Consider the following 143,706-nt stretch of genomic DNA (forward strand, 5'->3'; position numbering starts at 1 on the left):
CTGGGTCAAAAGCGTGTAGGGTACAGGTGTGTTCGGCAGTGGTGAATTAAATAGTCAGTTCTTTGAAGCCAGACAAAGTCCCAAATTGACATTTGCTACAGAGAGAGAGATGGTGTCACTCCTCTTCCTGCCAGCAGCCTCAAAAACCACAAGTCAAGATGACCTCAGCCCAAATGAGCAATCTGGGGAGGCTCACAGAAAAACCCCATCTCCATCCAGATCAGCCCCAGATCAGAACACAAGGCACTGAGTACCATAAGACCCATCATAGGTACAGTTCCCGTCCCCCTCCCACCCTGGCACAGAGCTGGAATCCGCTTCCATGGGGCTGGACGCTGGTCTTGGCTGTGAGGCTCCAGCCAAGTCCTGCTGCTTGTCGGCAACAGCAGCTTGAGAAGTGGGGCCAGCAGTGTGCTGACTTGCCCCACTCTCCTCCTTGCCCTCTGGACCCGTTGTGGGCCCCTCCATTGCAGGGGCCGTCTCATCCGCTGCTGGATTTGGAGGTGCCAGAATGGCAGTGTCTATTGTGTCCATTTCACCCTGAGTGCTTGGCCTCTCCTTCTCAATTCTGGCGGAGAGCCTGAGAGGCGACCTTGCAGCTTGAGCAGAGGCTGCACGTGTTTCTTCAACCGGTGCTTCCGAAGAATGAGCCTCAGGAGCTGCAAAACGCAGACTGTCTTGGGCTCCTTCAAGAGCGGTGGATGGAGGACTGCTTGAGCTTTCCTTCAGATTAGCCAAAGGAGCGGGGGATGCCACTGGTGCTGGTTCTCGGAGAGAGTTGCTGTGGGGATCCCCATAAAGGGGTACGGCACTTGGCTGCTTCCTTCCCGCAGGTCCTTCCTCCTCGGTGCTGCTGCTCCCCCTTTGCTCCTCCTGACTCTCCAGCAGCTGCAGAGTTGTTGTCTGGAACAAGTAGAGGGGAGGGGGGATTATTTGCCACAAAAACGACTGCAGCCCCTGATGAAAGTACTGTGTAATGGTTGGTCTCTAACCAGGACTCAGGAGACCAGGGTTTGAATCCCTACTCAGCCACACAGGCACAGCTAAGTAACTTTCACTTTGTAGTACCTTAGATACAACCTGTTATTTCTAGAGAGCTGGGCTTCATTTTTTTAAAAAAAATATGATATTTATTGAAAAAATTTTTAGAATTACAAAAGAAAACAAAGCAGAAAAAGAAAAAACAAGAAAAAACAAACCACATCAAACAATACAAGTTCAAAAAACAAAAATACCCCACAGACACTCAAAAACAAATCCATCATTCTCAAATCCTCAACTGTCATTACCTTCTTTCTTTGACCTCCTCCTCCTCCTCCCTTTTTTGTATCCTGGTTATTAATTGTCGCAGCAAATCCTTTCCATATTTCATAATATTCTGTCATTACATTACCTTAATCTATTTTAATCTTACCTTACTATAAAAAACCTTAAAGCTTAAAACTTAAGTCTTATTTTTACCAACTTCTCATAACCATGATATTCTTACATAATTCTTTAAACATTTTTGCTAAAGCCAAGTAATTTTGTTCCAACATTTTTCTAACATTCATCAATTTTATAAGACACTCCTAGTAATAAAAAGAAAATAAAGACAATCCAATCTTCATCCAACGTCCCTTCCTCCTGGTCCCGGGTTTTGTCAGTCCTTTTTATCCCATAAATCTAGCGCATTAACCTGGCAATCTTATATCCGAGGCCCTTAAGTCTCTTCCATGTCCCTTCCGCGGCTCTTCTTCATATTTATAGCTGTATTTTCCTTTGTCCCTTCTCGACAAATCAGCCCCTTTTCCATAGTCCACACTAAACTCCATATGGTATTTAAGAACATGTTTCAAAGTCCCTCCAAAATTAAGAACCCCCACAACCCCAAACATCTCACGGCCCATTGCCAGACTCGAAAAGTCCAAACATCCCTGCATAGGGGTCTATCCAACCCCCCATTTCCAAACCAAACCAAACTTTATCTTTCCAAATCTGGCTTTTTCCAAGTTCATTTGTCAAATCCAAAAGCTCATGATCCTTCTGGGCCACAACTCCCTCCATCTCTGGCGCCCCAGATTCAGCAACATCCTCTTCCCTCATCTGTTCTGTCAGGGCATACTCCTGATTTAATTCCTGGGTGGGCTCCATATAATTTCCCACTGCCTGTTCTAAATTTCTGATCGCATCAGTCATCAAGTCTGTCTTCTCATGTAGCTGTTCCAGTAGGGCATTTGTTTTACAGAGAGCACACAACAGAGCTTCTGAATACATTGTCCTGCAAGGTCAGAGTCTATTCCCACGATTGTAACCAGTAACAGCTGCAAGCTGGTTACAGTTTCACAGTCTCCTTCTAGGGCAGGGGTCTGCAACCCGCAGCTCCGGAGCCGCATGTGGCTCTTTTACACCTTTGCCGCGGCTCCGGGGCGGATACTAGCGAGGGGAGGAGGCACATTGTGCGCCTCAACACTCCCCACTTTGGCGGGCGCTGTACTGGCTGTGACGTCGCATGGGGGCGGTGCGTGCGTTAGTCATGCACCGTCCTGACATCACCTTCCCGGTTTTGCGGCTCCCAGTTTTTTTCCCTTCGGAAACGGGTCCAAGTGGCTCTTTTTGTCTTAAAGGTTGCAGACCCCTGCTCTAGGGGGAAAACTTCTATTTGTTCTTTCTTTTAAAGACAAGTCTGACAACAAAGTTTCCTTTTTCAGATATTTTGTAAATATTTGTTCCTTTAAAATGCAAAAGGGAACAATGGAATCACTATGTTTCTCTTCTTTTAGCTATCTGTCAGGGACGTTTGTCTCTGGTCAATGAGCTTCAAAAAACGTCAGTCCTGACACCCCGCTCCAGGATCAAGACAGTGGAAAGTTACTTTATTTTGCACTCACTTCTGCAGGTTTAAACAGTCCGGAAAAAAAACCCCTTCTTCTCCTGCTTCCAAAGGGGGTTCAACAATTTTAAATGATGAAAGTTAACCTTTTACAAGCAATTTTCTGAGCTCTAGTTTGCCATGTCTTTGCTTTAATCTATCTATAAAGAAACGGAAGGCTGACTTCCTGTTTAGACCTTCCCGTTTCAGTGCCAAATTGAAGTAAACTTTTAAGTCCAATTTTCCTTTCTGCTCGCAAGTCCTTATTTAAAGTCCAATTGTCCGAGATTTAAGTACTCACGGGTGATTATTTTAGAAGCTGAATTGTCCCAGGAAAAAGGCAGCGCTCTGCGGCAACGGCTGTGCGGCTTCACTCCATGGAAGAAGCAGTTGACTCTCAGCACCGCGCCACTTCCCCCTCTTCGCTCCAGAGCCCGTTAGTGGGTTCCTTTGCTGGTTGGGGGGCGCTAAAGGTGCCCGCCGAGTCCCATGGTCACAGGCTTCATCTGCCTGTGATTTTTTAAAGGGTCCCCGCTTCGCCGTAGCGGAAAAGACCTGTTTCACGTGGAGCTAGTCCCTCCAGATCAGAGGGAGTCCGCTATTGTCGATGGCGCCACCCCGGAAGTGAGAGCTGGGCTTCACCCTCTTTGCTGCTCCCATGATTAGTAATATGGGGCTAAATGCCACCGCAATCTCTGACTGGTGCAAGATTGCAGGGGTCTAGGCACTTAGTCTGTGTTTCTTTGGAAATGAGGCACAGTGTAGACTGTGGTGTCATAATGACATATAGTTTATTTACACCTGAGCCTGTAATGGAGGGGCCCCCCAGCATACACTCCAAGATAGTCCCTTTTTTCCCATTGCTGCAACCTCTAATTCAAACTGTCAGTCTGCATTGTGCTCTGATCCTGCCTCTCCAGCTTGCTGCATTTAACAGACTGAAAGCCTTTTTTCTTTTGATCACACCATAGCCAACTGAAATCCTAAAACTTCCTCCTAACCAAAACATTGGCGAGTGTCTGTCTTGCTGATGGCCCATCTTTCTGTCTGCAGCACATACTGTATACTAAAATTGGATTGATAAAGAGGTTAGCATGGCCTCTGCAAATTGGTAAAGTGTTCCATTTTTTAAAGATGTTTAATGTTTGGCTATGTTTTATATATGTGTTGGAAGCCACCCAGAGTGGCTGGGTATAAACAAAATAAATCATCATCATCATCATCATCATCATCATCTTCATTATTAGTTCTCTAATGGCCCACCTCTCAAGCGATCTCCTCAACACAGGAAGCTGAGTCCAGCTGTTAAGCGTCTGACTTTCAGTTTCACTCTCCAAGCAGTGATTAAATTCTAACACTTACTAAACCCAGTAGTTATGGGCACCTTGCACCCAAAACTCTGGCACCCAAACTCATGACATTTGGAACCATACAAAAAGGAAGAGAAATGATAGACCAGTTCACTCAATCTGCATCTTATTCATGTGTCAGGATCCATCTGCCCTGGGCTGTACCTTGATGGTGTTCAGGACGATACCCAGGACCTCCTGGCCAGTATAGGACTCCTCTAAGTTGAACTGGCCCCGCAGGGACTGGAAGACCTCGTTCATGATCTTCTTCACCTGGGGCAGGATGATGTCAAAGAGTCAGAAGGCAGGGAAGCAACACCAGCAAGGACAGTGGGCTTTCAAGAGCTTCTGGACAGCCAAATGTGGTGATGATTTCATTTATTCATTTATTTTACAACCAACATACATTATCTGGATAGCATCCACGTGCTAAGCGATGGATGACATTGAATTGTGCTGTTCAGACTAACAGGTAACAACTCCTGATTGAAGTTACAGAAGTGTGAATTGCCATTGCTTTTGCTGAATGTGATTAAGATTTCTCTCTACTGCTTGTCCCCACCACCACTTTCCTTAACACTGCTTATTTCAAGAGCACTTCACGGTTTGTTACAGAGAGAGGAACACATCTGTGTTTTTTTTTAAGGAGATACCTTATTTGTGTGACTGTAAACTGTTTTAAACTGTTGTTAACTGTTGTTGCCTCTGCCAACCTGGTGCCCTTCCAAAAGTTTGGGACCAATTAGGCAAGCCACATTTCACACTGTACTGTGGACAGGGAGTCCAGTGTCTCTCTCTACAGATTGTATACAAGGTAAACTCCTACCCAGCTGCCTGCATCGAATTTTTCAGGGTCCTCCAGCCTTTGACAACATGTAATTTATGAGTTGCTTTTTCAGCTAACGCTAAGCTCTATATACAGTAATGCAGTTCAGTCTCTGCATTACTACACAGCATCACGCTGGTTCACAGCACAGATGTGTAACAAGCTTGTGGGACACATTAGAACCGCAGACCCTCCATCAAGACGTTTTAAGAGAGCCCCACTGACCTTGCCTTTCACAGGCTCTGGCTGTTCCTGCTGTGGTGACAGCTTCTTGTTCTCTGAGCTTCTTGTGGTTTTAAGCAGGGAAAGCTAGCAGGAAACCAGCATTAACTAAGTGGTGGTCTGCAGACCACAGTTCAGGAGCCCTTGTAATAAACAGTAAGCAGAGAGACCTACGGCAGACATGAGAACCCAGCAGAGGCGGCGCCATCGGCAATGGCGGAATCCCTCTGAATCGGAGGGAGAAGCTCCGCAGAAATCGGGTCTACCTGCTGCAGCGAAGCGGGGGACCCTATCGAAAACCACAGGCGAGTGAAGCCTGCGACCGTGGGACTCGGCGGGCACCCTTTGCGCCCCCCGTTTTGTAAAGGAACTCGGCAAAGAGTTCCGGAGTGAGACGGGGTGTGCGGCGCGGTGCTTAGAGTTGATCGCTACTTCTGCAGAGTGAAGCTGCACAGCTGATGCCGGAGACCGCCGACCTTTTTCCTTTGAAATTTCGGCTTCTAAACTACAACCCGTGAGTAAGATCCTGTAAAATTTGGGAGATCAAAGGATTCGTTTCTTTTGATCGACGCAATGAACTTGAATTTGGCACTGAAGCGGGAAGGCGCAAAAAGGAAGTCCGTCTTCCGGTTTTGTAAATAGGACTAAACCAAAGACTTTTGAAGCTAAGAACTGGAAAAGCTGAATTAAGAGGAGCTAAATTTTAACGCCAGATACAAGAACTCCCTCTCAGAGCGGGGGGGGGGGAGAAGAAACTTTCGGATTTGAGGAAAAAGGGTGGAAAAAAAGACCACCGCTTAATCCCTGATATTGGTCTGCCAGAGACAGTAAGAAAGTGTTGCACCGTTTATAGACATTTGTAACCATATGTGACTACTCTGCAATTGAACTGAAAATATTGAAAGACCCTCTCTGTAATTGTTGCTTTTTATTGGAAAATTGGAAGTTAAAAAGGATACGACTGCCTTTAGAAATAAGTTGCTTTGAAAGGAACATTGTTGCCAAGGTGCTCCCCTAGAGGAGGCTTGGGACATAGCTGGGGATTTTCCATTACAGTTGGCTAGGAAATTTTCCCACCACAAAAGAAATCCGAACTGTGTGAGTGACCTTGAATTTTAAAGATAAAGTAGTGGATCAGGAAAAACCCCAGCCTTCAAGGATAAAAACCAGGCAGCAGCAATTAAGACAATCAGTAGTAGCACCTCCTGTTCTAGAAAAAGAAGATACTGGGCAGTCTGGAGCAAAAGATGTGGGCTCTGAAGAGACATTAAATGCATCACTAGATAAAATATTTGGAGGTTTGGAAAAATTGTCAACCAAAATTGATTTAAACACTACAACTATCAGCTCTAATACATGGGCCATTGATCGGTTGCTGCAGGAATCTAAATTGACAAGAAAAATTGCCGAGGAAGCAAAAGAAAAGGTGTTGGTGGTAAAAGGAAAAATACAGCCAATTAATAAACAACTAGAGGACCATAAGGTACAATTGTCCTTAATTGAACTTAAAGACAAACAGACCAATTTAAGGATCAGAGCGGTACTGGAATTGGAAGAAGGTAATTTGAGTGATTTCCTTACACAGGAATTTGAAGAATTCTGGGGGCTTGATCTAGAAAAAGACTTTAAGATAGTGACTGCCTTCAGACTTGGTAAAGGGACCAAAGGGGGAAGAAAGAACAGGGTAAGAGACTGTTTGATTACATTCAGATCCAAAGAAGAGGGGGATAAAATACTGAGCCTGCATTACCAGAAATCATTGGAAATAGAGGATTCAAGGATAGAAATTTTTAAAGATATCCCAAAATATTTACTGGACCTTAGAGCTAATTACGGAGATCTAGTGAACCTGTTAAGAAGAAACAGTATTATCTTCAGGTGGGAGTTTCCCCAGGGCTTGTCTTTTACTTACAAAGGGAAAAAGGTGAAGATAAGATCAGAGGAGGACAAAGTGAGATTCCTGAAGGACCACGAGGAAGATTTACAAAAAGAGGCAGAGGGAAAAGAACCAAAGATACCAAAACCAGGAGTTTAGGACCCAGCAAAGCTACCATTGGAATTGGATAAACCAGAGAAAGTGATACCACCCACAGATCAAGAACAACTATTAGGAGCAGTTGGAGGGGAAACAGAATAACTATATAATGTCTCTGCAGGTATTAAGTTGGAACATTCGAGGTCTGAACTCCCCTGACAAAAGAATCTTTCATTTATTGAAAAAGGAAAAATTGGACTTGATATGTTTGCAAGAAACCCATGTGACTAGAATACATAGGAAAGTATTAACTAATAAAAGACTAGGTCAAGAATTTATTTCATCAGATAAAGTTAAAAAGAGAGGAGTGGTGATTTACGCAAAAGAAAGTTTATCACCAAAATTCATTTTTAAAGATGATCAAGGAAGATTTGTGGCAATTGAAATACAATTTCAAGGAGAGAGACTCTTGATAGTAGGGGTATATGCACCAAATGAGGGGAAATCAGATTTTTTTAAGAAACTGCATAAGACGTTGTTGGACTTTATGGACTATAATATTATTATGCTTGGAGACATGAATGGAGTGGTATCGACAAATATGGATAAGTCAGAAAGACAAGTGGTGACAAAAGATGGAAGACTACCGAAAACTTTTTTTGAAATGACAGACAATATGGACTTAATCGATACTTGGAGAACTAAGAACCCCCTAGGTAGAGAGGGGACTTTCTTTTCTGAAGCCCAAAAGACCTGGACAAGAATTGACCAAATCTGGATAACCAGAGGAATGGCTCCCAAGATTCGAAAAGTGGAAATTTGCCCAAAAACTTGCTCTGACCATAACCCTGTGAAAATGGAAATGAAACTAACACCGACTGGTTCCTTCAGATGGAGGATGAATGACACCTTGTTTAGAGATTCAGAAATTACCAAGAAGGCCAAAAAAATTATGAAAGACTACTTTGAGATAAATTTGAAGACCACTGTGGAAAAAAGAGTAATCTGGGACGCAAGTAAAGCTGTAATGAGAGGGTTCTTGATACAGCAGCGATTAATGGCGGATTTCCCTCCGAGCTCCGGAGGGAGTCTGCTCCGCAAGTTCGGGTCTGACTGCTACGGCGAAGTGGGGACCCTTAAAAGTCACAGGCGCGGAAGCCTGTGAACAAGGAGACTCGGCGGGCACCTTTGCTCCCCCCCGAAATCGCGAAGGAGCCTTTTTAAAGGCTCTGAAACGGCAGCGGGTGTGAGGAGCGGTGCTGAGAGTCGTTACTCAAGCCCGTGGAGCGAAGCCGCGTCACCATTGTCGGAGAGCGCGGATTCCTTCCTGTAATTCGGACTGAAAACAACTACCCATGAGTAGGATACAAATAACTATCTGGAATTGGAACAAATTATTGAACAATTCGGCCGGAAACGGGAAAGGCAAAAAATAAGGAAGTCTGCCTTTCCGGACTGCAGAAAGATCAAAGCAAAGAGAGCGCAAAGCGTAACTTGAGAGGACTATTTTGAAAATCAGTAAACTAGACATTGAATTTGAAATCCCCCTCATGCATGCAGGAGCAGAGAGGGAGGAAGACTTATTTGATATGCCTGCATGAAAAAGGAACTTTTTGGAATTACATCTGCTGTCTTAAAACCCTGGGAACGGACTGTCTTGACAGGGAAGCCAAATAGAGGACTGTCACTTTGTTAAAGGAAATTCTTCTAAATTGATACTTAATTTAACTTAACTCTGTGAAAGATACAGAATTACTGGATTATAAGACTTTGGGGGAATTGTTACAACAGGAAACTTGGACTCTTTTAAAAGAGACATTTTGTTGCAAGAACGTTGGAGATTTCCCCCTCTAGAGGATTTGGTTAAAATAGCTGTAAATGGGACTGTAGAAGTTAAGCCACTGGAAACTTCCACTTGAAAACAACCTACAAGCGTGGGAACAACCTTGGCTGATGTGAGAGTGTTATGGCATATGGAACTAGATCGGGTAAACAACACAGGACTGACGCCTCACACCAGAGAAGGGCCTCAGTTTCTGGTACAGTAACAGCTGCAGCTGACCAGACAAAACCAAAAGCTATGTCTACCGATGCTGTAACGCAAGCTCTTTGTAAGATAAATGAATCTTTGGAACATTTGACAAAACAAGGTGAGGAATCCAGCAAACAATTGGCGGAATCTAGGAAACAACTGGCTGAGGTTGCAGCAAAGCTTGATTTGCACACGAAAAGTATTAATGACCTGGGTGAGAAGGTGAATTCTAACACGCAGTCTATCGGGAAACTTTTAGAAGAATCAGCTACAACTCGAAAGATTGCAGAAGAAGCTAAAGAGATTGCTGTCACCACCCAGGAAAAGATACCACCAGTTCAGAAAAAATTGGAAGAACATGAGCTAGCTTTGTCTATGCTTGAAATGCAAAGAAAAGAGAGAAATTTGAGAATAAGAGCAGTGCCTGAAAGTGAGAAAGATAGTTTGGCGGACTTTCTCATAAAAGAACTTTTGAACTTTTGGCAACAGGAGCTGCGGAAAGAAGAATTTAAAATAGAGGCTGCTTTCAGATTGGGCAGAAGACAAAACAGAAAGAAACCAAGGGACTGTCTGATAACTTTGAGATCAAAAGAAGAAAGAGATAAAATATTGAATCTACATTACCAAAGGACTTTGGAAATTGAAAATTCCTTTGTGGAAATCTTCAAGGACATACCCAAGCACATTTTAGACGCCAGAGCTCATTATAAAGATTTGGTTGATTTACTGAAAAAGAACAGAATACTCTTCAGGTGGGAATTTCCTCAAGGCCTATCTTTTAAGTACAAGGAAAGGAAAATAAAAATTAAATCTGTGAGTGACAAGGAGATATTTTTAAGAGACAACGAAGAAGACCTTCTGAAAGAAGTGGTTGGAGTGGAACCTAGATCATCAGCAGAAGTAATACCTGACATTGCCAATCTATCATTTGGACTGAAATTACCGATTACTGACGAACAACTACTCGGAGCGGCAGGAGGGGCAAGTAAATAACTGTAAGATGGCTCTGCAACTTCTAAGCTGGAACTGCAATGGTTTGAACCTTCCTCGAAAGAGGAGAAATGTGTTTTATATATTGAAAAAAGAACAATTGGACTTGATTTGTTACAAGAAACACATGTGACGAGGCTGCATAGAAAATTACTTATCAACAAAAGATTGGGACAAGAATTTATTTCCTCTGACAAAGTTAAGAAAAGAGGAGTTGTGATTTATGCAAAGGAAAAACTGTTACCGAAATTGATGTTTAAAGATGAACAAGGAAGATTTTTGGCAATTGAAATTCAAGTTCAAGGAGAAAAATTTCTGATCGTGGGAATTTATGCACCAAACAAGGGGAAATCTGAATTTTTTAAGAAGTTGCATGAGACTCTACTGGATTACTTGGATTATAATTTAATTTTGACGGGGGACATGAACGGAGTAGTATCTACAAATATGGACAAAGCACAAAGACAGGTAATCTCCAAAGATGGGAGCCTACCAAAGACTTTCTTTGAAATGACTGAAAACATGGACTTGATTGACATCTGGAGAACAAAGAACCCTCTCGAGAGAGAGGGAACTTTCTTTTCTGAAGCTATGATGACATGGACTAGAATTGACCAAATATGGGTTACTAGTGGGATGGCTCCAAAGATAAAGAAAGTGGAAATCTGCCCAAAAACCTGCTCCGACCACAATGCTGTAAAGATGGAGATGAAGTTAACAACAGCTGGCTCCTTCAGATGAAGGATGAATGACACCTTATTTAGAGATGAAGAGATCTACAAAAAGGCCCAAAAAACTTTGAGAGACTATGTCGAAATAAATTTAAAAACAGATGTTGAAAAAAGAGTAATTTGGGACGCAAGGAAAGCTGTTATGCGAGGATTTTTAATACAACAAAATACAATAAAGAAGAGAAGCCAAAATGAGAAAAAGGACAAGATTTTGGAAAAGATAAAAGAAGGGGAAAAGAAATTGAGATCTAAACCAAAGTCCCAAGAGATTTTGAGAGAAATTAAGCTATATCAGACGCAATATATGGAATTGACAAATCAAGAAATAGAATGGAAGATTAAACAAATGAGACAAAGGACATATGAATCTGCAGATAAATGTGGCAAACTTCTGGCATGGCAATTGAAGAAAAGACAAAAATTAAATACGGTTACAAGCTTAGAGGTTGAAGGAAAGAATATCTATAAGCCAAATGAGATTAGAAACTGTTTCCAAAGTTACTTTAAAAAACTTTATTCGCAAGGGCCGCAGAAAGAAGGGGATATAGATGAGTTTCTAAAGAAATATGGATTACAAAAAATCTCTCATCAAAATAAGATAGATCAGAAAATAACCAAACAAGAGATAGAAGGTGCCATTCAAAACATGCAATTGGGCAAATCTCCAGGACCGGATGGGTTGACTTCCAGATATTACAAAGCCTTGAAGGAGTGGTTACTACAACCTTTGAAGGAAGTCTGTAATGAAATTTTGGAGGGGAAAAGGGCACCAGAATCGTGGAAAGAAGCTTATATCACACTCATACCGAAAACAGAGACTGAAAAGACTCAGCTTAAGAACTACCGCCCCATTTCATTACTTAATGTGGATTACAAAATTTTTGCAGACATTTTGGCAAAAAGACTGAAAAAGGTGCTGATGGAAGAGATTTATAAGGATCAAGCAGGCTTTCTCCCAGGAAGGCATTTGTCAGACAATGTGAGGAATATAATAGACATTTTGGAACTATTAGAAGCGAACATAAACACTAAAGCAGTACTGATATTTGTGGACGCGGAGAAAGCCTTTGACAATATCTCTTGGAGTTTTATGAAGAAGAATCTACATGGGATGGCGGTAGGACAAGGATTTGAGAATGGTATGGGTGCAATATATTCAGAACAAAAGGCCAAATTAATTGTAAATAATGTGATAACGGAAGAATTTAAAATAGAAAAAGGGACACGACAGGGGTGCCCAATCTCCCCATTACTCTTCATATCGGTTCTGGAGGTTTTGCTAAATATGATTAGAAGGGACCAGCTGGTTAAAGGGGTACAGGTCGGAGCTAAACAGTACAAATTGAGGGCTTTTGCAGATGATTTGGTACTTACTTTACAAGAGCCAGACACTAGTACGAAAAGGGTGTTAGAATTGATTCAAGAATTTGGTCAAGTTGCAGGATTTAAGCTGAACAAACAAAAAACTAAGGTATTGGAGAAAAATTTAACAGTTATTGAAAGAGAGAGGTTCCAGAATGAAGCAGGATTAACTGTGGTTAAGAAGGTGAAATACTTGGGGATCAATATGACATCTAAGAATGTGAATCTATTTAAAGATAACTATGAGAAATGTTGGACAGAAGTAAAAAAAGATCTAGAAACATGGTCAAATTTGAAGCTTTCCTTGTTAGGCCGAATTGCTGTTATTAAGATGAATGTATTGCCTAGAATGTTATTTTTATTTCAAACATTGCAAATTGTGGGCAAGATGGATTGTTTCAAGAGGTGGCAAAGAGATATATCTAGATTTGTCTGGCAGGGCAAAAAACCCAGAATAAAATTTAAGATTTTAACTGATGCAAAGGAAAGAGGGGGATTTGCTCTGCCAGACCTTAAACTTTATTATGAAACAGCAGCCTTTTGCTGGTTAAAAGAATGGCTACTTCTTGAGAATACAGACATTTTGGATTTGGAAGGTTTTAACAATGTATTTGGATGGCATGCATATATATGGTATGACAAGGTTAAAGCTCATAAAGCTTTTAAAAACCATATTGTCAGGAAAGCTCTATACAATGTTTGGATAAGATATAAAGATTTGTTGGAAAATAAAACCCCAAGGTGGTTGTCGCCGATGGAGGCGAAAGCCGTGAAAAAGCTTAATAGGGAGGCCAAATGGCCAAAATATTGGGAAATTTTGGAACAAGAGGGTGATAAATTGAAATTACAGAGTTACGAGAAATTGAAGTTTAAAGTACGAGACTGGCTCCATTATTACCAAATAATGGAGGTTTACGAACAGGACAGGAAAATTGGCTTCCAGGTGGAGAAATCAAAATTAGAAACAGAACTGTTAGAACCCAATACTAAGAATTTGTCAAGAATGTACAATTTGTTGCTGAAATGGAATACACAAGATGAAACGGTTAAATCGGCCATAATTAAGTGGGCACAAGACATTGGTCATAACATTATGTTTGCTGACTGGGAACAGTTGTGGACCACCGGTTTAAAATTTACGGCATGTAATGCCTTAAGAGAGAATATCATGAAAATGATTTACAGGTGGTACATGACCCCAGTCAAGCTTGCAAAGATCTATCATCTGCCCGATAATAAATGTTGGAAATGTAGAGAAACTGAAGGTACTTTCTTTCACCTTTGGTGGACGTGCCCGAAGATTAAGGCCTTCTGGGAAATGATATATAATGAAATGAAAAAGGTACTTAAATGTACCTTCCCTAAGAAACCAGAGGCCTTTCTCTTGGGCATTGTCGGCCAATTGGTGTCAAAGAGGGACAGAACATTCTTTATGTATACTACAACAGCAGCAAGAATACTTATAGCAAAGTATTGGAAGACACAAGATCTACCCACCTTGGAAGAGTGGCAGATGAAGGTGATTGACTATATGGGACTGGCTGAAATGACTGACAGAATCCGAAACCAGGGGAAAGAGACGGCGGAAGAAGACTGGAAGAAATTTAAAATTTATCTTAAAAAATATTGCAAAATTAATGAATGTTAAAATGTTGTGGTTATATAAAGTAAGGAATTACAGCTGTTAAAGATTAAGTAAAAGAAAAGAAAAGGAAAAAATCGGATAAATTAAGGGGAAGGATTTGCTGAAATAATTTTGGGAACTGGAATGCAGAAAGGGGAGGTATGGGGAAGTCGATGAAGTAAGTTTAAGGAAATAAAGAAGTTGAAATTATACGTGTTTGTTTGTTATTGTATGTATATCTTTGTATTGTGTGTATTGTATGTGTTTTTAAAATTTGTGAAAACTTAATAAATATTTATTTAAAAAAACCAGAATGCAATAAAAAGGAGTATTCAAAATGAGAAAAAAGAAAAGATTTTGGAGAAAATAAGAGAAGGAGAGAAGAAACTTAGAGCTAAACCAAAGTCACAAGAGATCTTGAGAGAAATTAAGTTATATCAAGTACAATATATGAAAATGATAAATCAGGACATTGAATGGAAAATTAAACAGATGAGACAAAAGACCTTCGAATCAGCTAATAAATGTGGGAAGCTGTTAGCGTGGCAGTTGAAGAGGAGACAAAAGTTTAACACGGTTACCAACCTTGAAGTGGATGGAAAGAACATACAGAACCCACAGGAGATTAGAAATTGCTTCCAGAGATATTTTAAACAACTTTATACACAAGGGCCGCAGATTGAGACAAAAATTGACCAATTTTTGAAGACTAACGGATTACAATAAATTTCCCAAGAAAATAAATTATTATTGAACTACAAAATAACTGAACAAGAGGTGGAAGGTGCGATTCAGAATATGCAATTGGGCAAATCTCCAGGGCCTGATGGGTTAACCTCCAAATATTATAGAACTTTGAAAGACTACTTAATTCAACCACTAAAGGAGGTTTGCAATGAAATTATGGAGGGGGGGGGAGCGCCTGAGTCATGGAAAGAAGCTTATATCACACTTATACCGAAAACTGAGTCTGAAAAGACACAACTTAAGAACTATCGCCCCATATCCCTGCTTAATGTGGATTATAAAATTTTTGCAGACATTCTGGCTAGAAGACTGAAAAAAGTATTGGCAGAGGGGATACATAAAGACCAAGCTGGCTTTCTCCCTGGAAGACATCTATCGGATAATATGAGGAATATAATTAACATCTCAGAAAAGCTGCAGGTGAACATCAACACAAAAGCAGTTTTGATATTTGTAGATGCAGAGAAAGCCTAGATAACATTTCCTGGAGTTTCATGAAGAAAAATCTTCAGGGGATGGGGGTTGGACAAAACTTTGAAAACGGCACAGGTGCGATTTATTCCGAACAAAAGGCCAAATTGACAGTCAATAATGTGGTGACAGAAGAATTTAAAATAGAGAAAGGGACACGACAAGGCTGCCCAATTTCCCCATTGCTTTTTATTTCGGTTCTGGAGATTTTGCTAAATATGATTAGAAGGGACCATTTGATTCAAGGTATTCAGGTCGGAGTTAAACAATACAAACTTAAAGCTTTTGCAGATGACCTTGTTCTGACATTACAGGAGCCAAAATCTAGCACTAAGAGGGCTTTAGAATTAATCCAGGATTTTGGGCAGGAGGCAGGTTTTAAATTGAATAAGTTAAAAACCAAGGTTTTGGAGAAAAATTTGACGCCAATAGAGAGAGAGAGGTTTCAGAAAGAGACAGACTTAACATTAGTAAAGAAGGTAAAATACCTGGGGGTGAATATGACTTCTAAGAATGTGAATTTATTTAAAGATAACTATGAGAAATGTTGGTCAGAAGTGAAAAAAGATTTAGAAATTTGGTTGAATTTGAAGCTTTCCTTGCTGGGTCGAATTGCTGTTATCAAGATGAATGTATTGCCGAGAATGTTATTTCTATTTCAATCACTGCAAATTATTGATAAGATGGATTGTTTCAAGAAGTGGCAAAGAGATATATCTAGATTTGTCTGGCAGGGCAAAAAGCCCAGAATAAAATTTAAGATACTTACTGATGGTAAAGACAGAGGGGGGTTTGCCCTGCCAGACCTTAAACTTTATTATGAGTCAGCAGCTTTTTGCTGGCTGAAGGAATGGCTGCTTCTTGAAAATACAGATGATTTGGATCTTGAAGGTTATGACAACATATTTGGGTGGCATGCATATTTGTGGTATGGCAGGGTAAAAGCACATAAGGCATTTAAAATCCATATTGTCAGGAAAGCATTGTTTAATGTCTGGATAAGATATAAAGACTTTCTGGAGAGTAAAACCCCAAGGTGGCTATCACCTATGGAAGCGAAAGCTTTGAAAAAACTTAACATGGAGGCCAAATGGCCAAAATACTGGGAAATTTTAGAACAGGAGAAAGCATGCACGGCAAAGGTGCATAAAATGGAGAGCAGAAAAGGTTTCCCCAGAAAATTCGGGACAGACAAAATAAAGGACATCTTCACACAGCAGAGCTCTCTCCCACAAGATAAAATGAAGGCCAAACAGTTAGATGGCTTTAGCAGCGGATTAGACAAAACAATGGGGCAGGAAAAGCTATATACAGCCAACAGCCACAAGGTCTCCCCTCCACTGTTGTAGGCAGCATGTTGTTCCAGGGAATTGCAAGTGGGGTGAGCACAGATCCTGCTTGTAGAATTCCCTTTTGGGACATCTGGTTGTGAGAATAAGACGGGCTTTGGGCCTGATCCAGGCAGGCAAAAGCACTCAAGGAGGGTGCAATGTAGGACTGGTGAGGGTGCATTGCTTGGAAGGAGTTTTGAGGGCCAGACACATAGGCCTGGAAAGTGGCCTTTGGTCCAGGGGCCTGGAGTCCCCCCACCCCTGATTTAGAAAAACCCATTGTCACTGAAGCCGGTATGCCAAGGCACAGAGAGGCTTCGCAACGAGAGACACCTGCAGAAGGCGTGGGGTTTTCCCCTGCTAAAAGTATGAAATGGTTGACCTGGAAAGTATGAAAGGAATAAGGAAGTGCTCAGGTGATCAGGACACCCAAGGACAATGCCTCACCTGGTCCCACCCCTGATCCAGTGGCGGCATGTGCTAGAGAGAAAAGCAGCGACAAGGAGAGGAGAGTTAACACCACCAGAAGCAAGAACAGCAAGAGGGGAGAAAGTTTTATCAAAAGAGGCAATGGCATTCTGGGTTAAGAGCACTCTGCTTATTCTGTGGTCCAAGCGCTGATTATATCTCTCAAAATCCAAAGAGACTCAGGTTAAGATGCATGGAAGATCCCTTAATGGCAGGGTTTGCACGCTGATGCCCAAGCAAGAACAGGCCACAGCAAACCTGGACTTGCATGCTCTCCCCTTACATCTCCTCCTCTCATGCGGCCAGGAACCCTGACACTTGTGCCCAGCCATGGTTTGCTGTGTTGCCTGGGACAACGAGCTGCAGCTAACATCAACAATGGGTAATATCAAACACACCAACTTCAAATGTTTGTTTCAATAAGCTAACTTCAGAAACTAATTCTGCTTAACATTAATGGCTGTTCTCAGTCCAGACAACAGTGGAAGCAGCAGTTACCTAGAAGTGGAAACTCTCACGCCCTTCTTCTTGGCAGCATAGGAGGAGGTGAGGGGGACGCTCACTGTGCTTGCTCACCTCATCCCAATCCACAGTTCAGCATGGCATGTGAATGCAGCCAATGAGATCTTACTGTAGACCAATGTATTGCATTTTTTTTCCTTACCCACTCTGTTAGATTTTAAAGGGACATTCTGTTGTTCTCTCATATTCAACCTGAGGTGCTTTGCAAAGGATTACCTGAAGCTTATGAATCTTTTACCTATATGTGCATGTATACCTAGCCAGTCGTTTGTTCTATTTTGTTGTTGCTGCTGCTCAGAAATGTAACTTCTTTCTGGCCTGCAGGCAAAGGGGAATTGTGACCTGCACTAGCGATTGTGAACTCCTGGGATAGCACTTGCCCTCCCCACAGCCTCAGTCACTTGGCCTTCCTGTTGTGGCTGCCACACTGCCAGGGCTTACCTTCTCCTGTTCAGCATGTAGGACCCTTGCCTGGGTGTGCTCCATGGTCCTCTGCAGTGAGCTGTTGCTCTGCTCAAATATCAGGTTGCCCTGCTCCACATAGCTGGGGGAAGAATTGTTTTTTACACATGTGAATGTTTGCATGATTTGATACTTTCCATCCTCTCATGTGAAAAATAATAATAAATCAAGGCAGTATCATATGTAGATCTCACTTTTGAAAAGCCACCCTAGCAGAGCTTCTATCCTTTATATCAGAATCAGAATAGTTCTTATTTCATGTTCCATCTTTCCTCCAAGGAGCTCAAATACTGGTATATAGTTTTCCTCCCTTTTTTATCTTCACAAGCCTGTGAGGTAGCTTAGGCTGAGAGAGTGTGACTGGCCCAAGGTCACCTTCAAGGCAGAGTGGGGATTGGAACCCTGGTCTCCCAGATCTTACTCTGACAGATCTTCTTAACTGCTACCCCACACTGGCTATATTCCTGTATTCCTCTATTTGTCCATCCAACCCAGTACTGTCCACTTTGACTGGCAGCAGCCTTGGGGTGCCTGGATTGAGCCAGGCCACCTGAGCTTTAGGCTCCCTGTAGTATGGAAGGAAGGGAGTTAACAAACCTGAGCACAGTAGGAAGAGTCAGTTAAGGGGTAGGATACTCAAGTGGCCTTTGGGACTCTGCCTCGGCCAAGCCCCTCACCTACCCCACCTCATTACCTCCCCAAGGGAGCTTGAGCCTGGCTGGAATGTGTCCTTGAACTGTGACAGTGCACCTTGCTTCCCTGGACAGGGAGAGGTGTGTGCAGAAAGAAGCCCCACATGGTGTATTTTCTGGCTGCACAGAAGGCAGGAGCAGCATCTGTTGCTCTGTCCACTGGAGCCCCAGCCCAGCCCTGGAATGTGGCCCCTGCCAGGTTGTCTATGAGACAAGGAGGCCCTCAGGATTCTTTGGAGGAAGCCACAGCTGTTGAAAATGGCATGGCGCTATTTGGAACGTATGATTTACTATGATTTATTGAATTTGTATACTGGACTTCATCCGTAGATCCCAAGGTGGTACAGTGCAGATGGGGCCTGAGTTATGCAGCTGAGGTGAAGGCCGAAAGCCTCAAACACAGAGGTGGCAACCTGTTTACTGCAGAGTTAGGATGTGACAACTGGGAGAATGGAAGGCTTCAAAGCTAAGGGCACCCTCAATTTATTTCTCACCCTGGCTTTGGAGCGGGAGTAGGAGGAGTCAGCCAGGCTGGGTCTGTAGCGGGGCTTTCTGATTGTGGTGCTGGTGAAGGTGTGAGGGAGTCCCTGGGGCCCAGGCTTTGTCCGGCGGAGTCAGCACCCTTTGCAAACCACACCTAAGGGAGCAAAAAAGAGGCATCATGGAGTCTGGTCAAGGCAACCACTGCCTCCATTTGTAGAACTTCATCCAGGCAGTAGACCGACCACCCAACAACCTTCTGAGGTTCTCTTGGTTGCTAACACGTTGGGAGGAAGACACACTCACCCGTTTGACTTCCAACTCAAAGGCCAGGGTCGAGTCCGGAGGAATGCATTCAGATTCTGCCAAAGACCTGTAAGCCAATGCTGGCGGGATGAGGAGGAACCGCCTACCTCCTCTCTTCATGCCAATCATCCCATCTTCACAGCTCTTCAAGTTGCAGAAATGGAGAACCAAGCAGAAAACAAATTTGGGTGACCGCCTTCGCTAAGGGCCAACTGCATCTGTGTGTATGTTTGTCAGGTTGGTAAAGGCTGGTTGAGAGCAGGGCACAGGAATACTGACAGTTCTCTTGCACTCTTGAGGACAGTACTGTAGTTTAAAGCAGGGATGAAAACCATTCCCTCTGGGGAAACCTTCTTGGTGGGGAGGCGCATGCCAGGAGTGGGCGGGGCTAGAGGGGAAAGCGGGAGGGGCAACGAATGTAATTTTTCCCTTTGTACAATAGGCTACCTTAGACACCCACTCACACTCCCCCCTCTGTCTCTCATCCAGGACAGCAAGAGGCAGCACTGGAGGTCCAGGACTGTTTTGGTCCAGGCCACAGAGCAGGCTTGGCGAGGGGCATGGCCTGGGGTGAATCCTGAGGGCCAGTTTCAGTCCCTGCTGGGCCTGAGGTTCCCCACCCCTCCTGTAAAGAAAGGCCAAGCCTGACTGACCAGTAGGGCAGGATGAGGAATTTTGCATGGATCGAGGTACTCTGTTTGGGTCTCCCACTCCAGCAGATCCTGGCAAGCGTAGACAAGCTGGGACAGTTACCTGCCTGCCGTTCTTGAGGAAGCCATTTGATCTGGGTCTGAGCTCAAAAAACATCACTGCTATTCAGCCTTCCACACAGCCCGGGCTGCTGAACTCTGCTTAGATGTGGAAGTGGAGGCAAGAATCCCTAACTGGAACCTTGCACTGCAGTGGGAAGATAGCGCCATCTTACCTTGATGATTTTACCAGAGCCTAGCTTCACACGCAGCAACTTTGCGTATATATTTGAGTCGAAAACCTGTTCCAAAAGTGGAAGGTCAATGGGATGAAATTACTTTTAATACAGAAGATAATAGGTTCATGTTTTGCTACTCCCACTGCTGAGCCAACAGCAATGAGTACCGAAGGACGGGGCACAGCTCAGGGACACAGACCTGTTTTGCAGGCAGAAGGTTCCAGGTTCAATCCTGGCATCTCCAAGGAAGGTCAGGGAAAGGCTTTTGCTTGGAAGCCTGGAGAGCTACTGCCAGTCAATGTGGGCGATGCCAACCTAGACCAGTGGCCTGATGCAGTGCAAGGCAGCTTTCTATGTTGAATCCCCTACCTAGCGGTGCCTCCCATGTTGCAGATTGGGTAGAATTATGGTTGAGAAATGGGATCTACACCTTGAAGACAGGTGTAGCTTAGGACCTAACAGCATGTGTTTCCCAGGAAGAAGGTCCTGGGTTCCCTCCCTGGCATCTCCAGTTGAGAAAGGGCGGCAAGGCTGGGAAAGGTCCTACCTTTGGAGAGCAACCAATGCAACCCCCATGGAAAAGCAGTGGCTAGAGCCCATTGGGGTTGGGGTCAAATGCACATTGAGCTGTGAAGCAAGCTGGGTGAGCCTCACCAAGTCCCTCTCTAGTTTCATTTCCTTGCAATGTTATTGAAAGGCAAAAGGATGGGGTTGTGGGAGAAAAGGGCTGTATGCAAACTATAAACCAGGAGTGGGAAAGCTGTGACCATGCAGTGCTGCTAGAGACCTCAACCCCCATCATCCCCAGCCACCCCCTCTGCCAGGTCTCACCTGCCCAAGACTACCGTTCTGGAACAGCCAGCTTGTAAAAGTGATCTCCAGGACATCTCCGGTCGCCACACCTTGGCCGTTTCCGAGAACAAGATCCTGGCACAGCACAGAGTCAGGAAAAGGGCTGCTGTTATATTTGGCAATGCACAGCTGCAAGGAGGAAGAACCAAGCCCCTTTGTGTCATTAGCCTGCATTGTCATCCGCACCTATGCAATCTGGCCCAGTGCAGGACTGGCTGAAGACCCCAGGGGCCTGAAAAGGCCCCAACTGGCTACACCACCATTCCTTGCTCTCCCTGGATACTTCTTAGTAGCTGGCAGAGAAAGCATCTGGTGACTGATGCAAGAGAGCTGACCTCCCACGAACACTAGTTCGTGTCTGCAGGTCAGCAACCCCCCCACCCCAAAATGCAATGCACGCCTCTGGCACCTGTTTGCTGAAGCCCACAGCCGCCATTTCTGATTCAAACATGATGGACCAATTCTGCCTCTGATCATCATAAAATGTGCAGTAGTTGTTGGGCTTCACCTGCGGAAAGAGAAAGGAGAAAGTGGAATTCTGAGCAGCAGACAGCCTCTGCTCAAAACAACTTTCTTCCTGATGGGTATTGCTAAAGACTTTGGGTTGTGTCCCAATGTTAGCCCTACTCAGAGCAGACCCATGAAAATTGATGGACATGATGAACTTTGGTGCATTAATTTCAGTGAATCTACTCTAAGTACACACACACACATCAACATATGTAGTGTGTCATGTTTAGAAATGGAAAAATGCTATAGGATTTCGGGGTGGAGGGCTACCCCAAGGGATGTTAGCTACAGTAGGTAGAATGTCATTTCCTTTACTTTGTTGCCTCCATGTAAGCATTTTATCCATAGAGGGGCCCCCTGGTTCTAACACCATTCAAATCTAATGGGTTGCAACAAGCATTGTTGTTGTTGTTTAGTCGTTTAGTCGTGTCCGACTCTTTGTGACCCCATGGACCAGAGCACGCCAGGCACTCCTGCAAGAAGCATTAGCCCTACTCAAAGCAGACCCACTGAAATTAATTGACCACAGCTGAGACCTCATATGCAATGTGCATTTCCAACCACCAAAGAATTCTGCTTAGCTTCAGCCCATGCCCTGGTCCTTGAAGGTCTTAATGTCAAAGCTTACCGTGAATACAAAACAGGCATGGATGCTGGCAGTCGCAATCTGCTGCAGCTGGCTGATATAGAGAAGCACTCTGTACTGGATTCCACAAGAGACGGAAGGACAGAAGAAAACAGGAGCAAAAGTGAGGAATCAAAAACTACGGGGCTGGCTCTTTTCAAAAGCACCTGGAGCTCTTCTTATACCAGGTAGCGTTTCCACAGCACCCCAACAGCCAAATGACATATTAACATATAAATACATCAGAGGTGTTCATCGTAGGAATTGCTTTGGTTGCAGGTGCCTGGCTTAGTTACATGTGGAGTGACTTCGTTACAATGGAGCAGGCGTGGGGAGCCTTTGGTGCTGAGCTACAACACCCATTGGCTCTTGCCAGCATGGCCAGAGGAGAGGGGTGATGGGAGCTGTCGTTCAGCGACATCTGGAGGACCAAAGGCTCCCTACACCTGGAGAAACCAAGGGGTGAGATCTGTCCTTTTCCGCCCAATCAGCTAAACGGGAATGACAGCCCAGTGTTTTATCCTGTCCCCACCACCCTCACCTGCAACAGGGGAGTGGGACAAGGCAATCATACCAGAGTCTTCCTGGAATAAATGCATATGTTTCCTGACATATTTTATCTGTTGCTTGTAAAACACCTGTGAATCCTTTCATAGCAAAGTGGGGCAGAACAAACCACTGAAGAGCTACTGAAAAGGACAGAGGCTGGAAAAACTGAATCCCTTTTCCAACATAAGCTGCTGAAACCCCCTTCCTTTTTTGAGTGTGGTGGGAACGTTTATTGATTTTTCAAGCCACGACAAAGTTACCGTCTCACCTCCCTCTATCCACTCCGCACACAATACCCCCTAGGCCCTTCTTTTGTCAAGATGCTAGTCCACATGGTTCTAGTTACATAAGAGCACAGGGAGCTGCCTTGGCCTGAATCAAACCACTGGTCTCTCTAGCTCAGGACTGCCTACTCTGACCGGCAGCAGTGTCCCCAGCCCTACCCAGAGGAGCTAGCAATTGGATTTGGGAGCTTCTGTCTGCAAAGTGGATGCTGTGTTACTGAGCGACAGCCCCTTCCCTGCTGAGAATACTTTTTGTAGAGAAGTGAGGTCAGAATAAGAAAAATGGGAGCTATAACCCTTGTGAGCTGATGAGGCAGAAAGAGACAGGAGCCAAAACAGCACCTTTGCTTTTTCCAGAGTAAGACACCATCAGGAAACCAGGATTCAGACAAAGGGAAGCATTTCCTTAGCCCAACCTACATCAACCCTGTATCCTCCAGATGTTTAGGACCAACAGCAGCTGTAGTCCCAAAAATCAGGAGGACAGCAGGTTGTCAGAAAGCCAGGCTACTTCAAGACACCACACCTCCTCCTCTTACCTCCTTGGTTGCATTGCTGCCCACTACAGCTGCTCCATACTTGCCATGTTTCACATATTTCCCATTGGTACTGGAATAAGAAGAGAACACCTCTTAGCTTCCCACAATTGTTGCCACCATGCCAACCCCATGGGTTATATTAAGCAGCTCTTTACAGAGACTTCCCAGGGGTTGTTTAACTCCCATCAGCCCAGGCCATCTGGCCAACAGTGAGGGGTGATGTGGGGGGGGATAGCAGCCCAGCAACATTTTATCAGCCCACAAGCTCCCCATCCCAGGAGGTCTCTATCCTCATTTCAGTTCAGTGTTGGCTAGTGCCTCAATGGGGTGAATGCAGGGAGCCCAACTCTAGGTGGCACCAGAGCCAACGACAAGAAGGGCCAGCTAAGTCTAGGGCTGTCCCCATCCTCCTCCCTGCTGTGTTCTACCATGGCAGCATGGAGACTGAGGGGGAAGAGGAAGCTGACAGGAAGTCCTGCCCTCTGGATCGGTTGGACGTAAGAAGGCAGGCAGGTGGGAGCCAGCTGGGGGCAGAATGAGGGGGTACCTTCCTACTGGAGCTGCTTTCACTGGTGTGGCATAAGGCAAGGAAATCAACAGCACATAGAGCCAGAGTCAATGATATCCACAGCCTGATTGGCTGGAAGTAAAAAAACAACAACGGGCAGGTGGGGGCAGGCTGAGGTTGAGTTGGCAGTGCCCCATTCACCCTAATCGACCACCCCCAACTGTTGTTCAGTTCCCCCTCTTTCCAAAGAAGCCAGGCAAGATGGAGAGATGATTGCAAAAGATGTGAGCACAGGACTTGGGTAGCAAGAACACACTGCAGCTCATCCCCTCTGCTGTAGTACTCACAACAAATATGCATGAACAACTGTAGCGAAGAAAACTGACTGCACTGCTGCAGTTGGCACAGGAGAAGCAGCGGGTGCAGCAGCAGCAGCTGCAGGAGGATGCTTCTGGGTAGACAGACCTGCAGCTGGAGCAGCACATGAGAAGGGTAAGTGCTCTGTTACAGAACATTGCTTGCAAACATCAGGCCAAGTTAGCTCCCTTGTCTTGGGACCAAGCCAGTTGCTCAGATTAATGAAAAACAGGAAGTTGCCTTGTATGGCGTCAAACCACCGGGTCCATCTACCCCAGTGTGGTGAATACAGACCACCAGCACCTTTCTGGGGCCCCAGGTCAGGGGTCTCTCCCCAGCACTACTCGTGAGTTGTCACAGACCAACCCAGTTGATTATGTGGGGCTTCAGAACCAAAGGTTGGACTAGATGGGCCACTGGCCTGGTCCACAAGGGCTCATCTTATGTTCCTGGGCATTGTGAACAGTTTACTTACCGGTAGCTGGATGACTAATTTTGGCCCGCTTGGATGGCCTGTATTGGAAGAGCACATTTCCAGATTCTGTAGTTGTCTGATCCTGTTCAAAGAGAGAGGCCAGCCTGGTCCTGGGCAGAAAAAAATAGTAACCATTCACTTCATTCACAGATGCTCATGTTTCACTGCAGGTTGGCGATTTTGTTGCAGCCTTCCCCAAAGACCAGAGGGTAATGGATTCAAAAACTAGAATCCTGTCAGTGATTAGTTTATATTTATTTGATCTGATGAATTTGTGATATTGCTGTACTGATGCTTGGCTGTAACTAATTAGATAATTGTTCATATTCAATTTAAAATATATTTAGTGAAACTGGGAATATAAAAATTAGTGGATACATAGGCCGGAGATTACTATCAGATTGGTAAAATTGTCATGATTGTATTAAGAAAGATTGAACTTAATTGACATTCATTAATTATCACATTGGAATATTGACATGATTGTATTAAGAAAGATTGAACTTAATTGATATCCAATCTGTAAGACAGAAGGAAAGAGAACAAATTACCTAGTGAGCTAACTGAATTTCTTAGTGATGTATGGTAAAAAAAACAACTGTGACAGGTTCTGCGGCAGTTTCAGCCTCACAAAACAGGAGAACTTCTGTAACTGACATGCATCAATCACTAGATATGAGAGAATTAATTTTAAGTTTGAAGAAATATATCCAAGATTTAAAAAATAATGTAAATGAAAAGGCAAAAGCAACAGAAGAAAAACTTAATTCAATGGGAGTCAAAATAGATGAAAATGTGAAAATAACAGCTGAGTTATCAACTCAGGTCAATAATTTAGTACAAAAAAATTCAGAACTGACGAAAATAGTGCTAGACCTTAAAGGTAAAACACAGAATCTAGAGGAAGCTCAGAAAAAATTACAAAATGAAAATAGAGAGTTGAAAAGGGAATGCGATAAGATAAGGAAAGAAACAGCAGATCTGAAAGCACAGCAGGATTCAACTTTGGACTCTATTGCGATGTTGCAAATGCAGAGAAGGGAGAATACCCTAAGATTCAGAGGACTAACAGAGGACGCAGAGGAAATAATTGAGGAAAAAATCTCAAAAGAGCTAGCAGCTTGGTTAGACCTAGAAGAAGCAGAAGTAGCACAAAAAATAGAAAAATCTAATGTAGCAAAAGCAAACAACTGGCCGGCTGATTATTTAGTCTCTTTTAACTCTATGGATTTCAGAAATAGAATTTTACAAGCTAGTAACAAGAAGAAATTTCAATCGGAAGGAAATGATATTATCGTCCACAAGATTATTCCAAATCGGTTGATAAAAAAGAGAGAAGCTTATAGACCTCTGGCCGAGGCACTAAAGGCAAAGGCAGTGGACTATAGGTGGGAGTACCCGGAAGGCATCTCTTTTTTCTTTAAAGGGAAACGTAGAAAGTGCTTGTCGGCATTAGATGCGGACAAGTTCTGGAGAAAGTACCGGAAAGACCTCGGAGGAAAAAGGCAATTGTTGGGAGAATCAGAGGAAATTGAACAAACAGTTGAGAGTTAGGAGACAGATCTAAGAAGGGAATTTATTAAATGTATACTGAGACCTTGAATGTGTAATTTTTTTATTTTTTTATCCCGTTGACGTATCATAAGAAATAAAGTATGGATTATAAATTTATTACTTGGAACGTAAATGGTTTAAATGAAAAATCAAAAAGGAACAAGGTGGAATATATTCTCGTTAAGCAAAAATATGATCTAATCTGTCTGCAAGAAACTCATGTAGCGGAAAAACATAAAAGAGTATTAAAAATAAGAGATTGGGGCTTGAGTTTATTGCATCAAGTAAAGAAAAAAAGAGAGGGGTGGTAATCTATGTAAAACCTCAGCTAGAGCCAAAACTGCTTTACAATGATGAAAAAGGTCGAACAGTGATTATAGAGGTTAAGATCAATAATGAAAAAGTGATAGTTATTGGAATTTATGCACCAAATGAAAGAAAATCCTAATTCTATCAATTCCTGGAAGAAAAAGTCATAGAATATTTAGGGGGGGGGGGAATTATATTATTAGGAGATTTTAATGGAGTAGTCAATCCAAACATGGACAGAACAATAAAGAAAGAAAAGAGGCAGAACAAACTCCCAACTACATTTTTCCAATTAATAGAACTCCTGAATTTGTTTGACGCTTGGAGGTTTAAGAATCCAACAGAGAAAGAATTTACACATTACTCAGAGCCACATAAATTGGCGGGATGAATCGACGCGATCTGGACAACAAAGGATTTATTAAATAATATTACAAAAGCCGAAATCCATCCAAGGACAATTTCTGATCACAGCGCGGTCTGGGTTAACTTTAAAGGAAAAGAAGAAAAGGTTAAAAGGTGGCGACTTAATGAGAGTATGCTAAACGATGAAAAAATTGTAGAGAAGGCCAAGCAAATCTTAGAAGAATATTTTAAGTTTAATTTAAATCAAGGAGTAGATCTAGAGACGGTTTGGGACGCGGGTAAAGCCATCATAAGAGGCTTCTTTATACAACAAAACACATTCCAAAGGAAAATAAAAGAGAAGAAGAAAATGGAGATCTGGGAGGAAATTAGAAAAAAGGAAAGGATCCTTTTCCAAAAACCAGATGATGAACTAATTAAGCAAAGTATAAAAATTTTACAGACGCAATTCTCCATGATAATAAATGAAGAGATAGAATGGAAGATAAAATGGTTGAGACATAGAAATTTTGAGTTTGCAAATAAACCTGGCAAACTTCTGGCCTGGCAATTAAAGAAGAAAAAGGAAGATAGAATTATCAATAAAATTTAAATTGAAGACAAATGGATTCAAGAACCGAAGGAAATTAGTAAAAACTTTGCTAGTTTTTTCGGAAAACTATATAAAGAAGATCCAGAGACTCTAGAAAAAATAATTGATTATTTGGGCAAAAATAAACTACCAATAATACCTAAGGAAAAAACTGAAAGCCTGAACTCACCAATAACAGCTATGGAGATGCAACAAGCTATACAGAGATCAAAATTAGGAAAGACACCGGGCCCAGATGGTCTTCCAGCTAATTACTATAAAAAGTTAGAACAAGCATTATTTCTTCCCATGAAAGACCTAATGAATAATATTCTGGCAAATGGAATGCTTCCTAAAACCTGGAAGGACAGCTTTATTACTCTTATCCATAAACAGGGAACAGATGCCTCGAACATGGCCAATTACAGACCCATTGCACTGCTAAATAACGATTACAAGATATTCGCAGACATTCTTGCAAATAGATAAAAAATGGTGCTGAAAGATATAATTCATAAAGATCAAACAGGATTTCTTCCCGGACGATTTATGCAATCCAAATTAGATGTGTGATTAATGTATTAGAATATTTGGATATTAAAATTGATAAACAAGCAGCTATTATGTTGGTAGACGCTGAAAAAGCTTTTGATAATGTATCCTGGAAGTTTATGAAAAAATTAATGGAAGAAATCAGACTGGGAGAAAATATTTCTAAAAGAATAAATGCCATCTATTCGGAACAATATGCAAAATTGATAATCAACGGAAGAATTACTGAGGAGTGCAAAATAAACAAGGGAACAAGACAGGGCTGCCCACTGTCACCACTGATATTTATCTTGGTGATGGAAGTCTTGAACAATCAGATAAGAAAGGATGAGCTTGTTAAAGGCATCACTCTGGGAAACAAAACATATAAAATCAAAGCCTTTGCGGACGATTTACTTGTTATGACTGAAAACCCTAAAGAAAGTCTGAAAAGAGTGCTGGAATTGATTAAAGAATTTGGAGATGTGGCAGGCTTTAAACTGAATATAACAAAAACAAAAATGCTTGTTAAAAATGTAACCACAGAAGAAAAGGACGACTTAGAAAAAGTACTGGGCCTGAAAATCTCTTCAAAAGCGAAATACTTGGGTATTTGGATCACCCCCAAGAACATAAACTTATTTCAGGATAATTACACCAAAACTTGGTTAGAGATTAGAAAAAAATTGGTAATCTGGAGTAAACTAAAATTAACATTTCTGGGTAGGATTTCCATTATAAAGATGAATGTGCTTCCAAAATTAATCTTCTTATTTCAAATGATTCCGATACTGGGTGAAGCAGGTTGTCTCAAGATATGGCAAAGAGAAATTTCCAAATTCTTGTGGGAAGGGAAGAAACCTAGGATTAAACACCTGATCTTAATAGACATAAAAGAGAGAGGAGGCTTTTCCCTACCCGATCTAAAACTTTACTACGAGGCTGCCTGTTTCACTTGGCTAAAAGATTGGTGCACGTTGCAGGATCCGGACCTCCTGGATCTGGAAGGTTTTGACAACCGTTGGGGATGGCACGCCTACCTAATATATGGAAAAGCAAAAATTCATAAAAATTTTACCAACCATATAATAAGAAAGTCACTCTTTGCTGTATGGGAAAAATATAAAGACCTGATGGAGCCTAAAGTCCCGTGGTGGACTTCTCCAGTAGAAGCCATAGCAGTAAAACGGAAAAATACTCGGGAAAGCTGGCCAACATATTAAATACTTCTAAAAAATGAGGATAACCAAATAAAATTAAAAAACTTTGAGGAGATAAGAGAACACATTTCAGACTGGTTCCAAAACCATCAGTTATTTGAAAAATTTAAATCTGACAAACAAAAGGGGTTCTCAGCAGAAATTTCCCGATTCGAATCTGATCTTGTAAACTCTAAAAGAAAAACTCTTTCCAAAACTTACCGACTCCTCCTTGACTGGACAGTCAAGGAGGAGGAGGTAACAGTGGCAATGGTGAGGTGGTCCCAGGATTTTGGCCATCCAATAACCATGGCCCAATGGGAAAATTTATGGAAGATCAATTGGAAATTCACAAACTGTTACACAATTAGAGAGAACTTTCAAAAAATGCAACATCGATGGTATCTAACACCACAGAAACTTTCAAAAATGTATAAAAATGTGTCAAGTAATTGTTGGAGATGCGGAGACTCAGGAACATTCTATCATATGTGGTGGATATGTAGGAAAATCCAGGTATTCTGGGAGAGTATACATGCAGAACTGCAAAAAATGCTAAAGATCTCTTTCAATAAAAAACCAGAGGCCTACCTCCTGGGAATAACAGATTTGGATATTCCACAAAAGAGTAAGGGTATCTTTTTATATGCGATGGCAGCAGCAAGAGTTTTGATCGCAGCAAAATGGAAGAGTAATGAAATCCCCTCTATACAAGATTGGATCCAAAAGCTGACAGAATATGCCGAATTAGATGGTTTATCAGAAAAAATAAAGAATAAATAAAAACAAGAATTTGTTTCTAAATGGGAGGTTTTCAAAGAATATCTGAAAAATAAATATAGTAGTTTAAATTCTGTTGCAGCATTCGAGGAACTTCAGTGATAGTGCTAGGTAGATAGAAGAAATTAGATTTATTGAGAATAAGTTTAATTATGAAAAAAAATGTGTATTGGCAATACGTAATATGAATTTGAAATATGGAATAGACGGGAAGTTGGGTCTTTAGTGTTAAGACCAATAGATGTTTTATTGTTTGCCAAGAAAATTATGTGTCTATGGTTATTTTTGTAATTTGTGTGTAATTTGGTATTTGTGTTTTTCTCTGTGTGTGTTTTTCTTGTTGTATGTATAAATAAATAAAATTATCTTAAAAAAAGAAGACGAAGCGAGCGGAACAGAGATTGTGAGCTTGGCTTCCCCTTCTGGGGAGAGTGACATTCTGGGAAGACATAGGTCAGGGGTCAGCAAACTTTTTCAGCAGGGGGCCAGTCCACTGTCCCTCAGACCTTGTGGGGGGCCGGACTATATTTTGAATATTTGGGGGGGGGGCATCTGCAGTTCTCCATAAATTTCTGAACTACAACTCCCACTGGCTATATGTCACTCTGACCTTTGCTCACTGCCAGTGTTGCCAAAAGCAACAGTGCAGTGCCCTTATTTTGAACACCTAAAATGTCACAGTGTAAGGGCACTAGAAATCTTTCTTAGGGTTCCTTTTGTAGAAGGAATCTAAGACCACAAAACACCTCCATTCAGTCCTGTTACTGGCACCCACTTTAGGGCAGGAGTTAGAATGCCAAATTGTGACCTGGGAGATCAGGGTGCAGACCCCCACTTGGAGATGAAGCTCACTTTGTGACTCTCTCTCAGTGTAACATCAGCACATAAGAAGTGGAAACAGAAAGCTAGAATTAGGAAAAGGGAAAATATTTCACCACAGCACAGGCAACAGGCATTTGTATGCAAATCAACCCTATGTACATTCATGGGGAAGTTCAGTTGAATTCAATGGAGTCTACTCCCCAATAAGTCTTGCTTTTTAAGAAAAATGCTCCTTTCCCCATTAACCCTTGGGGTGAACTTCCTACTCCCAAACCACTACTAAAATATAATGTATTCCCTCACTCTACAAAAGGTGTGGGGTTCCTTTGGCCCTCTGGATTGTAGAGCAAGTGCACTCCCATCACCAGTGGTGTAGGGGTCTGGGGTTGCGGAGGTTACTATTTCTGCAGCAGGGTCCCTGCCTCCCACACCCAATCATCATGAGAGGCGAACTTTTTAGCTCCAAAGCTAAGCATGTAAGAAACAGTGAAAACACAAGGCACTTCGGTTTCAGCTCAATGCTGGCTCTGCTCAGAGTTGGTCCACTGAAATGGGCGGGCATAACCAACGCATAGCTTAGTCGGATGCAACCCAGCGCCTCCCAATTCATCCTTAGCTGGCCGAAACCCCGCCCATTTCATCCTCACCAGCAACGCTGTGAGGCAGAGAGACAGAAAGAAGGAAAAAGAGAGAAAAAGAGAGAAGGAACCTTGCTGGCTCAAAGACGCCTAGCTCAGCTGAACTTCGCCTCTCTCTCAGGGCCTAACAGCAGGTATTTGCAGACAAAGCCCTCTGCATGTGCTCGGAATCACCCTTCGCAAGCCTGCACCCACCCACCCCAGCCCCACATGCTGCCCCAGCCCCACATACAGCTCTAGTCCCACATGCTGCCCCAGCCCCACATGCAGCCCCAGCCCCAGCCCCACATACAGCTCTAGTCCCACATGCAGCCCCAGCCCCACATACAGCTCTAGTCCCACATGCTGCCCAGCCCCACATACAGCTCTAGTCCCACATGCTGCCCCAGCCCCACATGCAGCCCCAGCCCCACATACAGCTATGGTCCCCTCACACAGCCCCGCCCCCTCACGCGGACCCAAAGACACCCGCACACCCCGCATCTCCCCCCACGCAGAGAGGCGCCACATTCTCACCCTCCCGTCGGAAGCTGGAAGGCCTCGTCTTCTTCATCCATGTCCCCCAACATCCTGACGGCCCCTCGCTCCCCGCCCATTTCATCCTCACCAGCAACGCTGTGAGTCAGAGAGACATAAAGAAGGAAAAAGAGAGAAAAAGAGAGAAGGAACCTTGCTGGCTCAAAGACGCCTAGCTCAGCTGAACTTCGCCTCTCTCTCAGCGCCTAACAGCACGTATTTGCAGACAAACCCCTCTGCATGTGCTCGGAATCACCCTTCGCAAGCCTGCACCCACCCACCCCAGCCCCACATGCTGCCCCAGCCCCACATGCAGCCCCAGCCCCAGCCCCACATACAGCTCTAGTCCCACATGCAGCCCCAGCCCCACATACAGCTCTAGTCCCACATGCAGCCCCAGCCCCACATACAGCTCTAGTCCCACATGCTGCCCCAGCCCCACATACAGCTCTAGTCCCACATGCTGCCCCAGCCCCACATACAGCTCTAGTCCCACATGCTGCCCCAGCCCCACATACAGCTCTAGTCCCACATGCAGCCCCACCCCACATACAGCTATGGTCCCCTCACACAGCCCCGCCCCCTCACGCGGACCCAAAGACACCCGCACACCCCGCATCTCCCCCCACGCAGAGAGGCGCCACATTCTCACCCTCCCGTCGGAAGCTGGAAGGCCTCGTCTTCTTCATCCATGTCCCCCAACATCCTGACGGCCCCTCGCTCCCCGCCCATTTCATCCTCACCAGCAACGCTGTGAGTCAGAGAGACATAAAGAAGGAAAAAGAGAGAAAAAGAGAGAAGGAACCTTGCTGGCTCAAAGACGCCTAGCTCAGCTGAACTTCGCCTCTCTCTCAGCGCCTAACACCACGTATTTGCAGACAAACCCCTCTGCATGTGCTCGGAATCACCCTTCGCAAGCCTGCACCCACCCACCCCAGCCCCACATGCTGCCCCAGCCCCACATACAGCTCTAGTCCCACATGCTGCCCCAGCCCCACATGCAGCCCCAGCCCCAGCCCCACATACAGCTCTAGTCCCACATGCTGCCCCAGGCCCACATACAGCTCTAGTCCCACATGCTGCCCCAGCCCCACATACAGCTCTAGTCCCACATGCTGCCCCAACCCCACATGCTGCCCCAGCCCCACATGCAGCCCCACCCCACCTACAGCTATGGTCCCCTCACACAGCCCCGCCCCCTCACGCGGACCCAAAGACACCCGCACACCCCGCATCTCCCCCCACGCAGAGAGGCGCCGCATTCTCACCCTCCCGTCGGAAGCTGGAAGGCCTCGTCTTCTTCATCCATGTCCCCCAACATCCTGACGGCCCCTCGCTCCCCGCCCATTTCATCCTCACAAGCAACGCTGTGAGTCAGAGAGACATAAAGAAGGAAAAAGAGAGAAAAAGAGAGAAGGAACCTTGCTGGCTCAAAGACGCCTAGCTCAGCTGAACTTCGCCTCTCTCTCAGCGCCTAACACCACGTATTTGCAGACAAACCCCTCTGCATGTGCTCGGAATCACCCTTCGCAAGCCTGCACCCACCCACCCCAGCCCCACATGCTGCCCCAGCCCCACATGCAGCTCTAGTCCCACATGCTGCCCCAGCCCCACATACAGCCCCAGCCCCACATGCAGCTCTAGTCCCACATGCTGCCCCAGCCCCACATACAGCTCTAGTCCCACATGCTGCCCCAACCCCACATACAGCTCTAGTCCCACATGCTGCCCCAGCCCCACATACAGCTCTAGTCCCACATGCTGCCCCAGGCCCACATACAGCTCTAGTCCCACATGCTGCCCCAGGCCCACATACAGCTCTAGTCCCACATGCTGCCCCAGCCCCACATACAGCTCTAGTCCCACATGCTGCCCCAGCCCCACATGCAGCCCCAGCCCCACATGCAGCCCTAGCCCCACACACAGCTCTAGTCCCACATGCTGCCCCAGCCTCACATGCAGCCCCAGCCCCACATGCAGCCCTAGCCCCACACACAGCTCTAGTCCCACATGCTGCCCCAGCCTCACATACAGCTCTATCCCACATGCTGCCCCAACCCCACATGCTGCCCCAACCCCACATGCTGCTGCCCCAAACCCACATACTGCCCCAGGCCCACATACAGCTGTAGTCCCACATGCTGCCCCAGCCCCACATACAGCTCTAGTCCCACATGCTGCCCCAGCCCCACATACAGCTCTAGTCCCACATGCTGCCCCAGCCCCACATGCAGCCCCAGCCCCCCACACAGCTATGGTCCCCTCACACAGCCCCGCCCCCTCACGCGGACCCAAAGACACCCGCACACCCCGCATCTCCCCCCACGCAGAGAGGCGCCGCATTCTCACCCTCCCGTCGGAAGCTGGAAGGCCTCGTCTTCTTCATCCATGTCCCCCAACATCCTGACGGCCCCTCGCTCCCCGCGCCCCTCGACTAAGCCCAAGCCGGGAGGCGAGAGCCGCAAAGTGCGCGGCTGCAACTTCTCGGCCATGGCTCAAGTGCTGGGCTGCAGAAGCGAAACCAGCAAGCCAAAGCGGCCGGCGGCATTCGCGGTCCCCAAACGGGCCAAACTTCCACGCGGAGGGAAGAAACGCGTGCACGGGGACGCCAGCGATCAGCTGTTGCTGCCGCTGCCGCGAATTTGGCGGCGGGACTCTTAAGTTTGACGGAAAGGGAGGGGGACACGGCTGGACCAATGGGAAGCTGGTTTCTGGGAGAGGGAGGCGGGAGGGCGGGTGACGCTCGCTCGATGCTGGCCAATGAGGTGGCGCCTCCGCTCGCCGGGCGAAGAAGGGACGCGTCTGAGGAGATCGAGGGAAGGAAGAGAAGGCGAGGAAGGCGCAGGTAGCTACCTTCCGAATCTTCTCATTGTGCTATTTACACTTGGTCTGGCAAAACACATTTCTTTCTTCTTATTTAGCGTTCTCGTTTAATACCCATAAACTTTTACTATGTACATTCTCCATATTCCAAGATTCATTCTAGGTCTGTCAGGAGATTAACGTTGCCACTCATTTTTAAGATCTTCCTTAAATGTTATCCGATCTTGATTAACTTTTGGTATTGAATTTCCTCTTATTCTCCCTGTTGTTCTGGCAAGTTGTAGATCTTCTATCATTTTTGCTTGCCAGTCCGTTTTTGTGGGGATGATATCACTGTTACCAGAAACAGCAGGTTCAAATTCTTTGTACTCATTCAAATCCTAACAGATGTTGGTTAGATCGGACAAATAGCTGAAGAGGAAACTGAGCTGGTGTAGCCAATAATGTGGGATTTAAGAGGTTTTTGTGGTAAGGGGGAATTGTGTGCTTTGACAATGTAGTGTGTTCACACCCTCAGTTGCTTTACTGTGTAAGTCGCTTTGAGGTACCTGAATGCAAAAATAATGTCGGATTTAAGAGGTTTGGTATGCATCTTACTCTAAACACCCATGACATGTCATAGAAAATAATCCAACTCTGGGATCATCTCTTGAGGTTAATTCTTGCACTGAACAAGTGTTGTGCGTTTCATTCCCACACACTGCTCCAGTAATGTTTGCAGCTGAAGCCTACATTTCAAGAAAGTTCCAGGAATCAGTGAACAGAAGCATTGCTGATTTTTCTACAATGTCTTATGACGAGCTTGTAAAGCTAGTGTAACCTGGGTAGCCAATTCAAAATTTGTGCTCACCAGAACATGCCCTTGCTGCAAAGAGCATGCTGCACCACTGAAAGATGGAGTAAGATGAAGGACAAAGATGCAAGGGTGTGATATCTTTCCCTGTTTCTGCACCTGCATCATCTTCCTCCAGCTCAAAGCCAGAAAGGTAAGACAGAGGTTTGTTTTGGCTCTCTGTTCACACCCAGCAAGTGTTTAGCAGAACTAAAGCAAGCTGTAGGCTTCTAACCATGTTTGGGACTGCGGAGAGCGTAATTATTTTTATCCCTCAGCAGCTCTAATGTCAGAAGAAGGCCTCAGATTTGACCCACTCGCAAGAGCACGTCTAACTCCTTGCTCTGATGAAGGGAGCAAGCAGGCCTTGTTTCTTCTAATAAAGAGTTAACTTCACTTACTACGTGTTATGTAGTGTAGTTTCACCCTGGGCCAACAGGGGGATACTGTATATAGTTTTCACTCAGGTCTGTAGATAGTTTTCACTCAGGTCCGCGGCAGTTATTTTAGGCGGGAACTCTGGGCTGTTGTGGTTACAATGTTGACAGCCGGCTGCCTATAAATACAGGCCGGCTGAGCTGTTCGCTGTCAGTTCTATTCCAGCTTACCTTAATAAAGAGCTACTTGAAGAAATCGCTGTGCCGGCTGCTATGTCAACCCACTACTTAACACTGGCGACGAGGATGGGATAGATGGACATCAGAGCACAGCCAGATGCGGCCAGCCTCTGAACTGAGCTGAATCACAGAGCGAAATCACTGAGCGAAATCACTGAGCGAAATCACTGGGCAGAACCAATTCAGAGCTGACTGTTCTGGCTAGAGCACTGTGTTCCATCCATCGCCCTTCACGCCGGCATCGGAATCATGGCTTCACTTGTGCCTCTACCGCCGTTTGCGCCAGCCTCTGAGTCATGGGACTCCTACCTCGCTCGGTTCGACTGCTACCTCCAAGCCAACGAGCTGACAGCAGTATCCATGGATCGGAAGCGGGGCCTATTCCTCAGCCTCTGTGGGCCTGAGGTGTTTGAGACGGCCCGAGCATTGGTTGCGCCTGAAGCAGTCCAGGCAACACCATGGGACACGATCCAAGAGAAGCTTCGCAACCACTACGCACCAAAGCCGTCCAAGATTGCTGCCCGCCATGCGTTCTACCACCGGAACCAGGCAGAGGGGGAGTCAATCAACAACTACGCCACCGCCCTGCGACAGGCTGCAATGCACTGTGAGTTCCGAGACTTAGACGATGCCCTGATGGATCGAATCGTCTGCGGGGTCCGGGACATCCATCTGCAACGGCGTCTCCTAGCCAAGCCAGACCTCACGCTACAGAAAGCCATTGAGGAGGCTGTGGCCTCAGAAGCTGCTGAACGCTCCGCCCAGGAGATCCGCAAGTCCAGCAGCCCGCGTCTTGCTAGGGAGCCAGTTCCGGTGCATCATGAAGAGGCCAGCAGTGATGAGGCATCCTCCAGTGAAGACGATGACGTGCACCAGACAAAGCGGGAGCGCAGGAAGTCCCAACAGAAGTCCAAGGGACAACCGGAATGTGCTGGCTGCGGAGGCAACCATTCCCGTGCCAAGTGTCGATTCAGAGACGCCATCTGTAGGAGGTGTTCCAGAAGGGGCCACATCGCTAAGGTCTGCCGATCGGCTCCGTCTGACACCCCCCCTTCATCGACTCGCAAGTTCAAGTCTTCACTCCAGTCTGCCAAGGAAAGTTGTTTCGCTCTCACCAACTGCCGCTGCCCGTCTGGAACCACGATTGGCCAAACCGACTCGCCTACGCGACGCAAGCTGAACGTCACGGTGCTCATTGAAGGAGCTCCATGTGACATGGAGATCGACACCGGGTCTGCCCTGTCCGTCGTGTCATGGAGCACCATCAAAAGACTGGTACCCAGAGTGTCCAAAAGGCTACTCGACTCTCACCGCGTACACCTGAGAGACTACCAGGGAAACGACATTCCCGTGGTAGGCGTTGGCCGGTTCCGGATCGCCTTCAAGGATTTTTCGGGCCTGCTCCGGTTGGTGGTGGTCGAAGGTCAGCGGCCAAGCCTCCTAGGGCTAGACTGGTTTGATGCCCTCGGCCTGGAAGTCACCGGCATCAACTGCATCTCTAACGCAGAGACTGAGGGTCTGGTCAAAGACTTTGCCGAGGTTTTTGACGGCACCTTGGGACAATATACTGGTACGCCCATCTCCTTTAGCCTTGATCCACAAGTCGCCCCCATCAAGCTAAAGCCACGCCGGGTTCCCTTTGCTCTCAAGGCTAAGGTGGACGAACAACTGGACAAACTGATCGCCCAAGGAGTTTTGGAGCCCGTTGACCACGCAAAGTGGGAAACCCCCATCGTCACGCCTGTCAAGCCAGATGGGTCGGTGAGAATCTGCGCTGACTACAAGTGCACGATCAACAAGGCACTTCAGCAGCACGCTTATCTGGTTCCTGTTGTCCAACACCTGCTGCATTCCCTGGGTGAGGGTAAGGTCTTCGCTAAGCTGGACCTTGTCCAAGCCTATCAACAACTGCCAGTCGATGATGCCACTGCTGAAGCCCAGACGATCGTCACCCACCGGGGGGCATTCCGTTGCCGCCGGTTGCAGTTCGGGGTGAGTGTGGCTCCTGGCATCTTCCAAAGCCTTATGGAGCGTCTCCTGCAAGGGCTTCCGGGCGTGGTACCATATTTTGATGACGTCTTGGTGTCTGCAGACTCACACCAGCAGCTGTTCGAGCGCCTCCATGCCGTGCTGACCAGGTTCCAGGAGGCCGGGCTCAAGGTAAAAAGGGAGAAGTGCCTGATTGCCGTTCCACAGGTAGAGTTCCTGGGCTATCTTATCGATGCCTCCGGCCTTCATCCAACCACATCCAAGATCCGCGCTATCCAGCAGGCCCCCACCCCAAAGAACAAAACGGAGTTGCAGGCATTCCTGGGGCTGCTGAACTTTTATAACATGTTCCTGCCCCACAAAGCCACAGTGGCTGAGCCTCTTCACCGACTCCTTAGCACTAAGACGCCTTGGGCCTGGGGTCATCGAGAGACGGCGGCCTTCAACGCGGTCAAGGCTCTCCTTTCTTCAGACAGTGTGCTGGTACAGTACAGTGAATCCAGGCCGCTGGTCCTTGCCTGCGACGCCTCACCTTTTGGCATCGGTGCTGTCCTTAGTCACCGTTTTCCAGATGGAAGAGAAGCACCGCTCGCCTACTTTTCCAGGACACTATCTCCGACGGAACGGAATTACAGCCAGCTCGACAAGGAGGCATTGGCACTTGTGGCTGGAGTGAAGAGGTTCCATGAATACCTCTATGGCAGGACTTTTGACCTCATCACTGACCACAAGCCACTCCTGGGCCTCCTCGCCGGTGATCGTCCAACTCCACCGGTCCTCTCACCACGCATGCTGCGATGGACTGTTTTCCTGGCTGCCTACCACTACCGGCTCGTCCATCGCCCGGGGAAATCGATGGGCCATGCCGACGCCCTCAGCCGTTGCCCTCTTCCAGCATTTGTGGAAGACCCGGCTCCAGCTTCATCGCTCCTTCTGATTGAGGATCTTCCGGCAGTGCCTGTATTGGCTGCCACTGTGGCCTCCGCGTCTGCCCAGGATCGCACCATCAGCCGGGTGCTCAACTGGGTGTGGAGGGGGTGGCCACAAGGGCCTTTTGCATCGGAGTTCCAGCCCTTCGCAACCAGACAACATGAACTCTCAGCTCATTGCGGCTGTCTGCTGTGGGGAGACCGCGTCGTGATTCCCCAGGGACTCCGTCAGCGCGTCCTGGAGGCTCTGCACATTGGCCACCCAGGAATTGTCAAAATGAAGGCGTTGGCTTGGTGTTACGTCTGGTGGCCTAATATGGACGATGCCATCACTGCCTGGGTGTCCGCCTGTCAAGCGTGCCAAGAGTCGAGGCCTGCACCACTGGCAGCTAAGGGACACACCTGGGAGACGCCAAAGACACCCTGGTCGAGGGTGCACATCGATCTGGCTGGCCCCTTTCACGGCCGGACCTTTATGGTAGTGGTGGACGCCTATTCCAAATGGCTGGAGGTCGCCCTGATGCCCTCCACCACTACCGAAGCTGTCATCCGGGTGCTGCGAGGCCTGTTTGCAACGCATGGGTGTCCTGATGTCCTTGTCTCTGACAACGGACCGCAGTTCACGTCAGGCACGTTTGAGCGGTATCTTTTGGGACTGGGCATCCGCCATGCCCTAACGGCACCTTTTCATCCATCCAGCAACGGGCAAGCGGAAAGAATGGTGCGCTCGACAAAAGAGGCACTGGCGCGCCTGGACCGGGGAGACTGGCATGAGCGGGTCGCCGAATACTTGTTCGTGCAACACATCACCCCTCATGCGGCCACAGGGAGGAGTCCTGCTGAACTGCTTATGGGCCGCCGCCTCAGGTCACCGCTCGACCGGCTACACCCAGACTTTGCCGTGGCTGAACCCCCAGGCTGTGCCAACGCACCACGGTCATTTGTCCCAGGAAACCAGGTCTTTGCCCGGAACTATGTGGGGGACATCCCTTGGGTGCCAGCCACAGTAGTGGGAGTCACTGGACCTCGCTCGTACCAGGTGGCACTCGAAGACGGACGTTTGTGGCGACGGCACATAGACCAGCTTAGGCGCAGGGTTGGCGACTTGGACACTACCGAGGTGCCCCCAACTGCGCTTGCGGCTCCAGAAGAGACACGTACAGATGGCGAGGCCCCACCTACACCTCCCTCGCAAACTGCCAGCGGGGAGCTGAACCAAGCCGTTTCAGAACAGACTCAGACCACTCCACTTGCGGAGGCTCCACCCACAGCAGCGGATCCAGGGGAGTTGGTTCCAACGCCACCTAGGGTCGCACCACAGCCGCAGCGAGAACTGTGTGGCCCTCCGGACTTGGCTACCAGTCCCCAGCGGTCTGGCAGAGTTTCCAAGCGCCCAACTTATTTAAAGGACTATGTTGTTGGACAGGTATCACTGTTGGTCTAAGTATGGGAAATGTAACCGATATGCTTTTGTGCCTAATTGAACCATTACGCGTAGTGCTGTATATAAGGAAACCATTACGATTGTAACTAACGCCTTATCTCGGTGGGGAGGGGTGTTATGTAGTGTAGTTTCACCCTGGGCCAACAGGGGGATACTGTATATAGTTTTCACTCAGGTCTGTAGATAGTTTTCACTCAGGTCCGCGGCAGTTATTTTAGGCGGGAACTCTGGGCTGTTGTGGTTACAATGTTGACAGCCGGCTGCCTATAAATACAGGCCGGCTGAGCTGTTCGCTGTCAGTTCTATTCCAGCTTACCTTAATAAAGAGCTACTTGAAGAAATCGCTGTGCCGGCTGCTATGTCAACCCACTACTTAACACTACGTATGATTTCTTGCTGGCTGGCTCGCTGAGAACAAACTACCACCGAAGGAGCATGGTGTGTCCTCCACCAAAGGTACTACCTCTCCTCTAACACCCCCCACACTAATAACACACACACAGGTACTGTCCAGGATTCACAATGGCACCCAAAATCCAAACATCAATGAAGACCCCCCCACACACACACCTTGAGCACTCCTGAGCTGAATCTCGCGATCATATCTCTACTTGTGGTTTACCATGTGCCACAAAACGGGCAAAGTCTTGCCAAACTGAAATTTCAGTCTGCCATCTTGATTCAAAATGGCACCCAACATACAAACAGCAATAAGGTCTGCTGCCCCACCCTGGGAACCCTCATGCCAAGTTTAGTATTATAAATGGAGAGTTCTCCAATTGTATAGAGGGTAAATGGGCAAACCATTTCCCAAAATATCAGTCAGGTCAACATATTCCTCCAGCATGACATAGAAAAAGTGTTGGGGGTAGGGTGGGAGGGAGAGTTGGACTCCCCAGAGTTGGAATTAATAGATGGCAAAAAAGCCAGTGTCTTGTCAATATATAATTCCAATTAAAAGCTGTAAAATCATGAGTCCCAGCTCTTGAGAGCAGGAAAGAAGGGGTTGGGAGCGATTCACTGATAAATGTATTTATGCACTGGCTCAATGGGAAAACTTTAGAAATTCATCGGAAATCACTCATTGTATCAATCATCTCCGTTCCAATGGCATTTAGGACCCAGGGAAGTGAGGTATAAGGGGAGGGGTGAGTGAGCCCACCATAATCCCCGAGATGTACAGACACATCTGCAGGGCCTTCCCAAGGAGTCATGGCCAGTGATATCCAACCACCTCAGTCACAATGCCTATCCATCCTATAGTGGGATGAAGCCAGACAAGACAGAGGGGTGTATTTGATTTGACTCAGGGACCAAGGAGCTGTAAATACTTTCCTTTGTACTGAGATGGGAGTAAGTGTGAAAGACTATATTTACGTGACAGGGGTATGCCTGGATCTCAGGTTCTCAGGCATTACCTCAATAGAATTAGAACAGAGAGAGGGGAAAAATCAAAAGAAGGGAGATTACCATATTCATTTTTTCAAATGGCAGAAAATTTAAATTTAAAAAACGCATGGAGACATAGATACCCAAATGAAAAAATAATACACTAATTATTCTGAGGCCAAGCAATAGGCAGGAAGAATAGCTGGAATTTGGATATCAAACAATTTAATTTGGAAAATCAAAAAGGTAGAAATACAACCTAAATCAATAACAGACCATAATTCAATTATGATGGAGTTAAGAAACAACAGAAAAATACAGTTGACCCTTAGGTTATGTTACCTTTGGGTAATGTAATACTTGGGTTGCAAACCTGGAAGTGTATACTTCCGGGTTTCACTGCGTGGTCATGCACAGAAGTGCTCAATCGAGCTGTGCGCATGCACAGAAGGGCATCTCCAGTTTCAAAGGTTTTTGGGATGTGGCCAGGCTCCAGCACAGATCCAATTCGTAACCGAAGATGGAGAATGAATGAAAAAATCTTAAACAATGAAAAGATAATGAACAAAGCACAAGAACTTCTGAAGGAATTTTTTCAAATAAACATGGCACAAGAAACATACATCAGAGTGATATGGGATGCAAGCAAACCTTTCATAAGAGGCTTTTATATACAACATGATGCGATACAAAAAAGAATTAGAGAGGAAAAATTCGATCAAATTAGAAAGGAAATAGAAGCAAATGAGAAAACATTAGCCAAAGACCCAAAGAATGAAAATGCAAGTAAAAAAAAAAAAAAGAAATTATTTCAAAATTATTTCTATTGTGTCCATTTCACCCTGAGTGCTTGGCCTCTCCTTCTCAATTCTGGCGGAGAGCCTGAGAGGCGGCCTTGCAGTTTAAGCAGAGGCTGCACGTGTTTCTTCAACCGGTGCTTCCGAAGAATGAGCCTCAGGAGCTGCAAAAAGCAGACTGTCTTGGGCTCCTTCGAGAGCGGTGGATGGAGGACTGCTTGAGCTTTCCTTCAGATTAGCCAAAGGAGCGGGGGATGCCACTGGTGCTGGTTCTAGGAGAGAGTTGCTGTGGGGATCCCCATAAAGGGGTACGGCACTTGGCTGCTTCCTTCCCGCAGGTCCTTCCTCCTCGGTGCTGCTGCTCCCCCTTTGCTCCTCCTGACTCTCCAGCAGCTGCAGAATTCTTGTCTGGAACAAGTAGAGGGGAGGGGGGATTATTTGCCACAAAAACGACTGCAGCCCCTGATGAAAGTACTGTGTAATGGTTGGTCTCTAACCAGGACTCAGGAGACCAGGGTTTGAATCCCTACTCAGCCACACAGGCACAGCTAAGTGACTTTCACTTTGTAGTACCTTAGATACAACCTGTTATTTCTAGAGAGCTGGGCTTCACCCTCTTTGCTGCTCCCATGATTAGTAATATGGGGCTAAATGCCACCCCAATCTCCAGGGGTCTAGGCACTTAGTCTGTGTTTCTTTGGAAATGAGGCACAGTGTAGACTGTGGTGTCATAATGATATCTATCTATCTATCATCTATCTATCTATCTATCTATCTATCTATCTATCTATCTATCATCTATCTATCTATCTATCATCTATCTATCTATCTCTATCTATCATCTATCTATCTATCCTTTATTGTGGTCCAAAGATCCACAAAACAATTTCTAAACTAGATACAGTTAAAACAACCAGACAGACAGATGGAAGAAACCAAGGCAGTCATTTGTTTTATCTAGGGCATAATGATCTTTGTTTCTTACAACCTCCGAAAGAAACTTTGCCACGGCCAGTGTAATATCATTTGACCTGTCATCCAAAAGGTATTTAATATGGGAGGATTCAGATTTTCCTGGAAAATTTGCCAGTAGGGGATTCATCAGTTGGTCCCTTGCGTGTTCATGCAACCGATGTCTGCAGAACATAAACAAAACCTATTCTGATAGAGGATGCCTCTCAGCCTGTCATTTAGAACTTCCAAGGGAAATATATTTAGTCTGGCTTTGGTAAATAAATGCCGATAGGTAGGTACAGACAAATTCCTAAGGTATGACGATATTTGATAGTCATACCCGCATTGGATTCCAGCTGCGACCAGGCTACAAATTACATAAGATCGGGATCGCAGGTCCCTATGTGAGATGTCCCAAAGCCTTTGCCTCAAGGATTCAAGGGCAGTGTCATAACCCAGATGATATAAGAGGGATGATGGTAGTGGAGCAACATACGTTAATTTCCCCACTTGTCCCTTTCAATCCTCCCTTTAAGAATGAAAGAAGACGCATGATCAGGGTTCAAGGGCATCTTCCAGGGAGGCAAAAAACAGTCAAGGGTGCAAAGCTGGGGGGAGGGGTGGCACTGGGAGAATCCTAAGGGTCAGAAAGAGTTTTCCAGGGAGCCACTTCTGGCCTCGGGTGATGACTTTTGCCACCCCTGGGCACTACCTTCTCCAGATTCTCCTTCTTAACGCGGAGATCAGCCAGCTCCTCTTCCAGGGCTGCCACCTTCTCATCCAACTTCTTCCCACTCAGCTTCTCCTCCTGGTATCTGCTTTTCATGTCGTCAGACGATTTCTGAAGTTCTGTGGAGGTGGGCCACAGAGCCAGTTACAATGCATGTCCTTGTTTCCATCCACTGCTGTAGCTAAGCCTAAGTACAGCGCCATCTGCACTACATGCTTTAAACACTCACAGCTTCCCACAAAACATTCTATGAACTGAGAACATTCTGTTAAGGGAGCTGAGAGGTGGTGGGAAACCCCAGTCTGCCATCACCCCCAACTACAATTCCCAGACTGTTAAACTATGCTGGAAATGGCTGCTTAAGCAGGGCTCTCCACTTCTATACAACTACAGTGGTACCTCAGGTTAAGTACTTACTTCGTTCTGGAGGTCCGTTCTTAACCTGAAACTGTTCTTAATCTAAGGTACCACTTTACCTAATGGGTCCTCCCGCTGTTGCTGCTGCTGCCACGCCACCGGAGCACAATTTCTGTCTCATCCTGAAACAAAATTCTTAACCCGAGGTACTATTTCTGGGTTAGTGGAGTCCGTAATCTGAAGCATGTGTAACCTGAAGCGTCTGTAACTCGAGGTACCACTGTATTGGCAGCTGGGGAAAAAATCACACTTCCCAGGATTCCTTGGGAGAAAGCCATGCCTGACTGCAGTGGCATGATAATGCTGTATAGTGTGGATGGGGCCTCCGTGTAACTTTAAAGACATATCACATGTTTCTTCTCACTCTTACACTGTTCTGCTCTTGCATGCAGGGCAAGGAAGGTGCAGAATCTGCACAAACCCATTTTCTATTATGTTACATTATGTTATTGTTTGTAAGCTGGAGATTCATTTCAACAAAAAGCAGCATAGAAATATAATCAATCAAGTTTGTAGAGATCAGAAGCTTGCCTTTTTTAAACAGATGGAATTAAAGTCAAGAGTCTTTTTGGAGATTGTGTGTCTGAGTTTTTAACAGCTACACTGCAGGAGGCCCTAAGGAGCAGGACCTCCAGAGATTGCTGGACTCCAACCCCATCATCCCTGGCTACGCTTGCTGGGGCTCATGAGAGGTGAAGGCCAGTAATACTTGGAGGGCCACAGGCTCCCTACCCGCAAGCTAAAAATTTCCTAGGATGATAAAACTACTCTGCATGTGCTTGGATAGTGCTCTTCTGCCTTTTCAGCACCTCCTCTCAGCTTCCATTACCTGCCAGCTGTGCACAGAGTCGGCTGACCTGGGCTTTCTGCCTCTCCAACTCTGTCAGGGCTTCATTCAGTTGGGAGTGGAGATCTATCTCCTGCTTCTGATGACGGGTCAACTCCAGCTGGAGCTGGGTGATCTGCGCCATGGCTTCCGCTAGCTTCTTGCTGATCCTGACCTGCAATGCAAAGGAGCAGAAGAGACAGGAGAACATATGGGGAAGGAGTGCCCACGGTTGGACTTCCGGGGTGGCGCCATCGGTAATGGCGGACTCTCACTGATCCGGAGGGACTGGCTCTACGCGAATCGGGTCTGTTCCGCTACGGCGAAGCGGGGACCCTTGAAAAAATCGCAGGCGGGTGAAGCCTGTGACCGTGGGACTCGGCAGGCACCTTTTGCGCCCCCCCAATCTGCAAAGGAGTCCAATTACGGGCTCTGGAGTGAAGCGGGGAAGTGGCGTGGCGCTGAGAGTCAACTGCTTCTTCCGTGGAGCAAAGCCGCACAGCCGTTACCGGAGAGCACTACCTTTTTCCTGTGACAATCTGGCTACAAAAACAACTACTCGTGAGTAGGTTAATTTGGGAAATAAAGGAGAACAAATAAAGGAAACAAATTTTGGAAATAAAGGAGAACAAAGACGTAATTTGATACCGAAGCAGGGAGGCATAAACAGGAAGTCTGCCTTCCGTTCTTTGTAAATAGAGCAAAGCAATGAACTTGTAAGCTAAAACCTTGAAAGACACTTGAAAAGAACTATAATTCTAACATCAAAACAAGCGATCTCCCCCCTTGGCTGCAGGAGAGGAGGGGGAAAGGTGTGAACTGTATTTCCCTGCAGAAAGAGAGAAAAGGAAGCTAAAATCCACCGCGGGCTGCCATTGGACAACAAGAATGCCGTACTGTGAAATGCACTGTTAGTGAATAGAGTACTTTTTGACAGCTAACTCTGTAAGTGAGATACAATGTTTCTGGCTGGCTTCTCCTGGTTCTAAAGTAACTGGAAAATAACTGAAATTGAAACTTGTCTATTTTGTGAATTGGGGGATTAAAAAAAAGTTTATTTATTTTAAGGCAACAACTTTTGACTGCTACTGTGTCCCCCTAGAGGAAGTTTGAAATTGTTACAATAACAACTGGGCCAGGGGAATTTTCCACTTCAAAACAAATTCTGGCTGTGGGACAGACCTTGGGCTTTAGCTAGAGTGTTATGGCAGATGGAAAAGAAAAGACAGATTTGCCTCAGGAAAAAACAACGAGGTCTGGTAGATCTTTTCGCCCAGACGCTGGGCTTCAGCGAAGAGCTTCAACATCTGGCCCCTCTGTATCATCAGGGGCTGCATTTGTACAACCTAAACCTAAAGAAATGACTCCCAAAGATGTTTTAGCTCAAACATTAGGCAAAATTAATGAATCTCTGGAAAAGCTAAGTAAACAAGTAGCTGAAGCATCAATCAAAATTGACCAAAATACTACAAGTATCAACAATTTGGGACAGAAGGTAAATACTAATACAGAAACTATTGAGAAACTGCTACAGGAATCTACTTTGACCTGAAAGACAGCTGAAGAAGCAAAGGAAATAGCAGTTTCAGGACTTCCGGGTTGACACCATCGTTTAATGGCGGATTCCCTCCGAGCTCCGGAGGGAATCGGCTCTGCAGAGCTGGGTCTTGCCGCGGCGGCGACGCAGGGACCCTTAAAATCACAGGCCCAGAAGCCTGTGAGCGTAGTGACTCAGCGGGCACCATTTACGCCCCCCAATCCATGAAGGAGCCCTTCTAAGGGCTTCGGAACGGGGACGGGGTGTGGCGCGGTGCTGAGAGTACTCCCTCATCTGCAGAGTGAAGCCGCAAGCCATTATCGGAGAGCGCCAACTTTTTCCTTGGGACATTCGGACTTTAAAACATCAACCCGTGAGTAATACGGAAATTGGAACTTTAAAGAAAAAATTATTGGAATCAGGAACGAGCGGGGAAGGGTTAAAAAGGAAGTCTGCCCCCCCTCTTTGTAAACAATATAAAGCAAAGGACCTGCTAGCTAAGGTCGAGAGAATTTCTTCTTTCTTTTTCGCAAAAGATTTTAATTTCACGATTTGATATTACAAGTTTTTACTGGAGGATTAAGAACTGTTTTAGAGAGCTGAAGTTCCACCCCCCCGGGCCCGGGATCGCCCCGTGAGAGAGCCTGTTGATGAAGTATTGAAGAGCTTGACAGCTGTCAAGTCAGCTGTCAAGACGGAAAAAGAGAACCCTGTATTTGTTGCTTCTGCCGGTTACACTGGTTACAATTTGTTGACAATGAGGAAGGGCTGTTACAAAATAACTGGATTTCTGGACTCATGCTGAAAAGAATATTAAGGAACTAAAATCCCCCTAGAGGGACTTAGTGACATTACAGAAATGGCTGGAGGAGAGAAAATCCAGGCTGAATTAGACAGAGCATTTGTTCTCTTGGGAAAGTTACAAGGCCAATTTGATGTTATGGCTACAAATGTTTCAACTCTGGACTTAACAGTAAATAACATTCTTGGATTGGATAAGGATTGGAAACAAGGAGCTTATTTAACTGGACGAATAGAGAAATCCGAGAATCTTGATAATATGGAGAAGGAGACATATGTTGCCCTTGAAGAAAAGGAAGGAGGAGCTGGCGTGCAGATGTTAAAAGAGAGTTCTACTTTGAGGCCAAGCATGATGGCAATAAAGGAAAATAAAAATCTGATGTGGAAAGCCCGGCCTGAATTGCGAGATCGAGAAATGGAGAGATCTTCTTATGTGGAGATCAGAAGACCTAAGGATTACAAATGTGATTAAGGTGGAGGTTAGAGCTTTGGGGATTTTTGAACTGGAAAGGAGCAAGAAACAAGAAATGGAACACCCCATAGGCTCTACTTTTAAGTATGGAGGCCTAGCTGGAAAAAATATGGACACTGTTGGGCTGGAGTTTCTCCAAGATTTGGTGTTTAATATCAAGGTCCATCAAAAAGACCGACAGAGAGGAACTGAGAGACTATCAAGAGCCTCGGACGTGAGATCTCCAGGCTGATAGTAGATTAAGACTGATGGACATTGTTGGGGGCTGAAACCAGGAAAGGGGGGGTGGAGTTTGGGAATCCAAAGGGTTCATAACTATAATGTATTTCATTTTTCTTTTTATTTTTTTGTTTGTTATTGTTATGTAAATTGGGAAATTCGTGGAAGGGAATTTTGGTCGACCTTAGAAAAAATGTTTTAAGAATAAGAACTGATGTATAAGTTTGATGCTTAAGTTTGGACAAGGTAAAATTGGATCTTCTTCTTTTTCTTCCTATTTTCTTAAATGAACCAAACTAAATGAAAATAAGGTTATCAAAAACAAATTGAAGGAAGGGCTGAGAAACACTGTAAAATTAATGAATGTTAGAATGATGATGGTTTAGAAGCTAAGTGGTTTACAACAGTAATGTTTAAGTTAAAAGAAAAGAAAGGTTAAAAAACTAAATGAAATTAAGGGAGAGGACTTGCTGAATAAAAAATTTGAAATTGGAATACAGAAAGGGGAGGTAGGAGGAGGTCAGCGAAGTTAGGTATAAGAAAATAAGGGATCGAAATTATACTTGTTTTTTTGTCTGTGTTTTTTTTGTTTTCTTTATATAATTTCTAAAACCTCAATAAATATCTATTTAAAAAAAAGGAAATAGCAGTTTCTGCAGAAAAGAAGATACCACCGATACATAAGCAACTTGAAGGCCACAGGTCGATATTGTCTATGGCTGAATTGAAGGAGAAACAAACAAATTTGAGGATCAGGGCCGTACCTGAACTTGAGAAAGACTGACTTTCTTATGCAGGAATTTGCAGACTTTTGGAACCCAGATTTGGAGAAGGAAGATTTCAAGATAGTGAGTGCTTTCAGGCTGGGAAGAGGAGGGAAGAAGAACAGGGTGAGAGACTGTTTGATCACCCTCCGAACAAAAGAGGAGAGAGACAAAATCTTGAGTCTGCACTTCCAGAAGACTTTGGAAATACACCAGTCAAAAGTGGAGATATTTAAAGACATTCTGAAATATCTTTTGGACCTTAGGTCCAATTATGGAGATTTGGTTGCCCTGTTGAGAAGCAACAGAATCATCTTTAGGTGGGAATTTCCCCAAGGCCTATTTTTTAGCTTCAAAGGAAGAAAGGTAAATATAAGATCAGTGGACGACAAAGAAAGATTTTTGAAAGACCACGGAGAAGACCTGCAGAAAGAATCTGGAGAAGAGTTAAGAGCACTAGAAAGAGGAATATTAGACATAGCAAAATTACCTTTTGGATTAAAAGACTGCCAGAGAAGGTGATACCACCGATAGAGCAGGAACAGGCACTTGGTGCAGTTGGAGGAAAAGTAAAGTAACTACATCATGGCTATGCAACTATTAAGCTGGAATTGTAATGGTCTCAACTCCCCCCAGAAAAGGAAAAGTGTGTTTCATTTATTAAAAAAGGAACAATTGGACTTGATTTTTCTACAGGAAACACATGTGATAAGGCTACATAGAAAAGTATTGATTAATAAAAGACTGGGCCAGGAATTTATCTCATTGGATAAAGTTAAAAAAAGAGGAGTAGTGATTTATGCAAAGGAGAGACTATCACCGAAATTTATCTTTAAGGATGACCAAGGAAGATTTGTGGCAATTGAAATTCAAATACAAGGAGAGAAATTCTTAATAGTAGGAGTTTACGCACCAAATGAGGGGAAATCTGAATTCTTTAAAAAGTTGCATGAGACCTTGATGGACTATTTGGATTATAATGTGATTTTGATGGGAGATATGAATGGAGTAGTATCTACACATATGGACAAGGCACAAAGACAGGTAGTCACTAAGGATGGCAGACTACCAAAAACCTTTTTTGAGATGACAGACAACTTGGACTTAGCTGATATCTGGAGAACAAAGAATCCCTTGGCTAGAGAGGGAACCTTCTTCTCTGAAGCCAAAATGACAGGGACAAGAATTGACCAAATATGGGTCACTAGAGGAATGGCACCAAAGACAAGAAAAGTGGAAATTTGCCCAAAAACCTGCTCCGACCATAATGCTGTGAAGATGGAGATGAAACTAACACCAACTGGCTCCTTCAGATGGAGGATGAATGACACCTTATTTAGAGATGAAGAAGTGACTAAGAAGGCCCAAAAAACCTTGAGAGACTATTTCGAGACAAATATGAACACTAATGTTGAAAAAAGAGTAATCTGGGATGCAAGCAAAGCTGTTATGAGAGGGTTCTTGATACAACAGAATGCAATAAAGAAGAGAATTCAAAATGAGAAGAAGGATAAAATATTGGAGAAAATAAAGGAAAGTGAAAAGAAATTGAGAGCAAAACCAAAGTCGCAAGAGATCTTGAGAGAAATAAAGTTATATCAAGTACAATACATGAAAATGATGAATCAGGAGATAGAATGGAAAATTAAACAAATGAGACAAAAGACCTTTGAGTCGGCTAATAAATGTGGGAAATTGTTGGCTTGGCAAATAAAAAAGACAAAAACTAAATGCTATTATAAATTTAGAAGTGGAAGGAAAGAACATACAGAACCCAGTTGAGATTAGAAGCTGTTTGCAGAGGTATTTTAAACAACTATATACACAAAGGCCACAGAAAGAAATTGATGTAGACCGATTTTTGAAAATAAATGGATTACAAAAAATCTCTCAAGAAAATAAATTAATGCTGAACTATAAAATAACTGAACAGGAGGTAGAAGGTGCCATTCAGAATATGCAATTAGGTAAATCTCCAGGACCGGATGGACTGACTTCTAGATACTACAGATCTTTAAGAGAATGGTTAGTACAACCTTTAAAGGAAGTCTGTAATGAAATAATGGATGGGAAAAGGGCACCAGAGTCGTGGAAAGAAGCATATATTACACTTATACCAAAAACAGAGACTGAAAAGACGCAGCTTAAGAACTACCGCCCCATATCACTGCTTAATGTGGATTATAAAATCTTTGCAGACATTCTGGCTAAAAGACTAAAAAAAGTGTTAATGGAAGAGATTCATAAAGATCAAGCAGGCTTTCTCCCGGGTAGACACTTGTCTGATAATATGAGAAACATAATCAATATTTTAGAAAAATTACAAGTGAATATTAATACCAAGGCAGTTTTGATATTTGTGGACACGGAGAAAGCTTTTGACAACATTTCTTGGAGTTTTATGAAGAAGAATCTACAGGGGATGGGGGTAGGTCAAGGCTTTGGAAATGGTATAAGTGCAATTTATTCAGAACAAAAGGCTAAATTAATTGTGAATAACGTGGTGACAGAGGAATTTAAGATAGAAAAAGGGACATGACAAGGTTGCCCAATCTCCCCACTGCTTTTTATATCAGTCCTGGAGGTCCTGTTGAATATGATTAGAAGGGACCAATTGGTTAAAGGTATACAAGTCGGAGCCAAACAGTACAAATTGAGAGCATTTGCAGATGACTTAGTATTGACGTTATAGGAGCCAGAATCTAGTACTAAAAGAGTTTTGGAACTGATTCAAGAATTTGGTCAGGTTGCAGGATTTAAACTAAATAAGTTAAAAACAAAGGTCTTAGAGAAAAATTTAACAGAGATTGAGAGAGAGAGGTTTCAGAATGAGACAGGTTTAACAGTGGTTAAGAAAGTGAAATACCTGGGGATTATCATGACAGCTAAAAATGGGAATTTATTTAAAGACAATTATGAAAAATGCTGGACTGAAGTGAAAAAAGATCTAGAAATCTGGTCAAATTTGAAGCTTTCACTGCTAGGCCGTATTGCTGCGATAAAAATGAATGTATGGCCTAGAATGTTATTTCTGTTTCAAACATTGCAAATTTTGGATAAAATGGATTGCTTCAAGAAGTGGCAGAGAGATATTTCTAGATTTGTCTGGCAGGGCAAGAAGCCTAGAATAAAATTTAAAATACTAACGGATGCAAATGAAAGAGGTGGATTTGCCCTGCCAGACCTTAAACTTTATTATGAATCAGCAGCTTTTTGCTGGCTGAAAGAATGGCTGCTTCTTGAAAACACAGACATTTTGTATTTAGAAGGCTTTAATAATGTATTTGGATGGCATGCATATTTATGGTATGATAAGGTCAAAGCACATAAAGCATTTAAAAATCATATTGTCAGGAAAGCATTGTTTAATGTCTGGATAAGATACAAGGACCTACTTGAAAATAAAACCCCAAGGTGGTTGTCACCGATGGAAGCGAAGGCGCAGAAAAAGCTCAATATGGAGGCCAAATGGCCAAAATATTGGGAAATTTGGGAACAAGAGGGAGACAGATTGAAATTGCAGAGTTTTGAAAAACTAAAAAATAAAGTGCGAGATTGGCTTCATTATTATCAGATAATGGAGGCATACAATTTGGACAAGAAAATTGGCTTCCAGGTGGAAAAATCAAAATTGGAAACAGAACTGTTAGAACCCAAAACCAAGATTTTGTCAAAGATGTGTAACTTGCTGTTGAAATGGAATACTCAGGATGAAACGGTGAAATCTGCTATGATTAAATGGGCACAAGATGTTGGACATAACATAATGATGGCTGACTGGGAACAGTTATGGACCACAGGTATGAAGTTTACGGCATGTAATGCCTTAAGAGAGAATATTATGAAAATGATATACAGGTGGTACATGACACGAGTCAAGCTTGCAAAAATCTATCATTTGCCCAATAATAAATTTTGGAAATGTAAAGAAATTGAAGGTACATTCTTTCACCTTTGGTGGACATGCCCAAGGATTAAGGCTTTCTGGGAGATGATCTATAATGAAATGAAAAAGGTATTTAAATATACCTTTCTGAAGAAACCAGAGGCCTTTCTCCTGGGCATGGTTTGCCAATTGGTGCCAAAGAAGGATAGAACTTTCTTTATGTATGCTACAACAGCAGCAAGAATACTTATTGCAAAGCACTGGAAGACACAAGATCTACCCACCAGGGAAGAATGGCAGATGAAGCCATAGGCGCCGACTCCATGGGGCTTGAGGGGGCCCGAGCCCCCTCAATAATTCGTTTGGGGGGGCTCAGCCCCCCAATAATCTCGAGCGCCCCTCCAGCAGAGCGCCGCCGCCGCGCTGGCTCTGCCTGTCGACGCTTGGCGCGTCCGCGGCTTTTATAGGGCACTGGCGCGGCGGGGGGCGCCGGGCCGGGGGAGGGGGGTGGCCGGCCTGTCTCCTTGGCAACCCCATTGAGCAGTGCCAGCTCCCCCGGGAGGGCCATCTCCCCGCGCCGCCGATCGCCAACACCGCCAACGCTGTGGCTGCCCGAGCCCGAGCCGAAGCCCAAGCCCAAGCCAGCCAGCCAGTCAGGAAGGAAGGAAGGAAGGAGAAATGGGGAGGGAGACGAGGGAGGAAAATTGCGCGCAGGGTGAAGAAAGGGGAAGGGCGAACGAGACGAGCTTCCAACCCAAAAAAGGGCTGGAAGACTGGGAGGATGAAGGATCGGGAAAGAAAGCGACGCCTTCCCCGCCCGCGACGTCGCCGCTTGTCATTGGCAGCGCAGCGGGCACCCAGAGGGGCTGGGCACCGGCGCAGGGCCGCTCCGCAGCCACGGAGGACAGCTGCGCGGCTAGCAAGGTACGCCGCGTAGAGCGCGGCCCTTGTGTGGCCCGGTGGCCAGGCAAGCTCGGGCGGGGACCCCCATGCGAATCTAAGACGGGAGAAGAGGGCAGAGCAAAGGGGGTCCCTTCCCCAACCTCCAGCTCTGAGACTTCCCTGCGCCCCAGAAAAGCGAAAGGATTTTCTCTCTCTTTTTTTTATAAATATTTTATTAAGTTTTCAAATACAAAGTTAGAAACATACACTGAAGAAAAAAGTAAAAGAACAAGAAAAAGAAAAGAAGAAAAAGAAGAAAAGAAAACCAACCATTCAACACATTTTTTATATAACTAACTGGACTTCCTCGCATCTCCCTTACCCTGCATTCTTTATAATAAAGATATCAGCAAATTATTACCTTGTTTCGTACCTTATTTTGTACTTTTCAAATACTATACCTCTAAATTTAACATACTTTTCATCAGTTACTTATATCTTAAATTAAACATAGTATTACCTTAGATTTTTACCTTTTCTTACTTAAAATATAATTTCCTGTTTCCCAAATCTAATTGCTGAAGCTATAGTTTCCGAATCGTGTAAATTTTTAACATTCATACAACTTATATTGTTTTTGTAAATAGTCCTTAAATTTTTTCCAGTCCTCTTCCGTTGTTTCTTCTCCCAAATCTCGGATTCTGCCAGTCATTTCAGCCAGTTCCATGTAGTCCATCATTTGCGTCTGCCACTCTTCCAGTGTGGGCAAATCTTGTGTCTTCCAATATTTTGCGATAAGTATTCTTGCTGCTGTAGTTGCATACATAAAGAAAGTTCTATCCTTCTTTAACACTTTCTGGCCAACAATGCCCAAGAGGAAGGCCTCTGGTTTCTTGGGAAAGGTATACTTAAATACCTTTTTTAACTCATTATAGATCATTTCCCAGAAGGCCTTCACTTTTGGACAAGTCCACCAGAGGTGAAAGAATGTCCCTTCAGCCTCCTTACATTTCCAACATTTATTATCAGACAGGTGATATATTTTTGCAAGCTTGACTGGGGTCATGTACCACCTATAAATCATTTTCATAATATTTTCCTTCAAGGCATTACATGCCGTGAATTTCATTCCGGTGGTCCATAACCTTTCCCAGTCCTCAAACATGATGTTATACCCAATATCCTGAGCCCATTTTATCATGGCTGATTTGACTGTCTCATCTTGAGTGATTTTCTCTTCAACCTGCCCTCCATCCTCTTGCGGAAAACTCTTTTCCTGCCCAGCCCGTATCTCGTTTTTGCTTTTTAATTCCACACACGCACCCTTCGGACTTCGTGGCAATCGGGCGCGCGGGTGCGTTTCCTAAGAGAGTGAGGACCCCCGCCTCCTCCCCACCTGCTCCCTCACCAGCCAGCCAGCCAGCCAGCCAGCCGCGCACCCTAGCCGGAGAGCCCCAGCCGTCCCCGTCGCGCAATCGGCTGGATCTCCCTTCAGCAGGCGTGCTCACAACTCGGCCCAGGGACCCCCAGCAGCGGATCTCCGGCCCGGCTGAAGAATCCGGCAACAAGCCCCCTCCTCCCCAATCGCTCCGCCGAAATACGCTCCAAAACCCGCCAGATAGGCCGCCGGCCGCCAAGTCTCGTGGCGCCCTGAGCGAGGGTCTCTCCCCAACACCGCCACCTCGAACTGCGTTCTCCCGGCTACCCGAGCGAACCAGCGGCAGGACCCCGGTATGGGCCCCCCCCCCAATATTTTTTATAAGTCAGCGCCCCTGGATGAAGCTACATGGAACTGGCGGAAATGGCTGGCAGAATCCGAGACCAGGGAGAAGAGTCGGTGGAAGAAGATTGGAAGAAATTTAAAGACTATTTACAGAAATACTGCAAAATTAATGAATGATAGAATTATGTCAGAATGAAGTTAAGTGGTTTTAGCAGCAATGTTACAAAGGAGTATGTAAAAATGGTTTGTTAACAGGTGAGAACCCAAAGTTACAATATATTAAGTTAAAGGGTTAGGATAAAAACAAAGAGGGAAAGGATTTGCTGAACTAACTAACTAACTAACTAACTGAACTGGAATACAAAAAAGGGAGGTGTGAGGAGGTCAGGGAAACAAGTAAATGAAAGACAAGATATGGAAAGATTGGTCTGTTTTTAAGTGTTTTTATTTTTCTGTATTCTGTATTTTTTCTTTTCTTTTTTTCCCACTTTTTCTTATTTTTGTAACCTTTTTTGAAACTTTAATAAATATCATAAAAAAGGAGTGCCCACAAGACCTTTCCTGGGAGGATGCAAGAGTTGTGCTTTTGGAGGCTCCCAAATGCTAAGAATGAGTCTCCCAGGAAACACCCAGAAGAACTGGCAAGGCTATGAGGAGCAGGGGGAGGCAGAAGCCTTGGGCTTTTTAGTTAGTTCAGCAAAAAGCATGCACGACAAAGGTGCATAAAATGGAGAGCAGAAAAGGTTTCCCCAGAAAATTCAGGACAGACAAAATAAAGGATATCTTCACACAGCAGAGCTCTCTCCCACAAGATAAAATGAAGGCCAAACAGTTAGATGGCTTTAGCAGCGGATTAGACAAAACAATGGGGCAGGAAAAGCTATACACAGCCAACAGCCACAAGGGCTAGGGTCTCCCTCCACTGTTGTAGACAGCATGCTGTTCCTGGGAATTGCAAGTGATCCAGTGGCGGCCTGTGCTAGAGGGAAAAGCGGCGACAAGGATAGGAGAGTTAACACCACCAGAAGCAAGAACAGCAAGAGGGGAGAAAGTTTTATCAAAAGAGGCAATGGCATTCTGGGTTAAGAGCACTCTGCTTATTCTGTGGTCCAAGCGCTGATTATATCACTGAAAATCCCAGCGGCCTCAGGGTAAGATGCATGGAAGATCCCTTAATGGCAGGGTTTGCACGCTGATGCCCAAGCAAGAACAGGCCACAGCAAACCTGGACTTGCATGCTCTCCCCTTACATCTCCTCCTCTCATGCAGCCAGGAACCCTGACACTTATGCCCAGCCATGGTTTGCTGTGTTGCCTGGGACAACGAGCTGCAGCTAACATCAACAATGGGTAATATCAAACACACCAACTTCAAATGTTTGTTTCAATAAGCTAACTTCAGAAACTAATTCACTTTTCACTCTGGTGATGCGCAGCAGTATAGAGAAGCTAGAGCCAAATTGAAAAAGGGCATTAGGAACGCCAAAGCTATGTACTGCCGGAGGATCGAAAAACATTTTGAGAGCTCCGACCCTCGTCGAGTATGGCAAGGCTTGAGACAAATTACAGGGCAAAATACTAAAAACGAATTGGCTAGCAGCAGTGCGCACCTGGCTGATCAACTGAATCAATTTTTTAGCCGCTTTGAGGAGGGAACTGGAACTACCGTCACTACAGCATTGACCACCAGCACATTATCAGAAACTACTACTGATAGACAACCACTTTTATTACAGACCTGTGACGTACAACGTGCCTTTCGGAGCATTAACATCAGGAAGGCAGCTGGACCGGATGGAATCATGGGACGGGCTATTAGGGACTGTGCTGCAGAATTAGCCGGCGTATTTACGGACATTTTCAACCTATCCCTGTTGCAGGGTTATGTCCCTACCTGCCTGAAGACATTGATTATAGTGCCAGTCCCCAAGCAGCCAGTGGTGGTATCTCTCAATGATTATAGACCAATAGCCTTAACATCTGTTGTTATGAAATGTTTTGAGAGATTGGTGCTAGATTATATTAAGGCTAGTCTTCCATCCACTTTAGACCCGTTCCAGTTTGCATACAGAAGAAACAGATCTACTGATGATGCTATTTCCATCGCCGTCCATACTGTATTGAGTCATCTAGAACGACAGGGAACCTACGCAAGGCTGTTGTTTGTGGACTACAGTTCTGCCTTCAATACAATTCTGCCAGACAGGTTATTTCTTAAAATGACCAACTTGGGTATACATCAGAAGATCTGTCTGTGGGTAAGGAATTTCCTGACTGATAGGCCGCAGACAGTGAGAATGGGACCTTACTATTCTTCTACTCTAGTATTAAGCACAGGAGCCCCTCAGGGATGCGTGCTAAGTCCCTTTCTCTATTCTCTGTACACATTTGATTGCACCCCACTGTATAAGTCCAACACAATCATCAAATTTGCGGATGATACAACAGTGGTGGGGCTCATCAGTGAGAACAATGAGACTGCTTATAGGAAAGAAGTACAGGGGTTAATTCAATGGTGTAAAGAAAATAATCTTATGCTTAACACCAAAAAAACCAAAGAACTCATAATTGACTTTAGGAGAAAGAAAAGTGTATTGTTACCATTGCACATAAATGGCGAGGAAGTGGAGAGGGTTGGTAGTTTTAAATACCTGGGCATTTATATCTCGGAGGACCTCTCATGGACTGCAAATGTTAATATGGTTGTGAGGAAGGTGCAGGGGAGGTTGTATTTCCTGAGAATGCTCAGGGGACTGAATCTATCCCAGCACCTACTCCTGTCCTATTATCATAGTACCATCGAGAGTGTCCTAACCTATAGTATATTATCGTGGTATGGGAGCAGCTCTGAAACGGATAAAAAAGCTTTACAGCGAACAATTAAAATTGCCCAGAACGTTATTGGGCTCCGACTACCAACCCTGGATGAGATCTTCACGTCTCGCATCTTGAAGAAGTCACATAATATTCTGAGAGATCCCACCCACCCTGCTCACAACTTCTTTGAACTATTGCCTTCGGGCAGAAGATATAGGACAATGAAAACACGAACCACACGCCTTCTGAATAGTTTCTATCCAAGAGCTCTGATTGCACTAAATAATGATCTCAGGGCCAGTTGCAAGGTTTAGTAAGTAGGGAGTGGAAGGAATGAGATAGGTTTTAGGTTATGTTATGTTTTTAATAGGTCATGCTATATTCTGGATTATGTTATGTTTTATAGATTACGTCTAAATAGGATGAGAGTTCGGAGATACGTGCAAATGTATATGTGAACCCGGTCTTTGGGTGGGTGTTTGATTTTCGTTGTTGTGTATACTGTGTATATACGGACAATGACAATAAATTTATCTAAATCTAAATCTAAATCTAAATAATTCTACTTAACATTAATGGCTGTTCTCAGTCCAGACAACAGAGGAAGCAGCAGTTACCTAGAAGTGGAAACTCTCACGCCCTTCTTCTTGGCTGCATAGGAGGAAGTGAGGGGGATATTCACTGTCCTTGCTCACATCATGCCAACCTGAGGTGCTTATCAAAGGATTACCTGAAGCTTATGAATCTTTTACCTGTATGTGCATGTATACCTAGCTAATCGTTTGTTCTATTTTGTTGCTGCTGCTGCTCAGAAACGTAACTTCTTTCTGGCCTGCAGGCAAAGGGGAATAGCGACCTGCACTAGCGATTGTGAACTCAAGGACGGGATCTTGGAGCAGATCATTAAGCAAACAGTCTGTGAGCACCTAGAAAGGAATGCTGTGATGCCAATAGTCAGCATGGATTTCTGAAAAATAAGTCATGTCAGACTAACCTGATCTCGTTTTTTGACAGAATTACAAGCCTGGTAGATGAAGGGAACGCAGTGGATGTAGCCTACCTTGATTTCAGCAAGGCATTTGACAAGGTGCCCCATGATATTCTTGTAAAGAAGCTGGTAAAATGTGGTCTTGACTATGCTACCACTCAGTGGATTTGTAACTGGCTGACTGACCGAACCCAAAGGGTGCTCATCAATAGTTCCTCTTCATCCTGGAGAAGAGTGACTAGTGGGGTGCCACAGGGTTCTGTCTTGGGCCCGGTCTTATTCAACATCTTTATCAACGACTTGGATGATGGACTCAAGGGCATCCTGATCAAATTTGCAGATGACACCAAATTGGGAGGGGTGGCTAACACTCCAGAGGACAGGATCACACTTCAAAACGACCTTGACAGATTAGAGAACTGGGCCAAAACAAACAAGATGAATTTTAACAGGGAGAAATGTAAAGTATTGCACTTGGGCAAAAAAAATGAGAGGCACAAATACAAGATGGGTGACACTTGGCTTGAGAGCAGTACATGTGAAAAGGATCTAGGAGTCTTGGTTGACCACAAACTTGACATGAGCCAACAGTGTGACGCGGCAGCTAAAAAAGCCAATGCAATTCTGGGCTGCATCAATAGGAGTATAGCATCTAGATCAAGGGAAGTAATAGTGCCACTGTATTCTGCTCTGGTCAGACCTCACCTGGAGTACTGTGTCCAGTTCTGGGCACCACAGTTCATGAAGGACACTGACAAACTGGAGCGTGTCCAGAGGAGGGCAACCAAAATGGTCAAAGGCCTGGAAACGATGCCTTATGAGGAATGGCTAAGGGAGCTGGGCATGTTTAGCCTGGAGAAGAGGAGGTTAAGGGGTGATATGATAGCCATGTTCAAATATATAAAAGGATGTCACATAGAGGAGGGAGAAAGGTTGTTTTCTGCTGCTCCAGAGAAGCGGACACGGAGCAATGGATCCAAACTACAAGAAAGAAGATTCCACCTAAACATTAGGAAGAACTTCCTGACAGTAAGAGCTGTTCGACAGTGGAATTTGCTGCCAAGGAGTGTGGTGGAGTCTCCTACTTTGGAGGCCTTTAAGCAGAGGCTTGACAACCATATGTCAGGAGTGCTCTGATGGTGTTTCCTGCTTGGTAGGGGGTTGGACTCGATGGCCCATGTGGTCTCTTCCAACTCTACGATTCTATGATTCTATGATCCTGGGATGGCACTTGCCCTCCCCACAGCCTCAGTCACTTGGCCTTCCTGTTGTGGCTGCCACACTGCCAGGGCTTACCTTCTCCTGTTCAGCATGTAGGACCCTTGCCTGGGTGTGCTTCATGGTCCTCTGCAGTGAGATGTTGCTCTGCTCAAATATCAGGTTGCCCTGCTCCACATAGCTGGGGGAAGAATTGTTTTTTACACATGTGAATGTTTGCATGATTTGATACTTTCCATCCTCTCATGTGAAAAATAATAATAAATCAAGGCTGTATCATATGTAGATCTCACTTTTGAAAAGCCACCCTAGGAGAGCTTCTATCCTTTATATCAGAATCATAATAGGTCTTATTTTATGTTCCATCTTTCCTCCAAGGAGCTCAAATACTGGTATATAGTTTTCCTCCCTTTTTTATCTTCACAAGCCTGTGAGGTAGCTTAGGCTGAGAGAGTGTGACTGGCCCAAGGTCACCTTCAAGGCAGAGTGGGGATTGGAACCCTGGTCTCCCAGATCTTACTCTGACAGACCCTCTTAACTTCTACCCCACACTGGCTATATTCCTGTATTCCTCTATTTGTCCATCCAGCCCAGTACTGTCCACTCTGACTGGCAAAAGTCTTGGGGTGCCTGGGGATTGAGCCAGGCCACCTGAGCTTTAGGCTTCAGCCACAAATACCAGCTGTTTCTCACAGAGCATTAAAAGTGAGCAAGAGTCTCCCTCACCGTTGGTTGCGGTCAATCAGTTCACCAATCTTCTTGTTCTGCTCCTCAATGCGGCTGCTCTTCTCAACGATCTCCTGCTTCAACCTCTCATTTTCCTGTGGCACAAAGAGCAAAACGGAATGTGTCAGAGGCAGTCCTGGCCTCTACAACTCTCACAATCTCCAGCCACAATGTCTTCCCCAACCTCTCTCGGGGACCCAGATTTGAGGAGAGAAATCATTGTGGTCTTCCGCCATGGTCATGGACAGAACATGGGCAGTTTGGAGCTGCTCCCCTTTAGCAAGCCTCTTAGGTAAACTTTATTTAGTAAGCAAATTGTGAGACAGCTGTACTGCATGAAGCCATGGAAGCAAGATACATGGTAAAAGCAAAATACAACACAGAAATCCAAGCTCTGAGAATGAATAAAATCAGTTTCACAAACTCTGATACAATAAGCCCATCTATTCTACTCAACTTTAAAAAACAACACCATTTCAGCAGGTATAAAACTTGATCTGCATAACTGACATCTCAGGATGGAAAGCCCTCCAAAGCAAGCATGCTTTCAAGAGGCATCTGAACAGCGTCACACTAGGCCCTGGTCTGATTTGGGCTGGAAACTGTCTGGAGCTGCAATACTAAAAGCCCAATTGCTAGTGGAGCCTTAGAGGAACTGGAACAGAGGAAGCTCCCTTAGCTCAAGCCAGATAGTTGTGTGTATCCAGCTCAGTGCAGCCTACAACAGGGGCAAAGAACCTCTGCCAGTCCAAAGGCTGCCTTGCCTCTGGATCAGCTGTCCAGGTGTGGGCGGGGCTAGGGACAAAAGTGGGTGGAGCAACAGATGTGGCTATAATACAGGAGACTAGAAGTCTCTACACTGATTGCTCCACATCCAGGCTAGCAATAAAGACACTTCCAGCTGGCCAAAAGAACTCAAGGAAGGTGCAGAGCAGGAACAGGGAAGGACAGGGCAGCATCTGTGCCCAAGGCTCCCCACTGACTGGCAGCGTCTCCTCCAGGGTTTCAGGCACAGGGTCTCTCTCAGCCCTGCCAGGAGACACCACTGGGGCTGTACCCAGGACCTTTTGCCTGCGAATCACATGCTCTGCCGCTTAGCTGTGACCCTTCACCTGAAGGTAAAAGCAAGGTTCTAGCCTTCATGCTCTCAAGTAGACAGGCTCTTTACCTGCAGGATACGCTGGATGTTACTCATGATCATAGAGGTTTCCATGGTAACAGAAGAGACGCCTGGCAGCAAACCGGGGCCAGAGTTTTGCTTCCGTAGTTCCTCCAGCTGCAAGGGATGTGGGGAGAGAAAGGAGATGCAGCTTGAAGCATCAGCACACGGGAGAGAAGAAGCCAGATCAGGCCTGGGCCCTTTGAGCTGCTCACTTGTTTGCCAAGGAGAGAAACTGCCGGGAGCACAGGAACCTGGCTCAGTATCAGACCACTGGGTCCATCTAGCTCAGTGCTGTCAACACTGGCGGGCAGCATCTCCCTGGGTTTTCAGACTGGGGAGTCACCCAGTCCTTTCTGGAGACGTCAGGGAGCTAACATGGAACCTTCTGCATGCAAAAAGGTGCTCCACCACCTAGCTGAAGCAACTTCCCTCGTCCCAAACCTCCCCCCCCCATCAGAGATTAAAAAGACAATTCACAAGCCTACTATAAAAACAGCTAGATACAGTTCTCCAAACAGTATGAAACGGAAGCAAAACCTGAAGGTAGACTGATTTATTATTTCAGAAAATGTATATACTGCCTGATATATGTATTTTTTAATGAACATAAAACGCCAAAGTTGTTTAAAAGCCTTAAAACAGTTGAACAACAACAATCATATCAGGCAGGCACCTTCACTGTACAGGCAACTCCCCATCTGTGGGCGCACCAGTTTTGGCCCTGCAGGGGTGTGGGGCAAGCTGACATGCACAGTGCCTCAGAACGCAAACCCCGTGTAAATGGGGAACCGCCTGTACCCTTTTCGGCACATGCTTCTTTAGATTTCTAGAATGCTGATAGGTTTCTAGTTTATGGCTGGTTTTACTTTTTTGAATATTTAAATTGTTTTTACTAATAATTCTAAAGTGGTGCCTCGCAAGATGAAATTAATTCGTTCCGCGAGTTTTTTTGTCTTGCGATTTTTTTCGTCTTGCGAAGCACGGTGTTGGGAAAGTTTTGGAAAAGCTTCAAAAATCACCAAAGTCTTCAAAAACCTCAAAAAAGGGGGTGCTTGGGAGGGAGGGAGAGGCGGGCGCGGGGCGGAGGTTGCTGCCTGAGCCCCTGGGATCGGTTCGGCTCACCTTGCTCCGACCCTTTGCACTACAGTCAGCGCCGTCTTGCTGCTGCTGTCGCCACAGTAGTCAAAACTCCTACCGGCCTAAAAGTTGTCTGGTGGAAAATCCCTTCTGCAGCAGCAGCCCAAAAGAAAGCGAGAGCGCCAGCCAGCCAGCTGCCCGCTGCGGGCAGGAGGGAGGGAGGGAGCGTCGGCGACGGTGGATGCCTATTGCCCCTGTTGCTGCTGCAGCCGGCCAGCCAGCCAGAAGCGCACGAGCGGAGAGGGGTGCATCCAGCCCGTTGGAGAGGAGCGCGGGGGCGCGTCCCTGGTGGCTCCCGAGCTGACCTTGCCTGGCCCGGCGCCTTCCGCGCTGCCAAAGGGTGACTCACCTGCTGCCTGCGCTGCGCCGGGACTAACTCGAGCGGGGCAAGGAGAACACACACTCGCGCGCGCACACACCGAGAGGCAAACTTGCCACAGCCGCAGAAGTCGCGGGGTTAGAAAGCGCAGAGATGCAGGTAGGGGGCGCCCCTCGCAGGGCGAGTGCTGGAGGGCCCGGGCAGGCGCTCTTGTCACCGCCGGGGCGCTGGGGGTTGGGGAGAAGGAAGGAGCCCCGTCCGAAGAGCCCCGCCTCCCTAACTGAGAGTTATGAGAAGGGAAGTGTGCTCGCCTTGCTATTTTTCGCCGAAACAAAGCTCCCTCTCCCTCAGAACCCGCCTTCATGCGTTCTTGCCCCTACGGAGACGCACACCGCGTGCTATGAGTTGCTCCTTGAAGTCAAGTCGCAACTGTATTAACAGTTTTAAGAAAAAGGAAACAAACTTGCAAGACGTTTCCATCTTGCGAAGCAAGCCCATAAGGAAAATCGTCTAGCGAAGCAACTCAAAAATGGAAAACCCTTTCATCTTGCGAGTTTTCCGTCTTGCAAGGCATTCGTCTTGCGAGGTACCACTGTATTGTTTTATTCTTTTTGTAAAGTGCTTTGAGTTTTTTTATGAAATAAAATAATCAACAATACAAAACCAACACCTCAGGGGAGGGAGCTTTTCAGCCCACTGGAAAAGCCTGTTGCGAGAAAAACACCTTCCTATTGTTTCTGGAAAGTGCTAGCAAGGCAGTTCTTAAGCAGCTTCCTATCCTGAAAGTTCTGTATTACCTTGACTGACAGCTGGTCCATCTTGTCAGCCACCTTCCCAACGGCCAGGCGGATCTCTGTGTTCTGCTGCCGGGTCTCTGTCAGCAGGAATGAACCAAGGTCTCCAGCTGCTGTGACAGGAAAGAAGACTTTGCAAGGTTGTGTTTGTTATTGTTGTTTCAAAATGAGACTGCCAGCAGAAGCAAATACAGTGGTACCTTGGGTTCAGGTTACAGATTCCGCTAACCCAGAAATAGTACCTCGGGTTAAGAACTTTGCTTCAGGATGAGAACTGAAACCGCGCAGCAGCAGCGGGAGGCCCCATTAGGTAAAGTGGTGCTTCAGGTTAAGAACAGTTTCAGGTTAAGAACGGACCTCCCGAACGAATTAAGTACTTAACCCGAGGTACCACTGTAGAAGTGGACAGGGCGGGACAAGAGGGGTCACACCAATAAGAAAGGGCAGGGAGAAAAGAACACAGTTGTCCTTGAGCATCTTAACAAGCAGCCGTGAATCTTCTAGGGTGGGGGACTATAAGGCAACTTAGCTGCCTCTTCCCAGCTTTTAAACGGCTGGAATAAGGCAAAAGGAAATGCTTCTTCACACAGTGCAGACTTAAACCGAGCAACTCTCTTCTGCTGGAGGCAGTGATGGCCACCAACTTGGATGGCTTTAAAAGAGGATTGGACAAATTCACGGAGGAGGAGAAGGCTATTGATGGCAACTAGCCATGAGTCCATGTTCCGACTTCACAATTGGGGGCAATAAATGCTTCTGAATACCAGCTGCTGAAAAGCACAGGAAGGGAAAGGTGCTCAGATCCTGCTTGTGGGTTTCCCACAGGCATAATGATTGGCCACTGTAAGAAGAAAATGCTGGACTACATGGGTCACTGGCCTGATCCAGTAGGCTGTGATGCTCTGAACAGGGGGATTTCTAACTTGAGTTAATGCTCAACAGGTAGGATTTCATTTCCTGAGCTACAGAGGTAGATGCTCAACATTCCCTATCTGTACCAGTTTGGGAAATATGGGTGTCTTAATTAATACTGGTGAGTCACCATTTCTTTCTCTTATTATTTATTGTTTGCTTTCTTCATATATGGCAAGCCTGCTACCAGACCTTTGGGTTGTCAACAATGTTAATAAAGGGGTTTGCTTTTTTAAAAAAGTTAATGTTTGGAAGCAGCTCCCAAAGCTACATAGTGCACAGTTTGAACATACCTTGGAAAGGAGCTGGGCACAACCCAACAGGCTGGAGCTGGGAAACTGCGGCACTCACTTGGGGGTAAGCATATGGCATCCCTGCATAAGGCTGAGAACACAGGTGGGGGAGGGAAAGGAGAGTCAGGTGACTTGTCACACTGACCAAACAGACGGCAACAAGGTCCCCCATTAAAACAGCAGGATTGCTTAAGCCTGCTCTCAAGGGCTAGAAGACCCAAAGGCCAAGGACTGCAAGGGATCCTCTCCTGCAAAAGGCAATGATGGACAACCATTTGGATAGCTTTAAAAGAGGATTGGGCAAATCCATGGGTAGGCGCCTATTGATGGCTACTGGCCTCGACAGCTAATGGCTGGAAGAAGGAATGCTTCTGAATGCCGTTGCTGGAAACTGGAGGAGGGGAAAGAGCTACTGGGGCATCCAGGTAGCCACTGAGAACAGGTGCCCCCATGTGAACAGGATGCTGGGCAAGATAGGCCATTGGCCTGATCCAGCAGAGGTTCTTCTTACATTCTTCTAAAGATAATCCAACATATAGAAGATCCCCGCTGGATTTGGTGGAAACTACCTCAGCACTGCCGAGGTAACAAACTGCTTCCCTCCAACCCAAGGCAATGGATGCTGCCAGCTCTTAATCTAGCGCTTTTGGGATTTGCACCGAAGGGCTATTACCTTCATGGTTATGCTGCACCCTCCCTATTTTGCAAATGAAGACCTGACACTGACAGAAAAGGATGAGGAAACTTAGTCAAGCCTGCTAGTCACATGCCCCTGTCTTGAGCAAACCAGGGAACAGAGCATGATGTTGTGGCTCACCTGGCAGCCTATGAAAGAACCTTTCCCTGCCTACAAAAGACTCCTTACCTGACAGTTTTGAGGGGTTCTTGAAAGAGGTGGGTGTGGCTGGGGGGCAGCAGGCACCTGGAGCCCCAACACAGCTGGATGAGGAGCTAGGAAGAAAGCAGAGGCATCAGCGTTGCCCATCTCAATACAAGCAGTCCATCATCATCATCATCATCATCATCAACATCAAAATGTTTGTCTCTATTTCCACCCAAAGGAGCCCAGAAGAGTCAGCACACAAACAGATCAATTCAAGCATCTAAACACAATGCCAGTGACCGATGCAGACTCTGCTCAAGCTGATCTACAGCAAATGAAGGACACTGCTCCCCCCATCCCCACACATCCAGATTTCCTCCGCTTTCCATGCACAATCATCATGCTGGCTTCTGGGTTGTGTCCAACTAAATTCTACTGAGTAGAGCCACTGCACTCAAGAAGAACCCTGCCAGATCAGGCCAGTGGCCCATCTAGTCCGGCACCCTCTTCTCACAGTGGCCAACCAGGTGCCCCCATGTTGTTGTTGTTTAGTCGTTTAGTCATGTCCGACTCTTCGTGACCCCCTGGACCAGAGCACGCCAGGCACTCCTGTCTTCCACTGCCTCCCGCAGTTTGGTCAGGCTCATGTTTGCAGCTTCGAGAACACTGTCCAACCATCTCGTCCTCTATCATCCCCTTCTCCTTGTGCCCTCCATCTTTCCCAACATCAGGGTCTTTTCCGGGGAGTCTTCTCTTCTCATGAGGTGGCCAAAGTACTGGAGCCTCAACTTCACGATCTGTCCTTCCAGTGAGCACTCGGGGCTGGTTTCCTTAAGAATGGATACGTTTGATCTTCTTGCAGTCCATGGGAATCTCAAGAGTCTCCTCCAGCACCATAATTCAAAAGCATCAATTCTTCAGCCATCAGCCTTCTTGATGGTTCCGCTATCACTTCCATACATCACTACTGGGAAAACTATGGCTTTAACTATACTGACCTTTGTTGGTAAGGTGATGTCTCTGCTTTTTAAGATGCTGGTGCCCCCATGGGAAGCCTGCAAACAGCACCTGAGCGCAAGAGCCCTCTCCCCTCCTGCGGTTTCCAGCCACTGACAGCCCTCTCCTCCATGAACTTGCCTAACCCTCTTTTGAAGCCACCCAAGTTGGTGACCATCACCAAGGCACAACAAGGGAACACACTTTTTACCTTGCATTGCCCACTGAGGAGGGGCCATTGGACGGTAGTCGTTCAGACAGAAGGTTGAAAATTCTTGAATGACATGCGGCTCCTGAAGAAGACAATGCACAATTAACCCTCCTGGGAAGTGGAAAGGGACCCTGGAGGCTTCAAATCCCACATTAACGAGAGAGAGGCATGCCAGAACATTTGTAGCTATGGGTTTTTTTTAATACGTTGTAAGATGCTTTGAGCATTGTTTTAACTTGGGAAAGGCGACATACAAACAAAATGATTGATGATCCTTACAAGGCTTTCCCTCAAATTAAGATTCAGACCCAACACCAGTTTGGGGTGACTACTAGATCTAGGGAGGGCAAGACCCTCAGTTTCATGCAAAGGGCCCCAGGTTTGATACCCGGTAGGCAGGGAATGCCCCCTGTCTGAAACCCTGGAGAACCAGGTAGGTTTGTAATTAAGTTAAAAAAAAGAAGGGCCTCCCTTCCTTCAGGGAAAATAAAAGTGGTTTACAAGCTCATACAACAGCTTAAATTTCATTTAGATTTCCAATCTTCCTGCATTAGATATCTTCATGGTTTCCTAAAAAAAGAGAGAGATTCCTCTTCCCATATCATGGGATGCATCCAGTAAAACAACCTCTCATACCCTTTCAAAGCCTAACAGTGGGATTTCAAAATGGTGGTGAGGGCTGTCACATCCCCTGGGCAGGATTAAGCCAAGGGGACCAGAGCCCAACCAAGATCCCCTAAGAGAAAGCAGCTGGTTTGTCCTTCTCTTACCCCCCACCTCGCCCTGTGGCTTCCTTTGTGTGCCTGACAATGCATGTCAGATGCTCAGTACTTAGGCCTTAGTTAAGGGCATATCAACCAGCTGAAAATGACGGCAGAACTGAGATAAATTCAACAGAGTAAATAATTTTTGATGGGTGTAAAAGTGGAAAACTGGTTTGAATGGTATACTAAAATATGCAGGAATGTATAATATATAAAAAGAACCATGGAAGGAGAAGGGAAGTGACTGGATATTTTACAGTTTGTAAAATGTTTATTTTGAAATGCAAAATAGAAAACTTAATAAAATTATAGAAAAGGGCACAGCAACCTTCACCAACCTGGGGCCCTATAGGTGTAACGGACTACAACTCCCATCAACCCCCAGCCAGCATGCCCTCTGATAGGAAACGGGAATGAAATATACAGATAATCAACTAAGATGCTGTAAACATGCACACCCATACGGGGGGGCCTTACATTTATAGAACCTTCCAATGTGTGGGTGGGTGGGGGGGGGTTCCTCATGAACACACCATTTCCTTGCTACATTTTCACTCTAAAACTATTAATGAAAGAACTTTAAAACTGCATTATTATTTTTTAAAAACCACTTAGAAACCCATCTCAGAAGTCTATGCAAGCACAATATCAAATGTTAATTACTCGTGGTTACTGATGATATGCATTTCCTGTGACACACCGTATTTTTCCGTGTATAAGACTAGGCCTTTTCTCTTAAAAATAATGTCAAAAATTAGGGGGGATCTTATACACGGATACATTTCCCCCCATTTTCTTAAATCTAAGTCCCAAATCTAAGTATTCTCTTATAGACCGAAAAATACAGTACCTTTTTTATGTGAGAGCTTTTGAGTTTCTCAAAAAATGCCCACCAATAAGGATCCCACTCTCTATGAGAGGACCAAGCTACTTCTCATTGCTTTGGTCACATTCAACAGGAAATATACAATCAATAGGCAGATTTGGCTCCAATGGGGACTTACCGCTAGTTGTTCGCTAATAGAGCTTGATTTGGCACGCACAGCTGGCTCCCTGCAGTAGGGAAGGGAGGGAGTTAACAAACCTGAGCACAGTATGAAGAGTCTGTTAAGGGGTAGGATACTCAAGTGGCCTTTGGGACTCTGCCTCGGCCAAGCCCCTCACCTACCTCACCTCATTACCTCCCCAAGGGAGCTTGAGCCTGGCTGGAATGTGTCCTTGAACTGTGACAGTGCACCTTGCTTCCCTGGACAGGGAGAGGTGTGTGCAGAAAGAAGCCCCACATGATGTATTTTCTGGCTGCACAGAAGGCAGGAGCAGCATCTGTTGCTCTGTCCACTGGAGCCCCAGCCCAGCCCTGGAATGTGGCCCCTGCCAGGTTGTCTATGAGACAAGGTGGCCCTCAGGATTCTTTGCAGGAAGCCACAGCTGTTGAAAATGGCATGGCGCTATTTGGAACGTATGATTTATTGTGATTTATTGAATTTGTATACCAGACTTCATCCGTAGATCCCAAGGTGGTACAGTGCAGATAGGGTCTGAGTTATGCAGCTGAGGTTATACAGAGTTAGGATGGGACAACTGGGAGAATGGAAGGCTTCAAAGCTAAGAGCACCCTCAATTTATTTCTCACCCTGGCTTTGGAGCGGGAGTAGGAGTCAGCCATGCTGAGTATGTAGTGGGGTTTTCTGATTGTGGTGCTGATGAAGGTGTGAGGGAGTCCCTTGGGCCAAGGCTTTGTCCAGCGGAGTCAGCACCCTTTGCAAACCTCACCTAAGGGAGCAAAAAAGAGGCATCATGGAGTCTGGTCAAGGCAACCACTGCCTCCATTTGTAGAACTTCATCCAGGCAGTAGACCGACCACCCAACAACCTTCTGAGGTTCTCTTGGTTGCTAACACGTTAGGAGGAAGACACACTCACCCGTTTGACTTGCACCTCAAAGGCCAGAGTTGAGTCCGGAGGAATGCGTTCAGCTTCTGCCAAAGGCCCGTAAGCCAATGCTGGCGGGACAAGGAGGAACCGCCTGCCTCCTCTCTTCATGCCAATCATCCCATCTTCCCAGGCCTTCAAGTTGCAGAAATGGAGAACCAACAGAAAACAAGTTTGGGTGACCGCCTTCGTTAAGTGCCAGAACCACACAGCCTTCGCCAACCTGACGTCGTCCAGATACCTTGGACTCCAACTCCAATCAGCAGGGAGTTGGAGTCCACAGGATCTGTGTGTGTGTTTGTCAGGTTGGTAAAGGCTGGTCGAGAGCAGGGCACAGGAATACTGACAGTTCTCTTGCACTCTTGAGGACAGTACTGTAGTTTAAAGCAGGGATGAAAACCATTCCCTCTGGGGAAACCTTCTTGGTGGGGAGGCGCATGCCAGGAGTGGGCGGGGCTAGAGGGGAAAGCGGGAGGGGCAACGAATGTAATTTTTCCCTTTGTACAATAGGCTACCTTAGACACCCACTCACACTCCCCCCTCTGTCTCTCATCCAGGACAGCAAGAGGCTTTAATTGGAGGTCCAGGACTGTTTTGGTCCAGGCCACAGAGCAGGCTTGGCGAGGGGCATGGCCTGGGGTGAATCCTGAGGGCCAGTTTCAGTCCCTGCTGGGCCTGAGGTTCCCCACCCCTCCTGTAAAGAAAGGCCAAGCCTGACTGACCAGTAGGGCAGGATGAGGAATTTTGCATGGATCGAGGTACTCTGTTTGGGCCTCCCACTCCAGCAGATCATGGCAGGCGTAGACAAGCTGGGACAGCTACCTGCCTGCTGTTCTTGAGGAAGCCATTTGATCAGGGTTTGAGCTCAAAAAATATCACTGCTATTCAGCCTTCCACACAGCCCGGGCTGAACTCTGCTTAGATGTGGAAGTGGAAGAAAGAATCCTTGCACTGCGGGGGGAAGATAGTGCCATCTTACCTTGATGACTTTGCCAGAGCCTAGCTTCAGACGGAGTAACTTCTCTTTATTTACATTTGAGTCGAAAACCTGTTCCAAAAGTGGAAGGTCAATGGGGTGAAATTACTTTTAACGCGGAAGGTATTAGGTTCACGTTTTGCTACTCCCACTGTTGAGCCAACAGCAATGAGTACCGAAGGACGGGGCACAGCTCAGGGACACAGACCTGTTTTGCAGGCAGAAGGTTCCAGGTTCAATCCTGGCATTTCCAAGGAAGGTCAGGGAAAGGCTTTTGCTTGGAAGCCTGGAGAGCTACTGCCAGTCAATGTGGGCGATGCCAACCTAGACCAGTGGCCTGATGCAGTGCAAGGCAGCTTTCCATGTTGAATCCCCTACCTAGCGGTGCCTCCCATGTTGTAGATTGGGTAGAATTATGGTTGAGAAATAGGATCTACACCTTGAAGACAGGTGTAGCTTAGGACCTAACAGAATGTGCTTCCCAGGAAGAAGGTCAGCATCCCCAACTGAGAAAGGGCGGCAAGGCTGGGCAAGGCCTCCCCTCTGGAGAGCAACCAATGCAAACACCATGAAAAAGCCTTTTTTCTATAGAAACAATCTGGCTAGGGCTCATTAAAGCCTCAGTGAGCAAAGGTCAGGTTGAAATGCACATTGAGCTGTGAAGCAAGCTGGGTGAGCCTCAGCAAGTCCCTCTCCTGTTTCATGGGGAATTTCCTTGCAATGTTATGGCAAGGCAAAAGGATGGTTTTGTGGGACAAAAAGGGCTGTATGCAATCTATAATCCAGGAGTGGGAAAGCTGTGACCATGCAGTGCTGCTAGAGACTTCAACCCCCATCATCCCCACCCACCCCCTCTGCCAGCCTTACCTGCCCAAGACCACCGTTCTGGAACAGCCAGCCTGTAAAAGTGATCTCCAGGACATCTCCAGTCGCCACACCTTGGCCGTCTCCGAGAACAAGATCCTGGCACAGCACGGAGTCAGGAGAACGGCTGCTGTTATACTTGGCAATGCACAGCTGTGAAGAAGAAGAACCAAGGCCCTTTGTGTCATTAGCCTGCATTGTCATCCGCACCTATGCAATCTGGCCCAACACAGCACTGGCTGAAGACCCCAGGGGCCTGAAAAGGCCCTAACTGGCTACACCACCATTCCTTGCTCTCCCTGGATACTTCTTAGTACAGTGGTGCCTTGCAAGACGAAAATAATCCGTTCCGCGAGTCTCTTCGTTTAGCGGTTTTTTTGTCTTGCGAAGCAACCCTATTAGCGGATTAGCGCTATTAGCGGTTTAGTGGCTAAAAGGCTATTAGCGGCTTAGAAAAAGGGGGGAGCGAATAAAATCGCAAGACTCGCAAGACGTTTTTGTCTTGCAAAGCAAGCCCATGGGGAAATTCGTCTTGCGAAGCGCATCGAAAAACGGAAAACCCTATCCTCTAGCGGGTTTTTCGTCTTGCGAGGCATTCGTCTTGCGGGGCACCACTGTAGTTGGCAGAGAAAGCTTCTGGTGACTGATGCAACAGAGCTGAGCTCTCGCAAACACTGGTTCAGTGTCTGCAGGACAGTCACCCCCCACCCCACAATGCAATGCACGCCTCTGGCACCTGCTTGCTGAAGTCCACAGCCGCCATTTCTGATTCAAACATGATGGACCAATTCTGCCTCTGATCATCATAAAATGTGCAGTAGTTGTTGGGCTGCACCTGCGGAAAGAGAAAGGAGAAAGTGGAATTCTGAGCAGCAGACAGCCTCTGCTCAAAAAACCTTTCTTCCTGATGGATATTGCTAAAGACTTTGGGTTGTGTCCCAATGTTAGCCCTACTCAGAGCAGACCCATGAAAATTGATAGACATGATGAACTTTGGTGCATTAATTTCAGTGAGTCTACTCTAAGTACACACACACACACACACACACACACACACACATCAACGTCTGTAGTGTGTCATGTTTAGAAATGGAAAAATGCTATAGGACTTCGGGGTGGAGGGCTACCCCAAGGGATGTAAGCTACAGTAGGTAGAATGTCATCTACTTTACTTTGTTACCTCTAGGTAAGCGTTTTAACCATAGAGGGGCCCCTTGGATCTAACACTACTCAAATCTAATGGGTTGCAACAAGCATTAGCCCTACTCAAAGCAGACCCACTGAAATTAATTGACCACAGCTGAGACCTCATATGCAATGTGCGTTTCCAACCACCAAAGAATTCTGCTTAGCTTCAGCCCATGCCATGGTCCTTGAAGGTCTTAATGTCAAAGCTTACCGTGAATACAAAACAGGCATGGATGCTGGCAGTCGCAATCTGCTGCAGCTGGCTGATATATAGAAGCACTTTGTACTGGATTCCACAAGAGACGGAAGGACAGAAGAAAACAAGAGAAAAAGTGAGGAATCAAAAACTACGGGGCTGGCTCTTTTCAAAAGCACCTGGAGCTGCTCTTATACCAACAGCCAAATGACACATTAACATACAAATACATCAGAGGTGTTCATCGTAGGAATTGCTTTGGTTGCAGGTGCCTGGCTTAGTTACATGTGGAGTGACTTCGTTACAATGGAGCAGGCGTGGGGAGCCTTTGGTGCTGAGCTACAACACCCATTGGCTCTTGTCAGCATGGCCAGTGGAGAGGGGTGATGGGAGCTGTCGTTCAGCGACATCTGGAGGACCAAAGGCTCCCTACACCTGGAGAAACCAAGGGGTGAGATCTGTCCTTTTCCGCCCAATCAGCTAAACGGGAATGACAGCCCAGTGTTTTATCCTGTCCCCACCACCCTCACCTGCAACAGGGGAGTGGGACAAGGCAATCATACCAGAGTCTTCCTGGAATAAATGCATATGTTTCCTGACATATTTTATCTGTTGCTTGTAAAACACCTGTGAATCCTTTCATAGCAAAGTGGGGCAGAACAAACCACTGAAGAGCTACTGAAAAGGACAGAGGCTGGAAAAACTGAATCCCTTTTCCAACATAAGCTGCTGAAACCCCCTTCCTTTTTTGAGTGTGGTGGGAACGTTTATTGATTTTTCAAGCCACGACAAAGTTACTGTCTCACACTCCTCTATCCACTCTGCACACAATACCCCCTAGGCCCTTCTTTTGTCAAGATTCTAGTCCACATGGTTCTAGTTACATAAGAACACAGGGCCTTGGACTGAATCAAACCACTGGTCTTTCTAGCTCAGGACTGCCTACTCTGACCGGCAGCAGTGTCCCCAGCCCTACCCAGAGGAGCTAGCAATTGGATTTGGGAGCTTCTGTCTGCAAAGTGGATGCTGTGTTACTGAGCGACAGCCCCTTCCCTGCTAAGAATACTTTTTGTAGAGAAGTGAGGTCAGAATAAGAAAAATGGGAGCTATAACCCTTGTGAGCTGATGAGGCAGAAAGAGACAGGAGCCAAAACAGCACCTTTGCTTTTTTCAGAGTAAGACACCATCAGGAAACCAGGATTCAGACAAAGGGAAGCATTTCCTTAGCCCAGGGGTCTGCAACCTAAAAAGAGCCACTTGGACCCGTTTCCGAAGGAAAAAAACCTGGGAGCCGCAAAACTGGGAAGGTGACGTCAGGACGGTGCATGACTAACGCACTCACCGCCCCCATGCGATGTCACAGCCAGTACAGCGCCCGCCACAGTGGGGAGTGTCGAGGCGCACAATGTGCCTCCTCCCCTCGCTAGTATCCGCCCCGGAGCCGCGGCAAAGGTGTAAAAGAGCCACATGCGGCTCCGGAGCCGCGGGTTGCAGACCCCTGCCTTAGCCCAACCTACATCAACCCTGTATCCTCCAGATGTTTAGGACCAACAGCAGCTGTAGTCCGAAATATCAGGAGGACAGCAGGTTGGCAGAAAGCCAGGCTACTTCAAGACACCACACCTCCTCCTCTTACCTCCTTGGTTGCATTGCTGCCCACTACAGCTGCTCCATACTTGCCATGTTTCACATATTTCCCATTGGTACTGGAATGAGAAGAGAACACCTCTTAGCTTCCCACAATTGTGGCCACCATGCCAACCCCATGGGTTATATTAAGCAGCTTTTTACAAAGACTTCCCAGGGGTTGTGTGACTCCCATCAGCCCAGGCCATCTGGCCAACGGTGAGGGGCAATGTTGGGGGGTGGGCGGTAGCAGCCCAGCAACATTTTATCAGCCCACAAGTTCCCCATCCCAGGAGGTCTCTATCCTCATTTCAGTTCAGTGTTGGCTGGTGCCTCAATGGAGTGAATGCAGGGAGCCCAACTCTAGGTGGCACCAGAGCCAACGACAAGAAGGGCCAGCTAAGTCTAGGGCTGTCCCCATCCTCCTCCTGCTGTGTTCTACCATGGCAGCATGGAGACTGAGGGGGAAGAGGAAGCTGACAGGAAGTCCTGCCCTCTGGATCAGTTGGACATAAAAAGGCAGGTAGGTGGGAGCCAGCTGAGGGCAGAATTAGGGGGTACCTTCCTACTGGACCTGCTTTCACTGGTGTGGCATAAGGGAAGGAAATCAACAGCACATTGAGCCAGAGTCAATGATATCCACAGCCTGATTGGCTGGAAGTAAAAAAACAACAACAGGCAGGTGGGGGCAGGCTGAGGTTGGGGAGGGATGCCCCATTCAGCCCAATTGAAAACCCCCCACTGTTGCTCTACCTCCATTGTCCAGCCCAGACACTGAGGTCCAGCCCCGAGGCCCTTCTGGTGGTTCCCTCGCTGTGAGAAGTGAGGTTACTGGCAACCAGGCAGAGGGCCTTCTTGGTAGTGCCACCTGCCCTGTGGAACGCCCTCCCAGCAGATGTCAAGGCAATAAGGCAATGAGCAACTATTTTACTTTTAAAAGACAACTGAAGGTGGTCCTGTTTAGGGAAATTTTTAATGTCTGATGCTGTACTGTTTTTAATATTTGGTTGGAAGCTGCCCAGAGTGGCTGGGGTATAAAAAATAAATTATTATTATTACTATTCAGCTGCACCTCTTTCCAAACAAGCCAGGCAAGATCGAGAGATGATTGCAAAAGATGTGAACACAGGACTTAGGTAGCAAGAACACCCTGCAGCTCATCCCCTCTGCTGTAGTACTCACAACAAATATGCATGAACAACTGTAGTGAAGAAGACTGACTGAACTGCTGCAGTGGGCGCAGGAGCAGCAGCGGCCGCAGGAGCAGCTGCAGGAGGATGCTTCTGGGTAGACAGACCTGCAGCTGGAGCAGCACATGAGAAGGGTAAGTGCTCTGTTGCAAACAGAACATTGCTTGCAAACATCAGGCCAAGTTAGCTCCCTTGTCTGAGCCAGTTGCTCAGATTAATGGAAAACAGGAAGTTGACTTTTTTTCTTTTAATACTTTTATTTTGCTTTAAACAAATACAGATAAATATAAACAACCAAAATTACAAAAGAAAGATTATTAATAACAATAATGGAAAAAGCTAAACAACTACAAAAAATATCAAAGTAGATGGCATAGAACATAAGCCATTATGGGGAAGAAGAAAAAAGAGGAAAGGAGGAGGAGGAGGGAAAAGAAAAAAGTGGGGGGGGAAGAGGGGGGAAATGAGCCAAAACACAAGAAGGCTCGTCCATTGTACGCTTCCGTTAAGATCACAACAGATCATTATTCTTATCAGTTCTCTCTATCTGCATTCCATAGAATCCCTCATCTTGGTATCAGGGAACATTTCCCTATGTGGTATCATTCTAAACATAACCAGGTCTTTATTGATGTACCCTTATCCCCTAGATAATTATTTAAACATTCCCATTCTTCTTTCACCATCTTCCATGTTGGAAGATCTAAATTCCTGGATAGACAAGGCCTACAGATTTGGACCTAAAAAAGACACTAAGATCACACATGACTGTATGGTGATTTTTAAAACTAAAGAGCAGAGAGACATTATTTTAGGCCACCATTATAAATAAAGTCTAAAGATAGATGAGAAGGGAATAATTTTGTTTAAAGATATTCCGACATATTTTTTGGCCCTGAGAAATAATTATACGGATTTGGCCAGTGCCCTAAGAAGAAAGAACATTTTCTTCAGGTGGGAGTTCCCGGAAGGACTATCTTTTAAATTTCAAGGAAGGAAACAAAGAATAACAACTGTCGGAGAGAAAGAAAGATTCTTGGCGAAAAACGCAAAAGAGCTTGGACTGGAAAGTTCTCCTTCATCAGGGGCAGGGGCAGTGGGCCCCTAATAAATCAGGATGTCTTTGAAAATCTACTCCTGGAATGTGAATGGTCTAAATTCATGTTTTAAGAGGAACCAAGTTTATCACGTACTGGCAAGACAGAATTTGGATTTAATTTGTTTACAAGAAACACATGTTATAAGACTTCATAAGAAAATTCTCCAAAATAAGAAACTTGGGCAGGAATTTATTTCTTCCGACAAAGTGAAAAAAGGTGTGGTTTTTTATGTTAAAGAAAAATGGAATCCCAAATTGTTGTTTAAAGATGAGGAAGGGAGGTACATTGCAGTTGAAATTACTGCACAAGGCGATAAATTTCTTTTGCTGGGAATTTATGCACCAAATGATGGTAAAGTGGAATTCTTTAAGAATCTGGACTTAAAACATGGATTGTATGGATTACAAATTGATTTTAATGGGAGATCTGAATGGAGTAGCATCAACATGAATGGATAAAACACAGGGACAGAAAAATCCAAGTTCCGGCAGATTACCAAAGATTTTCTTTGATATGACTGATAAATACGATTTGTCGGACATACAGAGGCTACGAAATCCAATGGAGAGAGATTTCACTTTTTTCTTAAATTCAAATCAATCTTTCTTGCGAATCGACTATATATGGGTATCCAGAGATTTGGTTCCTAAGGTTCCTAAAACAGAAATTTGCCCTAAGACTTGCTCAGATCATAATGCAGTGGTTTTGGAGATGAAATTATACCTGCAGGGTTCCTTTAGATGGAGGATGAATGATGAGTTGTTGAGGAATGAACAGATAATTAGTAAGACCCAAAAGACTCTAAAAGACTATTTTGAACTAAATATGAACACAGAGGTTGAAACAAGAGTCATTTGGGATGCAAGTAAGGCAGTAATGAGAGGTTTCCTCATACAACAGAACTCGATAAGGAAAAAGATACAGAATGAGAAAAAAGAGAAAATTCTGTCTCAAATAAAAGACAAAGAGAAAAGTTTAAGATTAATGCCAAAGAGTCAACAGATTCCAAAAGAAATTAAAGCATTGCAGATTCAATTTTCTCAAATTATTAACCAGGAAATAGAATGGAAAATTAAAATGATGAAACAGAGAAATTTTGAATCTGCAAATAAATGTGGGAAATTGTTGGCTTGGCAATTAAAAAAGAGACAGAAGCAAAGTACTATTACAAACATTGTATCTGAAGGAAAATCTATGGAAAACCCTGGAGATATAAGAAAATGTTTTCAGAAATACTTTAAACAGCTGTATAAAAAAGGTAAAGAAGATAAGGATAAAATTGAGCAATTTCTTGTGGCAAATGAAATGCAGAAAATTCCCGAGGATAAAAGGTTCCTACTAAATGGCATGATTACAAGACAGGAGGTTGAGATGGCAATAAATAAGATGCAGTCAGGCAAAGCCCCGGGACCGGATGGTCTTTCTGCAAAATATTATAAAATATTGAAAGATTGGCTAATTCAACCATTGGCAGATGTGTGTACTAAGATTTTAAGAGGGGACAAAGCTCCCGAAACCTGGAAAGATGCATTTATTACTCTGATTCCAAAAACAGATCAAGATAGATCTCATGTGAAAAAATTATAGACCAATCTCATTACTTAATGTGGATAAAATCTTTGCAAACATTTTGGCCAATAGATTAAAAAAAGGTTCTATCAAATTATATACATAAGGACCAGACAGGATTTCTGCCTGGGAGACATAGGAAAGATAACATTAGAAATATAATTGATATAATAGAAAGGTTGGAAGCGAAAAGAAATTGTAAAGCAATGTTAATGTTTATTGATGCTGAAAAGGCCTTTGATAATGTTTCTTGGTTATTTATGATGAAAAATCTAGAAAGAATTGAGGTTGGCCAGGAATTTTTTAATGGTATTAATGCGATCTATTTTGAACAAAAAGCAAAAATCATAGTTAATAATGTCTCAGAGGAAATCAGAATTGAGAAAGGAACCAGGCAAGGATGCCCGCTTTTCCCTCTGCTATTTATTTCTGTTCTGGAGGTTTTGTTAAACATGTTGAAGAAAGAGGAGGTGGTTAAAGGCATTGTAGTAGGATTCAAGCAATATAAATTAAAAGCCTTTGCTGATGATTTGGTTTTAACATTACAAGATTCAGAAACCAGTGTAGTGAAAGCACTGGAGCTGATTCAAGAGATTGGGCAGGTAGCAGGATTTAAATTAAACAAGAGCAAAACCAAAGTTTTAGAAAAAAACTTAGATAATGAGGAAAGAAAAAACGTTTTTGAAAGGACAGGCCTTGTTTTGGTGAAAAAAGTTAAATATTTGAGTGTGAATTTATCAGTAAAGAATTTGAATCTTTACAAAGATAACTATGAAAAATTATGGAATTAAAGAGAGATCTTGAGGTATGATCAAATTTAAAACTCTCATTGATGGGCCGAATATCGGTGGTTAAGATGAATGTATTGCCGAAGATGTTCTTATTTCAAGTTTTACCAATCATTGATAATGTCAAATGTTTTAAAGAATGGCAGAACGTATTGTCTAAATTTATCTGGCAGGGGGAAAAACCTAGAATTAAATATAAATTACTTACAGATATAAAAGAAAGAGGGGGCTTTTCCCTGCCAGATTTGAAGATATATTTTGAAGCTGCTGCATTCTGCTGGATCAAGGATTGGATTCAATTAGAGAATGATGATGTGTTAGACTTGGAGGGACTGGATAATCGATTTGGATGGCATGCATATCTATGGTATGACAAGGTAAAGGCCCACAGGGGTTTTAAGAATCATGTAATTAGAAAGGCATTATACAATGTATGGACTAGATACAAAGATCTCTTAGTAAGAAAAACACCAAAATGGATTTCACCAATGGAAGCACAGGCCCAAAAAAAGTTAAATATGGAAAACAAATGGTTGAGGTATTCAGATTTGTTGTTAGAAAATCAGGAAAGTTTTAAATTAAAACCATTTGAACAAATTAAAGATAAAGTGAATTGGTTGCAATATTATCAAATTAACAAATTATATAAGATGGATAAGAGAAATGGTTTTGCAACAGAAAAAACCAAATTGGAAATGAAGTTGTTAGACACTAATGATAAGAATATGTCTAAAATGTACAGTTTGTTGTTGGGGTGGCATACAAAGGATGAACAAGTTAAATCGGTCATGATTGATTGGGCAAGGGATGTGGGACATAATATAATGACGGAGGACTGGGAGAGGCTATGGAGGAAAGGGGTTAGGTTCACTGCATGTATGATGTTAAAGGAAAACATTATGAAGATGATGTATAGATGGTACTTGACCACTGTAAAATTAGCAAAGATTTATCACAAAAGTGATAATCTTTGTTGGAAATGTAAAGAAAAAGAAGGTACTTTTTTCCATATGTGGTGGACTTGTCCCAAGGTGAAAGACTTCTGGGAGAAGATTTATAATGAACTGGAAAAAATGTTGAAATATACATTTATTAAGAAACCAGAGGCCTTTCTCCTTGGAATAACAGGTTTAGAATTGCCCAAGAAAAATGTTAAATTATTTTTGTATGCCACAACGGCCGCTCGAATATGACTTGCTAAAAATTGGAAAATACAAGAACTACCAACAGTGGAAGATTGGCAGATGAAGATGATGGACTTTTCGGAGCTAGCTGAAGAATCCGCGACCAGAAAGAAGAGGAGTTTCAAGAGGACTGGAGGAAATTCAAGGACTATTTGAACAAATATTGTAATATAAAAAATTAGAAATTACCTGAAAGAAACAAATAGGCCTAGGACAAATTAAGTTATAATTAAATAAATGGGATTCAGAATGTCAAGAAAAGTGAATAAGATGACTATAATTGGAAATTGTTTTAGTTTAATAATGATATTGGAAAGCTCTTACTTTTAAATTACAAGGAAACTCAGAAGGGAGGGATTTGAGGAAGTCAATCAAGATGTTTAAAAAGTTGGATTTGTGAAGAATTAAGTTTGTTATTATTGTTTATTTGTTTATTGTTCCCTCCCTTTCCCCCCTCCCTTTCCCCCCTTTTTTCTCTTCTTCTGTTTTTCCTTTTCTATTTTTGTGTATTATTCTGCTTTGTGGCTTGTGTTATTATGGTGGAAAAATTTAATAAAAATTTATTTTAAAAAAAGAAAAAGATAATTATTTAAACATTTCCATTCTTCTTTCACCATCTTTTTAGGTTTATCTCTTATTGCATCTGTCAGCTTCATGAGCTCCAAGTACTCGCACAATTTAACTACCCATTCCTCTTTAGTGGGTGTATTTTTATCTTTCCGGTGTTTTGCCACAATAACTCTTGCTGCTGACATTGCATACATAAATAACCTGGTTTTGGTTTTGGGAATATTATCTGAGACCATTCCTAATAAAAATTCTTCCGGATTCTTGCTAAATGTAGTTTTTATCAATCTCTTTATCTCTTCATAAATCATATTCCAAAACCTTTATATCTCTATACAGGACCACCACATATGGTAGTATATTCCTAACTGTTCTTTACATCTTCTGCACTTGTTATTATATGATTTATTTACTTTTGTTAGTTTTGCAGGGGTCAAGTACCATCTATAGTACATTTTCATAAGATTTTCCCTTATAAGGAAGCAAGCCATGATTTTTTAGTCCATTATTCATTCCAAATACTGGGTTTGATCATATGTCCCAGGTCCCTCTCCCATTTTACTGTAATTTCTTTGATATCCTCCTTTCCAAAAATAGTTTGGCGGCTTTTAGTTGATAATATTCCAGCCAGGTTATTCCCTTCTGTTTCAGTTCTCTTAGGTCCTTTATTTTCGGGTTGCTACTTATTTCCTCTACTAAATCCTTGTATGTTAACCAATCACTGTTCATATTTTTCCTATGAACTGTCATAGATTCCATCGGTGACAGCCACCATGGTGTTTTGGTCACTACTGATATTTTACTTCTCCCCCATACTTCATATAGTGCCCTTCTCACAAAATGATATAAGAACAGGAAGTTGCCTTGTATGGCGTCAAACCACTGGGTCCATCTACCCCAGTGTGGTGAATACACACCACCAGCACCTTTCTGGGGGCCCAGGTCAGGGGTCTCTCCCCAGCGCTACTCGGGAGTTGACCAACCCAGTTGATTCTGTGGGGCTTCAGAACCAAAGGTTGGACTAGATGGTCCACAAGGGCTCGTCTTATGTTCCTAGGCATTGTGAACAGTTTACTTACCAGTAGCTGGTTGACCTTTTTTAGGCTGCTTGGGTGGCATGTATTGGAAGAGCACATTTCCAGATTCTGTAGTTGTCTGATCCTGTCCAAAGAGAGAGGCCAGCCTGGTCCTGGGCAGAGAGAAAAGTAACCATTCACTTCATTCACAGAGAGAGGCAAGCGGGTGGGAACAGAACAAGACATGTATCTGCAAGCCAACTGCAGGTTGGCGATTTTGTTGCAGCCTTCCCCAAAGACCAGAGGGTAATGGATTCAAAACTAGAATCCTGTTAGGGATTAGGATGTTGGCCACCCCACTTAGGGGTGCTTGCCGAGGGGAGCTTTGCCTAGTCTCTCTTGGGGGTAACCAGCCTGGCAGAGCTGTCGTAAGAAATTAATGCACTCAACTAAAGGAGTAGACGCATTGTGGGTCTTCTCTAAGTAGAACTTAGTTGGAGACAATCCCTTCCTTTTCCTATTAGTTTCTATAACCTCTCTTCAGAACAAAAGAAAAGCCTGCAGGATCTGGCCAAAGGCCCAGCGAGTCCAGCATTCTGTTCTTACAGTAGCCAACAGAACCCAGGCACAAGAGGCCTCTCCCCTCCTGTGGTCTCCAGCAACAGTTGTTCAGAAGCCCTGCTGCCACCAACTTGGTGAGCACAGCCACGGTGACAAAACATTGCTAGCCTTCTCCTCCCTGAATTTTTCTAATCCTCTTTTAAAGTCACCCAAGTTGGTGGCCATTCCTGCCTCCTGCGCGAGAGTTCTGTAGTTTAACTGTGCATGGTGTGAGAAAGTACTTTCTTTTGCCTTTCCTGAAGGTCTTCCAACATTCAGCTTCATCGGATGTTCACAAGAGGGAGAGAAATTGTTCCCTATCCACTTTCTCCATGCCATGCCTAATTTGATAAACTTCTATCATATTATCTCTTACTTGCTTTTTGTCTAAACTACAAAGTCCCTAAAACTGAAAAGGCTGTTGCCCAATTATTGCACCCAAGCTTTTATAGAACCTAGTACAGTGGTACCTTGGTTTTTGAACAGCTTAGTTCACAAACTACTTGGAACCCGAATGCTTCAAACCCGGAAATGAGTGTTCAGGTTTTCAAACTTTTTTTGGCATCTGGACGTACTTCGGGGGGGGGGGGTTTGCACTTTTGTTTTGAGTGCCACAATTCCATTGCCTGCTTGTTTGCTGCCTGACCTGGGCTTCCCTTATTCAGCACCAGCTGCACCAGCCACTGGGCGACACCCAAAAGCGGAGGAGGGAGTGGCTGATGCTGCAAGGACAGTGGTGGCAGAGGGGCCCAGAGGGTGGCAGCGACACCCCCTGTCTGCTCGGCACGGCCTTCCCTCAGTTGGTGCCAGCAGTGAAATCTGGAAGCAGAGAAGGGTGTCGTTAATGATGTAGCGACTTCGCCTTCTCCGCTTTCGCTGCCACCGATCCACACCCAGAAGTGACTGCCGTGACAGGATGCTGGTGCCACCACTGCAGTAAGAGTTCTTCACACACCCAAGTGGCGGGTTGGGTGGGTGGGGGGATGGATCCAGAAAGGCTGGCATGGGGGGAGGAAGAGAAGCCAACTTGCTCCTCAGAGAGATGACTTTTGCCTTCCTTTCCATCCCCCCCCCGCCACTGGAACTCCCCCATCACACACCCCGTGCACTCATCCCTCCAATGGCAATGGGTAAATCACTGCCAGTTTTTAATACTGGTTAGCAGATAGCAGCCTGGTCTATTGCTTTCATTTTATGGATCAATAGTCTAATTAGATAGTCATTTTCATTCTAAATTGCTATTCTGGGGGTTGTTTTTAATTGTCTGGAATGGATTAATCCATTTTGCATTACTTTCTATAGGAAAGTACGCCTTGGTTTTGGAATGCTTTGGTTTTGGAACAGATGTCCGGAAGACATTGTAAACAAAACAAAAATTTAAAAGGTATCCATTACAGTGGTACCTCGGGTTAAGTACTTAATTTGTTGAAGAGGTCCGTTCTTAACCTGAAACTGTTCTTAACCTGAAGCACCATTTTAGCTAATGGGGCCTCCTGCTGCTGCCACGCCACCGGAGCACGATTTCTGTTCTCAATCTGAGGTACTATTTCTGGGTTAGTGGAGTCTGTAACCTGAAGCGTATGTAACCCGAGGTACTATTGTATTGCAAAGATACAACCCTGCCCTTGCGGCTTACCTTTCCCCACATACGGAGATTCATTGCCAGGAAAGTGGGGAGAGGGAATAAACCTGGCTGAACACAAGTGGTTTTCCCTACAGACATTCAGAAGTATCTCATCTCAGGGTTGTTTTGGAAGCAGAAACTTACCAGTTACAACACATCCTAGCCCACTTCCCCGCACTCCTGAGAGCTAGAAACTTGCAGATTAAAACAAAGAAAGAAACAACACACACATACCAAGGTCAAGTATCTTCAAACATTAAATCTCCAGCCTTAGACCCAAACTCCATGCTATACTGAACAGCAAGCAAAAATATCCAAGGGGTGAAGTGCCCATTTTAAATGCCTGACAGCACCCCAAACAGCTAGAGAAAAACCACAAGTGGCAACATGCATGTTTGAGGGGCTCCCAAAAGAAGCGAGCGGAACAGAGATTGTGAGCTTCGCTTCTCCTTCTGGGGAGAGTGACATTCTGGGAAGACATAGATCGGGGGCCAGTAAACTTTTTAAGCAGGGGGGCCAGTCCACTGTCCCTCAGACCTTGTGGGGGGCCGGACTATATTTTGAATATTTGGGGGGGGGCATCTGCAGTTCTCCATAAATTTCTGAACTACAACTCCCACTGGCTATATGTCACTCTGACCTTTGCTCACTGCCAGCGTTGCCAAAAGCAGCACTGCAGTGCCCTTATTTTGAACACCTAAAATGTCACAGTGTAAAGGGCACTAGAAATCTTTCTTAGGGTTCCTTTTGTAGAAGGAATCTAAGACCACAAAACACCTCCATTCAGTCCTGTTACTGGCACCCACTTTAGGGCAGGAGTTAGAATGCCAAATTGTGACCTGGGCGATCAGGGTGCAGACCCCCACTTGGAGATGAAGCTCACTTTGTGACTCTCTCTCAGTGTAACATCAGCACAGAAGAAGTGGAAACAGAAAGCTAGAATTAGGAAAAGGGAAAATATTTCACCACAGCACAGGCAACAGGCATTTGTATGCAAATCAACCCTATGTACATTCATGGGGAAGTTCAGTTGAATTCAGTGGAGTCTACTCCCCAATAAGTCTTGCTTTTTAAGAAAAATGCTCCTTTCCCCATTAACCCTTGGGCTGAACTTCCTACTCCCAAACCACTACTAAAACATAATGTATTCCCTCACTCTACAAAAGGTGTGGGGTTCCTTTGGCCCTCTGGATTGTAGAGCAAGTGCACTCCCATCACCAGTGGTGTAGGGGTCTGGGGTTGCGGAGGTTACTATTTCTGCAGCAGGGTCCCTGCCTCCCGCACCCAATCATCATGAGAGGCAAACTTTTTAGCTCCAAAGCTAAGCATGTAAGAAACAGTGAAAACACAAGGCACTTCGGTTTCAGCTCAGAGTTGGTCCACTGAAATGGGCGGGCGTAACCAACGCATAGCTTAGTCGGATGCAACCCAGCGCTTCCCAATTCATCCTTAGCTGTCCGAAACCCCGCCCATTTCATCCTCACCAGCAACGCTGTGAGGCAGAGAGACAGAAAGAAGGAAAAAGAGAGAAAAAGAGAGAAGGAACCTTGCTGGCTCAAAGACGCCTAGCTCAGCTGAACTTCGCCTCTCTCTCAGCGCCTAACAGCACGTATTTGCAGACAAACCCCTCTGCATGTGCTCGGAATCACCCTTCGTAAGCCTCCACCCACCCACCCCAGCCCCACATGCTGCCCCAACCCCACATGCTGCCCCAGCCCCACACACAGCTATGGTCCCACATGCTGCCCCAACCCCACATGCTGCCCCAACCCCACATGCTGCCCCAGCCCCACACACAGCTATGGTCCCACATGCAGCCCCAACCCCACATGCTGCCCCAACCCCACATGCAGCCCCAGCCCCACACACAGCTCTAGTCCCACATGCTGCCCCAGCCTCACATACAGCTCTATCCCACATGCTGCCCCAACCCCACATGCTGCCCCAACCCCACATACTGCCCCAGGCCCACATACAGCTCTAGTCCCACATGCAGACCCAGCCCCCCACACAGCTATGGTCCCCTCACACAGCCCCGCCCCCTCACGCGGACCCAAAGACACCCGCACACCCCGCATCTCCCCCCACGCAGAGAGGCGCCGCATTCTCACCCTCCCGTCGGAAGCTGGAAGGCCTCGTCTTCTTCATCCATGTCCCCCAACATCCTGACGGCCCCTCGCTCCCCGCGCCCCTCGACTAAGCCCAAGCCGGGAGGCGAGAGCCGCAAAGTGCGCGGCTGCAATTTCTCGGCCATGGCTCAAGCGCTGGGCTGCAGAAGCGAAACTAGCAAGCCAAAGCGGCCGGCGGCATTCGCGGTCCCCAAACGGGCCAAACTTCCACGCGGAGGGAAGAAACGCGTGCACGGGGACGCCAGCGATCAGCTGTTGCTGCCGCTGCCGCGAATTTGGCGGCGGGACTCTTAAGTTTGACGGAAAGGGAGGGGGACACGGCTGGACCAATGGGAAGCTGGTTTCTGGGAGAGGGAGGCGGGAGGGCGGGTGACGCTCGCTCGATGCTGGCCAATGAGGTGGCGCCTCCGCTCGCCGGGCGAAGAAGGGACGCGTCTGAGGAGATCGAGGGAAGGAAGAGAAGGCGAGGAAGGCGCAGGTAGCTAACTTCCGAATCTTCTCATTGTGCTATTTACACTTGGTCTGGCAAAACACATTTCTTTCTTCTTATTTAGCGTTCTCGTTTAATACCCATAAACTTTTACTATGTACATTCTCCATATTCCAAGATTCATTCTAGGTCTGTCAGGAGATTAACGTTGCCACTCATTTTTAAGATCTTCCTTAAATGTTATCCGATCTTGATTAACTTTTGGTATTGAATTTCCTCTTATTCTCCCTGTTGTTCTGGCAAGTTGTAGATCTTCTATCATTTTTGCTTGCCAGTCCGTTTTTGTGGGGATGATATCACTGTTATAGAACTTATAACATCACCTTTCCAATTCCTTGCTACTAAAATCCTGGCTGCTGTGGTTTCATACATAAAAAGTGGTCTGTGGTTTTTCTTAATTTCCATGGACATAATACCTAACAGGAAGGATTCAGGGTTTTTTTTTGGAAATGAGAGTTTGAAGATCTTTTAAATTTTAGAGTAAAGAGTAAAGAGCCAGTGTGGTGTAGTGATTAGGAGCGGTAATCTGGGGAACCGGGTTCGGTCTCCGCTCCTCCACATGCAGCTGCTGGGTGACCTTGGGCTAGTCACACTTCTCTGAAGTCTCTCAGCCCCACTCACCTCACAGAGTGTTTGTTGTGGGGGAGGAAGGGAAAGGAGAATGTTAGCCGCTTTGAGACTCCCTAGGGTAGTGACAAAGCGGGATATCAAATCCAAACTCTTCTTCTTCTTCTTCTTCTTCTTCTTCTTCTTCTTCTTCTTCTTCTTCTTAGAAATTATATCCCAGAATTCTTTTATCCTCTTGCATTCCTACCACATGTGTATAAAGGTACCAACCACACTTTTGCCTCTCCAAGAAACATCTGAACTGTTTTTGTACATCTTGTCCAATTTGGCCGGGGTTAGGTACCACCTGTATAACTTCTTCATCACATTTTCTTTTTTAAAAAATAATTTTTTTATTAGAGTTTCCATAATTTTTATAACAACAAAAACAAAACAAGACAATACAATAAACACAACAAACAAAAAACAGGTACAATTTCAAAATCTTATTTTCTTATAATTTACTTCCCCGACTTCCTCATACTTCCCCTTTCTGTATTCCAATTTCTAATCAATTATTCAGCAAATCCTTCCCTTCTTTTAACTTGAATTTAATCTTACTTATTCTCCTTAGCTTATCCGTTACCGCTAGTAACTGATTATTTTCTAATCCAACATCATTTTAACACTCATTAATTTTGCAATACTTCTTTAAATAGTCCTTAAATTTTTTCCAATCTTCTTCCGCTGTTTCTCTTCCCTGGTTTCGGATTCTGCTCGTCATTTCTGCCAAACCCATGTAGTCCATCACCTTCTTCTGCCATTCTTCCAAGGTGGGTAGATCTTGTGTCTTCCAGTACTTTGCGATGAGTATTCTTGCTGCTGTTGTAGCATACATAAAAAAAGTTTTATCCTTATTTAACACCCCCTGGTCGACAATACCCAAGAGAAAGGCCTCTGGTTTCTTCGGGAAGGTATATTTAAATACCTTTTTCTTTTTTATAAATTTTTTTATTGGTTTTACAACAATTTTTAAACAATACAAACAAGTAAAAAGACAAACAAACATGTATAATTTCATAACCTCTTTTCCATAACCTTCGTTTCTCGGACTCCCCCATACCTCCCCTTTCTGCATCCCAATTTACCAAATTATTTTAGCAACTTCTAAGCAATTTTATCAAATATGTGTCCTCTTAATCTTTTCTTTAACTTAATCTTATGTCACTGTATTCCTTTTTCTCTCAACACCTCGGCATTTCAACATTCATCAATTTTATAATAGTTCTTAAGATAAATTTTGAATTTCTTCCAGTCCTCTTCCGTCGTCTCTTTCCTCTGATCATGGATTCTGCCAGTCATCTCAGCCAGTGTCATATAGTCCATCACTTTCATCTGCCATTCTTCCACGGTGGGTAGATCTTGTGTCTTCCAATACTTTGCGATGAGTACTCTTGCTGCTGTCGTAGCGTACATAAAAAAAATTCTGTCTTTCTTTGGCACCAATTGGCCGACAATGCCCAAGAGAAAGGCCTCTGGCTTCTTAGGGAAAGTACATTTAAGTACCTTTTTCATTTCATTATATATCATTTCCCTGAAAGCCTTAATCTTCGGGCACGTCCACCAAAGGTGATAGAAAGTACCTTCAATTTCTTTACATTTCCAACACTTATTGTCAGGCAAATGGTAGATTTTTGCTAGCTTGACTGGGGTCATGTACCACCTGTAGATCATTTTCATAATATTTTCCTTTAAGGCATTACATGCCGTAAATTTTATACCGGTGTTCCACAACCATTCCCAGTCAGCAAACATAATGTTATGACCAATGTCCTGTGCCCACTTAATCATGGCCGATTTAACTGTTTCATCTTGTGTATTCCATTTCAGCAGCAAATTATACATTTTTGACAAATTTTTAGTACTGGATTCTAACAACTCACTCTCCAATTTCGATTTTTCCACCTGGAAGCCAATTTTCCTGTCCATCTTAAAAAGCTCCATTATTTGATAATAGTGAAGCCAGTCTCTCACTTTCCCTTTTAATTTCTCAAAACTCTGCAATTTCAGTCTGTCCCCTTCATGTTCCAGAATTTCCCAGTATCTCGGCCATTTAGACTCCATATTAAGCTTCTTAACAGCTTTAGCTTCCATCATCTTCATCACATTTTCTCTAAGATTATAGCATGCAGTGAATCTTATGTCCTCCTTCCACAGCCTTTCTCACTCCTCCATATATATCGTGTCCAATATGTTGGGCCCAGTGTATCATAACCCATTTTAGTTCCTCCTCGTTGACTTCCCAGTCACTTAAGTCACATTCAAAGTACATGCTTCCCTCCCCCAAAGGATCCTGGGAATCGTAGCTTGTTCATCGTGGAGCTACATTTCCCAGCACCCTTAAACTTAAGTTCCCCGGTTGGCTGCATACACATCATACGTTTAAAGCATGCATCTTTCCCCCCCAAAGAACCCTGGAAATCATAGTGTACCCCTCATTGGGCTACAGTTCCAAGCACCTTTAAACTAAAGTGCCCAGGGTACTTTGAGGGGAATGTGCTTTAAATGTGTGGCATTTGTGCAACCTGGTTGCATATGCAACATAAATTTAAATTACATTTCCCACCTTCAAGTTCCCCAAACCCTTAACAGACCATAGTTCCCAACATTCTTTTGTCGTGAGGGGGAATTGTCTGCTTTAACAATGTAGTGTGTTCACACCCTCAGTTTGCTTTATTATGTAAGTCGCTTTGAGGTACCTGAATGCAAAAATAATGTCGGATTTAAGAGGTTTGGTGATGCATCTTACTCTAAACACCCATGACATGTCGTAGAAAATAATCCAACTCTGGGATCATCTCTTGAGGTTGATTCTTGCACTGAACAAGTGGTGTGCCTTTCATTCCCACGCGCTGCTCCAGTAATGTTTGCAGCTGAAGCCTACATTTCAAGAAAGTTCCAGGAATCAGTGAACAGAAGCATTGCTGATTTTTCTACAATGTCTTATAACGAGCTTGTAAAGCTAGTGTAACCTGGGTAGCCAATTCAAAATTTGTGCTCACCAGAACATGCCCTTGCTACAAAGAGCCTGCTGCACCACTGAAAGATGGAGTAAGGTGAAGGACAAAGATGCAAGGGTGTGGTATCTTTCCCTGTTTCTGCACCTGCATCATCTTCCTCCAGCTCAGAGCCAGAAAGGTAAGACAGAGGTTTGTTTTGGCTCTCTGTTCACACCCAGCAAGTGTTTATAAAGCAAGCTGTAGGCTTCTAACCATGTTTGGGACTGCGGAGAGCGTAATTATTTTTATCCCTCAGCAGCTCTAATGTCAGAAGAAGGCCTCAGACTTGACCCACTCGCAAGAGCACGTCTAACTCCTTGCTCTGATGAAGGGAGCAAGCAGGCCTTGTTTCTTCTAATAAAGAGTTAACTTCACTTACTCCGTATGATTTCTTGCTGGCTGGCTCGCTGAGAACAAACTACCACCGAAGGAGCATGGTGTGTCCTCCACCAAAGGTACTACCTCTCCTCTAACACCCCCCACACTAATAACACACACACAGGTACTGTCCAGGATTCACAATGGCACCCAAAATCCAAACATCAATGAAGACCCCCCCCCACACACACACCTTGAGCACTCCTGAGCTGAATCTCGCGATCATATCTCTACTTGTGGTTTACCATGTGCCACAAAACGGGCAAAGTCTTGCCAAACTGAAATTTCAGTCTGCCATCTTGATTCAAAATGGCACCCAACATACAAACAGCAATAAGGTCTGCCGCCCCACCCTGGGAACCCTCATGCCAAGTTTAGTATTATAAATGGAGAGTTCTCCAATTGTATAGAGGGTAAATGGGCAAACCATTTCCCAAAATATCAGTCAGGTCAACATATTCCTCCAGCATGACATAGAAAAAGTGTTGGGGGTAGGGTGGGAGGGAGAGTTGGACTCCCCAGAGTTGGAATTAATAGATGGCAGAAAAAGCCAGTGTCTTGTCAATACATAATTCCATTTAAAGGCTGTAAAATCATGAGTCCCAGCTCTTGGGAGCAGGAAAGAAGGAGTTGGGAGCGATTCACTGATAAATGTATTTATGCACTGGCTCAATGGGAAAACTTTAGAAATTCATCGGAAATCACTCATTGTATCAATCTTCTCCGTTCCAATGGCATTTAGGACCCAGGGAAGCCGCTAAGCCTTTAATAGCCGCTAAACCGCTAATAGCGCTAAACCGCTAATAGCGTTGCTTCGCAAGACGAAAAAACCGCTAGACGAAGAGACTCGCGGAACGGATTAATTTCGTCTTGCGAGGCACCACTGTATCACCTTCTGCATATCATTCAACCTTTGGGCAAGCCACTCTCTGTTTCAGCCTCCCCATCTGCAATACGAAGAGATTACTAATACTGGCCTCCCTCACAGGACTGGTGTTAATTCTTAACATATTGGGTGTATGAACGTGAAGCACCTAAGGTGCCCTATAAATGGTGAGTCAGTTTTTGGCGTGCTAAAGTGAAAGAACTAAGGCAACAGGGTTAATTTATTTTAATTGCACTTTATTATTATTTTCTTCAAGATCCGTTTTGCCAAGGTTCAAAACTGGAAGTGAGCTATAGCAATAGGTTAAGTTTGGTTTCCACAGAGAGGAGCTGTTCAAGGTGATACCCATCACTACTCCCAGCAGCAGCTGGGTCAAAAGAGTGTAGGGTACAGGTGTGTTCGGCAGTGGTGAATTAAACAGTCAGGACTTTGAAGCTAGACAAAGTCCCCAATTGATATTTGCTACCAAGAGAGAGAGAGTCACCCCTCTTCCTGCTAGCAGCCTCAAAAACCACAAATTAAGGCCACCAAAGCCCAAATGAGCAATCTGGGGAGGCCCACAGGAAAACCCCCAGCTCCATCCATCTCAGCCCCAGATAGCAATCACTGAAGCTCTTGAGAAAAGAAAGTATTGCCATGGCATTTTCCAAGCTGCTCATCCCAGCAGGTACAGGTCATCGTCGTCATCGTCATCATCATCAAAGAGTGGGGTGGGGGGAGGCCGACCCTTAAGGCTCTGAAACCGAGAGAAAAAAAGGCAGGGTTAGGTCACTGCTGCTTGGCAGAGCAGGCTCTGACTCAGGTGGCCAGCTGAGCAGGACCATCAGCAAGGCAAGCGGGAGAAGGAAGCCAAGGATGCGGGCTCTAGCTTTCTCCTAGTAAGTCTCAGGGTTGGCCCTTGTGGGACTCAGCAGGGAAGAAGAGGACAAAACGGGAAGTAGTTGGCTCTGCTGCCCGTCAGTGGCTATGGTTCCAGCTATTGTTAGTATTGAATAGTGGACATTGACCCTAATAAAGTGATTGGACTAATTGGACTTGTTAGTCACTTGTTACTCAAAGGCCATAGCGGCTGAAAACATGCTTGAAACAAATATGAACATGCCACAAAACCGTAACAATATAGTGCCCCTAACAGCCACAGGAAAGATTGGTGGTGCCCTGGTAACAAAACACTACCACTTTAGTTTATCAAACACCTATTGAGGGCCTCTATGCCTGCCACCTTAAGCCGTCCCAAATGGCACCATACACCACTGCACTCCCTCAAAGCTCTTACCACCTCTTCCTCGTCGTCGTCTTCTGCCAAGAGAGTTCCCAATGCTGATGGCTTGGGAGTGGCAACTTTGAAGAAACCACCCTTGTCCTCAAGAAGACTGCAAGAGAAAAAGACAGAAGGAAAAGGAGAGTGGGAGTGATGCAGTGGTTAACGGACCAGAACCCTGGGAGACCAGAGTTCAAATCTCTACTCAGTCCTGAAGCTAATTTTTTTTTTTTAATAAATTTTTATTGGTTTTACAGCATTTTTTAAAAAGAACAAACAAACACAAAACAAAACAAACATACAAAATACTTTCAAAGATATTTTCATAAACCTCTTTTCTTGGACTTCCCCATACCCCCCCTCTCTGCATCCCAGTGTCCATATTTGAACTAGCAACTCCCAGTTGTTACTTTCTAATCTCTGTCATCTTAGTCCTCCTTTATTATCTAACCTTGTATCCCTGTACCTTGTTACTTCTAGCAACCACAACATTTTAACATTCGTTGAGTTTGTAGTAGTCCTTAAGATAGCTCTTAAATTTTTTCCATTCTTCTTCCACCATCTCTTTACGTTGGTCACGGATTCTGCCTGTCATCTCAGCCAGTGTCATATAGTCCATCACTTTCATCTGCCATTCTTCCAGAGTAGGTAAATCTTGTGTCTTCCAATACTTTGCGATGAGTATTCTTGCTGCTGTTGTGGCATACATAAAGAAATTTCTATCTTTCTTTGTCACCAATTGGCCGACAATGCCCAAGAGAAAGGCCTCTGGTTTTTTGGAAAATGTACATTTAAGTACCTTTTTCATTTCATTATAGATCATTTCCCAGAAGGCCTTTATCTTCGGGCATGTCCACCAAAGGTGGTAAAAAGTACCTTCAGTCTCTTTACATTTCCAACATTTATTATCGGGCAAATGATAGATTTTTGCCAGCTTGACTGGGGTCATGTACCACCTGTATACCATTTTCATAATGTTTTCCTTTAAGGCATTACATGCCGTAAATTTGATACCGGTGTTCCATAACCATTCCCAGTCATCTGACATAATGTTGTGTCCAACATCCTGCGCCCACTTAATCATAGCAGATTTAACTGTTTCATCCTGTGTGTTCCATTTCAACAGCAAGTTATACATTCTAGATAAATTCTTAGTATTGGGTTCTAGCAATTCGGTCTCTAGTTTTGATTTCTCCACTTGGAAACCGATTTTCCTATCCTGTTTAAAAATTTCCATTATTTGGCGATATTGAAACCAATTTTCTACTTTGTGCTTCAATTTCTCCTGACTTTGTAGTTTAACCTTGTCTCCATCCTGTTCTAAAATTTCCCAATACTTCGGCCATCCGACCTCCATATTGAGTTTCTTCACTGCTTTAGCCTCCACTGGTGACACCCATCTAGGGGTTTTATTTTCCAATAAGTCTTTGTATCTTATCCAGACATTAAATAATGCTTTTCTAACAATGTGATTTTTAAAGGTACTGTTAACCTTGTCATACCAAAGATATGCATGCCAACCAAAAGCATTATTGAAGCCTTCCAGATCCAAGATGTCTGTATTCTCGAGGAGCATCCATTCTTTCAGCCAGCAAAACGCTGCTGCCTCATAGTACAATTTTAGGTCCGGCAGGGCAAAACCCCCTCTTTCTTTAGCGTCAGTCAATATTTTGAATTTAATTCGGGGCTTTTTGCCCTGCCAGACAAATTTCGAAATGTCTTTGTGCCACCTCTTAAAACATTCCATCTTATCAAGAATCTGCAAGGTCTGAAACAAAAATAACATTCTAGGCAATACATTCATTTTAATTACTGCAATTCGGCCTAACATTGACAGTTTCAGATTTGACCATATTTCTAGATCTTTTTTAATCTCTGACCAACATTTTTCATAATTGTCCTTATACAAATTAACATTCTTAGGTGTTAAATAAACCCCTAGGTATTTGACTTTCTTAACCACTGTCAAACCTGTTTCCTCCTGAAACTTCTCCTTTTCCATATCTGTTAGGTTTTTCCCTAAGACTTTAGTTTTTTGCTTATTCAACTTAAATCCAGCCACCTGGCCAAATTGTTGAATTATTTCTAAAACCCTTTTCGTACTAGTGTTTGGCTCTTGCAAAGTCAATACTAGGTCATCTGCATACGCTCTTAACTTGTAGTGTTTAGCTCCGACCTGCACACCTTTGACCTGCTGGTCATTTCTTATCATATTCAGCAACACCTCCAGAACCGAAATGAAAAGTAATGGGGAAATTGGGCACCCCTGCCGAGTTCCTTTTTCTATCTTAAGTTCCTCAGTCACAACATTATTTACAATCAGCTTAGCTTTTTGTTCGGAATATATTGCAGCCATACCATTCTCAAAACCCTGGCCTACCCCCATCCCATGAAGATTCTTCCTCATAAAACTCCAAGAGATATTATCAAAGGCTTTCTCCGCGTCCACAAAGATCAATACTGCTTGAGTGTTTATATTCACCTCCAGCTTTTCCAAAATGTCTATTACATTCCTTACATTGTCCGCTAGGTGTCTTTTAGGGAGAAAGCCTGCTTGGTCTTTATGAATCTTCTCCATCAAAACTCTTTTAAATCTTTTTGCCAAAATGTCTGCAAAAATTTTGTAATCCACATTAAGGAGTGATATCGGGCGGTAGTTCTTGAGTTGGGTCTTTTCAGTCTCTGACTTTGGTATGAGTGAGATATATGCCTCTTTCCACGATTCAGGTGCCCTTTTTCCTTCAAGGATCTCATTACAAACTTCTCTTAATGGTTGAATCAACCATTCCTTCAACGATTTGTAGTATCTAGAAGTCAGTCCATCTGGTCCCGGAGATTTGCCCAATTGCATATTCTGAATGGCAGCCTCTACCTCTTGTTCTGAGATTCTCTGGTTCAAGTCCATCTTACTTTGCTGAGAGATATTTTGTAATCCATATCTTCCAAGGAATTTGTCTATATCTTCTTCATTTTGCGGGCCTTGGGTGTAAAGTTTTTTGAAGTAACTTAGAAAGCAATTTCTAATTTCATTAGGTTTAGATATACTCTTTCCATCAACCTCTAGGCTTGTAACTGTATTTAGTTTCTGCCTTTTCTTCAATTGCCATGCCAAAAGTTTACCGCATTTATTTGCTGATTCAAAAGTCTTTTGTTTCATTTGCTTTATCTTCCATTCAATCTCTTGGTTCATCAATTCCATATATTGAGTTTGATATAACTTAATCTCTCTTAAAATGTCCTGAGACTTTGGTTTTGTTCTTAGTTTCCTCTCTCCTTCCTTTATCATTTCCAAGATCTTCTCTTTTTTCTCATTTTGTTTTTTCCTCTTTATTGAATTTTGTTGAATCAAAAATCCTCTCATAACAGCTTTACTTGCGTCCCAGATCACTCTTTTCTCCACGTCAGTCCTCAAATTTATTTCAAAATAGTCTTTTAAGGTCTTTTGGGCCTTCGTGAGAATCTCCTTATCTCGAAAGAGGGTGTCATTCATTCTCCATCTAAATTGACCGGTTATTGTGAGTTTCATCTCCATCTTCACGGCGTTATGGTCGGAGCAAGTTTTTGGGCAGATTTCCACTTTCTTAATCTTTGGAGCCAATCCACTAGTAACCCAGATTTGGTCAATTCTGGTCCAGGTCATCATTGCTTGGGAGAAGAAGGTTCCCTCTCTCTCCAGAGGGTTCCTTGTTCTCCAAATGTCTATCAAGTCCATGTTTTCTGTCATTTCGAAAAAAGTCTTGGGGAGTCTCCCTTCTTTAGTGACTGTTAGTCTTTGTGCCTTGTCCATATTAGTGGAGACCACGCCATTCATGTCTCCCATGATTATCATATTATAATCCAGATAGTCCGTCAAAGTTTCATGAAGTCCCTTAAAGAAGTCAGATTTGCCTTCATTTGGTGCATAAATTCCAACAACTAAAAGTTTTTCTCCTTGTACTTGTATCTCCACAGCCAGATATCTCCCTTGTTCATCTTTAAATATCATTTTTGGAGCCCATTTCTCCTTCACATATATTACCACTCCCCTCTTCTTAACTTTGTCTGATGAGACAAATTCTTGTCCTAACCTTTTATTTGTGAGTAATCCTAACCTTTTTATTTGTGAGTAATACACCACTGCACTCCCTCAAAGCTCTTACCACCTCTTCCTCGTCGTCGTCTTCTGCCAAGAGAGTTCCCAATGCTGATGGCTTGGGAGTGGCAACTTTGAAGAAACCACCCTTGTCCTCAAGAAGACTGCAAGAGAAAAAGACAGAAGGAAAAGGAGAGTGGGAGTGATGCAGTGGTTAACGGACCAGAACCCTGGGAGACCAGAGTTCAAATCTCTACTCAGTCCTGAAGCTCATTGGGTAGTGCCTACCTTACAGGGTTGATGTGGGGGTTAAATGAGGGAGTGGGGTAGTGCTAGCGCTGATGTCAATGAATGGAGCAGAGGGGTGTTGAGAATTCCATTCCTCCCGTACTGCAGATGTGTGTGGGATTGTTACATGTCACATGTCTGTTTACATTCCAGCACTGATTGTGGGAGTCTTGTGAGATGAAATTGAGATATGCTGTTTCCGCTCTGTATAGCTTTAGTTTTTTGCCGCCCTCTCTCCGAGGAAGAAAGACAGAGAGAGCAGCCATGTTTTCTTTGTTCTGTTACCTTTGATTTAATTTGCAATAAATTAGGCTTAGATGTTACTACTCAAGGCTGAGCTTCTGTTTTGAACTCTGCTCACTGTGTGCTCATGTCCCTGGATATGGGCCACATCAGTGTGACGGGAGACCCGAGGAATGAATCCCAGGCGACGCTGCAGTTGGGGGGAGGCAACAGGCCTTGGCGTTATCACCCAACAAGGGGGAGCCAGGGTCTTCCTTTGTGCCTTAAACCCCATGTTATTAGGGGGTGGGGGGGAAGGCACGGAAAGGCAAGAGACTCATAATGGGTACAGTTCCCGTCCCCCTCCCGCCCTGGCACAGACCTGGAATCCGCTTCCATGGGGCTGGACGCTGGTCTTGGCTGTGAGGCTCCAGCCAAGTCCTGCTGCTTGTCGGCTACAGCAGCTTGAGAAGTGGGGCCAGCAGTGTGCTGACTTGCCCCACTCTCCTCCTTGCCCTCTGGACCCGTTGTGGGCCCCTCCATTGCAGGGGCCATCTCATCCGCTGCTGGATTTGGAGGTGCCAGAATGGCGGTGTCTATTGTGTCCATTTCACCCTGAGTGCTTGGCCTCTCCTTCTCAATTCTGGCGGAGAGCCTGAGAGGCGGCCTTGCAGCTTGAGCAGAGGCTGCACGTGTTTCTTCAACCGGTGCTTCCGAAGAATGAGCCTCAGGAGCTGCAAAAAGCAGACTGTCTTGGGCTCCTTCGAGAGCGGTGGATGGAGGACTGCTTGAGCTTTCTTTCAGATTAGCCAAAGGAGCGGGGGATGCCACTGGTGCTGGTTCTAGGAGAGAGTTGCTGTGGGGATCCCCATAAAGGGGTACGGCACTTGGCTGCTTCCTTCCCGCAGGTCCTTCCTCCTCGGTGCTGCTGCTCCCCCTTTGCTCCTCCTGACTCTCCAGCAGCTGCAGAGTTGTTGTCTGGAACAAGTAGAGGGGAGGGGGGATTATTTGCCACAAAAACGACTGCAGCCCCTGATGAAAGTACTGTGTAATGGTTGGTCTCTAACCAGGACTCAGGAGACCAGGGTTTGAATCCCTACTCAGCCACACAGGCACAGCTAAGTGACTTTCACTTTGTAGTACCTTAGATACAACCTGTTACAGTGGTGCCTTGCAAGACGAGATTAATTCGTTCTGCGAGTTTTTTCGTCCTGCGGTTTTTTTCTTCTTGCGAAGCACGGTGTCGGAAAAGTTTTGGAAAAGCTTCAAAAATCACCCAAGTCTTCAAAAACCTCAAAAAAGGCTACCACACCGCGTGCTATGAGTTGCTCCTCGAAGTCAAGTCGCAACTGTATTAACGGTTTTAAGAAAAAGGAAACAAACTTGCAAGACGTTTCCGTCTTGCAAAGCAAACCCATAGGGAAAATCGTCTTGCGAAGCAACTCAAAAAACCAAAACCCCTTTCGTTTTGCGAGTTTTCCGTCTTGCAAGGTACCACTGTATTTCTAGAGAGCTGGGCTTCACCCTCTTTGCTGCTCCCATGATTAGTAATATGGGGCTAAATGCCACCCTAATATGTGCAATATTGCAGGGGTCTAGACACTTAGCCTGTGTTTCTTTGGAAATGAGGCACAGTGTAGACTGTGGTGTCATAATGATATATAGTTTATTTACACCTGAGCCTGTAATGGAGGGGGCCCCCAGCATACACTCCAAGAGAGTCCCGTTTTTCCCATTGCTGCAACCTCTAATTCAAACTGTCAGTCTGCATTGTGTTCTGATCCTGCCTCTCCAGCTTGCTGCATTTAACAGACTGAAAGCCTTTTTTCTTTTGATCACACCATAGCCAACTGAAATCCTAAAACTTCCTCCTAACTAAAACATTGGCACTGTCTTCAAACTCACTATCTCAAAGCTCTGGGTGGGGCTTCACCCATCTGCTGGCTGGTAGAGTGTCTGTCTTGCTGATGGCCCATCTTTCTGTCTGCAGCACATACTGTATACTAAAATTGGATTGATAAAGAGGTTAGCATGGCCTCTGCAAATTGGTAAAGTGTTCCATTTTTTAAAGATGTTTAATGTTTGACTATGTTTTATATATGTGTTGGAAGCCACCCAGAGTGGCTGGGTATAAACAAAATAAATCATCATCATCATCATCATCATCATCATCTTCATTATTAGTTCTCTAATGGCCCACCTCTCAAGCGATCTCCTCAACACAGGAAGCTGAGTCCAGCTGTTAAGCGTCTGACTTTCAGTTTCACTCTCCAAGCAGTGATTAAATTCTAACACTTACTAAACCCAGTAGTTATGGGCATCTTGCACCCAAAACTCTGGCACCCAAACTCATGACATTTGGAACCATACAAAAAGGAAGAGAAATGCTAGACCAGTTCACTCAATCTGCATCTTATTCATGTGTCAGGATCCATCTGCCCTGGGCTGTACCTTGATGGCGTTCAGGACGATACCCAGGACCTCCTGGCCAGTATAGGACTCCTCTAAGTTGAACTGGCCCCGCAGGGACTGGAAGACCTCATTCATGATCTTCTTCACCTGGGGCAGGATGATGCCAAAGAGTCAGAAGGCAGGGAAGCAACACCAGCAAGGACAGTGGGCTTGCAAGAGCTTCTGGACAGCCAAATGTGGTGGTGATTTCATTTATTCATTTATTTTACAACCAACATACATTATCTGGATAGCATCCACGTGCCAAGAGATAGATGACATTGCAGTGCTGTTCAGACTAACAGGTAAGAACTCCCGATTGAAGTTACAGAAGTGTGGTTTGCCATTGCTTTTGCTGAATGTGACTAAGATTTCTCTCTACTGCTTGTCCCCCCGCCGCTTTCCTTAACACTTCTTATTTCAAGAGCACTTCAGGGTTTGTTACAGAGAGAGGTTACAGAGTGTGTATTTTTAGGAGATACCTTATTTGTGAGACTGTAAACTGTTTTAAACTGTTGTTAACTGCTGTTGCCTCTGCCAACCTGGTGCCCTTCCAAAAGTTTGGGACCAATTAGGCAAGTCACATTTCACACTGTACTATGGACAGGGAGTCCAGTGTCTCTCTCTACAGATTGTATACAAGGTAAACTCCTACCCAGCTGCCTGCATCGAATTTTTCAGGGTCCTCCAGCCTTTGACAACATGTAATTTATGAGTTGCTTTTTCAGCTAACGCTAAGCTCTATATACAGTAATGCAGTTCAGTCTCTGCATTACTACACAGCATCACACTGGTTCACAGCACAGATGTGTAACAAGCTTGTGGGACACATTAGAACCGCAGACCCTCCATCAAGATGTTTTAAGAGAGCCCCACTGACCTTGCCTTTCACAGGCTCTGGCTGTTCCTGCTGTGGTGACAGCTTCTCGTTCCCTGAGCTTCTTGTGGTTTTAAGCAGGGAAAGCTAGAAGGAAACCAGCATTAACTAAGTGGTGGTCTGCAGACCACAGTTCAGGAGCCCTTGTAATAAACAGTAAGCAGAGAGACCTATGGCAGACATGAGAACCCAGCAGAGTGAGCAGAGGTGTTCCAAGGATAGGTGGCTCCTGCCCATTGAGGTGGGTAGGGCAGAAGGCAAGGAGTCCAATGACAGGCAGAGCCACATCCTGATTGGCTGTAAGGAAGAAGGCAAGCCAGTGGTGGCTGGGTGAGGGCAGTGCCCTGTTTGCCTAATAGACTAGACTCCACTGACTATCACTTCTTGGGGGCCGCCTGCCAGGAGTAAAAGTAGGTGGAGCAACACACGTTAATTTCCCCACTTGTCCCTTTCAATCCTCCCTTTAAGAATGAAAGAGGAAGCCCAGCCAGATGGGCGGGGTATAGATTCTTTCATCATCATCATCATTATTATTAGATCTTCCAGGGAGGCAAAGAACAGTCAAGGGTGCAAAGCTGTGAGGGAAGGGGAGGGGTGTGGCACTGGGATAATCCTAAGGGTCAGAGAGAGTTTTCCAGGGAGCCACTTCTGGCCTCGGGTGATGACTTTTGCCACCCCTGGGCACTACCTTCTCCAGATTCTCCTTCTTAATGCGGAGATCAGCCAGCTCCTCTTCCAGGGCTACCACCTTCTCATCCAACTTCTCCCCACTCAGCTTCTCCTCATGGTATCTGCTTTTCATGACGTCAGACGATTTCTGAAGTTCTGTGGAGGTGGGCCACAGAGCCGGTTACAATGCATGTCCTTGTTTCCATCCACTGCTGTAGCTAAGCCTAAGTAAAGCGCCATCTGCACTATATGCGTCAAACACTCACAGCTTCCCAGAAAACATTCTGGGAAATGGGAACATTCTCTTAAGGGTGCTGAGGGGTGGTGGGAGACCGGAGACAGCTACAATTCCCAGACTGTTAAACTATGCTGGAAATGGCCACTTAAGCAGGGCTCTCAACTTCAACACAACTATTGGCAGCTGGAATGAACCACACTTCCCAGGATTCCTTGGGAGAAAGCCATGACTGACTGCAGTGGCCATGATAACGCTGTATAGCGTGGATGGGGCCTCCGTGTAACTTTAAAGACATACAGGTGAAACTTGAAAAATTAGAATATCATGGAAAAGTTCATTTATTTCAGTACTTCAACTTAAAAGGTGAAACTAATATATGAGATAACTCATGACATGCAAAGCGAGATAGGTCAAGCCTTTATTTGTTATAATTGTGATGATCATGGCGTTTATAGACATATCTCACTCTTACACTGCTCTGCTCTTGCATGCAGGGCAAGGAAGGTGCAGAATATGCACGAACCCATTTTCTATTATGTTACATTATGTTATTGTTTGTAAGCTGGAGATTCATTTCAACAAAAAGGAGCATAGAAAAACAATCAATCAAGTTTGCAGAGATCAGAAGCTTGCCTTTTTTAAACAGATGGAATTAAAGTCAAGAGTCTTTTTGGAGATTGTGTGTCTGAGTTTTTAACAGCTACACTGCAGGAGGCCCTAAGGAGCAGGACCTCCAGAGATTGCTGGACTCCAACCCCATCATCCCTGGCTACGCTTGCTGGGGCTCATGAGAGGTGAAGGCCAGTAATACTTGGAGGACCACAGGCTCCCTACCCGCAAGCTAAAGAATTTCCTAGGATGATAAAACTACTCTGCATGTGCTTGGATAGTGCTCTTCTGCCATTTCAGCGCCTCCTCTCAGCTTCCCTTACCTGCCAGCTGTGCATGCAGTCGGCTGACCTGGGCTCTCTGCCTCTCCGACTCTGTCAGGGCTTCATTCAGTTGGGAGTGGAGATCTATCTCCTGCTTCTGATGACGGGTCAACTCCAGCTGGAGCTGGGAGATCTGCGCCGTGGCTTCCGCTAGCTCCTTGCTGATCCTGACCTGCAATGCAAAGGAGCAGAAGAGATAGGAGAACATATGGGGAAGGAGAGCCCACAAGACCTTTCCTGGGAGGATGCAAGAGCTGTGCTTTTGGAGGGTCCCAAATGCTAAGAATGAGTCTCCCAGAAAACACCCTGAAGAACTGGTCTACTGGCAAGGCTATGAGGAGCAGGGGGAGGCAGAAGCCTTGGGCTTTTTAGTTAGGTCAGGAGAAAGCATGCACGACAAAGGTGCATAAAATGGAGAGCAGAAAAGGATTCCCCAGAAAATTCAGGACAGACAAAATAAAGGACATCTTCACACAGCAGAGCTCTCTCCCACAAGATGGAATGAAGGCCAAAAAGGTGGATGGCTTTAGCAGCAGATTAGACAAAACAATGGGGCAGGAAAAGCTATACACAGCCAGCAGCCACAAGGGCTAGGGTCTCCCTCCACTGTTGGAGACAGCATGCTGTTCCTGGGAATTGCAAGTGGGGTGAGTGCAGATCCTGCTTGTAGGATTCACATCTGGTTGTGAGAATAAGACAGGCTTTGGGCCTGATCCAGCCAGGCAAAAGCACTCAAGGAGGGTGCAATGTAGGACTGGTGAGGGTGCGTGGCTTGGAAGGAGTTTTGAGGGCCAGGCACATAGGCCTGGAAGGTGGCCTTTAGTCCAGGGGCCTGGAGTCCCCCCACCCCTGATTTAGAAAAACCCATTGTCACTGAAGCCGGTATGCCAAGGCACAGAGAGGCTTCGCAACGAGAGACACCTGCAGAAGGCGTGGGGTTTTCCCCTGCTAAAAGTATGAAATGGTTGACCTGGAAAGTATGAAAGGAATAAGGAAGTGCTCAGGTGATCAGGACACCCAAGGACAATGCCTCACCTGGTCCCACCCCTGATCCAGTGGCGGCATGTGCTAGAGAGAAAAGCGGCGACAAGGAGAGGAGAGTTAACACCACTAGAAGCAAGAACAGCAAGAGGGGAGAAAGTTTTATCAAAAGAGGCAATGGCATTCTGGGTTAAGAGCACTCTGCTTATTCTGTGGTCCAAGCGCTGATTATATCTCTCAAAATCCAAAGAGACTCAGGTTAAGATGCATGGAAGATCCCTTAATGGCAGGGTTTGCACGCTGATGCCCAAGCAAGAACAAGCCACAGCAAACCTGGACTTGCATGCTCTCCCCTTACATCTCCTCCTCTCATGCGGCCAGGAACCCTGACACTTGTGCCCAGCCATGGTTTGCTGTGTTGCCTGGGACAACGAGCTGCAGCTAACATCAACTATGGGTAATATCAAACACACCAACTTCAAATGTTTGTTTCAATAAGCTAACTTCAGAAACTAATTCTGCTTAACATTAATGGCTGTTCTCAGTCCAGAAAACAGAGGAAGCAGCAGTTACCTAGAAGTGGAAACTCTCACACCCTTCTTCTTGGCTGCATAGGAGGAAGTGAGGGGGATATTCACTGTCCTTGCTCACGTCATCCCAATCCACAGTTCAGCATGGCATGTGAATGCAGCCAATGAGAACTTACTGTAGACTAATGTATTGCATTTTTTCCCTTACCCACTCTGTTAGATTTTAAAGGGACATTCTGTTGTTCTCTCATATTCAACCTGAGTTGCTTTGCAAAGGATTACCTGAAGCTTATGAATCTTTTACCTGTATGTGCATGTATACCTAGCCAGTCGTTTGTTCTATTTTGTTGTTGCTGCTGCTCAGAAATGTAACTTCTTTCTGGCCTGCAGGCAAAGGGGAATTGTGACCTGCACTAGCGATTGTGAACTCCTGGGATAGCACTTGCCCTCCCCACAGCCTCAGTCACTTGGCCTTCCTGTTGTGGCTGCCACACTGCCAGGGCTTACCTTCTCCTGTTCAGCATGTAGGACCCTTGCCTGGGTGTGCTCCATGGTCCTCTGCAGTGAGCTGTTGCTCTGCTCAGATAACAGGTTGCTCTGCTCCACATAGCTGGGGGAAGAATTGTTTTTTACACACGTGAATCAAGGCAGTATCATATGTAGATCTCACTTTTGAAAAGCCACCCTAGGAGAGCTTCTATCCTTTATATCAGAATCAGAATAGTTCTTATTTCATGTTCCATCTTTCCTCCAAGGAGCTCAAATACTGGTATATAGTTTTCCTCCCTTTTTTATCTTCACAAGCCTGTGAGGTAGCTTAGGCTGAGAGAGTGTGACTGGCCCAAGGTCACCTTCAAGGCAGAGTGGAGATTGGAACCCTGGTCTCCCAGATCTTACTCTGACAGACCCTCTTATCTGCCACCCCACACTGGCTATATTCCTGTAATCCTCTATTTGTCCATCCAGCCCAGTACTGTCCACTTTGACTGGCAGCAGCCTTGGGGTGCCTGGGGATTGAGCCAGGCCACCTGAGCTTTAGGCTTCAGCCACAAATACCAGCTGTTTCTCACAGAGCATCAAAAGTGAGCAAGAGTCTCCCTCACCGTTGGTTGCGGTCAATCAGTTCACCAATCTTCTTGTTCTGCTCCTCAATGCGGCTGCTCTTCTCAACGATCTCCTGCTTCAACCTCTCATTTTCCTGTGGCACAAAGAGCAAAACGGAATGTGTCAGAGGCAGTCCTGGCCTCTACAACTCTCACAATCTCCAGCCACAATGTCTTCCCCAACCTCTCTCGGGGACCCAGATTTGAGGAGAGAAATCATTGTGGTCTTCCGCCATGGTCATGGACAGAACATGGGCAGTTTGGAGCTGCTCCCCTTTAGCAAGCCTCTTAGGTAAACTTTATTTAGTAAGCAAATTGTGAGACAGCTGTACTGCATGAAGCCATGGAAGCAAGATACATGGTAAAAGCAAAATACAACACAGAAATCCAAGCTCTGAGAATGAATAAAATCAGTTTCACAAACTCTGATACAATAAGCCCATCTATTCTACTCAACTTTAAAAAACAACACCATTTCAGCAGGTATAAAACTTGATCTGCATAACTGACATCTCAGGATGGAAAGCCCTCCAAAGCAAGCATGCTTTCAAGAGGCATCTGAACAGCGTCACACTAGGCCCTGGTCTGATTTGGGCTGGAAACTGTCTGGAGCTGCAATACTAAAAGCCCAATTGCTAGTGGAGCCTTAGAGGAACTGGAACAGAGGAAGCTCCCTTAGCTCAAGCCAGATAGTTGTGTGTATCCAGCTCAGTGCAGCCTACAACAGGGGCAAAGAACCTCTGCCAGTCCAAAGGCTGCCTTGCCTCTGGATCAACTGTCCAGGTGTGGGCGGGGCTAGGGACAAAAGTGGGTGGAGCAACAGATGTGGCTATAATACAGGAGACTAGAAGTCTCTACACCGATTGCTCCACATCCAGGCTAGCAACAAAGACACTTCCAGCTGGCCAAAAGAACTCAAGGAAGGTGCAGAGCAGGAACAGGGAAGGACAGGGCAGCATCTGTGCCCAAGGCTCCCCACTGACTGGCAGGGTCTCCTCCAGGGTTTCAGGCACAGGGTCTCTCTCAGCCCTGCCAGGAGACACCACTGGGGCTGTACCTAGGACCTTTTGCCTGCGAATCACATGCTCTGCCGCTTAGCTGTGACCCTTCACCTGAAGGTAAAAGCAAGGTTCTAGTCTTCATGCTCTCAAGTAGACAGGCTCTTTACCTGCAGGATACGCTGGATGTTACTCATGATCATAGAGGTTTCCATGGTAACAGAAGAGACGCCTGGCAGCAAACCGGGGCCAGAGTTTTGCTTCCGTAGTTCCTCCAGCTGCAAGGGATGTGGGGAGAGAAAGGAGATGCAGCTTGAAGCATCAGCACATGGGAGAGAAGAAGCCAGATCAGGCCTGGGCCCTTTGAGCTGCTCACTTGTTTGCCAAGGAGAGAAACTGCCGGGAGCACAGGAACCTGGCTCAGTATCAGACCACTGGGTCCATCTAGCTCAGTGCTGTCAACACTGGCGGGCAGCATCTCCCTGGGTTTTCAGACTGGGGAGTCACCCAGTCCTTCCTGGAGACGTCAGGGAGCTAACATGGAACCTTCTGCATGCAAAAAGGTGCTCCACCACCTAGCTGAAGCAACTTCCCTCGTCCCAAACCTCCCCCCCCATCAGAGATTAAAAAGACAATTCACAAGCCTACTATAAAAACAGCTAGATACAGTTCTCCAAACAGTATGAAACGGAAGCAAAACCTGAAGGTAGACTGATTTATTATTTCAGAAAATGTATATACTGCCTGATATATGTATTTTTTAATGAAGATAAAACGCCAAAGTTGTTTAAAAGCCTTAAAACAGTTGAACAACAACTATCAATATGAGGCAGGCACCTTCACTGTACCGGCAACTCCCCATCTGTGGGCGCACCAGTTTTGGCCCTGCAGGGGTGTGGGGCAAGCTGACATGCACAGTGCCTCAGAACGCAAACCCCGTGTAAATGGAGAACCGCCTGTACCCTTTTCGGCACATGCTTCTTTAGATTTCTAGAATGCTGATAGGTTTCTAGTTTATCGCTGGTTTTAATTTTTTGAGTATTTAAATTGTTTTTACTAATAATTCTATTGTTTTATTCTTTTGGTAAAGTGCTTTGAGTTTTTTATGAAATAAAATAATCAACAATACAAAACCAACACCTCAGGGGAGGGAGCTTTTCAGCCCACTGGAAAAGCCTGTTGCGAGAAAAACACCTTCCTATTGTTTCTGGAAAGTGCTAGCAAGGCAGTTCTTAAGCAGCTTCCTATCCTGAAAGTTCTGTATTACCTTGACTGACAGCTGGTCCATCTTGTCAGCCACCTTCCCAACGGCCAGGCGGATCTCTGTGTTCTGCTGCCGGGTCTCTGTCAGCAGGAATGAACCAAGGTCTCCAGCTGCTGTGACAGGAAAGAAGACTTTGCAAGGTTGTGTTTGTTATTGTTGTTTCAAAATGAGACTGCCAGCAGAAGCAAATACAGTGGTACCTTGGGTTCAGGTTACAGATTCCGCTAACCCAGAAATAGTACCTCGGGTTAAGAACTTTGCTTCAGGATGAGAACTGAAACCGCGCAGCAGCAGCGGGAGGCCCCATTAGGTAAAGTGGTGCTTCAGGTTAAGAACAGTTTCAGGTTAAGAACGGACCTCCCGAACGAATTAAGTACTTAACCCGAGGTACCACTGTAGAAGTGGACAGGGCGGGACAAGAGGGGTCACACCAATAAGAAAGGGCAGGGAGAAAAGAACACAGTTGTCCTTGAGCATCTTAACAAGCAGCCGTGAATCTTCTAGGGTGGGGGACTATAAGGCAACTTAGCTGCCTCTTCCCAGCTTTTAAACGGCTGGAATAAGGCAAAAGGAAATGCTTCTTCACACAGTGCAGACTTAAACCGAGCAACTCTCTTCTGCTGGAGGCAGTGATGGCCACCACTTGGATGGCTTTAAAAGAGGATTGGACAAATTCACGGAGGAGGAGAAGGCTATTGATGGCAACTAGCCATGAGTCCATGTTCCGACTTCACAATTGGGGGCAATAAATGCTTCTGAATACCAGCTGCTGAAAAGCACAGGAAGGGAAAGGTGCTCAGATCCTGCTTGTGGGTTTCCCACAGGCATAATGATTGGCCACTGTAAGAAGAAAATGCTGGACTACATGGGTCACTGGCCTGATCCAGTAGGCTGTGATGCTCTGAACAGGGGGATTTCTAACTTGAGTTAATGCTCAACAGGTAGGATTTCATTTCCTGGGCTACAGAGGCAGATGCTCAAGATTCCCTATCCGTACCAGTTTGGGAAATATGGGTGTCTTAATTAATCCTGGTGAGTCACCATTGCTTTCTCTTATTATTTATTGTTTGCTTTCTTCATATATGGCAAGCCTGCTACCAGACCTTTGGGTTGTCAACAATGTTAATAAAGGGGTTTGCTTTTTTAAAAAAGTTAATGTTTGGAAGCAGCTCCCAAAGCTACATAGTGCACAGTTTGAACATACCTTGGAAAGGAGCTGGGCACAACCCAACAGGCTGGAGCTGGGAAACTGCGGCACTCACTTGGGGGTAAGCATATGGCATCCCTGCATAAGGCTGAGAACACAGGTGGGGGAGGGAAAGGAGAGTCAGGTGACTTGTCACACTGACCAAACAGACGGCAACAAGGTCCCCCATTAAAACAGCAGGATTGCTTAAGCCTGCTCTCAAGGGCTAGAAGACCCAAAGGCCAAGGACTGCAAGGGATCCTCTCCTGCAAAAGGCAATGATGGACAACCATTTGGATAGCTTTAAAAGAGGATTGGGCAAATCCATGGGTAGGCGCCTATTGATGGCTACTGGCCTCGACAGCTAATGGCTGGAAGAAGGAATGCTTCTGAATGCCGTTGCTGGAAACTGGAGGAGGGGAAAGAGCTCTTGCATGCAGGCACTGTTTGTGCACTTTGCACTGGGGCATCCAGGTAGCCACTGAGAACTGGTGCCCCTATCTGAACAGGATGCTGGGCAAGATAGGCCATTGGCCTGATCCAGCAGAGGTTCTTCTTACGTTCTTCTAAAGATCATCCAATATATAGAAGATCCCCGCTGGATTTGGTGGAAACTACCTCAGCACTGCCAAGGTAACAAACTGCTTCCCTCCAACCCAATGCAATGGATGCTGCCAGCTCTTAATCTAGCGCTTTTGGGATTTGCACCGAAGGGCTATTACCTTCATGGTTATGCTGCACCCTCCCTATTTTGCAAATGAAGACCTGACACTGACAGAAAAGGATGAGGAAACTTAGTCAAGCCTGCTAGTCGCATGAACCTGTCTTGAGCAAACCAGGGAACAGAGCATGATGTTGTGGCTCACCTGGCAGCCTATGAAAGAACCTTTCCCTGCCTACAAAGGACTCCTTACCTGACAGTTTTGAGGGGTTCTTGAAAGAGGTGGGTGTGGCTGGGGGGCAGCAGGCGGCTGGAGCCCCGACACAGCTGGATGAGGAGCTAGGAAGAAAGCAGAGGCATCAGCGTTGCCCATCTCAATACAAGCAGTCCATCATCATCGTCATCATCATCAACATGTTTGTCTCTATTTCCACCCAAAGGAGCCCAGAAGAGTCAGCACACAAACAGATCAATTCAAGCATCTAAACACAATGCCAGTGACCGATGCAGACTCTGCTCAAGCTGATCTACAGCAAATGAAGGACACTGCTCCCCCCATCCCCACACATCCAGATTTCCTCCGCTTTCCATGCACAATCATCATGCTGGCTTCTGGGTTGTGTCCAACTAAATTCTACTGAGTAGAGCCACTGCACTCAAGAAGAACCCTGCCAGATCAGGCCAGTGGCCCATCTAGTCCGGCACCCTCTTCTCACAGTGGCCAACCAGGTGCCCCCATGTTGTTGTTGTTTAGTCGTTTAGTCATGTCCGACTCTTCGTGACCCCCTGGACCAGAGCACGCCAGGCACTCCTGTCTTCCACTGCCTCCCGCAGTTTGGTCAGGCTCATGTTTGCAGCTTCGAGAACACTGTCCAACCATCTCGTCCTCTATCATCCCCTTCTCCTTGTGCCCTCCATCTTTCCCAACATCAGGGTCTTTTCCGGGGAGTCTTCTCTTCTCATGAGGTGGCCAAAGTACTGGAGCCTCAACTTCACGATCTGTCCTTCCAGTGAGCACTCGGGGCTGGTTTCCTTAAGAATGGATACGTTTGATCTTCTTGCAGTCCATGGGAATCTCAAGAGTCTCCTCCAGCACCATAATTCAAAAGCATCAATTCTTCAGCCATCAGCCTTCTTGATGGTTCCGCTATCACTTCCATACATCACTACTGGGAAAACTATGGCTTTAACTATACTGACCTTTGTTGGTAAGGTGATGTCTCTGCTTTTTAAGATGCTGGTGCCCCCATGGGAAGCCTGCAAACAGCACCTGAGCGCAAGAGCCCTCTCCCCTCCTGCGGTTTCCAGCCACTGACAGCCCTCTCCTCCATGAACTTGCCTAACCCTCTTTTGAAGCCACCCAAGTTGGTGACCATCACCAAGGCACAACAAGGGAACACACTTTTTACCTTGCATTGCCCACTGAGGAGGGGCCATTGGACGGTAGTCGTTCAGACAGAAGGTTGAAAATTCTTGAATGACATGCGGCTCCTGAAGAAGACAATGCACAATTAACCCTCCTGGGAAGTGGAAAGGGACCCTGGAGGCTTCAAATCCCACATTAACGAGAGAGAGGCATGCCAGAACATTTGTAGCTATGGGTTTTTTTTAATACGTTGTAAGATGCTTTGAGCATTGTTTTAACTTGGGAAAGGCGACATACAAACAAAATGATTGATGATCCTTACAAGGCTTTCCCTCAAATTAAGATTCAGACCCAACACCAGTTTGGGGTGACTACTAGATCTAGGGAGGGCAAGACCCTCAGTTTCATGCAAAGGGCCCCAGGTTTGATACCCGGTAGGCAGGGAATGCCCCCTGTCTGAAACCCTGGAGAACCAGGTAGGTTTGTAATTAAGTTAAAAAAAAGAAGGGCCTCCCTTCCTTCAGGGAAAATAAAAGTGGTTTACAAGCTCATACAACAGCTTAAATTTCATTTAGATTTCCAATCTTCCTGCATTAGATATCTTCATGGTTTCCTAAAAAAAGAGAGAGATTCCTCTTCCCATATCATGGGATGCATCCAGTAAAACAACCTCTCATACCCTTTCAAAGCCTAACAGTGGGATTTCAAAATGGTGGTGAGGGCTGTCACATCCCCTGGGCAGGATTAAGCCAAGGGGACCAGAGCCCAACCAAGATCCCCTAAGAGAAAGCAGCTGGTTTGTCCTTCTCTTACCCCCCACCTCGCCCTGTGGCTTCCTTTGTGTGCCTGACAATGCATGTCAGATGCTCAGTACTTAGGCCTTAGTTAAGGGCATATCAACCAGCTGAAAATGACGGCAGAACTGAGATAAATTCAACAGAGTAAATAATTTTTGATGGGTGTAAAAGTGGAAAACTGGTTTGAATGGTATACTAAAATATGCAGGAATGTATAATATATAAAAAGAACCATGGAAGGAGAAGGGAAGTGACTGGATATTTTACAGTTTGTAAAATGTTTATTTTGAAATGCAAAATAGAAAACTTAATAAAATTATAGAAAAGGGCACAGCAACCTTCACCAACCTGGGGCCCTATAGGTGTAACGGACTACAACTCCCATCAACCCCCAGCCAGCATGCCCTCTGATAGGAAACGGGAATGAAATATACAGATAATCAACTAAGATGCTGTAAACATGCACACCCATACGGGGGGGCCTTACATTTATAGAACCTTCCAATGTGTGGGTGGGTGGGGGGGGGGTTCCTCATGAACACACCATTTCCTTGCTACATTTTCACTCTAAAACTATTAATGAAAGAACTTTAAAACTGCATTATTATTTTTTAAAAACCACTTAGAAACCCATCTCAGAAGTCTATGCAAGCACAATATCAAATGTTAATTACTCGTGGTTACTGATGATATGCATTTCCTGTGACACACCGTATTTTTCCGTGTATAAGACTAGGTTTTTTTCTCTTAAAAATATTGTCAAAAATTAGGGGGAACTTGTACACGGATACATCTCCCCCCATTTTCTTAAAACATGGGAGCGTCTTATAGACGGAAAAATACTGTATCTTTATTACGTGGGAGCTTTTATTTAAAAAATATATCACAGGATCAACAGGGAATGGTAACCTGAGTTTCTCAAAAAATGCTCACCAATAAGGATCCCTCTCTCTGTGAGAGGACCAAGCTACTTCTCATTGCTTTGGTCACATTCAACAGGAAATATACAATCAATAGGCAGATTTGGCTCCAATGGGGACTTACCGCTAGTTGTTCGCTAATAGAGCTTGATTTGGCACGCACAGCTGGCTCCCTGCAGTAGGGAAGGGAGGGAGTTAACAAACCTGAGCACAGTATGAAGAGTCTGTTAAGGGGTAGGATACTCAAGTGGCCTTTGGGACTCTGCCTCGGCCAAGCCCCTCACCTACCTCACCTCATTACCTCCCCAAGGGAGCTTGAGCCTGGCTGGAATGTGTCCTTGAACTGTGACAGTGCATCTTGCTTCCCTGGACAGGGAGAGGTGTGTGCAGAAAGAAGCCCCACATGGAGTATTTTCTGGCTGCACAGAAGGCAGGAGCAGCATCTGTTGCTCTGTCCACTGGAGCCCCAGCCCAGCCCTGGAATGTGGCCCCTGCCAGGTTGTCTATGAGACAAGGAGGCCCTCAGGATTCTTTGGAGGAAGCCACAGCTGTTGAAAATGGCATGGCGCTATTTGGAACTTATGATTTATTGTGATTTATTGAATTTGTATACCGGACTTCATCCGTAGATCCCAAGGTGGTACAGTGCAGATGGGGTCTGAGTTATGCAGCTGAGGTTATACAGAGTTAGGATGGGACACCTGGGAGAATGGAAGGCTTCAAAGCTAAGGGCACCCTCAATTTATTTCTCACCCTGGCTTTGGAGCGGGAGTAGGAGGAGTCAGCCAGGCTGGGTCTGTAGCGGGGCTTTCTGATTGTGGTGCTGGTGAAGGTGTGAGGGAGTCCCTGGGGCCCAGGCTCTGTCCGGCGGAGTCAGCACCCTTTGCAAACCTCACCTAAGGGAGCAAAAAAGAGGCATCATGGAGTCTGGTCAAGGCAACCACTGCCTCTATTTGTAGAACTTTATCCAGGCAGTAGACCAACCACCCAACAACCTTCTGAGGTTCTCTTGGTCGCTAACACATTTTGAGGAAGACACACTCACCCGTTTGACTTGCACCTCAAAGGCCAGAGTTGAGTCCGGAGGAATGCGTTCAGCTTCTCCCGAAGACCCGTAAGCCAATGCTGGCGGGACAAGGAGGAACCGCCTACCTCCTCTCTTCATGCCAATCATCCCATCTTCCCAGGCCTTCAAGTTCCAGAAATGGAGAACCAAGCAGAAAACAAGTTTGGGTGACTGCCTTAGCTAAATGCCAGAACCACACAGCCTTCGCCAACCTGATGTCGTCCAGATACCTTGGACTCCGACTCCAATCAGCAGGTGCTGGCTGGGGATGATGGGAGTTGGAGTCCACAGGATCTGTGTGTGTGTCAGGTTGGTAAAGGCTGGTCGAGAGCAGGGCACAGGAATACTGAAAGTTCTCTTGCAGTCTTGAGGAAAGTACTGTAGTTGAAAGCAGGGATGAAAACCATTCCCTCCGGGGAAACCTTCTTGGTGGGGAGGAGCATGCCAGGAGTGGGCGGGGCAAGAGGAGAAAGTGGGAGGGGCAACGAATGTAATTTTTCCCTTTGTACAATAGGCTACCTTAGACACCCACTCACACTCCCCCCTCTGTCTCTCATCCAGGACAGCAAGAGGCAACACTGGAGGTTCAGGACTGTTTTGGTCCAGGCCACAGAGCAGGCCTCCCACTCCAGCAGATCATGGCAGGCGTAGACAAGCTGGGACAGCTACCTGCCTGCCGTTCTTGAGGAAGCCATTTGATCAGGGTTTGAGCTCAAAAAACATCACTGCTATTCAGCCTTCCACACAGCCCGGGCTGCTGAACTCTGCTTAGATGTGGAAGTGGAAGAAAGAATTCTTGCACTGCGGGGGGAAGATAGCGCCATCTTACCTTGATGACTTTGCCAGAGCCTAGCTTCAGACGGAGTAACTTCTCTTTATTTACATTTGAGTCGAAAACCTGTTCCAAAAGTGGAAGGTCGATGAGGTGAAATTACTTTTAATGCGGAAGGTAATAGGTTCACGTTCCGCTACTCCAGTTGCTGAGCCAACAGCAATGAGTACCGAAGGACGGGGCACAGCTCAGGGACACAGACCTGTTTTGCAGGCAGAAGGTTCCAGGTTCAATCCTGGCATCTCCAAGGAAGGTCAGGGAAAGGCTTTTGCTTGGAAGCCTGGAGAGCTACTGCCAGTCAATGTGGGCGATGCCAACCTAGACCAGTGGCCTGATGCAGTGCAAGGCAGCTTTCTATTTTGAATCCCCTACCTAGTGGTGCCTCCCATGTTGCAGATTGGGTAAAATGAGGTTGAGAAATAGGATCTAGTCCTTGGAGACAGGTGTAGCTCAGGGCCTAACAGCATGTGCTTCCCAGGAAGAAGGTCCTGGGTTCCTTCCCCAGCATCCCCAGTTGAGAAAGGGCGGCAAGGCTGGGAAAGGCCTCACCTCTGGAGAGCAAGCAATGCAACCCCCATGGAAAAGCACCAGCTAGAGCTCATTGGGGTTGGGGTCAAATGCACATTGAGCTGTGAAGCAAGCTGGGTGAACCTCACCAAGTCCCTCTCCTGTTTCAGGAGGAATTTCCTTGCAATGTTATTGAAAGGCAAAAAGACGGGGTTGTGGGAGAAAAGGGCTGTATGCAAATTATAAACCAGGAGAGGGAAAGCTGTGGCCATGAAGTGCTGCTAGAAACTTCAACTCCCATCATCCCCAGCACCTGGAGGATGTCACAGAAGTGCCCCATATGCAGTATAAAAACAGTATCAGCCACTCCCTCTGCCAGGTCTCACCTGCCCAAGACTTCCGTTCTGGAACAGCCAGCCTGTAAAAGTGATCTCCAGGGCATCTCCAGTCTCCACTCCTTGGCCGTCTCCAAGAACAAGATCCTGGCACAGCACAGAGTCAGGAGAACGGCTGCTGTTATACTTGGCAATGCACACCTGTGAAGAAGAAGAACCAAGCCCTTTGTGTCATTAGCCTGCATTGTCATCCCCACCTATGCAATCTGGCCCAACGCAGGACTGGCTGAAGACCCCAGGGGCCTGAAAAGGCCCCAACTGGCTACACCACCATTCCTTGCCCTCCCTGGATACTTCTTAGTAGTTGGCAGAGAAAGCATCTGGCGACGGATGCAAGAGAGCTGACCTCCCACAAACACTGGTTCAGTGTCTGCAGGACTGTCACCCCCTACCCCAAAATGCAATGCACGCCTCTGGCACCTGCTTGCTGAAGTCCACAGCCACCATTTCTGATTCAAACATGATGGACCAATTCTGCCTCTGATCATCATAAAATGTGCAGTAGTTGTTGGGCTGCACCTGCGGAAAGAGAAAGGAGAAAGTGGCATTCTGAGCAGCAGACAGCCTCTGCTCAAAACAACTTTTGTCCTGATGGGTCTTGCTAAAGACTTTGGGTTGTGTCCCAATGTTATCCCTACTCAGAGCAGACCCATGAAAATTGATGGACATGATGAATTTGGTGCATTAATTTCAGTGAATCTACTCTGAGCACACACCCACCCACCCACCACACACATCAACGTCTGTAGTGTGTCATGTTTAGAAATGGAAAAATGCTATAGGATTTCGGGGTGGAGGCCTACCCCAAGGGATGTAAGCTACAGTAGGACAGAGGGCAGAATGTCATCTACTTTACTTTGTTACCTCTAGGTAAGCGTTTTAACCATAGAGGGGCCCCTTGGATCTAACACTACTCAAATCTAATGGGTTGCAACAAGCATTAGCCCTACTCAAAGCAGACCCACTGAAATTAATTGACCACAGCTGAGACCTCATATGCAATGTGCATTTCAAACAATATCATACCACCAAAGAATCCTGGGAATTGCAGTTTGCAAAGAGTGCTGAAATGTTGTTGGGAGACGCCCCTACTCCCCTCACCAAAGGGTTACAATCCCCCCCAGTTCTGTACGAAGAGGGACTGACCGTTGAAACAGGAAGATCGCTGGGTGTGACCTTGGGCCAATCACTGCTTCTCAGCCTCCCCCCCCCCCAGGGTGTTTGAGGGGATTAAATGAGGCAAAAAGAGAACCACACATACCACCTTGAGAAAAAGGAAGCATAGAAATGCAAAAAAATAAGCAAAAAGGCAGGCCATTAGGTTTCCAGGATTTTTTTGCATCAATTATTTTTGCTGGCCTTCTGGATGCACAATACCTGGCTTATGCCGAGTGATTTCTATTACAGTGGTGCCCCGCAAGACGAATGCCTCGCAAGACAGAAAACTCGCTAGACGAAAGGGTTTTCCATTTTTGAGCTGCTTCGCAAGACGAATTTCCCTATGGGCTTGCTTCGCAAGACAAAAATGTCTTGCAAGTTTGTTTCCTTTTTCTTAACACCGTTAATACAGTTGCAACTTGACTTCGAGGAGCAACTCATAGAACGCAGTGTACATAGTAGCCTTTTTTGAGGTTTTAAAAGACTTTGGTGATTTTTGAAGCTTTTCCAAAACTTCTTTTGTAGCCATTTGGTAAGTTAAGCTTCTAAAACTTTTTTGGGGGGTTTTGGATTTTGGGTTGGGGTGTTTGGAATTCAAGGACTTGGTGTTGGGAAGGGGTTTGCAAGAATCTGGAAGCTTGTGTTGTTTTTTTCTGCATTTTTATGATTTTCTGTGACCATTGGGCCACTCTGCTGTTTTTTTAAAAAAATTCTGGATTTGAATTTCTGTGTGCTGGGTGGCTGGGGGAACAGTTGGGGAGGGGTTTGCAAGAATCTGGAAGCTTGTGGGTTTTTTCTGCATTTTTATGATTTTCTGTGACCATTGGGCCACTCTGCTGTTTTTTTAAAAAAATTCTGGATTTGAATTTCTGTGTGCTGGGTGGCTGGGGGAACAGTTGGGGAGGGGTTTGCAAGAATCTGGAAGCTTGTGGGTTTTTTCTGCATTTTTCTGATTTTCTGTGACCATTGGGCCACTCTGCTGTTTTTTAAAAAAAATTCTGGGTTTGAATTTTGAAATGCTCTTTACAGTATGTGTAACTTTAAGGAGCACTTAATAAACTCTTGTTGTACCAAATTTGGCTTTGTTTGGACTTTTTTTGACCATAGGAACACATTAATTGTTTTTCAATGCATTCCTATGGGAAACCGTGCTTCGCAAGACGAAAAATTCGCTAGACGAAAAAATTCATGGAACGAATTAATTTCGTCTTGTGAGGCACCACTGTATTACATGAGAGATCTCAAGGCAGCCCCACAGGGTTCCTAGAAGATCTGCTGTCCTTAGCTTCAGCAAGATGCGTTGCATCGTGTAACCTCAGCCTATGCCATGGTCCTTGCAGGTCTTAACACCAAAGCTTACCGTGAATACAAACCAGGCATCAATCCTGGCGGTTGCAATCTGCTGCTGCTTGCTGATGTAAAGAAGCACTCTGTACTGGATTCCACAAGAGACGGAAGGACAGAAGAAAACAGGAGCAAAATTGAGGAATCAAAAACTACGGGGCTGGCTCTTTTCAAAAGCACCTGGAGCTGCTCTTATACCAACAGCCAAATGACATATTAACATATAAATACATCAGAGGTGTTCATCGTAGGAATTGCTTTGGTTGCAGGTGCCTGGCTTAGTTACATGTGGAGTGACTTCGTTACAATGGAGCAGGCGTGGGGAGCCTTTGGTGCTGAGCTACAACACCCATTGGCTCTTGTCAGCATGGCCAGTGGAGAGGGGTGATGGGAGCTGTCGTTCAGCGATATCTGGAGGACCAAAGGCTCCCTACACCTGGAGAAACCAAGGGGTGAGATCTGTCCTTTTCCGCCCAATCAGCTAAACGGGAATGACAGCCCAGTGTTTTATCCTGTCCCCACCACCCTCACCTGCAACAGGGGAGTGGGACAAGGCAATCATACCAGAGTCTTCCTGGAATAAACGCATATGTTTCCTGACATATTTTATCTGTTGCTTGTAAAACACCTGTGAATCCTTTCACAGCAAAGTGGGGCAGAACAAACCACTGAAGAGCTACTGACTGAGCTGAAAGGACAGAGGCTGGAAAAACTGAATCCCTTTTCCAACATAAGCTGCTGAAACCCCCTTCCTTTTTTGAGTGTGGTGGGAACGTTTATTGATTTTTCAAGCCACGACAAAGTTACTGTCTCACCTCCCTCTATCCACTCCGCACACAATACCCCCTAGGCCCTTCTTTTGTCAAGATTCTAGTCCACATGGTTCTAGTTACATAAGAGCACAGGGCCTTGGACTGAATCAAACCACTGGTCTCTCTAGCTCAGGACTGCCTACTCTGACCGGCAGCAGTGTCCCCAGCCCTACCCAGAGGAGCTAGCAATTGGATTTGGGAGCTTCTGTCTGCAAAGTGGATGCTGTGTTGCTGTGTGACAGCCCCTTCCCTGCTGAGAATACTTTTTGTAGAGAAGTGAGGTCAGAATAAGAAAGATGGGAGCTATAACCCTTGTGAGCTGATGAGGCAGAAAGAGACAGGAGCCAAAACAGCACCTTTGCTTTTTCCAGAGTAAGACACCATCAGGAAACCAGGATTCAGACAAAGGGAAGCATTTCCTTAGCCCAACCTACATCAACCTGTTATCCTCCAGATGTTTAGGACCAACAGCAGCTGTAGTCCCAAACATCTGGAGGACAGCAGGTTGGCAGAAAGCCAGGCTACTTCAAGACACCACACCTCCTCCTCTTACCTCCTTGGTTGCATTGCTGCCCACTACAGCTGCTCCATACTTGCCATGTTTCACATATTTCCCATTGGTACTGGAATGAGAAGAGAACACCTCTTAGCTTCCCACAATTGTTGCCACCATGCCAACCCCATGGGTTATATTAAGCAGCTCTTTACAAAGACTTCCCAGGGGTTGTTTAACTCCCATTAGCCCAGGCCATCTGGCCAACAGTGAGGGGCGATGTGGGGGGCGGGCGGTAGCAGCCCAGCAACATTTTATCAGCCCACAAGCTCCTCATCCCAGGAGGTCTCTATCCTCAGTTCAGTTCAGTGTTGGCTGGTGCCTCAATGGGGTGAATGCAGGGAGCCCAACTCTAGGTGGCACCAGAGCCAACGACAAGAAGGGCCAGCTAAGTCTAGGGCTGTCCCCATCCTCCTCCCTGCTGTGCTCTACCATGGCAGCATGGAGACTGAGGGGGAAGAGGAAGCTGACAGGAAGTCCTGCCCTCTGGATCGGTTGGACGTAAGAAGGCAGGCAGGTGGGAGACAGCTGAGGGCAGAATGAGGGGGTGGCATCCTACTGGACCTGCTTTCACTGGCATGGCATAAGGCAATTGAGCCAGCACATTGAGCCAGAGTCAATGATATCCACAGCCTGATTGGCTGGAAGTAAAAAAACAACGGGCAGGTGGGGCCAGGCTGAGGTTGAGTTGGCAGTGCCTCATTCACCCTAATCGACCACCCCCAACTGTTGTTCAGTTCCCCCTCTTTCCAAAGAAGCCAGGCAAGATGGAGAGATGATTGCAAAAGATGTGAGCACAGGACTTGGGTAGCAAGAACACACTGCAGCTCATCCCCTCTACTGTAGTACTCACAACAAATATGCATGAACAGCTGTAGCAAAGAAGACTGACTGAACTGCTGCAGTGGGCGCAGGAGCAGCAGCGGCCGCAGGAGCAGCTGCAGGAGGATGCTTCTGGGTAGACAGACCTGCAGCTGGAGCAGCACATGAGAAGGGTAAGTGCTCTGTTGCAAACAGAGCATTGCTTGCAAATATCATGCCAAGTTAGCTCCCTTGTCTTGGGACCAAGCCAGTTGCTCAGATTAATGAAAAACAGGAAGTTGCCTTGTATGGCGTCAAACCACTGGGTCCATCTACCCCAGTGTGGTGAATACAGACCACCAGCACCTTTCTGGGGGCCCAGGTCAGGGGTCTCTCCCCAGCGCTACTCGGGAGTTGACCAACCCAGTTGATTCTGTGGAGCTTCAGAACCAAAGGTTGGACTAGATGGTCCATAAGGGCTCGTCTTTATGTTCCTGGGCATTGTGAACAGTTTACTTACCGGTAGCTGGATGACCTTTTTTAGGCTGCTTGGGTGGCATGTATTGGAAGAGCACATTTCCAGATTCTGTAGTTGTCTGATCCTGTCCAAAGAGAGAGGCCAGCCTGGTCCTGGGCAGAGAGAAAAGTAACCATTCACTTCATTCACAGAGAGAGGCAAGCGGGTGGGAACAGAACAAGACATGTATCTGCAAGCCAACTGCAGGTTGGCGATTTTGTTGCAGCCTTCCCCAAAGACCAGAGGGTAATGGATTCAAAAACTAGAATCCTGTTAGGGATTAGGATGTTGGCCACCCCACTTAGGGGTGCTTGCCGAGGGGAGCTTTGCCCAGTCTCTCTTGGGGGTAACCAGCCTGGCAGAGCTGTCATAAGAAATTAATGCACACAACTAAAGGAGTAGACGCATTGTGGGTCTTCTCTAAGCAGAACTTAGTTGGAGACAATCCCTTCCTTTTCCTATTAGTTTCTATAACCTCTCTTCAGAACAAAAGAAAAGCCTGCAGGATCTGGCCAAAGGCCCAGCGAGTCCAGCATTCTGTTCTTACAGTAGCCAATAGAACCCAGGCACAAGAGGCCTCTCCCCTCCTGTGGTCTCCAGCAACAGTTGTTCAGAAGCCCTGCTGCCACCAACTTGGTGAGCACAGCCACGGTGACAAAACATTGCTAGCCTTCTCCTCCCTGAATTTTTCTAATCCTCTTTTAAAGTCACCCAAGTTGGTGGCCATTCCTGCCTCCTGCGCGAGAGTTCTGTAGTTTAACTGTGCATGGTGTGAGAAAGTACTTTCTTTTGCCTTTCCTGAAGGTCTTCCAATATTCAGCTTCATCGGATGTTCACAAGAGGGAGAGAAACTGTTCCCTATCCACTTTCTCTGTGGCATGCCTAATTTGATAAACTTCTATCATATTATCTCTTACTTGCTTTTTGTCTAAACTACAAAGTCCCTAAAACTGAAAAGGCTGTTGCCCAATTATTGCACCCAAGCTTTTATAGAACCTAGTACAGTGGTACCTTGGTTTTTGAACAGCTTAGTTCACAAACTACTTGGAACCCGAATGCTTCAAACCCGGAAATGAGTGTTCAGGTTTTCAAACTTTTTTTGGCATCTGGACGTACTTCGGGGGGGGGGGGTTGCACTTTTGTTTTGAGTGCCACAATTCCATTGCCTGCTTGTTTGCTGCCTGACCTGGGCTTCCCTTATTCAGCACCAGCTGCACCAGCCACTGGGCGACACCCAAAAGCGGAGGAGGGAGTGGCTGATGCTGCAAGGACAGTGGTGGCAGAGGGGCCCAGAGGGTGGCAGCGACACCCCCTGTCTGCTCGGCACGGCCTTCCCTCAGTTGGTGCCAGCAGTGAAATCTGGAAGCAGAGAAGGGTGTCGTTAATGATGTAGCGACTTCGCCTTCTCCGCTTTCGCTGCCACCGATCCACACCCAGAAGTGACTGCCGTGACAGGATGCTGGTGCCACCACTGCAGTAAGAGTTCTTCACACACCCAAGTGGCGGGTTGGGTGGGTGGGGGGATGGATCCAGAAAGGCTGGCATGGGGGGAGGAAGAGAAGCCAACTTGCTCCTCAGAGAGATGACTTTTGCCTTCCTTTCCATCCCCCCCCCACCACTGGAACTCCCCCATCACACACCCCGTGCACTCATCCCTCCAATGGCAATGGGTAAATCACTGCCAGTTTTTAATACTGGTTAGCAGATAGCAGCCTGGTCTATTGCTTTCATTTTATGGATCAATAGTATAATTAGATAGTCATTTTCATTCTAAATTGCTATTCTGGGGGTTGTTTTTAATTGTCTGGAATGGATTAATCCATTTTGCATTACTTTCTATAGGAAAGTACGCCTTGGTTTTGGAATGCTTTGGTTTTGGAACAGATGTCCGGAAGACATTGTAAACAAAACAAAAATTTAAAAGGTATCCATTACAGTGGTACCTCGGGTTAAGTACTTAATTTGTTGAAGAGGTCCGTTCTTAACCTGAAACTGTTCTTAACCTGAAGCACCATTTTAGCTAATGGGGCCTCCTGCTGCTGCCACGCCACCGGAGCACGATTTCTGTTCTCAATCTGAGGTACTATTTCTGGGTTAGTGGAGTCTGTAACCTGAAGCGTATGTAACCCGAGGTACTATTGTATTGCAAAGATACAACCCTGCCCTTGCGGCTTACCTTTCCCCACATACGGAGATTCATTGCCAGGAAGGTGGGGAGAGGGAATAAACCTGGCTGAACACAAGTGGTTTTCCCTACAGACATTCAGAAGTATCTCATCTCAGGGTTGTTTTGGAAGCAGAAACTTACCAGTTACAACACATCCTAGCCCACTTCCCCGCACTCCTGAGAGCTAGAAACTTGCAGATTAAAACAAAGAAAGAAACAACACACACATACCAAGGTCAAGTATCTTCAAACATTAAATCTCCAGCCTTAGACCCAAACTCCATGCTATACTGAACAGCAAGCAAAAATATCCAAGGGGTGAAGTGCCCATTTTAAATGCCTGACAGCACCCCAAACAGCTAGAGAAAAACCACAAGTGGCAACATGCATGTTTGAGGGGCTCCCAAAAGAAGCGAGCGGAACAGAGATTGTGAGCTTCGCTTCTCCTTCTGGGGAGAGTGACATTCTGGGAAGACATAGATCGGGGGCCAGTAAACTTTTTAAGCAGGGGGGCCAGTCCACTGTCCCTCAGACCTTGTGGGGGGCCGGACTATATTTTGAATATTTGGGGGGGGCATCTGCAGTTCTCCATAAATTTCTGAACTACAACTCCCACTGGCTATATGTCACTCTGACCTTTGCTCACTGCCAGCGTTGCCAAAAGCAGCACTGCAGTGCCCTTATTTTGAACACCTAAAATGTCACAGTGTAAAGGGCACTAGAAATCTTTCTTAGGGTTCCTTTTGTAGAAGGAATCTAAGACCACAAAACACCTCCATTCAGTCCTGTTACTGGCACCCACTTTAGGGCAGGAGTTAGAATGCCAAATTGTGACCTGGGCGATCAGGGTGCAGACCCCCACTTGGAGATGAAGCTCACTTTGTGACTCTCTCTCAGTGTAACATCAGCACAGAAGAAGTGGAAACAGAAAGCTAGAATTAGGAAAAGGGAAAATATTTCACCACAGCACAGGCAACAGGCATTTGTATGCAAATCAACCCTATGTACATTCATGGGGAAGTTCAGTTGAATTCAGTGGAGTCTACTCCCCAATAAGTCTTGCTTTTTAAGAAAAATGCTCCTTTCCCCATTAACCCTTGGGCTGAACTTCCTACTCCCAAACCACTACTAAAACATAATGTATTCCCTCACTCTACAAAAGGTGTGGGGTTCCTTTGGCCCTCTGGATTGTAGAGCAAGTGCACTCCCATCACCAGTGGTGTAGGGGTCTGGGGTTGCGGAGGTTACTATTTCTGCAGCAGGGTCCCTGCCTCCCGCACCCAATCATCATGAGAGGCAAACTTTTTAGCTCCAAAGCTAAGCATGTAAGAAACAGTGAAAACACAAGGCACTTCGGTTTCAGCTCAGAGTTGGTCCACTGAAATGGGCGGGCGTAACCAACGCATAGCTTAGTCGGATGCAACCCAGCGCTTCCCAATTCATCCTTAGCTGTCCGAAACCCCGCCCATTTCATCCTCACCAGCAACGCTGTGAGGCAGAGAGACAGAAAGAAGGAAAAAGAGAGAAAAAGAGAGAAGGAACCTTGCTGGCTCAAAGACGCCTAGCTCAGCTGAACTTCGCCTCTCTCTCAGCGCCTAACAGCACGTATTTGCAGACAAACCCCTCTGCATGTGCTCGGAATCACCCTTCGTAAGCCTCCACCCACCCACCCCAGCCCCACATGCTGCCCCAACCCCACATGCTGCCCCAGCCCCACACACAGCTATGGTCCCACATGCTGCCCCAACCCCACATGCTGCCCCAGCCCCACACACAGCTATGGTCCCACATGCAGCCCCAACCCCACATGCTGCCCCAACCCCACATGCAGCCCCAGCCCCACACACAGCTCTAGTCCCACATGCTGCCCCAGCCTCACATACAGCTCTATCCCACATGCTGCCCCAACCCCACATGCTGCCCCAACCCCACATACTGCCCCAGGCCCACATACAGCTCTAGTCCCACATGCAGACCCAGCCCCCCACACAGCTATGGTCCCCTCACACAGCCCCGCCCCCTCACGCGGACCCAAAGACACCCGCACACCCCGCATCTCCCCCCACGCAGAGAGGCGCCGCATTCTCACCCTCCCGTCGGAAGCTGGAAGGCCTCGTCTTCTTCATCCATGTCCCCCAACATCCTGACGGCCCCTCGCTCCCCGCGCCCCTCGACTAAGCCCAAGCCGGGAGGCGAGAGCCGCAAAGTGCGCGGCTGCAATTTCTCGGCCATGGCTCAAGCGCTGGGCTGCAGAAGCGAAACTAGCAAGCCAAAGCGGCCGGCGGCATTCGCGGTCCCCAAACGGGCCAAACTTCCACGCGGAGGGAAGAAACGCGTGCACGGGGACGCCAGCGATCAGCTGTTGCTGCCGCTGCCGCGAATTTGGCGGCGGGACTCTTAAGTTTGACGGAAAGGGAGGGGACACGGCTGGACCAATGGGAAGCTGGTTTCTGGGAGAGGGAGGCGGGAGGGCGGGTGACGCTCGCTCGATGCTGGCCAATGAGGTGGCGCCTCCGCTCGCCGGGCGAAGAAGGGACGCGTCTGAGGAGATCGAGGGAAGGAAGAGAAGGCGAGGAAGGCGCAGGTAGCTAACTTCCGAATCTTCTCATTGTGCTATTTACACTTGGTCTGGCAAAACACATTTCTTTCTTCTTATTTAGCCTTCTCGTTTAATACCCATAAACTTTTACTATGTACATTCTCCATATTCCAAGATTCATTCTAGGTCTGTCAGGAGATTAACGTTGCCACTCATTTTTAAGATCTTCCTTAAATGTTATCCGATCTTGATTAACTTTTGGTATTGAATTTCCTCTTATTCTCCCTGTTGTTCTGGCAAGTTGTAGATCTTCTATCATTTTTGCTTGCCAGTCCGTTTTTGTGGGGATGATATCACTGTTATAGAACTTATAACATCACCTTTCCAATTCCTTGCTACTAAAATCCTGGCTGCTGTGGTTTCATACATAAAAAGTGGTCTGTGGTTTTTCTTAATTTCCATGGACATAATACCTAACAGGAAGGATTCAGGTTTTTTTTTTGGAAATGAGAGTTTGAAGATCTTTTAAATTTTAGAGTAAAGAGTAAAGAGCCAGTGTGGTGTTGTGATTAGGAGCGGTAATCTGGGGAACCGGGTTCGGTCTCCGCTCCTCCACATGCAGCTGCTGGGTGACCTTGGGCTAGTCACACTTCTCTGAAGTCTCTCAGCCCCACTCACCTCACAGAGTGTTTGTTGTGGGGGAGGAAGGGAAAGGAGAATGTTAGCCGCTTTGAGACTCCCTAGGGTAGTGACAAAGCGGGATATCAAATCCAAACTCCTCTTCTTCTTCTTCTTCTTCTTCTTCTTCTTCTTCTTCTTCTTCTTCTTCTTAGAAATTATATCCCAGAATTCTTTTATCCTCTTGCATTCCTACCACATGTGTATAAAGGTACCAACCACACTTTTGCCTCTCCAAGAAACATCTGAACTGTTTTTGTACATCTTGTCCAATTTGGCCGGGGTTAGGTACCACCTGTATAACATCTTCATCACATTTTCTTTTTTAAAAAATAATTTTTTTATTAGAGTTTCCATAATTTTTATAACAACAAAAACAAAACAAGACAATACAATAAACACAACAAACAAAAAACAGGTACAATTTCAAAATCTTATTTTCTTATAATTTACTTCCCCGACTTCCTCATACTTCCCCTTTCTGTATTCCAATTTCTAATCAATTATTCAGCAAATCCTTCCCTTCTTTTAACTTGAATTTAATCTTACTTATTCTCCTTAGCTTATCCGTTACCGCTAGTAACTGATTATTTTCTAATCCAACATCATTTTAACACTCATTAATTTTGCAATACTTCTTTAAATAGTCCTTAAATTTTTTCCAATCTTCTTCCGCTGTTTCTCTTCCCTGGTTTCGGATTCTGCTCGTCATTTCTGCCAAACCCATGTAGTCCATCACCTTCTTCTGCCATTCTTCCAAGGTGGGTAGATCTTGTGTCTTCCAGTACTTTGCGATGAGTATTCTTGCTGCTGTTGTAGCATACATAAAAAAAGTTTTATCCTTATTTAACACCCCCTGGTCGACAATACCCAAGAGAAAGGCCTCTGGTTTCTTCGGGAAGGTATATTTAAATACCTTTTTCTTTTTTATAAATTTTTTTATTGGTTTTACAACAATTTTTAAACAATACAAACAAGTAAAAAGACAAACAAACATGTATAATTTCATAACCTCTTTTCCATAACCTTCGTTTCTCGGACTCCCCCATACCTCCCCTTTCTGCATCCCAATTTACCAAATTATTTTAGCAACTTCTAAGCAATTTTATCAAATATGTGTCCTCTTAATCTTTTCTTTAACTTAATCTTATGTCACTGTATTCCTTTTTCTCTCAACACCTCGGCATTTCAACATTCATCAATTTTATAATAGTTCTTAAGATAAATTTTGAATTTCTTCCAGTCCTCTTCCGTCGTCTCTTTCCTCTGATCATGGATTCTGCCAGTCATCTCAGCCAGTGTCATATAGTCCATCACTTTCATCTGCCATTCTTCCACGGTGGGTAGATCTTGTGTCTTCCAATACTTTGCGATGAGTACTCTTGCTGCTGTCGTAGCGTACATAAAAAAAATTCTGTCTTTCTTTGGCACCAATTGGCCGACAATGCCCAAGAGAAAGGCCTCTGGCTTCTTAGGGAAAGTACATTTAAGTACCTTTTTCATTTCATTATATATCATTTCCCTGAAAGCCTTAATCTTCGGGCACGTCCACCAAAGGTGATAGAAAGTACCTTCAATTTCTTTACATTTCCAACACTTATTGTCAGGCAAATGGTAGATTTTTGCTAGCTTGACTGGGGTCATGTACCACCTGTAGATCATTTTCATAATATTTTCCTTTAAGGCATTACATGCCGTAAATTTTATACCGGTGTTCCACAACCATTCCCAGTCAGCAAACATAATGTTATGACCAATGTCCTGTGCCCACTTAATCATGGCCGATTTAACTGTTTCATCTTGTGTATTCCATTTCAGCAGCAAATTATACATTTTTGACAAATTTTTAGTACTGGATTCTAACAACTCACTCTCCAATTTCGATTTTTCCACCTGGAAGCCAATTTTCCTGTCCATCTTAAAAAGCTCCATTATTTGATAATAGTGAAGCCAGTCTCTCACTTTCCCTTTTAATTTCTCAAAACTCTGCAATTTCAGTCTGTCCCCTTCATGTTCCAGAATTTCCCAGTATCTCGGCCATTTAGACTCCATATTAAGCTTCTTAACAGCTTTAGCTTCCATCATCTTCATCACATTTTCTCTAAGATTATAGCATGCAGTGAATCTTATGTCCTCCTTCCACAGCCTTTCTCACTCCTCCATATATATCGTGTCCAATATGTTGGGCCCAGTGTATCATAACCCATTTTAGTTCCTCCTCGTTGACTTCCCAGTCACTTAAGTCACATTCAAAGTACATGCTTCCCTCCCCCAAAGGATCCTGGGAATCGTAGCTTGTTCATCGTGGAGCTACATTTCCCAGCACCCTTAAACTTAAGTTCCCCGGTTGGCTGCATACACATCATACGTTTAAAGCATGCATCTTTCCCCCCCAAAGAACCCTGGAAATCATAGTGTACCCCTCATTGGGCTACAGTTCCAAGCACCTTTAAACTAAAGTGCCCAGGGTACTTTGAGGGGAATGTGCTTTAAATGTGTGGCATTTGTGCAACCTGGTTGCATATGCAACATAAATTTAAATTACATTTCCCACCTTCAAGTTCCCCAAACCCTTAACAGACCATAGTTCCCAACATTCTTTTGTCGTGAGGGGGAATTGTCTGCTTTAACAATGTAGTGTGTTCACACCCTCAGTTTGCTTTATTATGTAAGTCGCTTTGAGGTACCTGAATGCAAAAATAATGTCGGATTTAAGAGGTTTGGTGATGCATCTTACTCTAAACACCCATGACATGTCGTAGAAAATAATCCAACTCTGGGATCATCTCTTGAGGTTGATTCTTGCACTGAACAAGTGGTGTGCCTTTCATTCCCACGCGCTGCTCCAGTAATGTTTGCAGCTGAAGCCTACATTTCAAGAAAGTTCCAGGAATCAGTGAACAGAAGCATTGCTGATTTTTCTACAATGTCTTATAACGAGCTTGTAAAGCTAGTGTAACCTGGGTAGCCAATTCAAAATTTGTGCTCACCAGAACATGCCCTTGCTACAAAGAGCCTGCTGCACCACTGAAAGATGGAGTAAGGTGAAGGACAAAGATGCAAGGGTGTGGTATCTTTCCCTGTTTCTGCACCTGCATCATCTTCCTCCAGCTCAGAGCCAGAAAGGTAAGACAGAGGTTTGTTTTGGCTCTCTGTTCACACCCAGCAAGTGTTTATAAAGCAAGCTGTAGGCTTCTAACCATGTTTGGGACTGCGGAGAGCGTAATTATTTTTATCCCTCAGCAGCTCTAATGTCAGAAGAAGGCCTCAGACTTGACCCACTCGCAAGAGCACGTCTAACTCCTTGCTCTGATGAAGGGAGCAAGCAGGCCTTGTTTCTTCTAATAAAGAGTTAACTTCACTTACTCCGTATGATTTCTTGCTGGCTGGCTCGCTGAGAACAAACTACCACCGAAGGAGCATGGTGTGTCCTCCACCAAAGGTACTACCTCTCCTCTAACACCCCCCACACTAATAACACACACACAGGTACTGTCCAGGATTCACAATGGCACCCAAAATCCAAACATCAATGAAGACCCCCACACACACACACACCTTGAGCACTCCTGAGCTGAATCTCGCGATCATATCTCTACTTGTGGTTTACCATGTGCCACAAAACGGGCAAAGTCTTGCCAAACTGAAATTTCAGTCTGCCATCTTGATTCAAAATGGCACCCAACATACAAACAGCAATAAGGTCTGCCGCCCCACCCTGGGAACCCTCATGCCAAGTTTAGTATTATAAATGGAGAGTTCTCCAATTGTATAGAGGGTAAATGGGCAAACCATTTCCCAAAATATCAGTCAGGTCAACATATTCCTCCAGCATGACATAGAAAAAGTGTTGGGGGTAGGGTGGGAGGGAGAGTTGGACTCCCCAGAGTTGGAATTAATAGATGGCAGAAAAAGCCAGTGTCTTGTCAATACATAATTCCATTTAAAGGCTGTAAAATCATGAGTCCCAGCTCTTGGGAGCAGGAAAGAAGGAGTTGGGAGCGATTCACTGATAAATGTATTTATGCACTGGCTCAATGGGAAAACTTTAGAAATTCATCGGAAATCACTCATTGTATCAATCTTCTCCGTTCCAATGGCATTTAGGACCCAGGGAAGCCGCTAAGCCTTTAATAGCCGCTAAACCGCTAATAGCGCTAAACCGCTAATAGCGTTGCTTCGCAAGACGAAAAAACCGCTAGACGAAGAGACTCGCGGAACGGATTAATTTCGTCTTGCGAGGCACCACTGTATCACCTTCTGCATATCATTCAACCTTTGGGCAAGCCACTCTCTGTTTCAGCCTCCCCATCTGCAATACGAAGAGATTACTAATACTGGCCTCCCTCACAGGACTGGTGTTAATTCTTAACATATTGGGTGTATGAACGTGAAGCACCTAAGGTGCCCTATAAATGGTGAGTCAGTTTTTGGCGTGCTAAAGTGAAAGAACTAAGGCAACAGGGTTAATTTATTTTAATTGCACTTTATTATTATTTTCTTCAAGATCCGTTTTGCCAAGGTTCAAAACTGGAAGTGAGCTATAGCAATAGGTTAAGTTTGGTTTCCACAGAGAGGAGCTGTTCAAGGTGATACCCATCGCTACTCCCAGCAGCAGCTGGGTCAAAAGTGTGTAGGGTACAGGTGTGTTCGGCAGTGGTGAATTAAACAGTCAGGACTTTGAAGCTAGACAAAGTCCCCAATTGATATTTGCTACCAAGAGAGAGAGAGTCACCCCTCTTCCTGCTAGCAGCCTCAAAAACCACAAATTAAGGCCACCAAAGCCCAAATGAGCAATCTGGGGAGGCCCACAGGAAAACCCCCAGCTCCATCCATCTCAGCCCCAGATAGCAATCACTGAAGCTCTTGAGAAAAGAAAGTATTGCCATGGCATTTTCCAAGCTGCTCATCCCAGCAGGTACAGGTCATCGTCGTCATCGTCATCATCATCAAAGAGTGGGGTGGGGGGAGGCCGACCCTTAAGGCTCTGAAACCGAGAGAAAAAAAGGCAGGGTTAGGTCACTGCTGCTTGGCAGAGCAGGCTCTGACTCAGGTGGCCAGCTGAGCAGGACCATCAGCAAGGCAAGCGGGAGAAGGAAGCCAAGGATGCGGGCTCTAGCTTTCTCCTAGTAAGTCTCAGGGTTGGCCCTTGTGGGACTCAGCAGGGAAGAAGAGGACAAAACGGGAAGTAGTTGGCTCTGCTGCCCGTCAGTGGCTATGGTTCCAGCTATTGTTAGTATTGAATAGTGGACATTGACCCTAATAAAGTGATTGGACTAATTGGACTTGTTAGTCACTTGTTACTCAAAGGCCATAGCGGCTGAAAACATGCTTGAAACAAATATGAACATGCCACAAAACCGTAACAATATAGTGCCCCTAACAGCCACAGGAAAGATTGGTGGTGCCCTGGTAACAAAACACTACCACTTTAGTTTATCAAACACCTATTGAGGGCCTCTATGCCTGCCACCTTAAGCCGTCCCAAATGGCACCATACACCACTGCACTCCCTCAAAGCTCTTACCACCTCTTCCTCATCGTCGTCTTCTGCCAAGAGAGTTCCCAATGCTGATGGCTTGGGAGTGGCAACTTTGAAGAAACCACCCTTGTCCTCAAGAAGACTGCAAGAGAAAAAGACAGAAGGAAAAGGAGAGTGGGAGTGATGCAGTGGTTAACGGACCAGAACCCTGGGAGACCAGAGTTCAAATCTCTACTCAGTCCTGAAGCTCATTGGGTAGTGCCTACCTTACAGGGTTGATGTGGGGGTTAAATGAGGGAGTCGGGGAGTGCTAGCGCTGATGTCAATGAATGGAGCAGAGGGGTGTTGAGAATTCCATTCCTCCCATACTGCAGATGTGTGTGGGATTGTTACATGTCACATGTCTGTTTACATTCCAGCACTGATTGTGGGAGTCTTGTGAGATGAAATTGAGATATGTTGTTTCCACTCTGTATAGCTTTAGTTTTTTGCCGCTCTCTCTCCGAGGAAGAAAGACAGAGAGAGCAGCCATGTTTTCTTTGTTCTGTTACCTTTGATTTAATTTGCAATAAATTAGGCTTAGATGTTACTACTCAAGGCTGAGCTTCTGTTTTGAACTCTGCTCACTGTGTGCTCATGTCCCTGGATATGGGCCACATCAGTGTGACGGGAGACCCGAGGAATGAATCCCAGGCGACGCTGCAGTTGGGGGGAGGCAACAGGCCTTGGCGTTATCACCCAACAAGGGGGAGCCAGGGTCTTCCTTTGTGCCTTAAACCCCATGTTATTAGGGGGTGGGGGGGAAGGCACGGAAAGGCAAGAGACTCATAATGGGTACAGTTCCCGTCCCCCTCCCGCCCTGGCACAGACCTGGAATCCGCTTCCATGGGGCTGGACGCTGGTCTTGGCTGTGAGGCTCCAGCCAAGTCCTGCTGCTTGTCGGCTACAGCAGCTTGAGAAGTGGGGCCAGCAGTGTGCTGACTTGCCCCACTCTCCTCCTTGCCCTCTGGACCCGTTGTGGGCCCCTCCATTGCAGGGGCCATCTCATCCGCTGCTGGATTTGGAGGTGCCAGAATGGCGGTGTCTATTGTGTCCATTTCACCCTGAGTGCTTGGCCTCTCCTTCTCAATTCTGGCGGAGAGCCTGAGAGGCAGCCTTGCAGCTTGAGCAGAGGCTGCACGTGTTTCTTCAACCGGTGCTTCCGAAGAATGAGCCTCAGGAGCTGCAAAAAGCAGACTGTCTTGGGCTCCTTCGAGAGCGGTGGATGGAGGACTGCTTGAGCTTTCTTTCAGATTAGCCAAAGGAGCGGGGGATGCCACTGGTGCTGGTTCTAGGAGAGAGTTGCTGTGGGGATCCCCATAAAGGGGTACGGCACTTGGCTGCTTCCTTCCCGCAGGTCCTTCCTCCTCGGTGCTGCTGCTCCCCCTTTGCTCCTCCTGACTCTCCAGCAGCTGCAGAGTTGTTGTCTGGAACAAGTAGAGGGGAGGGGGGATTATTTGCCACAAAAACGACTGCAGCCCCTGATGAAAGTACTGTGTAATGGTTGGTCTCTAACCAGGACTCAGGAGACCAGGGTTTGAATCCCTACTCAGCCACACAGGCACAGCTAAGTGACTTTCACTTTGTAGTACCTTAGATACAACCTGTTACAGTGGTGCCTTGCAAGACGAGATTAATTCGTTCTGCGAGTTTTTTCGTCCTGCGGTTTTTTTCTTCTTGCGAAGCACGGTGTCGGAAAAGTTTTGGAAAAGCTTCAAAAATCACCCAAGTCTTCAAAAACCTAAAAAAAGGCTACCACACCGCGTGCTATGAGTTGCTCCTCGAAGTCAAGTCGCAACTGTATTAACGGTTTTAAGAAAAAGGAAACAAACTTGCAAGACGTTTCCGTCTTGCAAAGCAAACCCATAGGGAAAATCGTCTTGCGAAGCAACTCAAAAAACCAAAACCCCTTTCGTTTTGCGAGTTTTCCGTCTTGCAAGGTACCACTGTATTTCTAGAGAGCTGGGCTTCACCCTCTCTGCTGCTCCCATGATTAGTAATATGGGGCTAAATGCCACCCTAATATGTGCAATATTGCAGGGGTCTAGACACTTAGCCTGTGTTTCTTTGGAAATGAGGCACAGTGTAGACTGTGGTGTCATAATGATATATAGTTTATTTACACCTGAGCCTGTAATGGAGGGGGCCCCCAGCATACACTCCAAGAGAGTCCCGTTTTTCCCATTGCTGCAACCTCTAATTCAAACTGTCAGTCTGCATTGTGTTCTGATCCTGCCTCTCCAGCTTGCTGCATTTAACAGACTGAAAGCCTTTTTTCTTTTGATCACACCATAGCCAACTGAAATCCTAAAACTTCCTCCTAACTAAAACATTGGCACTGTCTTCAAACTCACTATCTCAAAGCTCTGGGTGGGGCTTCACCCATCTGCTGGCTGGTAGAGTGTCTGTCTTGCTGATGGCCCATCTTTCTGTCTGCAGCACATACTGTATACTAAAATTGGATTGATAAAGAGGTTAGCATGGCCTCTGCAAATTGGTAAAGTGTTCCATTTTTTAAAGATGTTTAATGTTTGACTATGTTTTATATATGTGTTGGAAGCCACCCAGAGTGGCTGGGTATAAACAAAATAAATCATCATCATCATCATCATCATCATCATCATCTTCATTATTAGTTCTCTAATGGCCCACCTCTCAAGCGATCTCCTCAACACAGGAAGCTGAGTCCAGCTGTTAAGCGTCTGACTTTCAGTTTCACTCTCCAAGCAGTGATTAAATTCTAACACTTACTAAACCCAGTAGTTATGGGCATCTTGCACCCAAAACTCTGGCACCCAAACTCATGACATTTGGAACCATACAAAAAGGAAGAGAAATGCTAGACCAGTTCACTCAATCTGCATCTTATTCATGTGTCAGGATCCATCTGCCCTGGGCTGTACCTTGATGGCGTTCAGGACGATACCCAGGACCTCCTGGCCAGTATAGGACTCCTCTAAGTTGAACTGGCCCCGCAGGGACTGGAAGACCTCATTCATGATCTTCTTCACCTGGGGCAGGATGATGCCAAAGAGTCAGAAGGCAGGGAAGCAACACCAGCAAGGACAGTGGGCTTGCAAGAGCTTCTGGACAGCCAAATGTGGTGGTGATTTCATTTATTCATTTATTTTACAACCAACATACATTATCTGGATAGCATCCACGTGCCAAGAGATAGATGACATTGCAGTGCTGTTCAGACTAACAGGTAAGAACTCCCGATTGAAGTTACAGAAGTGTGGTTTGCCATTGCTTTTGCTGAATGTGACTAAGATTTCTCTCTACTGCTTGTCCCCCCGCCGCTTTCCTTAACACTTCTTATTTCAAGAGCACTTCAGGGTTTGTTACAGAGAGAGGTTACAGAGTGTGTATTTTTAGGAGATACCTTATTTGTGAGACTGTAAACTGTTTTAAACTGTTGTTAACTGCTGTTGCCTCTGCCAACCTGGTGCCCTTCCAAAAGTTTGGGACCAATTAGGCAAGTCACATTTCACACTGTACTATGGACAGGGAGTCCAGTGTCTCTCTCTACAGATTGTATACAAGGTAAACTCCTACCCAGCTGCCTGCATCGAATTTTTCAGGGTCCTCCAGCCTTTGACAACATGTAATTTATGAGTTGCTTTTTCAGCTAACGCTAAGCTCTATATACAGTAATGCAGTTCAGTCTCTGCATTACTACACAGCATCACACTGGTTCACAGCACAGATGTGTAACAAGCTTGTGGGACACATTAGAACCGCAGACCCTCCATCAAGATGTTTTAAGAGAGCCCCACTGACCTTGCCTTTCACAGGCTCTGGCTGTTCCTGCTGTGGTGACAGCTTCTCGTTCCCTGAGCTTCTTGTGGTTTTAAGCAGGGAAAGCTAGAAGGAAACCAGCATTAACTAAGTGGTGGTCCGCAGACCACAGTTCAGGAGCCCTTGTAATAAACAGTAAGCAGAGAGACCTATGGCAGACATGAGAACCCAGCAGAGTGAGCAGAGGTGTTCCAAGGATAGGTGGCTCCTGCCCATTGAGGTGGGTGGGGCAGAAGGCAAGGAGTCCAATGACAGGCAGAGCCACATCCTGATTGACTGTAAGGAAGAAGGCAAGCCAGTGGTGGCTGGGTGAGGGCAGTGCCCTGTTTGCCTAATAGACTAGACTCCACTGACTATCACTTCTTGGGGGCCGCCTGCCAGGAGTAAAAGTAGGTGGAGCAACACACGTTAATTTCCCCACTTGTCCCTTTCAATCCTCCCTTTAAGAATGAAAGAGGAAGCCCAGCCAGATGGGCGGGGTATAGATTCTTTCATCATCATCATCATTATTATTAGATCTTCCAGGGAGGCAAAGAACAGTCAAGGGTGCAAAGCTGTGAGGGAAGGGGAGGGGTGTGGCACTGGGATAATCCTAAGGGTCAGAGACAGTTTTCCAGGGAGCCACTTCTGGCCTCGGGTGATGACTTTTGCCACCCCTGGGCACTACCTTCTCCAGATTCTCCTTCTTAATGCGGAGATCAGCCAGCTCCTCTTCCAGGGCTACCACCTTCTCATCCAACTTCTCCCCACTCAGCTTCTCCTCATGGTATCTGCTTTTCATGACGTCAGACGATTTCTGAAGTTCTGTGGAGGTGGGCCACAGAGCCGGTTACAATGCATGTCCTTGTTTCCATCCACTGCTGTAGCTAAGCCTAAGTAAAGCGCCATCTGCACTATATGCGTCAAACACTCACAGCTTCCCAGAAAACATTCTGGGAAATGGGAACATTCTCTTAAGGGTGCTGAGGGGTGGTGGGAGACCGGAGACAGCTACAATTCCCAGACTGTTAAACTATGCTGGAAATGGCCACTTAAGCAGGGCTCTCAACTTCAACACAACTATTGGCAGCTGGAATGAACCACACTTCCCAGGATTCCTTGGGAGAAAGCCATGACTGACTGCAGTGGCCATGATAACGCTGTATAGTGTGGATGGGGCCTCCGTGTAACTTTAAAGACATACAGGTGAAACTTGAAAAATTAGAATATCATGGAAAAGTTCATTTATTTCAGTACTTCAACTTAAAAGGTGAAACTAATATATGAGATAACTCATGACATGCAAAGCGAGATAGGTCAAGCCTTTATTTGTTATAATTGTGATGATCATGGCGTTTATAGACATATCTCACTCTTACACTGCTCTGCTCTTGCATGCAGGGCAAGGAAGGTGCAGAATATGCACGAACCCATTTTCTATTATGTTACATTATGTTATTGTTTGTAAGCTGGAGATTCATTTCAACAAAAAGGAGCATAGAAAAACAATCAATCAAGTTTGCAGAGATCAGAAGCTTGCCTTTTTTAAACAGATGGAATTAAAGTCAAGAGTCTTTTTGGAGATTGTGTGTCTGAGTTTTTAACAGCTACACTGCAGGAGGCCCTAAGGAGCAGGACCTCCAGAGATTGCTGGACTCCAACCCCATCATCCCTGGCTACGCTTGCTGGGGCTCATGAGAGGTGAAGGCCAGTAATACTTGGAGGACCACAGGCTCCCTACCCGCAAGCTAAAGAATTTCCTAGGATGATAAAACTACTCTGCATGTGCTTGGATAGTGCTCTTCTGCCATTTCAGCGCCTCCTCTCAGCTTCCCTTACCTGCCAGCTGTGCATGCAGTCGGCTGACCTGGGCTCTCTGCCTCTCCGACTCTGTCAGGGCTTCATTCAGTTGGGAGTGGAGATCTATCTCCTGCTTCTGATGACGGGTCAACTCCAGCTGGAGCTGGGAGATCTGCGCCGTGGCTTCCGCTAGCTCCTTGCTGATCCTGACCTGCAATGCAAAGGAGCAGAAGAGATAGGAGAACATATGGGGAAGGAGAGCCCACAAGACCTTTCCTGGGAGGATGCAAGAGCTGTGCTTTTGGAGGGTCCCAAATGCTAAGAATGAGTCTCCCAGAAAACACCCTGAAGAACTGGTCTACTGGCAAGGCTATGAGGAGCAGGGGGAGGCAGAAGCCTTGGGCTTTTTAGTTAGGTCAGGAGAAAGCATGCACGACAAAGGTGCATAAAATGGAGAGCAGAAAAGGATTCCCCAGAAAATTCAGGACAGACAAAATAAAGGACATCTTCACACAGCAGAGCTCTCTCCCACAAGATGGAATGAAGGCCAAAAAGGTGGATGGCTTTAGCAGCAGATTAGACAAAACAATGGGGCAGGAAAAGCTATACACAGCCAGCAGCCACAAGGGCTAGGGTCTCCCTCCACTGTTGGAGACAGCATGCTGTTCCTGGGAATTGCAAGTGGGGTGAGTGCAGATCCTGCTTGTAGGATTCACATCTGGTTGTGAGAATAAGACAGGCTTTGGGCCTGATCCAGCCAGGCAAAAGCACTCAAGGAGGGTGCAATGTAGGACTGGTGAGGGTGCGTGGCTTGGAAGGAGTTTTGAGGGCCAGGCACATAGGCCTGGAAGGTGGCCTTTAGTCCAGGGGCCTGGAGTCCCCCCACCCCTGATTTAGAAAAACCCATTGTCACTGAAGCCGGTATGCCAAGGCACAGAGAGGCTTCGCAACGAGAGACACCTGCAGAAGGCGTGGGGTTTTCCCCTGCTAAAAGTATGAAATGGTTGACCTGGAAAGTATGAAAGGAATAAGGAAGTGCTCAGGTGATCAGGACACCCAAGGACAATGCCTCACCTGGTCCCACCCCTGATCCAGTGGCGGCATGTGCTAGAGAGAAAAGCGGCGACAAGGAGAGGAGAGTTAACACCACCAGAAGCAAGAACAGCAAGAGGGGAGAAAGTTTTATCAAAAGAGGCAATGGCATTTTGGGTTAAGAGCACTCTGCTTATTCTGTGGTCCAAGGGCTGATTATATCACTCAAAATCCAAAGAGACTCAGGGTAAGATGCATGGAAGATCCCTTAATGGCAGGGTTTGCACGCTGATGCCCAAGCAAGAACAAGCCACAGCAAACCTGGACTTGCATGCTCTCCCCTTACATCTCCTCCTCTCATGCGGCCAGGAACCCTGACACTTGTGCCCAGCCATGGTTTGCTGTGTTGCCTGGGACAACGAGCTGCAGCTAACATCAACTATGGGTAATATCAAACACACCAACTTCAAATGTTTGTTTCAATAAGCTAACTTCAGAAACTAATTCTGCTTAACATTAATGGCTGTTCTCAGTCCAGAAAACAGAGGAAGCAGCAGTTACCTAGAAGTGGAAACTCTCACACCCTTCTTCTTGGCTGCATAGGAGGAAGTGAGGGGGATATTCACTGTCCTTGCTCACGTCATCCCAATCCACAGTTCAGCATGGCATGTGAATGCAGCCAATGAGAACTTACTGTAGACTAATGTATTGCATTTTTTCCCTTACCCACTCTGTTAGATTTTAAAGGGACATTCTGTTGTTCTCTCATATTCAACCTGAGGTGCTTTGCAAAGGATTACCTGAAGCTTATGAATCTTTTACCTGTATGTGCATGTATACCTAGCCAGTCGTTTGTTCTATTTTGTTGTTGCTGCTGCTCAGAAATGTAACTTCTTTCTGGCCTGCAGGCAAAGGGGAATTGTGACCTGCACTAGCGATTGTGAACTCCTGGGATAGCCCTTGCCCTCCCCACAGCCTCAGTCACTTGGCCTTCCTGTTGTGGCTGCCACACTGCCAGGGCTTACCTTCTCCTGTTCAGCATGTAGGACCCTTGCCTGGGTGTGCTCCATGGTCCTCTGCAGTGAGCTGTTGCTCTGCTCAGATAACAGGTTGCTCTGCTCCACATAGCTGGGGGAAGAATTGTTTTTTACACACGTGAATCAAGGCAGTATCATATGTAGATCTCACTTTTGAAAAGCCACCCTAGGAGAGCTTCTATCCTTTATATCAGAATCAGAATAGTTCTTATTTCATGTTCCATCTTTCCTCCAAGGAGCTCAAATACTGGTATATAGTTTTCCTCCCTTTTTTATCTTCACAAGCCTGTGAGGTAGCTTAGGCTGAGAGAGTGTGACTGGCCCAAGGTCACCTTCAAGGCAGAGTGGAGATTGGAACCCTGGTCTCCCAGATCTTACTCTGACAGACCCTCTTATCTGCCACCCCACACTGGCTATATTCCTGTAATCCTCTATTTGTCCATCCAGCCCAGTATTGTCCACTTTGACTGGCAGCAGCCTTGGGGTGCCTGGGGATTGAGCCAGGCCACCTGAGCTTTAGGCTTCAGCCACAAATACCAGCTGTTTCTCACAGAGCATCAAAAGTGAGCAAGAGTCTCCCTCACCGTTGGTTGCGGTCAATCAGTTCACCAATCTTCTTGTTCTGCTCCTCAATGCGGCTGCTCTTCTCAACGATCTCCTGCTTCAACCTCTCATTTTCCTGTGGCACAAAGAGCAAAACGGAATGTGTCAGAGGCAGTCCTGGCCTCTACAACTCTCACAATCTCCAGCCACAATGTCTTCCCCAACCTCTCTCGGGGACCCAGATTTGAGGAGAGAAATCATTGTGGTCTTCCGCCATGGTCATGGACAGAACATGGGCAGTTTGGAGCTGCTCCCCTTTAGCAAGCCTCTTAGGTAAACTTTATTTAGTAAGCAAATTGTGAGACAGCTGTACTGCATGAAGCCATGGAAGCAAGATACATGGTAAAAGCAAAATACAACACAGAAATCCAAGCTCTGAGAATGAATAAAATCAGTTTCACAAACTCTGATACAATAAGCCCATCTATTCTACTCAACTTTAAAAAACAACACCATTTCAGCAGGTATAAAACTTGATCTGCATAACTGACATCTCAGGATGGAAAGCCCTCCAAAGCAAGCATGCTTTCAAGAGGCATCTGAACAGCGTCACACTAGGCCCTGGTCTGATTTGGGCTGGAAACTGTCTGGAGCTGCAATACTAAAAGCCCAATTGCTAGTGGAGCCTTAGAGGAACTGGAACAGAGGAAGCTCCCTTAGCTCAAGCCAGATAGTTGTGTGTATCCAGCTCAGTGCAGCCTACAACAGGGGCAAAGAACCTCTGCCAGTCCAAAGGCTGCCTTGCCTCTGGATCAACTGTCCAGGTGTGGGCGGGGCTAGGGACAAAAGTGGGTGGAGCAACAGATGTGGCTATAATACAGGAGACTAGAAGTCTCTACACCGATTGCTCCACATCCAGGCTAGCAACAAAGACACTTCCAGCTGGCCAAAAGAACTCAAGGAAGGTGCAGAGCAGGAACAGGGAAGGACAGGGCAGCATCTGTGCCCAAGGCTCCCCACTGACTGGCAGGGTCTCCTCCAGGGTTTCAGGCACAGGGTCTCTCTCAGCCCTGCCAGGAGACACCACTGGGGCTGTACCTAGGACCTTTTGCCTGCGAATCACATGCTCTGCCGCTTAGCTGTGACCCTTCACCTGAAGGTAAAAGCAAGGTTCTAGTCTTCATGCTCTCAAGTAGACAGGCTCTTTACCTGCAGGATACGCTGGATGTTACTCATGATCATAGAGGTTTCCATGGTAACAGAAGAGACGCCTGGCAGCAAACCGGGGCCAGAGTTTTGCTTCCGTAGTTCCTCCAGCTGCAAGGGATGTGGGGAGAGAAAGGAGATGCAGCTTGAAGCATCAGCACATGGGAGAGAAGAAGCCAGATCAGGCCTGGGCCCTTTGAGCTGCTCACTTGTTTGCCAAGGAGAGAAACTGCCGGGAGCACAGGAACCTGGCTCAGTATCAGACCACTGGGTCCATCTAGCTCAGTGCTGTCAACACTGGCGGGCAGCATCTCCCTGGGTTTTCAGACTGGGGAGTCACCCAGTCCTTCCTGGAGACGTCAGGGAGCTAACATGGAACCTTCTGCATGCAAAAAGGTGCTCCACCACCTAGCTGAAGCAACTTCCCTCGTCCCAAACCTCCCCCCCCATCAGAGATTAAAAAGACAATTCACAAGCCTACTATAAAAACAGCTAGATACAGTTCTCCAAACAGTATGAAACGGAAGCAAAACCTGAAGGTAGACTGATTTATTATTTCAGAAAATGTATATACTGCCTGATATATGTATTTTTTAATGAAGATAAAACGCCAAAGTTGTTTAAAAGCCTTAAAACAGTTGAACAACAACTATCAATATGAGGCAGGCACCTTCACTGTACCGGCAACTCCCCATCTGTGGGCGCACCAGTTTTGGCCCTGCAGGGGTGTGGGGCAAGCTGACATGCACAGTGCCTCAGAACGCAAACCCCGTGTAAATGGAGAACCGCCTGTACCCTTTTCGGCACATGCTTCTTTAGATTTCTAGAATGCTGATAGGTTTCTAGTTTATCGCTGGTTTTAATTTTTTGAGTATTTAAATTGTTTTTACTAATAATTCTATTGTTTTATTCTTTTGGTAAAGTGCTTTGAGTTTTTTATGAAATAAAATAATCAACAATACAAAACCAACACCTCAGGGGAGGGAGCTTTTCAGCCCACTGGAAAAGCCTGTTGCGAGAAAAACACCTTCCTATTGTTTCTGGAAAGTGCTAGCAAGGCAGTTCTTAAGCAGCTTCCTATCCTGAAAGTTCTGTATTACCTTGACTGACAGCTGGTCCATCTTGTCAGCCACCTTCCCAACGGCCAGGCG

General features: G+C 45.7%; 4 protein-coding genes across 4 annotated transcripts in view; all 4 read right to left on the reverse strand.

Annotated features, from left to right (window-relative positions):
• Window positions 1-231: 231 nt before the first annotated feature.
• LOC308578661 (FK506-binding protein 15-like) lies at window positions 232-88,359 on the reverse strand (the record flags this gene model as incomplete). Its single annotated transcript, XM_081179140.1, has 21 exons — window positions 88,075-88,359; window positions 83,803-83,912; window positions 77,508-77,628; window positions 76,336-76,405; window positions 74,715-74,789; window positions 74,052-74,150; window positions 73,319-73,468; window positions 72,455-72,523; window positions 71,467-71,610; window positions 68,781-68,967; window positions 67,616-67,701; window positions 66,751-66,841; window positions 65,549-65,658; window positions 63,302-63,409; window positions 62,134-62,228; window positions 61,486-61,588; window positions 46,105-46,276; window positions 44,841-44,977; window positions 5,252-5,335; window positions 4,366-4,473; window positions 232-903 (listed from the first exon to the last, which is right to left on the reverse strand). Exons 1-21 carry the CDS (start codon window positions 88,215-88,217, stop codon window positions 232-234), a joined length of 2,934 nt encoding a protein of 977 aa, XP_081035266.1. The 5' UTR covers window positions 88,218-88,359.
• LOC308578662 (FK506-binding protein 15-like) lies at window positions 16,369-34,846 on the reverse strand (the record flags this gene model as incomplete). Its single annotated transcript, XM_081179141.1, has 15 exons — window positions 16,369-16,991; window positions 17,943-18,045; window positions 19,150-19,292; window positions 19,442-19,585; window positions 20,367-20,432; window positions 21,201-21,350; window positions 21,631-21,729; window positions 22,360-22,434; window positions 23,729-23,798; window positions 24,584-24,707; window positions 25,069-25,178; window positions 32,355-32,453; window positions 33,007-33,105; window positions 33,623-33,721; window positions 34,704-34,846. The coding sequence occupies 15 exons, from the start codon at window positions 34,844-34,846 to the stop codon at window positions 16,932-16,934; spliced, it is 1,584 nt and encodes a 527-aa protein (XP_081035267.1). The 3' UTR covers window positions 16,369-16,931.
• A 10,423-nt stretch (window positions 88,360-98,782) lies between the features above and the next one.
• LOC308578689 (FK506-binding protein 15-like) lies at window positions 98,783-126,791 on the reverse strand (the record flags this gene model as incomplete). Its single annotated transcript, XM_081179161.1, has 25 exons — window positions 126,509-126,791; window positions 122,256-122,365; window positions 121,788-121,908; window positions 120,935-121,004; window positions 119,586-119,660; window positions 117,488-117,586; window positions 117,059-117,208; window positions 116,163-116,231; window positions 115,313-115,456; window positions 115,021-115,163; window positions 114,281-114,440; window positions 112,594-112,780; window positions 111,438-111,523; window positions 110,542-110,632; window positions 109,341-109,450; window positions 108,244-108,351; window positions 107,076-107,170; window positions 106,480-106,582; window positions 105,497-105,529; window positions 104,462-104,633; window positions 103,311-103,447; window positions 102,626-102,709; window positions 101,746-101,853; window positions 99,677-100,272; window positions 98,783-98,948 (listed from the first exon to the last, which is right to left on the reverse strand). The coding sequence occupies exons 1-25, from the start codon at window positions 126,649-126,651 to the stop codon at window positions 98,783-98,785; spliced, it is 3,360 nt and encodes a 1,119-aa protein (XP_081035287.1). The 5' UTR covers window positions 126,652-126,791.
• A 5,315-nt stretch (window positions 126,792-132,106) lies between these two features.
• The window catches only part of LOC308578690 (FK506-binding protein 15-like), a 27,944-nt gene continuing 16,344 nt past the window's right edge, over window positions 132,107-143,706 (reverse strand). Inside the window, exons 15-26 of the mRNA XM_081179162.1 lie at window positions 143,656-143,706; window positions 142,559-142,666; window positions 141,391-141,485; window positions 140,795-140,897; window positions 139,812-139,844; window positions 138,777-138,948; window positions 137,626-137,762; window positions 136,941-137,024; window positions 136,061-136,168; window positions 133,989-134,584; window positions 133,164-133,260; window positions 132,107-132,623 (exon numbers count right to left, since the gene is read on the reverse strand). The exon at window positions 143,656-143,706 is cut by the window's right edge and continues 59 nt beyond it. Of these exons, the coding sequence (XP_081035288.1) occupies window positions 132,543-132,623; window positions 133,164-133,260; window positions 133,989-134,584; window positions 136,061-136,168; window positions 136,941-137,024; window positions 137,626-137,762; window positions 138,777-138,948; window positions 139,812-139,844; window positions 140,795-140,897; window positions 141,391-141,485; window positions 142,559-142,666; window positions 143,656-143,706 (1,665 nt within the window). The 3' untranslated portion in view covers window positions 132,107-132,542. The remainder of the gene's footprint in view (window positions 132,624-133,163; window positions 133,261-133,988; window positions 134,585-136,060; window positions 136,169-136,940; window positions 137,025-137,625; window positions 137,763-138,776; window positions 138,949-139,811; window positions 139,845-140,794; window positions 140,898-141,390; window positions 141,486-142,558; window positions 142,667-143,655) is intronic.

The sequence above is a fragment of the Podarcis bocagei genome (assembly GCF_964188305.1).
Source record: "Podarcis bocagei genome assembly, chromosome: Z".
Lineage (NCBI taxonomy): Eukaryota > Metazoa > Chordata > Lepidosauria > Squamata > Lacertidae > Podarcis > Podarcis bocagei.